This window comes from Epinephelus lanceolatus, chromosome 16 (assembly GCF_041903045.1).
Source record: "Epinephelus lanceolatus isolate andai-2023 chromosome 16, ASM4190304v1, whole genome shotgun sequence".
Taxonomy (NCBI): Eukaryota; Metazoa; Chordata; class Actinopteri; order Perciformes; family Serranidae; genus Epinephelus; species Epinephelus lanceolatus.
In genome coordinates this window covers 43,542,234-43,686,412 of record NC_135749.1, presented here as the reverse complement: position 1 = coordinate 43,686,412, position 144,179 = coordinate 43,542,234, and the positions used below count along the sequence as shown (strand labels likewise).

The 144,179-nt window shown below is 42.6% G+C and overlaps 1 protein-coding gene across 2 annotated transcripts; it reads right to left on the bottom strand.

Moving 5' to 3' along the window:
* Positions 1 to 57,059: 57,059 nt before the first annotated feature.
* On the bottom strand, positions 57,060 to 140,611 carry gtf2h4 (general transcription factor IIH, polypeptide 4). 2 transcript variants are annotated; one of them, XM_033637517.2, is made up of 14 exons: positions 140,475 to 140,611; positions 139,984 to 140,102; positions 139,758 to 139,862; positions 99,863 to 99,994; positions 99,500 to 99,685; positions 81,886 to 81,994; positions 72,718 to 72,786; positions 71,845 to 71,928; positions 67,098 to 67,287; positions 66,567 to 66,697; positions 61,056 to 61,103; positions 60,870 to 60,948; positions 59,236 to 59,297; positions 57,060 to 57,361 (listed from the first exon to the last, which is right to left on the bottom strand). In XM_033637517.2, exons 2-14 carry the CDS (start codon positions 140,097 to 140,099, stop codon positions 57,251 to 57,253), a joined length of 1,422 nt encoding a protein of 473 aa, XP_033493408.2. In that variant the 5' UTR covers positions 140,100 to 140,102; positions 140,475 to 140,611; the 3' UTR covers positions 57,060 to 57,250. The 2 variants fall into 2 exon arrangements, with proteins under 2 accessions (XP_033493408.2, XP_033493409.2); XM_033637518.2 differs by lacking the exon at positions 139,758 to 139,862.
* Between the last annotated feature and the right edge of the window lie 3,568 nt (positions 140,612 to 144,179).

Sequence of the window (144,179 nt, the reverse complement as noted above, 5' to 3'; positions counted from 1 at the left end):
TAGTTTAAATGTGTTGTAGAACTATTACTGTTACTTTATCTACATAAGATCAAATATTTTGGTATGAAAAGCTGCATTTTTTATTTAACCAAGTATCCTGTATCATAACTACATGTCTGACAATTGTAAAAAACCAAACCGCATGAAAATCGGTTGAGAATTCAGCGAGTAATGATGATTTTAATCATAAATAGTCTCCTGCCTCAATAGACATACATGCATTAGGCAGCGTGGCTCCACCTGGGCAAGATGGCGGCCGCGTTGACGTATCGCTCCAATGAGGAGCACCGTTGAATGCGGCATCTACGTATATATATCTATGCTAACGCTTTGGCTAACAACCTTTTTTTTTTTTTTTTTTTTGTAAACTTTATTTACATTTCAATAATATACAAAAGCTCTCGATAGGAACGTGTGCATTCTTTTTACAATACAAGGATATTCCCATTATAAAAAAAAAATCAACAAGGCTGTAGACATAAAAAGATAATAAAATAAAACAAAAAAGGAGAAGAAAAAACAAGGCACTTCATTCATATAATTAGACTTCAAAAAAACAAATATTTCGTTGCAATTTCACTCAATTTACAAATAGGCTTGTATACATTTAACAGCTTCAAGGAAGAAAAATATTTATTTAGTTCGTTTTTAAACCAAACTGTTGAGTGGGGTTTTTTTTTAATAATGTTGACCAGATCTGAAAATTCTTTGGTAAGATTCTCTTTATATAAAAGAATCTGATGTTCATCAATTGGTGTGATATTTTCTATTTTATTACCTAACCAGTCAAAAACATCCTGCCAAAAATGTGATGTCACTGAACAAGAATAAAAAAGATGTTCAGTAGTTTCACAATCTGCATTACAAAAACAACATGGCTCAACCTCAAATCCAAACCTTTTCTTTAATGTTTCTGCAGCTGGATAATAGTCATTAATAATTTTAAATTGCAATTCTTTGGCTTTTGGAGTGATTGGCCATTTCAGATATTTTGTAAAATTGTTTACAATTTTTAGATTACTTTCTCTCATTCTAATGTTTGTTGCCCTTGTATGACCATAAAAAAGGTTCTGCATGAACACCTTTCGTATTATTTTATTATTGCATTTTTTTTTATCAGTAATTAGCATTTGTTCAATTTTTATGTCTGGTAGAGAGATAGTATTTTTTATCAACTGTACTAGTGGAACTAGAATAGCTTTACATATTTTGCTGTATTCCCTATAAGAGCACTGCATGTTGAATCATTTAAAGAGTTGAGTTGTAAGATTGAACCATGTTCATCCAACAGGTCAGCAACAAAAATTATTTTCTTATCACACCATTTTTGATTGAATAAGGTTTTTCTATTTGATGTAATTATTCTATTGTTCTACAAGGTGGAGCCATGTGGACTAAAGTTGTGGACAAATATCATTTTCCAGTATCTCAACACTTGTTCATGAAATTTTGACAATTTCAAAGGTAATTTTGTAACTTCAAAATCACATTGTAACGAAAATTCAAACCCTCCTACATTTTTAAATATATTTTTGGGGATATGAAACGAGATAGATTCAGTTTGTGACAGAAAGGTTTTTATCCAATTTACTCTAAACATCCCTACCATTGATTCTAAATCTAGTGTTTTTAAACCTCCTTTATTAGTATCTTTAACCAAATGTGACTTTTTAATATAATGTGTTTTATTTCTCCATATAAAATTGTATATTATGGAGTTCGCTTTCTTAATGTTTTGAGAATTAACATACAAAGATTGGCATGGATAAAGCAATTTTGATATGCCCTCCACTTTAGATAATATGTTTCGGCCAAAAATTGATAGATCTCTTATAAGCCAATGATTTAGGATTTTTTTCATAATCTCTAGTTTTTCATGAAAATTTCTTTCCTCCCTTAATTTGACATCTTTAATTAATTCTATTCCTAAATATTTCATCTCACTTTTTACAGGAATGAACAATTTATCATCATCTCTGCAAGGATATAGTGGAAGTAGATCGCATTTGTTCAAATTCAAACTCAAACCAGATGCTTTGGAAAATATAGAAATTACATTTAAAACTTTCTCTATTATTGATTTATCTTTTAGAAAAAATACCGTATCATCAGCAAACTGACTGATCCGAAATTCGTAGTCAAAAAATTTAATTCCTTTTAGTTCAGAGTGATTTATAATCAAGTATGCCAGTAGCTGAGTACATAAAATGAAGAGTTTGGGTGATATGGGACATCCTTGTCTGATTCCACAAGAAACATTTATTCTTGGAGTCATTCCTGGATTAAGAGAAATATAACTGTTTATGTCATTATAGAACATTTCAATAACTTTGCAAAACTTATCACCAAATCCAAATTTTTTTAGAGTTTGAATCTATTATTGTTCAAAAGTTACCACTGCGCTCTGACCCTCCTGGTGTGTAGTCCAAATAAATCTATCTGTCTGTCTGTCTGTCTGTCTGTCTATCTATGGTTCCCAACATAGACTCCATGTAACCCGTCTGGGTTGTTTCCCAGACGGGTTACATGGAGTCTATGTTGGGAACCTTAGTATGTCCAAATTGTGATCAACTGTTATATATTTAATCAACTTTTACCTGTCCTGATGTATGAATGGTAGTCATACCTGATGTTTTCAGTAACAGTTGGAGTTGTTGATAGACATGTTTTTTAACTCAGCACATATGAATGTGATATTGGAATGTCTGTTTATTGTCTTTTGTTTTTCAATATATTGTGTGAAGCATGGATCATCTTACATGCCACTCTAGGGTCTGTGTTGGTGATTGTTGATTGAACACAGCTGATCTGCAGACTCACCTGGTCTGCAGGTGATTGTTGATTGAACACAGCTGATCTGCAGACACCACTGCAGCTGTTAAATCAGTGCATGCACTGCTAGTCTTGTAACCCACACTGATGAAGGCCGGATGGCCAAAAGCGCTTTGTCCTTAAATATGCTTGAAAGGCTTCATTAAAAATTTTTTTTATCTGCTGCCGGACATATCTGTGTGCGATCCTCAAACCATTTTTGTTCTTAGAGTTTGAATCAAAAATTTGTGTTCAATAGAATCAAATGCTTTGAAAAAATCAATGAATAAAATGAAACTTTCTGATTCAATGAGGGATTGATAATCTATCATATCCAAAATTAATCTGACATTGTTGTGTATATTCCTACCTTTAATGAAAGCAGACTGAAACTCATACACCAGTACGGCCAAAACATGTTTAAGTCGAATAGCAAATACAAGAGCTAATATTTTATAATCATTGCAAAGAAGTGTTATTGGCCTCCAGTTATCTAGTTTCATTAAATCCTTATTTGGTTTCGGCAACAGAGTTATCAATCCTGTTTTCATGGAAGAGGATAAACTTCCCTTTTCTATACATTCTTTAAAAGCCTTGTATAACAGATCTTTGATGTCATTCCAGAAGTGTTTATAGAACTCTATTGTTATACCATCGATTCCTGGGGATTTTTCATTTTTCATTTGCTTTATTGCCATTTCTATTTCTGTTATATTTAGATCCTCTTGTAGAACGCTCTTTTTCTCTTCATTTAGTTTTTTAATTTTGTCTTTAACGGATTCAAAAAGGAAGTTACAATCTGTATCTTGGAAGTTTGATTTATATAGATCATTGTAGAAAAGCCATATTTCTTCATTTACTTGTTTTTGATCACCAATTATTATATCATTTTTCTTTAGTTTACAATTTTTTTTTTACTTTGCCTGTGTTTTTCTAGTCCAAAAAAGTAGGCTGAATTTTTTTCTTCTTGTTCAAGCCACCTGGCTCTTGATCTTATAAATGCTCCATTTGCTCTATTCATGTAGAGCTCATCTATTTGAATTTGAAGGGCGTGTAACTCTCCCTTTTCCTCTGTTGAAAGATCCAAATTGTTACATAACTTATTTAGTTTTTCAATTAATTCTTTTTGTTTAACTTTGCGTACCTGTGATATTTCTTTTCCAGTTTTAATTGCTATCTGTTTGAGTTTAAATTTGAACCATTCCCATTTACTTAAATTTGACATTTCAAGCATATTGACACTTTGATACAGAGCTTTAATCTGTTTGCAGAACCCCTCATTTAATAACAAATTGTTGTTAAATTTCCAAATATTGTGTGATTTCCTATCTGGTTGAACAAATGTAAACTAATCAGACAATGATCTGTAAGAGGGGATGCTGAAATCTCACACTTTGTTACGTCCCTGCATAACATCTGAGAAATAAGCCAGTGATCTAATCTTGAATATCAAGAATTATCTGAAGCACTGTTCCACGTATACTTTGAGGTGGGGTTAGATATCCTCCAATAGTCAACTGTGTTTGTAGTTGTACATAAACTGGTTAGAACATCATCATATTCAGGTTGCTGACCTCTATGAGGTATTCGATCCATCCAGGAATTCGGAGCTATATTAAAATCTCCACCAATAATAACCTTTTCTGCCTGATACTTAATTTTCCACTCGTTTATGAGTAATCCTAAACTTTCCATCATGGCTCTATTGTTTGTTCTATTATTATATCCATAAACACATGTTATCAATCAACATATATTTACCTCACACAGTGGCACCAAATATGTTGGGGTCAACACCTTAGGCTTCACATGGAGGCACCAAATATGTTGGGGTTAAATTGGCTATCGGAAATAATTAATAATTATTATTAATAAGTAATAATTATGTTAAATAATGTGACTTAGTTAACATTAAATCACCTCGTGGGGCACCATTCCCGTAAAGGGAAAAATGATAGCCAGTTAAAGGTATCAGTCTCATAAAATAGGCTAAACTATTAATTTGGAGTTTGATTAATAATTAAATTAATGACAACAACCAAAATTAACGGTAATGCCTGAAGGATTTTGGAGTTCTTGACGCAGCAGAGGTTGACTATTCATTCACCCTTGGGCAACATTAAACAGACAGCAGGCATGATTCCAAAGAATTATATTTATTCAGAAATTAGCAAAGCAAAGCAAAACATACAAATTCTAACTAACTATATACAAGCTTGGTGTGTATGTGTGTTGTGTGTGTGTGTGTGTGTGTGTGTGCGAGAGGGAAAAGAGAAAGACAAAGGCGGGTGTGGTGATCAAGTAGCCGTTTGGCCTACAAAACAAAATGGCTGACAACAGAGAACTACCAAAATGGCCGAATCAAGGCTGGCTTCAGGGGGGAGGTATTGGTCTGACCATGTGGTCAGGACAAAGACAAAGGAAAAGAAGCGGGAACTTGGAGATGCCTGTTTGGGTGTAGCTCTGTTGAAAGCCTATTTGTTAATGAGTCTATGTCAGTGTGACGTGTGTTGCAAATGGTCTGGATTAGTGCAGAGATTGTTTAGTTGTGTGCAAGAATCTGTTTGTGAACAGTATTAGCAAACTAAACACTTAGCTTTGGCGAAGCCAACTAATCAATGACCTAACTGCAATCTATCACAACAATACTCAGTAAACAGCATCAAATCACATACAACAAGTTAACAGTCTTGCTTAGCCTGTAAAGCTGTGATAAGCTATGCCCAGTTGTTACATTACCGATCCTTGAATGGATGGGAGAAAGAGTCACTTGGTGGTGCTGCTTTGTTAGCCGGCAGAAGAAGGCTGGGAAGATGGTTCCAGGTGCAGTCTTTGTTGGGTCCTTTGTTCCAAAGGTTCTGATCCGAGGAAGCCAGTCGCTCGGGGTCCTTGCAGAGTTACACGCTGGGTGCTAACTCACTTAGTTCCTTGTTGCTGGAAAGCTAGTTTGCAAACCTTGTGTTTGCCAGAGAGTCTGTGATCAGTTGCCCTCCCTTTAGTGGTCTGGGCTATGGAGCAGGGGTCCGGGCCTCTGCTGTCCAGGCCCAACCGGGAAGAGGTGTTAGCTGTTTAACAGCTGGAGCAAGAAGAGGAAGTTCTGTGGAAGGGAGCAGATCTTGTGCAGAAAGCCTGTGACATCACAGAGTCACATGTCACTGAAAAAATTCCGTCCAATCAAGTTGTGAGACTTGTGTCTCACTGAGGTGTGAGGTGAGACCTCCTGTGGAGATGGGTGTCCCCTAGCTGTCTTTGTTTGGAGAACAAAGAGCATGCAGAGGAAAAAGCTTTTAAATCTCCAGTTATGATTTTACCAAATGAAAAATCATCTGTGGTCCTGTGAATCCCAACACCTCTATCAGGTCTTCATCACATGCCTCCTGTAGTACTGCCAGGTCATAGTCGTGATCCAGCATGCTAGCGTTTTTAGCTTTAGCTATTTTGTCAAATCTTGATAAATCCAAACAACTCGATGTAGCCGTAACTAGACTGTCCAGAAGGTTATTTCTCTCTGTCGGGTTCGTTCTTCTATATTGTGGTTGGGTGCTGGTCTTGAATGTAAGGTTTTATGGACTCAAAATGTGTCGTTTTCTTTCAGACCCGCTGAAAGTGCAGCTGTTCACTCCGCCATCTTGGATCCTCCCCCCGGGACCGTCTCACTTTGGCTAACAACCACTGCGTGTGGAGGCTGCAAATTTGGAGAAATTGTTCAATATGAGGTAAGTTGTGCTAAGGTACAGATGCCCCTATTGCTGCCGGTTTCATCACCTGGTCAGGAGTGTAGTCTGTACGCAGCATGTACAGACCCTATGCACAGAGGCACCGCCTCGCCGCAGCGGTCGTGGACTCGATCCCAGCCTGTGGCCCGTGTCATTCCCCCATTCTCTATTTCCCCACTTCATGCTGTCCTAAAGCAACAGGCCAAATAGATAATCTTATTTTTTTTAAAAACAGCAGTAATAATGCTATAATTTCTTGTAGAGTTTCAGCTTTTTGCGGTTTACACATGGCCATATGTCATATTGGATTTTAATAGTTGGGTGTTATAGTCAGGACATTGAAAATAATTGTGTGGCATCAATAAAATCTACATACCTGAGACGGGAAATGTGTTTTAATATTATTTTTTTATTTTTTTATTTTTTTTACCATTTTTTCCCATTTATGCCTCTTGTTGCTAATTTGTATCATACCTAAATGTATATCTATTCTATGTATACATCTATAACAATCTCCACTTAATTTAGCATCCCCACCCCCGCCGGCGCACACGCTCCCACTGAGGAAACACTGGAATTAAGAACTAAACTATGATAAATGACATAGAATATTAAGATGTAGGCCTAACATAAAATACTTTCGTGATTAAATAAATTAAAACATATAGCCTACAGTAGATAAAAGTAGAACATGCTAAAAGTAAATACAATAATAGGCTAAATAGTATCTAAGCAATAAATAGTGTCTAAAAAATAATAAATTGTATCTAAGTTATCTATTAGGCTACCATTCCACTCTGTAAATAGATTTTAAAATTTCAGTATAATTTTAATATTATTTTTGCTTATTTCATTATTGTTATTATTGGTTTTACTTTTTAGTAGTATTGTATTATCTGAGGATGACTCATTTTAGCAACTATCTACAGTAAAAAAAACAAAAAAAACAAATAAAAATCATTTTATACACTGGGCCAAAAAACAACCTGATCTCACAGAAATAGGTGAAATGACCACGACCACTTAACACTGCATTCCATGGTGGCAGCACGAAATGTGTTGAAATTACCACGGAAACAATGCCAATGTAAAGTCACTTAGGATCCACTGTAATGGTGTACACATGGATTCCCTGATTCAATAACGTCCTGTATACACACAAAAACACGAAAGTGTTCCTGCAAATATATTCCTCTGTTATAATTTTCCCACCAATAATAATAATAATAATAATAACAACATGATAGTTCGGCTGTACTAGATATTTGATATAGGTCTATTCAAATATTCAGTCCCAAAAACGCCGTTTCTACAGTACTAGCTAAATGATCTGAAATTAACCATCATCCTTACTTTTTCATAACATAGTTCATCTAGATGCAGTGTCATTATTAGTTCAGCTTTATTAGATATTAGATATATTCAGTAGATGTATCTTTTTACGACTCTTTTTTACAACAAGCCGCAAAAAATCTACCGTCCCAAAAATGCCGTTTCTAGAGTACTATCTAAAATATCTAAAATTAGCCAACATCTTTGCTTTATTTCTTAATGTAGTTCATCTAGGTTCAGTGTAATTACTAGTTCGGCTTTACTAGATATTAGATATATTCAGTAGATCTATCTTTTTACGACCCTATTTTACAAGCCGCAAACAAACCTACCGTCCTAAAAACGCCATTTCTAGCATATTAGCTAAAATATCAAAAATTAGCCGACATCTTTACTTTTTCTTAACATAGTTCATCTACGTGCAGTGTAATAACTAGTCCGGCTTTACTAGATATTAGATATATTGGGTAGATATATCTTTTTACAACCCTATTTAGAACCCTACTTTGCAAATCAGAAGAACTACAACTATGTTGCTGATATGTATCAAGCTGCATGGTGCAGTCCCAGGGAATTGTAGTTTTAAAAAAGATAAGTGTTTTTTCTAGATTTGGAAGTTGTAAATACTGAATTGAGAGTACACTGTGGACTTTAAGGGGATGGTAAACACATGGTAATCATATTTTAAATATCTAATTTCTAAATGGGTGAAAATTAATTTTATCCATATTTTACCCGTACCTGACAGCACCCCCAGTTGTTGACTACACTCACATGATAGTTGAGGTCAAGAGCTCTCTATAACAGTACCTATAACAGTCTGTACCCCCTTTCCTTGCTGAGTTATAAGCCTACAAACATGCACTGAGGTCAAGGTTCAACGGTGAATGGCTGAAAGCAGGAGCCATGTAGAATCTTCATACTGACATAGGCCTATGTCACTCTCCAGGTTGAGACCTTTCCAATGATGTATTTGGTTTAGCTCTACGACAAAGTTTAGATTTTTTCATTTTTTGGACACAAGCCATGCCAGGTGTAGTTTCAGAGAGCACTTTGAAGGCCCAGTGTATAAAATGATTTTTATTTGTTTCTTTGCTTGTTTTTTCTTTGTACTGTAGATAGTTACTAAAATGAGTCATTCTCAGATAATACAATACTACTAAAAAGTAAACCAATAATAACAATAATGAAATAACCGCTTCATCCTCTTGAGGGTCGTGGGGGGGCTGGAGCCTATCCCAGCTGACATTGGGTGAGAGGCAGGGTACACCCTGAACAGGTCGCCAGACTTTCGCAGGGCTGACACATAGAGACAAACAACCATTCACACTCACATTCACACCTATGGACAATTTAGAGTTATCAATTAACCTAGTCCCCAATGTGCATGTCTTTGGACTGTGGGAGGAAGCCAGAGTGCCCGGAGAGAACCCACGCTGACACGGGGAGAACATGCAAACTCCGCACAGAAGGGCTCCCACACCCAGGATCAAACCGGCAACCCTCTTGCTGTGAGGCGACAGTGCTAACCGCAAAAATAATTTACATAATTTAATTATATTGAAATTTTAAAATCTATTTACAGAGTGGAATGGTAGCCTGGGATGCTAAATTAAGTGGAGATTGTTATAGATGTATACATAGAATAGATATACATCTAGGTATGATACAAATTAGCAACAACAGGAATAAATGGGAAAAAATGGTAAAAAAAATAAAAAAATAATATTAAAACACATTTCATGTCTCAGATATGTAGATTGTATTGATGCCACACAATTATTTTCAATGTCCTGACTATAACACCCAACTATTATAATCCAATGTGAAACAGAGCTCAAGCTTTTCACTTAGAACACTGGTGCTAGGAAGAGCATCGTGATTTCCATCAGAGTCTTCATCACTGCTGCTCCTGTTGTCAGTACTAGCCTACTGCTGCTTTCATCACCTGTTATAGAAAAAAGAAATCACTGTATAAGAGTGCAGACATTTTTATCTACATTATATACACATCTTGTACACATGGTTACATTCACAAACATATGGCCATGTGTAAACCGCAAAAAGCTGAAACTCTACAAGAAATTATAGCATTATTACTGCTGTTTTTAAAAAAAAATAAGATTATCTATTTGGCCTGTTGCTTTAGGACAGCATGAAGTGGGGAAATAGAGAATGGGGAAATGACACGGGCCGCAGGCTGGGATCGAGTCCGCGACCGCTGCGGTGAGGTGGTGCCTCTGTGCATAGGGTCTGTACATGCTGTGTACAGACTACACTTCTGACCAGGTGATGAAACCGGCAGCAATAGGGGCATCGGTAGCTTAGTGGATAGTGCCGACGTGGTGTAGGAGTGTAGTCTTCATCACTATCCTCGCTGTCAACACAGCTGTTGTCACTTTTGACTGGTGGAACCCTGGTTTGAAGTCCACCTGGTCGCTTCCGGTCCGACAAGAAACCAATGCTTGCAAAAGAAAAAAACTTGGCTTCCGGAGAGATGAAAATATTGAAAGTGCATGAAAGGCCCGAATCCGGCCCGTTATCCGTTTTTTTCCATTTTCCATTTAAACAGAAATTCGGAAATCGGAAAATGAGTCGTTATCCGTTTTTCATTTTGGTTCTGGAAACAAATATTGAAAAAACAAGTCATTATTTTGTTTTTTCATATTTGGTTTTATTTTGAAAAGCGAATGAACGAATGATACATGGATTATTAAGTGTCCACACATTATCAGTTTCTTTCTTATGAAGGGGTGGGATGAAATTTCGACTTCTTTCCACTCCTTTTTGAACAATCTTTTCATTGTCTGTTTTTGTTGCTTTCTTTTCTTTTTTAATGTTCAAAATAAACTTTCAAATCAAAATCAATCAAATGAATTAAACTTCCCGTCATGACTGGGCTGCGTTTCTGTCAGCAGAGTCATTTTTTTCCGAACAGCTGATTGGCCAGTGGGTGGTGCTTTTTATAGGATCAGATTCAACCCTGAACTTACACTGCTCTGGAGCAGGATAGCCGTTCAGAGTAAATTACCATGGTGATCTACCTCGATAAGAACTGAACTGGCTTCATGAGACCGAAAACCCAGAGTTAACCCTGAAGTTACCTCGCTAAGACATTAATCCTGCTTCATGATACAGGCCCCAGGAGAGCAGCATCGTCAGCAAATAAAAACAAATTACAGTCACAGGCTGACTTCATGTCGTTGACATAAATTAAAAATTAAAGGGGCCCCAAAATGCTCCCCTGGGGAACCCCGCACGTTGTCTGGAGTGGAGAGGACATGGTTCCATACATGTCAACCACATGCTTACGACCCTACAAGTACGACCTTATCCACCTTAATGAAGCACTGTTAAAACCCATAGCCTTAAATTTAAAAACAAGGATGTTGTGATTTATGGTGTCAAAGGCTTTTTGAAGGTCTAATAATACCATGCAGCTGAACTTGCCTTTATCCACCTCTGTTCTAATTAGGTCTGTGACAAAAATTAAACAAGTGTCTGTTGAGTGTGAAGTTCTGAAATCAGACTGGTAGTCGTACAGGAGGTTGTTTGTTGACAGATATGATTCGATTTGTTCAAAAATGATTTGTTCCATTACTTTTGACACTGTGCTCAAGATTGAGACAGGACGATAATTCCCAGGGTCTAGTTTATTACCTTTTTTATAGAGAGGGATAATTCTGGCTGATTTAAGATCAGCAGGGAAATGTCCTTGCTCAATGGACAAGTTCAAAATAAAGGTCAAGCAGGGAGCGACAACCTCTGCTGCATCCTTTAAAAATCTAGCAGGAATCTTGTCCTGTCCTGTTGCCTTGGCAGGGTTGAGGTCTCTAAGTTTTTTGAAAACTGTTTTCTTGGACACTCTAGAAAAAAGAAAAAGGAATCTTCCTGGATACCTCTTTTTTTTATAGTACCCCTCCACATGCCTCTTGTCAAAGGTGCCAGTTGCGCTGGGCAATTTATCTACTAGTTTGTTTACTATGGTATTAAAAAATGAATTTATACTATTAGCTATATTAAAATTTCCTGTGATTACTTTACCTCCTATGTCCAAATTCATTGTTTTTGTTTTCATCTTAAGCCTGTTTCTGTACCCCGTGTGTTTCAGACACTTCTATAGTTGCTGTGGGTTTGACTTATTTTCGGAGATTTTTTCATTAAAATACTCTTTCTTGGCTATCTTTATCAATGTAGTTACTTCATTTCTGAGTGATTTAAACTTGCTGTATGTATACTCATCCCTATTTTTACAGAATTTGTTGAAAGAGTCATTTCTAGCCTTGATGACTGTCAGTATCTCTGCATTCATCCATGGCTTTGATCTGACTTTAAATCTAACTGATTTTTCTGGAGCAATTTCATCTACTGCCGCTAAAAACAGAGATTTAAAATTGCTCCAGGCTTTATCAACAGCCCCACACCTAAACACGGAAGACCAGTCCATGCACCTTAGCCTTCCCTTTAGTGACTCACTGTTATAGTTTTTCAGGGATCTAATGCTGACGGTGTTGTGAGAACATATTGCTGTCCTCTGTACTCTGCGAGAGCAGAATACAGTTGAGTGGTCACTAAGCCCAAGATCTATTACTCCACTGTTGACGATTTTCGTTTTGTCAGACACTAACACCAGATCAATGGTGGTTTGTGATGAAGTTGTTATCCGAGTGGGTTTATTAATTAGTTGTTTAAGATTGAAATTGGAGCAGAAATTTAGGAAGGCCTTGTGCAGGGAATGGTCATTGTTTGCTACATCAGTATTTAAGTCTCCCAGAAGTATCACTTCTCCCAATACAAAATCAATGTTTAGAGCAAATTTCAGCACACTAGGACATACATGGCATTATGTGAACAATACAAACATTTCTTATTCAACAGCTCCCTTGTTTGATGAAAAACAGCAATAGATTTAGATAGTTTCCGTTTATGTTCTATGTGTGGCTTCCAACAAAGTTTATGATCTATGTGGAAGCATAAATTCAAAGGTCTGGAGCTGGGCCAGAAAGCTTGCGACCTTGTTCCGTTCTTCTCGAACAGACTTTCGTTGTTTTTTTCTTGATATCAAAAACTCAAATACTCAGAGGTAAAAAAAATCACTGGAGACATGTAGAATCAGATGCAACTGAGTTTTATCGTGCACGCAGGCATCAGCACAACACAACTCAGTGAGTCAAACTCTGGAACAAGACTGAAATTTCTTTGTTTGCGCACTCGTTTTTATTGTGAAGATTTTCTGCTGAGTCGTCTCTTTCTTAATCCTTCCCACTTGGCTCTGATCGTAACGATGTCACATTTCTGCTGAGTTTCCACTTTTTTCCTTTCATCCTACCACCATAACGGTGACATATTTTCTGCTGAGACTTCACTTTTTCTCCTTTCATCCTAAACCCTACCTCTTTACTTGTACTCGTAATGTTTTCCTGGATAATCTAAGACCGCCTCTCAGGACAAGCTGTAATTCCCCTAACTTTCCACCAGTGTTTCTGAGCCCATCCTCATGCTATTTTTAGAAATGATGCCTAGGTACTTCTCCACCACAATGCTTAAGTGCTCAGTGAGTGTGTGTGTGTCATAAGAATACATAAAATAATAAACCGGTGTGTGATTTGTCAGTTGCACAGAGTACATTGCTTCAACACGTATCTTTAAAGGTCAGCTTAAAGGTACAGTATACACACTTCAGTAAACTTTACACTACATTCCCCCCTTTGGAGCTAACAAGTCCCACTAAATAGTGAGGGAGGAAAAATATATATTCCCACCTTTGGGACCAGAAGGTCCCATACTACAATCTACATGAATCAACAAGCTTAACAGAGGGAAAAAATATATATTCCCTCCTCTGGGACTGCAAAGTCCCACTCTACCCAAGCGATTAGCCAAACATCAAACACACTACATTCTACTGATTACAGCTTGGTATAGGCAAAACAAGGGTAAGGCACTCAATGTGTAATATCACTCTGTTACAGTGGTTAATCTAAAACCTAGAAAGGTGAATATCACTCTGTTGCAGTGGTTAATCTAAAACCTAGAAAGGTGATTGTTAAGTAGTGCAACACACAAGATAAGTCACAGTGGGATACATCATCACTCCACGCACAGTTGCTGAGTAAAGTTCCACCACAGCTATGGACAGCACATAAAACAGATGTAGGTTTGATAAAATCAGCGCAACCTGTTCGCATCACACTAAAGCCACATGCTAGCCTACCCTACCAGAGGCAGCATCCTCTCCAGCAGCATGCCATTGACGGTATCCGACCCACAATTGAGGGCTTGGTAAAAGCCGGAGTTCTGGTCAAAACTAGAAGTCCCTGTAACACGCCCATTTTTCCAATCAAGAAACCAAATTTCTCAGATTATCTTTTAGTGCACGACCTAAGAGCAGTTAATGCAGTGGTGGAAACAGAGACGCCACATGTGCCAGATCCATCAATCAATCAATCAATTTTATTTATAAAGCCCAATATCACAAATCACAATTTGCCTCACAGGGCTTTACAGCATATGACATCCCTCTGTCCTTATGACCCTCGCAGCAGATAAGGAAAAACTCCCCAAAAAAACCCCTTTAACGGGGAAAAAAAACGGTAGAAACCTCAGGAAGAGAAACTGAGGAGGGATCCCTCTTCCAGGACGGACAGACATGCAATAGATGTCGTACAGAACAGATCAGCATAATAAATTAAGAGTAATCCGCATGACACAATGAGACAGAGAGAGAGACAGAGAGAGAGACAGAGAGAGAGATGCAGGTAATGACAGTAGGTTACAACAACATTATTGAAAGTAATAATATTATAGTTATAGTTCTGGCTACTGTGGTACAATATGTTGAAAGTATGTATTAATATCTGGCAGTATACATGTGTGACAATAGTCATATGTGTATAATAACAGTAGAAGTATGACTAATGACTAATGATGGCAGCAGCAGCAGGAGGCATCTGGCAGGACCACAGCAGCAGCCCAACCACACGTCACGCTGTCCAGGCACTGCTGCAATATGAGTTAATCTGAGAGACAGTGGAGCACAAAGGCTCTGGAGAAGAAGCCGAGTTAGTGACACACACGTTGCTTTCAAACATACCACCCGACACACAGTGGTACACAGTTATTGATTTGTGTTCAGCCTTTTTCAGTGTACCGCTACACCCAGACTCTCAATATTTGTTTGCATTTACTTATGAAGGTCAGCAATATGTCTATTCCAGAATTCCTCAAGGATTTTCGCAGTCGCGGTCGATCTTTAACCGAGTATTGACACAGGATCTAGCTAATTTGAATGTGCCAAGCACTGTATTACAATATGCAGATGATTTGCTTGTCTGTAGCTCTTCAAAAGAACAATGTCAAAAAGATTCCATTGCAGTGCTCACAGCATTAGCAAAGGGGGGACACAAGGTCAGTAAAGACAAATTGCAGTTCTGCCAGCAGTCTGTAGAGTACTTGGGCAGACAGTTGAGTGGGGATAAAAAGTGCACTGCCCCATCTCAAATAGAGGCAGTAAGTAAGGCTCCTCAACCGCAGACGGTGGGCCAAATGTTGTCTTTTCTCGGCATGACAGGGTACAGTCGGCCATGGATTTGTGACTATGCTATAAAAACTGCTCCGCTCAGAGCTTTAGTAAGAGCAGTGGGACAGACAAACAACATAGCATAGCTGTCCTGGACGGAGGAAGCAGAAGGTGCGTTCCAAGCTTTAAAAATAGACAGTCTGCTCCAGCGTTAGGCACTCCTAACTACTCCAGGCCTTTTCATCTCTACGTAGCAGAAAAATCTGGGTTTGCGTGTGCTGTCCTGATGCAAGACACACCCACAGGTAAACAACCACTAGCATATTACAGCACTAAGCTCGATAACATAGAAGCCGGTTTGCCTCCTTGTTATCAGGGGCTAGCCGCAGCTGTCTTTGCATTTCAGAAAGCATTCTCGTTAACAATGGGACATCCTGTAACTTTGTACACCTCTCACCAGCTTCATGCCCTGCTGACAAGTCCCAGATTCATTTTGACACAGGCCAGACAGATATGAGGTCATCCTGTCCGCTCCTGAGCTTGACATTCAACGATGTACCATCATTAATCCAGCCACTAAAATGGTTCTACCCACAGAAGGTACACCACATGACTGTCTTCATGACACAGCTAAATTTATTCACGCTCGAGAAGATCTACACAATCAGCCCATTTTAGCTGACCTCACATTGTTTGTTGATGGCTTCTGTTTTCGGGACGCCACAGGCAGTCATGCAGGCTATGGAATTGTACAGCTCAACAACGATCAGGATTTTGTGACTATACAGTCATGTAGACTTGCTCAGCCCTGCTCCGCCCAGCTTGCAGAGATAAAAGCTCTAACAGCAGCATGTAGATTAGCAAAGGGAAAGTCACTGAATGTATATACAGATTCAGCATATGCATATGGAGTGTGCCACATCCACGCAAACATTTGGAAACAAAGAGGGTTTCGCAGAGCAGATGGCACCCCAGTCACACATGGGGAGGCTATTGTTGACCTGTTGGAGGCTATGCTCCTCCCCAAAACCCTAGCCATAATCAAATATCCAGCCCACCAAAAGACTGATTCGTTGATAGCCAAAGGTAATAACCTAGCTGATGTAGCAGCCAAACAGGCAGCAATAGGTGCAATAATGGCATCCATATTAACCATACAAGACTGTGAACCCCTCACTACCATGCCTTCTCTTGTAGCCGCGCAAAACAGAGTAAGTGAGGCTGAAAAACGACTATGGATCAAGCGTGGCGCCATCAGAACACAAGCACAGGGGCCAACAAATGGTCTCTGGCGAGATAGTCATGGCAATTTTGTACTACTGACCCTGTTGCTACGACAGGCTATAATTTGGGCGCATGGTAATGACCATTGCGCAAGGGGGGAGATCCTATGGAAACTGCAAGCAACATGGTGGTCACCATTCATGGCAGCCACAGTAGATAGAGTACTAAGCGAATGCGAAACTTGCGCAAGATACAACATCAGGAAAGTTTTTACAGTCCTTTCAGACACCTCATGTTAGACTACATAGACATGGGAGCACAATCCAGAGTAAGAGGAATGAGATACGTCTTGGTAGTCATATGCAGATACAGCCGATGGGTAGAAGCAACAGCCACAGCCCGATCAGATCACAGAACAGTTGCAAAATTCCTCTGCCGAGAAGTCTTCCCGAGATTTGGGATGCCGGACACCATATCATCAGATAACGGAAAACACTGTGTATCTAATGTAATACAAGAAACACTGAAGCAACTAGGCATCAAACAAAAGTTTGGCTGTGTCTACCACCCTCAATCACAGGGGGCAGTAGAAAGAGCAAATGGGATTCTGAAAACAAAAATAGCAAAAATAATAACAGATAGCGGGGATAAGCTTAACTGGGTGGATGCTTTACCGCTTGCACTAATGTCAGTGCGCTCACAAGCCAGCAGAATCATGCATCTAACACCGCATGAAATGCTTACGGGTCGACCCATGCCAATACCATGTTTGAGGGGTCCCTACGAAGGGTCCCCATTGGAGCAACTGCAAAATGAAATGTTGGACTATTTACGAAGTCTAACCCGTGTCCATAGGGCCATCTTCCAGCAGGTGAAAGGGGCCACAGAGGACAGACGAGTCGAGATCCCAGAGGACCTTCAGGCGATGCCTCCCCGCCGGAGCAAGGGACAAGGCGATCCTTACGCTTGGCGGCCAGGCGTGGTCGGAGCGGGGCGCAGAGTGACAGCAGTGGGTCGCTGCCAGGGAGGGTATCACCAGAGAGCACCACGGAGGGGAGCACCTACTCCACAGTGGCTAGGGATGAGTCTCATGAGTCGACACCTGATAGCCGCAGGGATGATGATGAGGGTGCAGGGACAGCAAGAGCAGAGGAAATTGAGGAAGCTGCAGAAGAAGAAAAAGAAGGCCGCAGCACAGAAACAGGCGCAACAGAGAGCCAAGAGAGTGCAGACACAGACACAGGAGACACAGACACAAGCGGTGCAGACACAGGAGATGCAGGCCCAGAACAGGGAACAGCAGACCAGCAGGCCATATAGCCAGAGAAATTCAGATGTAGGAGGCCAGACTCAGATTCAGATGCAGGAGGAGGAATTCAGGCAGGGATAATAGCTGCAGTGCTACTAACATTACTGCTTATTATGACAGGGGTGAAGCCAAGTGAGGGAGCCGAACAGAGCGATCAGGATCAGGGGCAGACTGACCATTGTTTACTCACACTAGGATCCATGGCTGTAAAACAAGGACAGATGCCTAGCGGAGAAATAGTGCAGCTGACCTACTGTAAGTCGCATGCTTATGATGATGTGTTGGTGGAAGGTACAGAAAATATTAGGTTGCATGGCCGGTCTATAGGACCACAATGTAGAGCAGTGGGGATGGTGACAGCAAGAGTCTGGTGTGATAATGAAAGTTGTGCCAACATCGACACCGGGCACACAGTATCCGTAGAACTGGCTCAGCAATGGCTCAAACTAAAACCAGAACCCTGCAGAAGAACCAGAAACGTGCCAGACCGAGACACCGAACTAATTAGAACTACAACGTGGAGATCTAATAAGTTCGTCTGTGACTGCCATCTGTGTGGGAGTAGTACCATCTACAAGTACATTGTCTGCGACTGCTTCATCACCTGTCTTAGTTGAGATTCTGATGTATTGTTTGTCATCTGAAATGTGGATGTATTTGTTCTTGGTGGGTAACCACTCTCGCACCTGCAGTGCACGTCTGACCATCGGACCCAGATGATGAGACTCATATCCTTTTGCTATCATCAGTGTAACGTGTGGTGCAGAATTTGGCACCTGAAACCATCCTGCTAATTCTTCTGGGAGGCGGACGGCTGCCGCCACACCTTGAGGTCCTAAATATATGTCTTCACTGGTGATCAGGCATGGTTTTTTATTGAGCCCTGCGTCCCAGCATTCTTGATAATCTACATGAGTCTGGTCTGCGTCATACATGAGCGTGCAATGCAGTGGCAGAGTGGGACTATGTGCTGTGTCAAAATGTAACCTGACCCATGGTTCCCACTGAGTCCATGTCTGTTTGAGGTGAGACTCTTCTGGTGTCAGTTGGAGCCAGTAGACCAAGCCTGTTGTGTCTCTATGGCATTCACGGGCAGCTGTGGCATCATGCCTTGTGGAGGTTCCTCAGAGAAATCTAAATATAGTCCATCTTGAGTACACATGGTCTTAGTTTTGAGAGGACACAATATATCTCTGCCTAGAAGGTTCACTGGCGTATGAGCTGAGTAGAGTAGGGTTGCAAATATGACTTTACCCGCAATGAGCATTGGAACGGGCTCTGTCAATGGTATGACCTGTGATTTCCCAGAGAAGCCTATTGTCTTGATGGAGGGAGAGTTTAGAGCCTTCTTTTCCAATGCATGAATATGTAGCTCCTGTGTCCACCATAAAAGGATATACTTGTTCGTGGATGACAACAGGTACAGTTGGTTCGTCGTGTGGCTGTAATGAAATGACTGGTGACATTACTTCCCCCTCAGGCTTCTCTGGGCAACCCTACCATGGTCACCCTGTCTCCATGTTTGGCCAATTTTCTGCTGGACCTTCCCATGGGTTGACCGGACACTCCCTGCGTTGGTGGCCGGGCTGATTACAACCCCAACATAGATAGTCAGGTGCAGCAGGATTCCCTCCTTGATATCCCGCGTTCATTTCCTGGGGGCCAGATTGCTGATACAAGGCGGCTTGCTGATAGGTTTGCTGTTGCGGTGGCTGGGGTACTGGAGGAAAGTTCGGTCCCCCTCTCCATCCTCCTCGGCCTGCCGGTCCTGCCCTAGGTCCGCCTCGACCCCACCCCCTCGGGGGCCTCTGGCTACCGTTGTTTCCGCCTGCTCGTTGTGGATAATAGTAGTTGTAATGAGTGGCATTGGCGGGGTAATACCCCCTTCTTTTGGGGTCTGTAGGGGACGTTTGCTCAGCCTTCTGAGGCGCTGGCAGGGGTTGGGCGGTTTGTGGCATTGCCTGATCGGCCATGACTACAGGAGCCTGGATCTTTGCTTTCTCCTTTTCTTTTTTAGCTAGTTTGCTCAGCTCCCCCAGCTGCAACTACGTCAGCTTAGTGGCCAGCTGTTTGGTGTCCTCTTCCTGTTTTTTCTTCTCCTTCCTGTAGTGCTCCACATGATGGGCGATGTGTTCTGAGAACATAGGCCAGTCCATTTTCATCAACCCCACGACGCCATCCAAGCGCTGTTGTACCTCTTCTGGCATTGCTTTTTTTACCATCATTTTGAACAAACTTTGGGTGGTTTGGTTGGCATTCCATGCTTCTCCTGTCTCCTCCTTCCATCTTCACTGGAAGGTATGCAGGAATTTGAAGGGACACTCGTTTTCAGATAAAGTTTCTCCTTCCAGCTTGGTTGGGTCTCTCCTTTCGGGATACTGTCTCCTCAGCTGCTGCCACACTCTATTGCGGTGTGTTCCAAAGTCTTCATCATCGTATGCATTGCTAGTTACTGCTAGGCCCAACAGAGCTTCGTTGAATATCTCTTGGGTGGTTTGTTTGCCCGCCACATATGTGAGTAGAGCCTTGATGTCCCCCAACGCCAAGCATATGCCAGCTGTGGTCTCCTCCAATGCCATTATCCACTTATCAGCTCCATCTGTGAGGACAGGTAGGCGCTCCGCTAGACCTATCATGTCCATGAAAGGCCATGGTTCATACTGGGTTCGTCCGGAGGCTCTCGTCACCAAGGGGCACATTAAGTCTGCTTTGGGGGTTACGACATCTGATGAGTCGCTCTCATCTTCAGAAAGGGTGGGGCCCATCGCTCTGATAACCCCTCTCCCTTCTATCATCACGTGCCTTCTTATTGGGTTGCTTGGTCACTGGTTCTGTTTTGCTGGTCTCTAAGGTACCTTTAAGCTGCACTATGATGTGCTCTTTGGAGGCACTTACTTGGGGGTCACTTCCTTGTTGAGTGGCTCTGGAGTCGTTCAGGTACGTCTCCAACCGATCCATGTCGTGAGTCATCTGCTGTATCTTTTGCGCCTGTGTGCTTATGGCCTCGCCCCATTCTTGTAGCAGCTCCTGATCCAGTGTCCTTGTCTCTGACGGTTGCGCGGGGGCTGCTATTCCCTGGCGTCGGTCTCTCCCATCAGTGTATGTGGTGTCCATCATTAGGGGCCCGTTTAGTAAGGAGTCGGTGTGGAGCTTGGTTCGAACTGCTTCTGCCTCCAGCTGTTCCAGCAGTCTCCGTTGGTCTATGTCAGCCCTTCTCTGGCGCCGCATCAAGTCGATCCTTTCTTTTTCCTTCCTGTATTGTCCTTCCCAGCCCATTTCTGTGGTCATCGGGGTGTTGGTATCTCTACCTAGTCGGGAGGTCTCGCCTCTAGCCTTCAGAATTGGCCTCGGCTGTCCATCAGTGGGAGGTGGCTTCTCGCCTTTTTCCTGTAGTAGTGTGGTTCTGCGGTTCCTTCTTTTCCCTGATTTTGACTCTTCTATCCTGGTTTGGGGTCCGGATTGACTCTCGTCCTCTGACCCGGATTCCCTTGAACGTCGCTTTCATTTCACCTCCTCATCACCTTCCTCTCTGTCTACCTCAGAGCCATCTTCACTGTCTGTTGTCCATGTGTCCACTTCCGTCTCGGCACCGGCACAGGGTGACGTCTGCGTTGTCCGTGTTCTGCGTGTGGGGAGTGTCTTCTCTCGTCTGCCCTTGGCCTTAGTGTCCCTGGCCAAGGTCACTGTGAACCTTCCTTCCACTTGGCCTTCCACTGTTGTTGCAGCTCTTGCCTCCCCTACTGAGCGCAGTGGGTATTGTCCTGTCTCTGATGGTGATGTGTCTTGTGGGTATGGTGGTGGTGATGTTGGTAGGGGTGGGGCTGTAGGTATCGCATCCGTCTGTGCCTGTGGGTCCTGTGGGTCCTTGCTGCACTCTGCTTGCACCATTTGCTTCAGTGCCTGGGGGTCCTGTGGGTCCTTGCTGCACTCTGCTTGCACCATTTGCTTCCTACCTCCTACTTGTCTAAACCACCCTAATACCTCCTTTTCTTTAGCCCTTTTGTTTTTTTTCTTGTAACTCGCCTTAGTGTCTTTTGCCTCAATGTGTCGTAGTTCTGACTCCACCTCGTCTCAACATGCCAGGTTGAAGGTTCCGTCTCTAGGCCAACGATTTTTTCCTGATGTTCTTTTGTGCCATTTGGTCACACAGCATTGGATTCGGTTTCTCCGACCTGGGTGTTGTGTCATCACTATCTCTATAGGTGTCAGAACCCCTTTTTCCATCTTTCCTTGGTTGGCTCCCATGAAGTCTTGTTTAACTTCACTCGCTCTTAGAAATTATGGTTGCTCGTCTGTTTCTTTTGTGCTTATCAGTACTAGTAATTTCCTCTACTGTAATGGCAGTTTTTGTATTTATTTATTTTTATTTATTATATATATATATATATATATATATATATATATATATATATATATATATATAATTTTTTTTTTTTTTTCCCAGAGATTGTATTCTAATTTATGTGACCCGTCTCCTAGGGGGACTTTGGTTAAACAGCCAAATGTTCCTGTCTCCCAAATCAACTTTTCTAGGCACAACAACAATCCTCAATCTTGGATTAAATTCCACTCTGTTCTCTAAATCTTGAAATACTACCTGGTTCAGAGGAAGTGAAGCTATGGGTCCGTTTTTATAATTGTCACACAAATATTGCAGCAATGGATCTAATGAGCAGGGAGCCCACAAATCATTTAAAATCGTGTCCCCCTGTATACCTAAAAATTCTTCCTTCACTTGTTTCAGTTGGTAGATTTATTAATTATCCAAAGTTTTAGTCGAATCTCTTGCTTGTCCTGCCACTGCTCCTCACCCTCATTGTCTATGTAGGTTCTTTCCAACCCGAAATGTGTTCTTTGTGCCTCTAGTATCTACTGAACCATCAGTCACGCAATATTCTTCAGCCCAAATTTCGTCACTACTTGTGTCACCCTCTTCCATCCAACTCTTAGCAGCCTGATTTGAACTTCTCTTTTTTCTTTATTTTATTATATTATTTTATTTATTTATGAAGCTATATTTATCACTTATAATTTATTATTTTATTACTTATTTTGTTTATTTGTAATTTATTACTTATTTTATTTATTTATAAAGCTATATTTATCACTTATAATTTATCATTTTATTACTTATTTTATTTATTTATAACACTAAATTTATTACTTGCTTTGTTTTTTATACATAAAGCTAAATTAAAATGACAAAAATTCCTTTTTTGTTCTCCCCTTAACAGCCAACCAGTTTGTATGGAGTTCACCCAAGCAACTGGTTCGATCAGTGAAACATATGGACTTTCGTTGGCACCATTAGGTTTCCAGTCCCCAGACAATTTGTTGACACCGTTAGGTTACCCTTGTCTGGTATTTGTTTCACTGAGACACTGTTAATAACTACCTCATTTAACAACCCTTTAAAACAAATCACATAAAACAAATACAGATACCAGATTATGATGAAAACACCAGAATGTCAAAGGAGTTTTCTTTGTAATGACCTTTAACCCAATAGAGATCAGAACCGAAGTATTAAATTTTTGTTTTAAAAAGCTTTGTTTTTTCTTGTATAAGCCCACTTCTGTTGGCTGTGTGCACCTTTTATCTACCTCTTAAGCTCCCCGTTCTTGTCCAGTCGTTAGTCTGTTATGTCCTCAGTCTTTTATCTACACACGTATCTACCTCTTACGCTCCCCGTCTTCGTCCAGTCGTTAGTCTATTATGTCCTCAGTCTTTTATCTACACACGTCTATTTATAACAACTTCTATCTTCTCCTATAATATTTACAACTTTTACACTTTGATCGATCTGCTAACTGTTCTCTTATCTTTTAACTCTTTAGCATTCCGTCCGCGCAGTCCTGCCTTCCGACACAACATACCTGCCTCTACAAGCTTAAAGGAGTGTTGGTGACATAGGTAGCGGTAACCACAGATATGCTTTTATGTATTTAACTCTTTATCTCTTCTTTTATCTTTTTAGCATTCCGTTCGTGCAGTCCTGCCTTCCGACACAACATACCTGCCTCTACAAGCTTAAAGGAGTGTTGGTGAGATAGGCAGCAGTAACCACGGATATGCTTTTATGTATCTTCTCTTCTATTATTTTTCTTCTTTTTCTTCACGTGATTTATTCTCTACTGTCATACACACACATTCTTTTGTTTTCACACACACAGATTTTCTCTCTCTTTTTTCTCTAGCTTTCCCTCCATATTTTTCTGCCTGCTTATCGCTCTCGCTCACACACACTCCGCACCAAGGTCACACTGTGTTGCACTAGATTCAGTTGTCTCCAGCAATATATCAGCTATGTTCAAATGTTGTGTTATTAGTTAGTAAGTATTACATCACATTTTAGGTTCTTTAGGAGAGGAATTTGTCAAATACCTCAGACCTGGGCGGCTCCCAACACTGCACCTCAGACGGACCCAGTTTAGGCAGAAAAAAGGCTCTGCTTACCTTATCTGGTGGCCACCTGTACGTCTGATGCGCAGTTCAGTGCCCCCGGTCTTAGGATACGACCTTCTCGCCCTCCTACGCTGAGCTTGCCAAATAATGTGGAAGCATAAATTCAAAGGTCTGGAGCTAGGCCAGAAAGCTCGCGACCTCGTTCCTTTCTTCTCGAACGGACTTTCGTTGTTTTTTTCTTGATATCAAAAACTCAAATACTCAGAGGTAAAAAATCACTGGAGACATGTAGAATCAGATGCAACTGAGTTTTATTGTGCGCGCAGGCATCAGCACAACACAACTCAATGAGTCAAACTCCGGAGCAAGACTGAAATTTCTTTGTTTGCGCACTTATTTTTATTGTGAAGATTTTCTGCTGAGTCATCTCTTTCTTAATCCTTCCCACTTGGCTCTGATCGTAACAATGTCACATTTCTGCTGAGTTTCCACTTTTTTCCTTTCATCTTACCACCATAATGGTGTCATATTTTCTGCTGAGCCTTCACTTTTTCTCCTTTCATCCTAAACCCCACCTCTTTACTTACTCGTAATGTTTTCCTGGACAATCTAAGACCGCCTCCTCTTACCAGAGTCATTCTCAGGACAAGCTGTAATTCCCCTAACTTTCCACCAGTGTTTCTGAGCCCATCCTCATGCTATTTTTAGAAATAATGCCTAGGTACTTCTCCACCACAATGCTTAAGTGCTCAGTGAGTGTGTGTGTCATAAGAATACATAAAATAATAAACCAGTGTGTGATTTGTCAGTTGCACAGAGTACATTGCTTCAACACGTATCTTTAAAGGTCAACTTAAAGATACAGTATACACACTTCAGTAAACAGTACACTACATCTATAATCACTCCCAAAAATGTTGTTTCATATATTCTTTCAATTTCAGCACAGTTTAGATTAAGGTCACTGAAAACCATAAATTTTGCTTTTTCTTCATTGAGTGATAACTTAATAACAGCAAACAATTCCCTTTCTACTGTTTTTAATAACTCTTTCATGTCATCACCTGAACAAAATAAATTTGTATCATCAGCAAATGTTGCAAATTTCAACATAATAGATACAATACAAATTTGTACAAAGTTATAAATAACTTAGGTCTCAATACAAAACCATGTGGAACACCACAGATTACTCTTCTAAGATGTGATTCAGTATTATTCATTTAAAAAAGTTTTTCAAATTTTTTTGAAAACTGAGGTAGCAGTGACACAGGTCTATAATTTGATACCATATGCTTGTCACTATTTTTTTTTTTTTTTTCAGATTGGAACCACTGGTGCGAAGTTGCCTACGGGTTACATATGTAACAGGAAACCGATGGAATTGGGAGCCGGCGATGTTTTTATTCCCACAGCTGGGGAAATCACAAGTTCGCACTGTTGGGAATAGAATGATTTTATGTGTTTTACTATAAGTTGTGTTTCACTATATAAGTTTTAGATATGTGAACAATGAGAATACTGAGATGATTTCAGCTGATCTGAATGTGTTTGCTTTGCAGAAGTGGAGAAGTACAGGAGAGGAAGAGACATGAAGTCTGAGGAGCACATACCGCAATGCTTAGATAATTAGTTTCATATATGGTAAAAAGAATAGAAAGTGATGTACAGATAGTAAGGTACAACACGTGTAGGGAGTTGTGTTGTTCTCTTGTCTTTCAAAACAGGAACCACGCCCCCACTGTCAGCGGGAAGGAGTCAGATTAACACGAGGCAGGGGCGTGGTGTGGCAAAGGAGGAAGTGGAACTGCCAGTGAGAAGAGGACAACGCCTCGCGTGCACAATGACTCATGTGACGCTTAAATACACTGGGTCAGGAAGAGATAGTTGGTCAGACTTCATGAACTGGCATGTTTTGTTGCTTGTCAGGAAAGAAGTTGAGACCCAGAGCTCTGTAATTTTATTCCTTTACTGCTTAATAAACTACATTAACTGAGACAGAATATCTTCTCCTATTGCTTCATTAAAGAACAGGCAGGACTGAGCTCACACATAGTACACTGGAGAGTAGGACGAGCCTCGAGTCCGACAAATTGGTGACCCCGACATGATGGAGACGGAGGAGTGACGGGACAAAAGACATTCAACAGCGGAGGACAGCAGTATCGTGACACTTGCCGCGGCCTAAAAAGAAGGTAAGCAGACGCCTGTTTTATCGAAGTTCTGCAATTGGAAACGCTAAAACTTGTGTTGTCATTGTACTAAAGTCTCCTAGTCCAAAATGTAAAGGAATAAAATTACCACATAACACAAAAGTGAAATGCCCTGGGGCAGAGGGTGAAAGGCCCTGGAGCAAATCATAAATTTGACTCCTAAATACGAAACATAGTCAACACCTTGACAGGAAAGGGTGCAAGGCCCTGGAGCATAGTCGGGTGTAAAGCCCTGGAGTAAATCATAAATTTGACTCCTAAATACGAAACATAGTCAGGTGAAAAGCCCTGAGACTAGGTTTTCCATCTAATCTCTAAAAAAGAAAAAGACGAGTGTCCTGAGGTTGATAAGCTCGGGGAGGACCCAACACGAGTTGTCTGAGGTTGAAAGACCTTTGTGTAGATTGCTACAACACAAAAAAGAGGTTACAGAGTTCTGCGAGCAGGGGAGCATTTTCCATGTGATCCCTAACACTGAATACTATCGCTCATGTTGAGACATCTATTCAGTGGTCCGCAGAACCACCCTGATATTGGGAGTGTAAATAAAACAGTATTTTAAATAAGGGAAAAGGTGAGTTGCCTGGGGATGATGAGGCGGGAAACGTCACAAAGAAATTGCAGGCTGCAGAAGTAAAAGCACGAAATGATTTGGAAGAACACGCTAAAAAGGAGAATGAACCTAAATTTATAAAGAGAAAATGGAAAAATCAGAAAAAAATGATGGAGTGCAAACAAGCTCTGCTCCATCAGATGGCAGTTACAGCCATGGCCTATTGGAAAAACACAGACAAAAGTCACAAAAAACAAAACAAAGATAAGCAACCTCTGTCTGCTCCTGCACCGGATCCAGCCTCACCACCACCAGAGCCCACCTCTAATAGGTTGTATCCTGAGCTACCCCAAACACCCACAGCTGCAATTCCCCCACCATATTCAGGGAAGAATATGCAAATGCCAATGTTGATGATTAAAGACAGTGTGTTTAATACAGATGTGATAGGGGAAGAAGAGTATGTGACGGCCAAAGAGGAAGTGATGAATGAAATAAGACAGGGAATAGTGCAGGTGGAGGCAATGAGACAGGACGTGATGAGTATTGTGGCGGGTGCGCAGAATGTGCATCAGGAGACTCTGAGATCCGTAGACAGGAGTAGGGACATGCAGGATGATGTGGGCAGCATAGAGAACAGAGACAGCAAGAGAAGCATGAAACAGAGCCCTCTTTCCTCCAGCACCCCTAAAGTGGAAGCAATGGAGGAGGAGCCGAGGCCACTAGCAGAGGCAGTGTTTCAGTTGAGGGCACAAAGAGAGAGGTCAGATAGAAGGAACAGAGAAAGGAGAAATGAGGAAAGGATAGAAGAACCAGAGGAGTGTTCTGAGATAGAGGAGATGGAGGATGAGGAAAGTCAAGGATGGTCAGGGTCAGAATCTGAGGTCGACTATGATATGAGGGCTGTAAGACTAACAGGAATAATGAAGTCAACCAAAATGGTTCACGTTCAGGTTGTACATGTTCTCCTTATAATCTCCAACAAAATAAGAACAAGCCAAAAACATTTGCCATGCCACTCCTGGAAAAGATCCCAGGAGGAGGAGAGGTATACCAACCCTTCTCTTTTACAGATATGCACTGCATCCTGGATAAGATGCCCCCGCCCTTAGAGGGAGGAGGCCCCTGGATGGAGCGTTTCTGTAAACAAACCATGGGTCACAAATTAGCATTAGGGGACTGGAGAGCGCTATTGGGACAACAGCTTTCCAGCTGGGATTTAACTGCACTTGAGACGTTGGCAAAAACAGTTAACTTAACAGATAAAGAGCCATTCGCCCACCATGCCACTGCTATCGGTCGGGCCATGCGACAACAGTTTCCCATTCCGTCTGGCGCCATGCACACGCTCACGTTTCACATCGAACCTGACGAAAACGCCGCAACATTCCTTAGCAGATGTAAGAACACATGGGTAGATGTGGCTGGAGTACACCCAGGGTCTTGTGACCTACAAACCACCCTGTTCAGAAGGCCGTGTTAGAGGGACTGCCCACGAAGGTAAAAGAATCCTTAGAGAACAACCCTGACCTTCCTGGCTGTTCCACTGAACAGTGGGAGAAACACCTCACACACCACATGAAAAAACACAGAGCTAAACAGGCGGAAGATAAGGAAAACACAGACTCAGCACAGGTTCAGCTGCTCAAACTTTCCATTGGAGGATGCACGTCATAAAACGAACTATGCGAAAAAAGACAAAAAAAATCAACCAATCAAATGGTTCAGCAGCCTCAGCCATCACCCACAGTTACCCCAGATCTTTTTCCGACCCCTGAGTGGGTAGACCCTCGCCCTCCCCATTGGAGCGGCTCCCGAGGTGGTACAGGAAGATTCAGAGGCAGGGGGGGAAATCGTGGCGGCCCAAGAGGGGGTCAGGGCGATGGGGGGTGCTTCCATTGTGGAGACCCGTCGCATTGGCAGGAACGCTGTCCACACCAGACGTGCTCATGTAAGGCTGACCCCGAGTGGTTGGAGGACAGGATGCACCGGATGCGAGGCAGGCACCTCAGACCTCCCAGGGGTGGCGGAAACAGACCCCCCAGGGACGGGTATCAGGGACCGCCCAGGGGAGGTTATCAAGACTATGTGCATCAAGCACCCAATGCCACTGTCGCACGGTATTCCACATTAAACCTCCCTGTGTTGGCTACTCACATGTCATCATCAGCGGCTGAATTAACTGGGTTCTCGGGTCAATCAGAAAATCTGCCACTCACAAAACCACTCACCACTACCATACTCCAAGCAGATCAGACATTTCCACACACATTTGTTTCCTCAATGGCATGTCCTGTTAACCTTTTGGGCAGAGATGTGTTATTAAAGTGTGGAGCCTCCATCCTGTGCAGCCCGGACGGACTGATAGTGACATTCCCAAATGGGTACACTGTGAACTGCTCACTATCAACTGTACATTCCTCTTCACAAATGTTGTTATCTGCAGACACATCCCCCACAGCTGAAGGACAGTGGGCAGATATCTACTGGGGCCTCCTCGAGCAAAACACCACAGCAACTCCTGGGATTTGCGCTCTCTATCAGTCATGGCGCCCTTGGGTTCAGTCATTAAATCCCTACACCCCTCCTCCTGATCCCTTCCATGTAACACTCTGTTATGATAGAAAAGGGGATGAGCTGTATCAGCAGGCATTTTATAACGAAATTGAAGGTAACAGGTGGGATATACAGTCGTCCTGTATACTGGTGGGTAATGAGGGAGTGGCTGCAGCTGTTGACCTCGCTTCAGAACAGCAACAGTGGTATGAGGGGGAGGAAGAAGCCTCCCCTCACATATCTCTGGCAATCCATGCAAAACATCAGGCCAAAGACTTGGGCCCTATGTGTAAGAGGTTAATGCAACTCACTGATTGGATCCGCACCCACATTCCTCAGGTGGATTTCTCACCCTCTGAGAAAGCATATCGCATCAGGCAGGGAGCTACAGACAAGGCGATCCTGGAACACCGACAGATAGAGAGGTTTCATGGTAGGGAAAAGACTGACCATCCAGACGCAGAACGCATGTTACACACACTTCCTGACTCTCTCTGGTCTTCTGGGCCCACCGATGTGGGCTACTGTGCACAGGTCACCCCCATTACATTCGATTTAAATGACTGGACACCGATTTGGCAGAATCAATATCGTCACAAGCCAGCGGCTGAGGCTGGTATTGCAGATACTATAGAGGGTCTGTTACAGGCTGGAGTGTTGGAAGCCTCAAACTCCAGCTGGAACACATCCATTCTTCCTGTAGAGAAACAGAATACAGGCAAATATCGCATGGCGCATGATCTCAGACACATTAATGCAGTAATCTCCACACCCACAGTACCAGTGCCAAACCCATACACCGCCATGTCTAGCCTGTCGCCAGAACATAAGTGGTTTTCCTGTATAGCCCTTGCTAACGCCTTTTTCTGCCTACCTCTCGCGCCGCCCCTTCGCGACATTTTACCGTTTTTTCTTGACGTTTCTGAAAAGGCACACACCACCTCTGGTGTGCTTTTTCAGAAAAAAGGGGGAAGCAGACAGGTGCTGATGTATGCAAGCATATCCTTAGACCCAACTGAGGATAGACACCCACTGTGCACACGACATGCAGCAGGAGTGGCAAAAATTTTGCAGAAAATAGCACACATAGTGATGGGACACGCACTGACTGTACTAACAACATACAGCATAGTGGCATATGTAAACTCAGCGGCATTTACCATGACATCAGTCAGACGGACGAGGCTGGAAAAGATCTTAAATGCACCACACATAACATTCACACATGAAGGTGTAAACATGGCAGATAACATGGGAGAGGGCGAACCACACAGATGTGAGGAAAAGGTGCAGAAAGACACCAGGGTGAGAGAAGATTTGCAGGCGAAGCCCCTGACTAACACAGAGGAAACACTGTTCACAGACGGATGCTGTTTCAGGCATCCAACTGAGGGACTGAAAGCAGCATATGCAGTGGTGAGACAGACAGAAACAGGGTTTGAGGAAGTCCTCACGGAAAGGGTGACAGGGAAAGAGTCCTCGCAGTTGGCTGAGCTCCAGGCAACGATTGCAGCTCTAGAATGGTCAGAAGGGAAGAGAGTGAACATCTGCACAGACTCTGCATATGTTGTAGGAGCAATCCATGTGGAAATGACAGAGTGGATCAGATCTGGTTTTTTAACAGCAGCAGAAACTCCATTAAACATGAAAAAGATATGAAGAGGCTACAGGAGGCAGTGATGAAGCCAGCAGAGGTAGCAGTCATTAAGTGTAAGGGCCATGATAAAGCAGGGGCAGCTATTGCTAGGGGAAATGAGGCTGCAGACATGGCAGCCAAGAGAAAGGCAGGATATAGTCAACAGTATATCATGCTACAAACAGAGAAAACAGTACATGATCTCCTGCCACCATGTGATGTAAATATGTTAATAGCAGAGCAGCAGAAAGCTTCTCCACAGGAGCTTACAGTCTGGAAAGAGAGAGGAACAGTGAGAACAGAGGGTGTGTGGAGGTCTCCGGACGGAAGACCAGTGTTACCCCCAGGGCTGATGAGATCAGTCCTCCAGGAGGCTCACGGGGTGACTCATTGTGGAAAGATGCAAATGGTGCGAGGTCTCACTCATTGGTGGCACCCTTTTCTGCCAGCCATGATTGAGAATCACATCAGAGAATGTAAAATATGTACAGAATATAATGTCAGACCCACAGTGAAACCACACCAAGGGAAATTTCCTCTCCCTGAACTCCCAGGTCAAGAGGTCATTATTGACTACACAGATATGATAGAAAGAGTGGGAGGACACAGGTACCTTCTGGTGGCGGTGGATGCATACACCGGCTGGCCAGAAGCCATACCTGCCAAATCAGAGGATGCAAAGACAGTAATCAAATTTCTGATAAATCAATATATTCCCAGGCACGGGTTCCCCAAACGAATCAGATCTGATAACGGGACTCACTTCAAAAACAAAGACCTACAGCAGGTAGAGAAGGCGTTAGGGCTAAAACACACATTTGGCACAGTCTATCATCCTCAGTCACAGGGCAAGGTGGAAAGGATGAACCAGTCTATTAAGGGAAAAATAGGCAAAATCTGTGCTCACACTAAAATGAACTGGGTAGATGCTCTACCCCTAGCTCTATTGTCAATCAGGAGCTCAGTGAACTCATTGACAGGGTTCACGCCATATGAACTAAAAACAGGACACCAGTTCCCGGGACCGGGAGCTGGGATCCAAACTACAGAAGAAATAGAAAACCCTATGCAATACAAACCGTATTATGACCAACCAATAGCATTGGTCTCAGCTTTCTCCAACAGGTGATCACAGCTCGGGAGGGAGCACAAGGGAAAGACGCCCCAACATCAGAGTGGGTCCTGCTCAAGGTGATCAAACGAAAGTGGTCAGAGCCAAGGTGGACTGGTCCCTACAAAGTCGTGGAATGGACGTCCCACGCCGTCAAACTCCAGGGAAAAGGTGACACATGGTATCACTGGAGTCAGTGTGCAGTGGCAGAGACACCTGCCCAAACACTGTAGGACATAAGAGACACTAAAGATTAAAAAAAAAAAAAAACACAGCTTACTCACACAGACATTTATTCATTTAGCTTAGCATAAGTGCGGAAGAGATATCCTGTGATCAATGTGAAGGGTTGAAGCTCCTTTGAAGCAACACTTTGCCCAGAGTACGTTTGAGTAATATAAAGCCAGGATACAAGAAAGACTCGCTTGCAGCACATTTACACTCCATATTTACTCTTATATTTTACACGTTTATATTTACCTTTTTGCAATACAAAATAAAGAAATGAAATTGTTGGGATTAGAACCACGCCACCATAAGTGGTGTGTGTTGGGAGTTGTTGTGTTAACCTGTGTTACTGTTTTACCTCTGTTGTATTATGAGTCTTCCCTCAGAGACAAAGCCGTAGAACCACTGAGAAACCGAACCAGGAGAAACGCACCAGGGAGTGGAACGTCAGACTCCTGCATAGCTAAGTATGGTGGAGTAGAATTGACATACATCATGGGGCAAAGTACAGGGTTCCAGTTTGACTTGTGTTCCGTAATAGACTGTAAAGGAAAGGATCCAAATTGGAGGGGGTACGATGTGTATTTATGTATGCTAACGCATAAAAGCAGGTGGTGTCCGACCTGGAATTTCATGCTCACGTGGACTGGTGTGACTTGGACGCCCAGGCCATGTGAGCAAGGAAAACTGTGTATCAGGGACAGGGTGAAATTGCAAAGACAACAGTACCAACCACTCCAAGGCTCACATAAGCAGAACCCAATATTACTCAGTGTGTACAACCTGACACAGAACCCTCTCCCACACGGTCCCTGTAGCACAACAAACAGGACAGCTTATTTCATCCTAGGTGTAGACCACCCAGGTACAGACACTATGGGACTGATTAAATTAACACTGTTGAATCCTCCTCCCCCAAACAAGACTGCTCCGGCAGCTACCGACGGCACAACAAAACCTGAACCCCAACAGAACACAGGCGTGATAAACACTGACTACTCTAAATTGACCCGCAGTGACGTAGTCAGATTGGCCACAGGCTATGGAGACAAAAACCTATGGTTAGAATGGGTGGCGGCGACAGCGGAATCCATGAACATGTCAAATTGCGTTGCATGCTCATCCGCTAGACCTACGCTGTTCACCACTCCAGCCCCTTTGTATCCTGACACAGACCCTACTGGTTTTAACTGTATGATAAATATGACCATGCATCCTGATCCAGACGGCTGTAAAACTCTGAGTTCTCTGTTTCTGCCCACAAAGAATCACACCATCCCACCACGTTTAGTCCCAGAATCGCCAATTACACTTGTTTCCATAGGAACCTCTCCACCGAGGTAGTAACTGATATGGGACAGATGCAAGCTGACTGGTGCCAGAGAACACTGAATGTGAGTACGTGGCAGAACGCCAGCAGCATGGTTCAGGCTAGAGAGGACCTGTTCTGGTACTGTGGAGATAAGACCCTCCACTTGTCCCTGCCATCCTCCTGGGTTGGTACGTGTGCACTGGTCCGACTGGCTGTACCCCTGGTCCTGTTAGGGATGAGGGATACCCAGACCAACTCAGGTAGACTGAAAAGAAATGCATTTGATATGAGCCAGGGAACAACCACGTATATGGACGCCATAGGTGTTCCTCGCGGGGTCCCAGACCAGTACAAATTGGCTGACCAAGTGGCCGCTGGTTTTGAAAACATACCCATACTAGCTGCACTGTTTTCCATCACCCCTAACAAAAATGTGGACAGAATTAATTATGTGCATTACAATGTTCTTAGACTGGCCAACAGCACTAGGGACGCAGTCGGGGGACTCTCTGAACAACTGGCAGCCACCTCCCTGATGACAGTACAGAATCAAATTACGTTAGACATGCTTTTGGCGGAGAAAGGGGGTGTCTGCTCTATGTTCCAGGGCCTCTGCTGCATCTTCATCCCAAATAACACAGCTCCAGATGGGTCAGTAACTAAGGTGCTAGAAGGGCTGCGCACACTCTCTGAGGAAATGCATGAACACTCAGGTATTGATGAACCCGTGGGTGGTATCTTCGAGCAGTGGTTCGGTAAGTGGAAAGATTCAGTGGTATCGGTATTCTTGTCTCTGGTGGGAATGCTCGCGGTGTTAGCATCATGTGGTTGTTGTTGTATCCCATGTATCCGGTCCCTCTGTGAAAGAATCATAGTGTCAGCTGTGGAGAGAAAACATCCACAGCCCCCACCATATCAGATGACTCAAATGGAGACGGCCACCCTGTTAGGAGGGCCGCCTGCTGATTCAGATTCAAACTCAGACTCAGGAGAAGACAAGGTGTGAGTGGCCTCATGTGTATGAGACCAAAAGGGGAGTTATAACTTTTTGTTTCAAGAGAAACAAAAAGTGCAGTAATCACAAGACCTAAAAAGGGGGACCTGGATACATTGGGACTGAAAAAAGTGGCCTCAGTCCTATGAGGCCAAAAGGGGGACTGTTGGGAATAGAATGATTTTATGTGTTTTACTATAAGTTGTGTTTCACTATAAGTTTTAGATGTGTGAACAATGAGAATACTGAGATGATTTCAGCTGATCTGAATGTGTTTGCTTTGCAGAAGTGGAGAAGTACAGGAGAGGAAGAGACATGAAGTCTGAGGAGCACATACCGCAATGCTTAGATAATTAGTTTCATATATGGTAAAAAGAATAGAAAGTGATGTACAGATAGTAAGGTACAGCACGTGTAGGGAGTTGTGTTGTTCTCTTGTCTTTCAAAACAGGAACCACGCCCCCACTGTCAGCGGGAAGGAGTCAGATTAACACGAGGCAGGGGCGTGGTGTGGCGAAGGAGGAAGTGGAACTGCCAGTGAGAAGAGGACAACGCCTCACGTGCACAATGACTCGTGACGCTTAAATACACTGGGTCAGGAAGAGATAGTTGGTCAGACTTCATGAACTGGCACGTTTTGTTGCTTGTCAGGAAAGAAGTTGAGACCCAGAGCTCTGTAATTTTATTCCTTTACTGCTTAATAAACTACATTAACTGAGACAGAATATCTTCTCCTATTGCTTCATTAAAGAACAGGCAGGACTGAGCTCACACATAGTACACTGGAGAGTAGGACGAGCCTTGAGTCCGACAGCACCATTTTGGTATTCCTCTACCTACAGCAGCTGACGAGGGTGTGTTGTGAGCCTGAGCTGGTGTTCGCGCTGTAGTAGTAGGTATATATAGGGCTAGTACATCTTTTTCCTCACTAATAATAGCCTACTGGTTCTCTGTTGGAAACAGCCGATGAAGTTTTCGTTAGCCATTGCTATCCTGCGCACCTGCACGGCGTGGTGATGAACCGTCTGATTGATTTCTGTTCGCGGGCTGTCTTGCGGGCCTGCACGGCGGAGTGATACTGGTTTTAAAATTATTGAAATAGTCTAACAAAACACATGCATACTTTTTTGTAGCTTAAAACCTTTTGGTTACGTGTCCCCCTTATATCTTAAGAACTACTTTTTCTCCGGTAAGCTACGGGCCATTTCTCAGAGCAGGAGGCTCGTTGACAGTAGTGACACCGTCACATCAGAGCTACAGACGGTCAGCGTTTCACACAACTTCATGTCCAAAAACCTGAACTATCCCTTTAATGTTAAGTTATTGTTCATTTCTAAAACAACAAAAACAGGCAAATGATCACTTACATCAGTCAATAGTCCACTTTTCATTTCCCATCAGATATTGTTCATCAGTGTTGCACTATTCTTAGTTATTTAGCTAGGATTTACAAATAATGGATAAAAAGTCAATCTGAACATAGTAATTACAAAATCTGCAGTTATTATGTTCAGTAGATATCAGCAAATCAGTAATAAATCCCCACAAACCAAAATCACCTTATTATTATGTTTTTCATATAACTCACAAATCTTATTTCAATCAGGAGAGACTCGTTTTTAGTTTTGGAAAAGAAATTTTTAATGACAAGTGCACATGAGAATGAAAATGTGACAATGTGAAAAGTCTTTGGCAATTAGACCCCTTCGAGATGGTGCGCTATAAGGAGGGTGATGGATCCGTAGCCAATTAGGGAACCCCCCCGCGGTCTAGACGCTGGTGGTGGTAGAAGAAGTGAAGAAGAGATGAGGATTAGATGGATGGGTGCTGATGATCCGGATGAGTAGAGGTATGAGTCTTCAGGCTTGTCTTTGACCTCGGCTATGACGGCTGGAGGTGAACGGGGTGGAGGAGGGGCAGCGAAGGGGCGGCGAGGGGGGTCCTAGAATGACAGCTGAAAGCGGCAGAGGAGAGAAAAGATTTAAAGTCTTTGGCGATTAGACCCCTTCGAGATGGTACGCTATAAGGAGGGTGATGGATCCGTAGCCAATTAGGGAACCCCCTCAAAACAATGTCAAGAGTGAGAGGGATGACAAACCATTTGACGTGAGACAATCCTTACCTTACCAGGAGGCAACAGGCTTCTAACGAAACAGCAAAGAAAAATTAGGAGGGAATGTATTGCAAAAAAAAATGAACAAACGGAAACGAGGAGGCAGTGAAATGTGAATGAGCAGATTGGATAGCCTGCATTATTCCTGAATGGGGTAATTTAACCTTAAAGAGAATGTATGGTCGGGATGAGACTGGAACGACAAATGGGGAGCTGCTATCTAATAAACGAGAGATGTGACATAAGCATTGAAAGGGAAGGTGGCAGTGGGAGGCTTGATGAGGTCTAACCACCGAAATGGAGCCAGGGGTGAAATGGCTGTGGCAAAGGATAAGGGTCATATGGCAGAGGGGAGGCTGGGGAGGGCCATGATTCTGGAGGCCATGGATGTCTATATGTTGGACAAAATAAAAGGTCAACGAGAACCAATGGAAATGAACGATCATAAGACCAAACATAAATTAAGGTCAGAAGGCCAATTTAATATAATGCAAAAGAAAAAGCAAAGGTCCGGCGACCAAACATAAATTAAAGTCAGCAATTTTCAGCATGACAGCAACAGAAATTAAGGTTCTGATGACCAAACTGAGATTAACGTGACTGGTGCGAGGTCCTAGTGACCTGGGCCTATATGTGTAGAAAATAATAACAGGTCTGTAAGGACCAAACATAAATAAAAGGTCATAAGACCGAACGAAAACTCAGATCATAAGACCAACTCAAATAAAATGGTGAAAGTAAAATAAGGTCCGGCGACCAAAAAGAAATTAAAGTCATCATTGACAAACAGAAATTATGGCCCGTCGGCCGAAAAGACCGTGTATGAGCATGAGGTCCCGTAGACCTGGGTGCACAAACTGGGGTCCTAAAGACCATCAGTAGAACAAAATAAAAGGTCTGAAGACCAACAAAATAAAAGGTCACTGACCAAACAAAAACTAAGGTTGGAAAACCAACTTAAATAAAATGGATAGATTTAAAAATAAGGTCCGACGACCAAACATAAATTACGTCTGTATGACAAACAGAAATTAATGGTCGCACGACCAAAGAAAATTAAGTGTTGCATGGGATGAGCATTCAGAGGCGGTCCAATGACCTTTGGTGTTGGTGTATGCAGCATGAGGTCCACAGACCATGATGGGGCATTTGCATGAGGTCCCGAAGACCAGGGGTGTTAGAGCATTTGCATGAGGTCCACAGACCATGATGAGGCATTTGCATGAGGTTCCGAAGACTTGGGGTGTTAGAGCATACAGTGTGAGGTCCCACTGACCATGATGGGGCATTTGCATGAGGTCCCAAAGACTGAGATTGTTAGTGCATACAGCATGAGGTCCCACAGAACATGATAGAGCATTTGCATGAGGTCCGAAGACTGAGCCTGTTAGTGCATACAGCATGAGGTCCCATAGAACATGATAGAGCATTTGCATGAGGTCCGAAGACTGAGGTTGTTAGTGCATACTGCATGAGGTCCCACAGAACATGATAGAGCACGACAGTCAACGAGTGATGCTCTGGATCACTGCTAAATACGAACGGAGCGTCATGGCGCAATGATGCCATGTGCATGAGAGGGCGATCACACGGCTACTTGCTGAGCTCAAATGAGTTAACGACTACAATACATGTTCTTAAAGTGCGTGAAAACGGGAAAAGATCAGGCTGATTAGAGGCTGCCCTGCATACTGCTCTGCATGACGGGGATTGAAGCCGTCTGGGTGCCGAGCAGTTGTAGGCTCGGGCACCCATGGTACTGAGACATGAGGTGGGGATGGTGAGGAGTCTGGCAGAGGTTGGGCGGAGGGTGTGGGAGGGGGTATTCCTGAAGGAGGTCAAAAAAAAAAAAAAGTCAAAGTCAAAGTCCATTTATTTGTCTCCCTTGGAAGAAATTTGGATTGGAGACAGGGTACTGCTGCTTTAAACAATACAAAACATACAACTGGTAACCAGATAGGGACCAATGTGCAAAAGATAGTTGCTCATCTGAGCTGTGCAATTTGCCATGCCTTCACGTTGAGTTAAGGTGCTGGTACACATTAGAGTGCTGATACATATTAAAATGCTGGTACATATTAAGGTCCTGGTACATATTAAAGTGCTGGTTCACAACAAGGTGCTAGTACACATAAGGGTGCTAATACACCATACACAGAAATTAGTACACATAAAGGTGCTAAATACACCGTACACACACACACACAAAAAAAAGGTACACATTAAGGTGCTAATACACCGTATACAGTACACAGTACACAATACCTGCTTACATTTGCTCATTAATGAGCTTGACTGACAACGGGACAAAGGAGTGTTTGTACCGGTTGTGTTTACATAAGGGAACCCTGTACCTTCTTCCTGAGTGCATTAGTGAGTATTCTTTAAACAGAACATGAGAACTGTCATTTAAAATATTTTTTGCCTGAGTGATGATGGCCTGATTGAACAGTTCCTGAAGGTTAAGGGGGGGGTGACCCATGATCTTACCCGCTACTCTGACCAGGTTGAGAATCTGAATTTTTGATTTGACATTTAGGTTCCCAAACCAGCTGGTGATACCGTACCGTATAATGGACTCTATTGTTGCTCTATAGAAGATTAGCATTATGTTTTTGCAGACACCAAACAACCGTAGTCTACGCAGAAAATGGAGGCGCTGATGAATTCTGGTACAGACAGTGGCTACCTGTGTCTGCCAGCTCAGGTCACTATCAATATGAATGCCTAGGTACTCCTTACCTCACTGAGGTAAGTGTGAGAGCACAAGCATAGACACGCATGCAAACTACGCTGTGTTTCCTGAAAGAAAGGGAATGCGTTTTTAATTGATTGTGCTAAAAGTATATTCTCGGTCACCTGTAAAAACCCACACAACTCACACTGGAGAACTGCTGAAGGGCTTATGATTTGAAATGATACAGGAAATGTGGTAAGATAGCGGCACGATGTGCACGTGTTTATCTATTTTTATGAATGAAGACGAAGAGGAAAAGTTGCTTATCTTAAAGCAAATACCATTGAGAACAGAGGGCATTGTGTGCCTGCTTAATATGCTTAATTTGATGAAACCCAGTGAGCTGAAAATCGAGGCCCGCCGCTATTACAGTATTACCGTAATTGTTTTCCCATTTAAACGCGGGCGACAGGAGAATTAAATAAATCACTTCATATTAATGATGCAGTGATAATATTTGTCTGCAGCACTGAATGGAGTAGTAGGCTGATCATATGAGACACACTTAACTTAAACAGTGAGGGCAGCTGATGATCGGATGGCTTGAACCGCCGACTCTCTTGCTGTGAGGGATTCAGGAGCTCTGTATCCCTGATTGCAGGCCCGCAGACCTCACTCACGGTGACGCTCCCTACTGAGGAAGTAGATAAACCTGACAAAAGAAGAAGTTGGACACATGGATACATGCGCCCCCCTTGCTCGGTTCTGATGCCATAAATAATAAAATAAATTATGGAAGTAAGTGTGACTTTTATAATATTGTTCATATACTTTTAGGTGTGCCGTTAGGTGATGTGAATAAGCTGCACATGAGCTAATGTTATATTTAAACTAATGTTTAAACGTGTGCAATTAAACAGCTAACGTTAGCTTACGTGCAAGTGGGTACTATTTAGCTATGCTAACGTTTTAATTACATGTGTGTGCAAGCTAGTTCACAACACCGAACTGGTCTCATACTAATATTAGAGTGCATTCGGTGCTATGCACTGTCTATAACGATACATAACGCTAGTCTTCTTAGTCTTCTAAGAGACTAATCAGAATACAAGAATGAAATTGAATGCATAGTTAATATTTTATGGCTTTGTAATCATACCTGTCATGTCTATTCTGTTTTATTTATAGAGACACGTAACAGTGATACATGGAGATTACCTCCCCAAATCTCCAAAAAGCAGCAGGAGCAGTGAGTGTCCCTGGAGGCTTGGATGGAGATGCATCCAAGAGCCTTTCAGTCAGTAAAGAAGTGCAAATAATAATGAAAAAATGACTTATCCTGAGTACTGAACTGAACCTATTCATTGTAACATGTTTAAGCAGTCTGTAATTTTAATTTTAGGAAAGGGCTCAGCAAGCCCAGCAAAAATGCTGGGCTTGCCAATGCCTTGTTAATGAATTTCATTACTTGCATTAATATTTATTAGTTTGTCAGAATTCTGTCTGTCGTGAGCCTGACTAAAACCGGTTAGGATTTAAAAAGACAAAACAAATCCGTATTTTTTATTTTTTTATTTTTTAATATTAGTTATGACTTAGTCCAGTTTAGGATTTTCCTCTTAAACAATTACAAATATGGTGTTATGCTGTGATTTAACTGTAGTTGTGACTGCATGTTGGATTTTTTTCTGATTTCAACATTGGTCTTGTAACCAGATGCAGCAGAAAATCCTTGGTGACATTCAGACAGCATGGAGCTGGGTAAACAGTCACCAAGATTTATTCCTTGGGGAGGTGATGGAGCCTGGTATTCTCCAGATGGACCATGCGTGGGCGGCTGTGGCTCAGAGGTTGGGTCGTCCACCAATCAAAAGACCAGCAGTTCGATCCCGGGCTCCTCCAGGCTGCATGTCGAAGTATCCTTGAGCAAGATACTGAACCCCATTTCATAATTTAATGAATAATTAAGGTAATTTAATGTTTTGATAGGTATTTACTGTTATTTTGTGAAACATGTCAATCTTGTATTTCATAATTAGTAAAACCAAAAATTAAGTTCATTGTTTTCATCCCTGCATTTCACCACATTCATTATAGTTTATTGTCCCTCTTCGGACACCGTATGGAGTGGGTCTGCGGGCCTGCAATCAGGGGCTTCTCGGAGCTCCAGGGCTGGAGAGGCTGGAGGCAGAATGAGGCAGCCAGAGTGGACACAGGCTGCGAGTGGAGACCGCTGCATGTGGAGGCCTGCGGTGATGAGGACAACGACGAGGCGGAGGTTGAAGCATATCCAGGGACTGAAGCCAGGTGTGCATGGAAGCTTGGCCGGAGTAACGGGGGACTGCACGTGGCAATCCGGGTGTACGTATGCAATGTGTTCTGAAGAAACAAATCATGTTATGTGTAGTTTGGGTCCACATCTTGAATCCGTATACGACACTGAGCTCGAGACTGAAGAAGGAAACGGAGGCAGAAGACGCGCGTTGACAATATGACTTATGACATGCGAAATTGCCTGAACTGGAGGACGTGATGAGTGAGATGATTCCGCAGCTGCTGAGGAATCGCACGAGGCTGTTACAATCAACAAGAGACTGCAGGGAAAAAAGGTAAGGTGAGCAACTGTCAGTGGCGATTCTGCCTAGAATGACAGCTGAAAGCAGCAGAGGAGAGAACAGATTTAAAATCTCCGAGTGACAACCTGATTGGCTGATGGAGGTCGTGGCTAATTACGATAGGACAGCTAGAAGAGTGGATGCCCAGAGGCAGCTGATTGGAGGAAGCAGTGGGAGTGGGAGAGGGAGAATTGTGAATGAATGAGCACGGGAAGGTCTTCCTGATTGAACTTACACTGAGCTTCATTAAATTGATCATTACAGGACCCCCAGTGTTCTGTGAATACAACTAATTGATATGTTTTTGGATCTTTCGGCCTTAATTTCAATGGTTACACATTCCATTAAATTGTCAATAGCGGTTGTCATATTACCAATAATCTTGCATTTAGGAGCAGACATCACAAACAGGGCAACACCCCCTCCCTTTTGCTGGCCCTATTTTGCGAAAAATATTTCATAACCCTCTAATACATTGTGCTGTTTTTATCATCACTCAGCCAAGTCTCTGAGATTGCTATTACACTGAATCTTTGCTGAAACTGTTGAAGGTAATCTTTCATTTTGAAGAAGCTGCTGTAGAGACTCTTTCTGTTAAAGTGGATCACAGAAAAACCCCTCATTTTGGAATCTAATTTGTCTTCAGAATAATATTCACAGGTCACGGAGTACACAGACTGAGCATGCGTATAGCAAACCCCAGCCAGAATAATGGTGAAGCGTACAGATGTTCTAGAAGTCTTTATTTATGTTCGGCCATCATCCTTATTTTTGAACACAAATCTTTCAATCCTTCTTCTTACTTCTTTCACACCGTAAGAGCTGATGAGCAGATAAATAAATTAAAAATAAGCTCTTACAACACAAATAAAATAACCTGTATGCCTCATAACCTTACATATGAGAATTAATCAAAATTTCACATAACATAACATTTGCTATAAACACATAAAAGGACTCAAAAGGTTCTTATAGCTTAACAGCACCACTATGAGGCCCAAACCACATACACAGAGGCTAATGTTAGCATGGTAACACATTAAACATTTCTCCACAGTAAATATAAAAACAAGGAGGCACACATAGCTGCACACAAACACATTATTTACACACAATACCTTGTTCCCGACTCCAGCTAGGCGCTTAAACGTCTGAAGATACATCCTTGAAGAGCTGTCGTTCGTGACTGTACCGTCTACCGTATGCTCAGAACTAACGTGAAGAAAACTTATTTACAGATACGGGGTACCGCTACTTCCGCCCGAAGAGCGCCAAAATAAAAGTACACAGGAAGTGAACACCTTATTAATAGAAACCCCTTAAACGTTATTTACAATGCGCGAGTAACACGGAGCACGCTGTGGAGGCGTCTTTGTTTGGCAAACATTTTAAATAATTACTTTCGTCTAAAGCTTGAATTCCCAAATGATGATGACTTAAAACTTGACTTAAATCTCTAGGGGAACATACAGTACAGGCCAAAAGTTTGGACACACCTTCTCATTCAATGCGTTTTCTTTATTTTCATGACTATTTACATTGTAGATTCTCACTGAAGGCATCAAAACTATGAATGAACACATGTGGAGTTATGTACTTAACAAAAAAAGGTGAAATAACTGAAAACGTGTTTTATATTCTAGTTTCTTCAAAATAGCCACCCTTTGCTCTGATTACTGCTTTGCACACTCTTGGCATTCTCTCGATGAGCTTCAAGAGGTAGTCACCTGAAATGGTTTCCACTTCACAGGTGTGCCTTATCAGGGTTAATTAGTGGAATTTCTTGCTTTATCAATGGGGTTGGGACCATCAGTTGTGTTGTGCAGAAGTCAGGTTAATACACAGCCGACAGCCCTATTGGACAACTGTTAAAATTCATATTATGGCAAGAACCAATCAGCTAACTAAAGAAAAACGAGTGGCCATCATTACTTTAAGAAATGAAGGTCAGTCAGTCCGGAAAATTGCAAAAACTTTAAATGTGTCCCCAAGTGGAGTCGCAAAAACCATCAAGCGCTACAACCAAACTGGCACACATGAGGACCGACCCAGGAAAGGAAGACCAAGAGTCACCTCTGCTTCTGAGGATAAGTTCATCCGAGTCACCAGCCTCAGAAATCGCAAGTTAACAGCAGCTCAGATCAGAGACCAGATGAATGCCACACAGAGTTCTAGCAGCAGACCCATCTCTAGAACAACTGTTAAGAGGAGACTGCGCGAATCAGGCCTTCATGGTCAAATAGCTGCTAGGAAACCACTGCTAAGGAGAGGCAACAAGCAGAAGAGATTTGTTTGGGCCAAGAAATACAAGGAATGGACATTAGACCAGTGGAAATCTGTGCTTTGGTCTGATGAGTCCAAATTTGAGATCTTTGGTTCCAACCGCCGTGTCTTTGTGAGACGCAGAAAAGGTGAACGGATGGATTCCACATGCCTGGTTCCCACTGTGAAGCATGGAGGAGGAGGTGTGATGGTGTGGGGGTGTTTTGCTGGTGACACTGTTGGGGATTTATTCAAAATTGAAGGCACACTGAACCAGCATGGCTACCACAGCATCCTGCAGTGACATGCCATCCCATCCGGTTTGCGTTTAGTTGGACGATCATTTATTTTTCAACAGGACAATGACCCCAAACACACCTCCAGGCTGTGTAAGGGCTATTTGACCAAGAAGGAGAGTGATGGAGTGCTGCGGCAGATGACCTGGCCTCCACAGTCACCGGACCTGAACCCAATCCAGATGGTTTGGGGTGAGCTGGACCACAGAGTGAAGGCAAAGGGGCCAACAAGTGCTAAACACCTCTAGGAACTCCTTCAAGACTGTTGGAAAACCATTTCAGGTGACTACCTCTTGAAGCTCATGGAGAGAATGCCAAGAGTGTGCAAAGCAGTAATCAGAGCAAAGGGTGGCTATTTTGAAGAAACTAGAATATAAAACATGTTTTCAGTTATTTCACCTTTTTTTGTTAAGTACATAACTCCACATGTGTTCATTCATAGTTTTGATGCCTTCAGTGAGAATCTACAATGTAAATAGTCATGAAAATAAAGAAAACGCATTGAATGAGAAGGTGTGTCCAAACTTTTGGCCTGTACTGTATATATGACCTAAACCTACTACGAAGTTGGAATATAGTGCCACGATGACCGAGACATAGAGACCGAGAAGGGCAGCGTATCTGCCAGCATTGACACATGTCCGGAGGAGCAAGAGGCCCTAGACACAGGGAAAAAGCTTCCATCCAGACGAAATAAACCGGATTGTTGGTCACCAGGCAGCCCTTACTCTACAGAGGTAAATCATTGCCTGTTGGCCTCCATTGATGCCAGACTCAAAAAGCTCAATATTCTGGATGAGTTGCGCCAAGATGTACAAGAGTTAAAACAAACATCCGAGTTCATATGTGCGACACTGGATAAATATAAAAAGAAAACTGACACACTGGAAACCATGGTCGCCAAACTAGAAACCTTGGTGAATGTGATGAAATCCGAAAATGGACAGATGAAAGAAAAAATGCTGCAGATGACATCTAGATCCATGAGAGAGAATTTGATTTTCTCCGGAATACCAGAAACACCAGGTGAAGACACGGAGACAACATTGAGACAGTTTTTTATTAAAGAGCTGCGGATGGACGTGGAAATGGTGAAAACTATCCAGTTTGACCATGTGCACAGGATGCAGCGCAGCAGAGAACATCAAGAAAAGCCTCGTTTGCTGGTGACGAAGTTTGTGCGCTTCAAGGATAAACCTGTTGTTAAAAGTTTCAGCAAACGCCTAGCCGGCAAGCCCTTTGGACTGAACGACGAGTTTCCACCAGAAATTGTGGCAAGAAGAAGAAAACTGATCCCTAAACTAAAAGAGCATCGTGAAAATAAAGATGTGGTAAGACTTGTTGTAGATAAACTTTACATAAATGGCAGAATGTTTAAGGACAAAGAAATCACACCATGGCTGTTTTCACTCCAGCTAGACAATTAAGACTGTTAAGTGACATTAATCTATGGGCACTAGAATGATTCAATATTTGCCCATCTGACTGTGGTGTTTTCTGATGCAACATGAACACAAAGTGGAGTTGTGCATGGGCTGTAGGGGTTAGGAAGATAGGGGAAAAATAAAATAAAAAATAAAAAGAAAAGAAAATTTAAGGATACGGTTTTTGTTTTGCCATATTATTTGGATATTTGAACTGACATCTTAATTATGCCTCCACAATATACTTGCAGGCCTACTTGAGTGGTTTTTCCCTCCTCAACCACATAAGACAATCTTTTATTTTTATTTTCCTTTATGTTTGTCCTGTTTGTTGGTATGTTTAGTCTTATATGTGATTGTTTAATGTTATGTTGTGTATTGTATTCCTTTTTTGATTCTACAAGTTGGCCAAATATGAGAATGTTCCCTTTATGTTCACGTAATGCAGACTATAATCGAATACAATTTTATTTCACCCTATGAATAACAACGAGCTGGTTATTGGTAGCTATAATTGCAATAGGTTAGCCAATGTGAAAAGAAATGAGGTTCTTAAATGGCTTAAAGATAAAAATATATTTAATATTATATGTTTACAAGAGACAAATTTGATGCCAAATGACGACACTAAATGCATGAGAGAATGGGGAGGACATATTTCCTTCAGTCATGGGAGTAGGAATAAAAGGGGGGTTTCAATTCTTATTGCGAGAAATACTGAATATGTAATCCATACAACTTTACGAGACTCAGATGGAAGAGGGATTATTGTAGATCTCACAATCAAATCTATATGATTATGTCTGGTTAATTTGTATGCACCTAATACTGATGATGCTATATTTTTTAAAAGTATTTAGGAGGCTGTACAAAAATTAAAAGATTGTGGGGCCCATGTTATTTTTACAGGAGATTTCAATACGGTGATGGATTCGATGACAGATAGGTCTGGAAGTTACTCCGTTAATTATCACCCACAGGCAGTAAAAGCCATTCAAGCTCTTATGTCTTCTCTTGACTTGAATAATATTTGGTGTTTTAGAAACCATAAAAAAATTAGGTATACATGGCATAGAAAAAAACAGGCCAGTCGAATTGATTATTTCCTTCTGTCTTTCTCACCCTGTTCCAAGATATCAAAGACAGACATAACTGAACATATGCGCTCAGACCATTCCCTTATAACCCTCCATGTGATGACTGATGATTCTCCCAGGGGCCGGGGGTTCTGGAAGTTTAATCAATCTTTATTCCACGACGATTTGTTCATTGAAAAAACAAAAACATTTATTTCTGATTTCTTTAAGCATAATATTAGTAGTGCCAGTCCCCATATTGTATAGGATTCATTTAAATTGTGGAAGTTGATAAAAAGTAGACGAGCAGACAGGAGTGCAGTTGAGTCTCTCTTTACTGGCAGACTTCCAACACCAAACAAAACTCTACACCACAACAGCCAGGGCAAACTTAACACACCCCTCCCACACTGACATCACCTAATCACTTCCACCTATGATGTCTATTCTGAGGTGAGATTCACCCCCCCCCCCCCCATTCCATTTGGGAGGTCTGACCACTCGACCATAATGGCTGCACTTAACAGTCACAGGGGGAAGGGGAGGGACAAAGGCAGTGGGGCGTCCACGCCGGCGACGAGGCTGGGCTGACACAGAGGCAGAGGTAGCAACAGGGGGAGGGCCTGAGGAAAGGGCAGAGGCGGGAGGGCACGAGAAAGGGGAAGAGGTGGGAGGGCGGGCCGCGGTGTGGGGGCTGAGCCAGCGTCACCGGCCCATCCGGGGCCATGTGAGCAGGCTTAAGGCGATCCACTGAAACCCGCTCCTGATTCCTGATTCCCCCCCATGTCTACAACGAAACTCTTGGGACCCGCCTCCAGGAAGTGGAAAGGCCCATCATGCGGAGCCTGGAGTGGGGAACGATGTGCATTGTGGCGGATGAACACGTACTCGGCTGACATCAGATCTTTCGGGATGTAGGACTGGGGGAGGCAGTGATGTACAGGAACGGGGGCGAAAATGCTGGTGGCATTGCGGAAGGCAGACCAGTGAGCTGCAGCGGACCAGGGGGCCGAGGCCACCGGAAGAAACTAGCAGTAGCTCACCATACCGAGGAACTCCTGCAGAGTCTTGACTCAATGGCGCGGAAAAGCGGCGACCGCCTCCACCTTGGAACACCCCCCCCGCCACGGCGTTCCACAGCTCAGAGGTGAACTGGGGGCCCCTGTCAGAAGTCAGGTCAGCTGGTATGCCAAACTGGGCCACCCAGGCAGAGATAAACGCGCATGCCACCTCCGCAGATGTGGTAGACGACAGGGGAACAGCCTCCGGCCACCTGGTGGTCCTGTCCACCATAGTGAAGATGTGAGTGAACCCACAGGAAGGGGGCAGCGGACCCACCAGGTCCACGTTGACATGGTCGAACCTCCTCTCTGGGATGAAAAACGGCCCCAGGGGGGCCTTAGTATGACGGTGTATTTTGGTACGCTGGCATGCCACACAGGAGGCTGCCCACCCCTTGACATCCTTCCTGAGGCCCGGCCAGACGAACTTGGCCCCCACCAGCTTAACTGATGCCTTAACCCCCGGGTGTGACAGGGAATGAATGGCATCAAAAACCTGGCAGTGCCAGCCAGTGGAGACATCACAGAGCAGTGTGGCCCTGCTATCATGGAACTCCACATCCTCCAGCCGCAGTCCTGTCGTGGCTGTTCTGAACCCCTGAATGTCTGAGTCCAAGAGCTGGTCAGCGGCCATGGCGGCATAGTCCACACCCAGGTGCACAGAGTTGACGTGTGCCCGGGAGAGGCAGTCAGCCACCAGATTGTCTTTGCCAGCTACTTGCCAAATATCCGTAGTGAACTCAGAAATGACAGAGAGCTGGTGCTGCTGCCACGCTGACCACGGCTCTGTGGTCTTGGCCAGGGCAAAAGTAAGGGGCTTATGGTCCACGAAGGCGGTGAACTCACAACCCTCCAGCAGGAACCTGAAGTGACACGTGGAGAGAAAAAGGGCCAGGAGCTCCCTGTCAAACATGCTGTACTTTCTCTCATTGTCCTGCAGCTTCCTGCTGAAGAAGGCGAGAGGCTGCCAAGCACCAGCCACCCACTGTTCACACAACGCCCCCACCGCATACTCAGAGGCACCAGTTGTGAGAGCCATAGGAGCAGCAGGGGACGGGTATGCCAGCATGGCAGCACTGGCGAGAGCAGCCTTAGCGTCCTCAAATGTCTGGACCCTCTCCGCTGACCAGTCCACGTCCTGGCTGTCTTTCCTGCCCCTCAGAGCCTCTTACAGGGGGCGCATCAGGAGAGCCACATGTGGTATGAACCGGTTATAAAAGTTCACCATACCGAGGAACTCCTGCAGAGTCTTGACAGAGCGAGGGCGCAGAAAAGCGGCGACCGCCTCCACCTTGGCGGGCAGGGGAACAGCCCCCTGTGGAGAGACACAGAGGCCCAGAAAATCAATGGCTGGCAGGCTGAACTGACATTTGGCCGGGTTCACAATTAGCCCATGCTCGTTGAGCCGCTCAAAAAGCTGCCGGAGGTGTGACAAGTACTCCTCAGCAGAGGCACTGGCCACCAGAATGTCATCCAGGTACACAAATAGGAATGACATACCTCACAGCATGGAGTCCATCAACCGCTGGAATGTCTATGCCGCCCCTTTAAGGCCAAACGGCATCCTCAAGAACTCTAGCAGTCCAAAAGGGGTGATGACAGCGGTCTTGGGCACGTCCTGCGGGTAGACCGGCACCTAGTGGTAGCCACGCACCAAATCCACCTCTCGAGAAGATCGCGGTCCCTGCCAGTTGGATAGAGAAATCCTGAATGTGTGGGACAGGGTACCGGTCAGGAGTGGTAACACTGTTGAGGCGCTGGAAATCCCCGCAGGGACACCATCCCCCGCTGGCCTTGGGAACCATATGCAGAGGTGAGGCCCACGGGCTGTCAGAGCGGCGCATGATGCTGAGCTGTTCCATTGTGGCAAACTCCTCCTTGGCTATAGTCACCTTAGCTGCATCGAGGCGACGTGCGCATGCAAAAAACGGGGGCCGACAGTGGTAATATAATGTTCCACTCCGTGTTTAGCGACTGCAGCAGAGAAAGCGGGAACAGTCAGGGCAGGAAACTCTGCGAGGAGCCGCTGACACACATCCCCCGCAGCGAGAATGTTAGCAAGGGCAAGCGGTCCGGGCCCCCCCAGAGTGCAGGGATGTGTACCAAACGAAACCGTGTCAATCAGGTGGCAGTTCGCCACATCCACTAACACTCCGTTAGCACACAAAAAAATCTGCGCCCAGTATAGGCGCGAAGACTGAAGCCATAAGAAAATCCCATCCAAACTGACATCCATTGAAACACACAGTCACAAACCTGGGGCAAAAAGTGCGAATGGGAGTCCCATTAGCGGCGTCCAGAGGGGGGCCGTGACCGCCACCCAAAGCGTCCATGGTGGATGCTGGCAGGACGCTCCACTGGGCGCCCGAATTGACCAGCAGGCGCCTCCCGGACAAAGTGTCTTTAATGAACAGCAGCTTATCCATGGTGCCAGCGCTCAGAGCCGCTACTGAGCACCAGCCCTGGCGTTTCCCTGGCTTGAAAAAGAGCAAGGCTGCATGCAACATCTGGCTTTAGCACCAAACAGGCGGTGAAAATAACACAGTCCATCCTCCCTCCGGCGATCAGACACAGCAGCCACCGGAGATGCCACCCTCTCCCCCAGCAGGAGCTGAGGCTGCGGTGGAAGCATGGCATGCACACTGTATTGTCAAGATGGCAGCAGGATCCTGTCGGCCTCCTCCACCAACCCCCAGTAATCCTTTGTGCGCACCAGAGGCGAATTGGCCAGAGCAGTGCGGGCAGAACAGCTGTATAAACAGAAACGTAGCGTCCCCAGAACCAAGCAGTGCTAGCATATTTTCCATCAGTTCGGTAGGCTTACTGTCTCCCAAGCCGTTGAGGGACAACAGGCAATCAGCCCATTCTGCGTCGGACAGCTGGAACAACCATAGGAGCTGTGCCTTCAGAGCGTCGTATTTTCCGGCCGCCGGTGGGTCCCTCAGCAATCCCATCACACGGCGGGTTGTGGAGGAGTCTAACACTGTGACCACATGATAATACTTGGTGTTGTCCGTTGTGATTCCCCAGAGGTTAAACTGCGCCTCGATATGTTGGAACCACGGGTCTGGATCATGCTGCCAAAACTCCGGCAACTTGACTGTAGCCGCAAAAACTGCAGGGGCACCGCCTCCACAGACATAATCAAACGTCAGGGTCACCAATGTGGAAGGTGATAAAAAGGAGACGAATAGACGGGAGTGCAGTTGAGTCTCTCTTTACTGGCAGACTTCCAACTCCAAACAAAACTCTACACCACAACAGCCAAGGCAAACTTAACACACCCTGCCCACGCTGACATCACCTAATCACTTCCACCTGTGCTGTCTATTCTGAGGTGAGATTCCCAGCTAGTGTCCACCACAAAAGGTTCTTTTAGGGGACATTCCATAAAATACTCTTCTTGGAAACATAAGTTATGTGTGCATTACGAAAATAAATTGCTACAAGAAATAAACTGTTTAAATGAAGAAATTGATAAAGATAATCAAGCACCCCCAGATCTCTATGAGAACTTGGAAAAAAAACAGAGAGTTAGAGAGACTTTACCATAAAAAAGTCAGTGGCATTATAAATAGTTCTAAAGCTACATGGATGGAGAAGGGTGAGAAATGCACAGCCTATTTTTTAAAACTTATGCAACGAAATCAAACAAGAAAAAATTACTCAATTCGTGACTGAGAATGGTTTAGTGTTATCATCTTCAGATGAAATCTTAGAAGGAAAATCCTTTTTTCAAAATATTTACACCCTAGAAGAACAGAGCAGCCCACCACCAGATCTCTACCTCCTTTTTCCCTGCTTTATATCACAAAAAATTATCAGAAACACAGAAACAAAATTGTGATGGTATGATCTCTGAGAATGAGTTGTATGAAACAATGAATTCTTTTAAATCAGACAACTCACCAGGTCTAGATGGGATTCCAATCGAATTTTATAAGATAATTTATGATCATATAAAACATCCCTTGTTAGTATGCTTTAATTACTCACTTGAGACTGGTAGAGTGACTGGAACCCAGCAGGAGGGCTTGATCTCTCTTCTTTTAAAACAAGAGGGAAATGGTCAATACAAAGATCCAGTTAAATTAAAAAATTGGAGACCTCTAACTTTATTGTGCTGTGATAACAGAATTCTATCTAAATGCATTGCCTCTAGAATTAAAGAAGTTGTTCATGATATTGTTGATAAAGACCAGAATGGATTTATCGAGGGTAGATTCATTGGAGATAGCATAAGACATTTTTTGGAGATAATTTAATTTTATAAGAAAGAAAAAAACCTGCTTTAATTTTTGTGGCTGATTTTGAAAAGGCCTTTGACACTGTGAAATGGGAGGACATCTATGAATGTTTGGAATTCTTCAATTTTGGAAGCTCCTTGATAAACTGGGTTAAAGTGCTCTATAATAATCCACTAAGTAAAATTATAAATAGTGGTTATTTGTCAGAAAGTTTTCCATTATCTAGGGGAGTCAGACAGGGTTGCCCCCTATCTCCATATTTATTTTTGTTGGTAATAGAAACACTAGCGATAAAAATGAGAAACAATATAAATATTAAAGGTCTAGATTGTCATGGAGTAGAATCAAATATTTCATTATATGCTGATGATACATTTTTTTGTTTGTCACCTAAAGAAAATTATTTAAATGCCCTCCTAAAAGAGTTGGATGATTTTGCGATTCTGTCTGGCCTGAAGCCAAATTATGATAAATGTATTATGTTGTGATTAGGTTCTTTACATGGTTCCACATTTAAACTTTATTGCAATTCAAAACGTACATGGTCAGATGGACCAATAGATGTCGTTGGTATTCATGTTCCAAAACAAATGATGAACTTCTAAAAATAAACTTTGAGAGAAAGCTTAAAAAAATGGAGAAGATATTATGTCCATGGAAATCAACAACATTATCCTTATTTGGTAAAGTCACCCTTGTTAATTCATTGTGAAACTCTCAGTTTACTTATTTGTTAATGTCTCTTCCATCGCCTGATGAAATTTTTTATAAAAGATATAATCAAATAGTCTTTAATTTTATATGGAATAATAAACAAGAAAAAAATCAAGTGTAAATATATATATAATGGCTTGAATGAAGGAGGAGAAGAGTTAATTAATCTTAAAGCATTAAACCTGTCTTTAAAAGCATCATGGTCACAGAAAATATATTGGAATCCCGATTGGAGCTCTTCACAATTTATTTGTAACACTCTTCCAATATTTAAGTATAAACTTTTTCCATTTGTTCAGATTGCAAAAATCCATTTTCAATGTATACAAAAAAATCCTCTCTAATTTATCACCCTTTTTTATAGACATGATACAAGCATGGTTGCATTTTCAGTATTTCCCACCAGATTCTGCTGACGCCATTTTACAACAAATGATATGGCTCAATTCTAGTATATTAATTAACAGATTACCTATCTTTTGGGAACAATTTGTTCAAAAAGGTATTATTTTTATAAACCATATAATTGATTTGAACGGTGACATTTATTCTTATAAAATTTTTTGCGAAACTTACGGATTCTTCTGTTCAGAATTTAGATATCATCAATTAGTAGCTGCAGTGCCTTCAGACTGGAAGAGAAATATGAAAAATGCGGGAAGGAAATTGTTAGTGTGTAAACCTTTCATAAAAAAATGTTTTTGGCTTAAAAGAAAAAAGATAAATTCTTTTATGTATACATTTTTCTTGCAGGCATATGATTTGAATGATAAACCACTTAAATTTCAAGTGTACTGGGAGGGGGTATTCGATACCCCGTTGCCATGGGGACTTGTGTATAATTTAACTTATAAATCTATTCTAGACACTAAATCACAATATTTTCAGTTGAAAATTTTGTGCAAAATATTGCCTGCAAGAAAAACTCTTTTATTTGGAATATGGAAGATGATGAAAATTGTCACTTTTGTAAATCTGAAGCTGAAGATATTTTGCATTTATTTTGGTTTTGTCCTCATGTAGCGAGCTTTTGGATAAACATTAAGAAATGGCTGGCACTGCACTCAATTATGTTAAATATGTGCCCTCAAACAATAATAGTTGGTGAACTGGGAAATACAGCCATGTGAAAAAATTAGGACACCCCATTAAATATTCAGTTCTTTAATAACAAATGTTCACATTTCGATGTCTGATCTTGTTTTTCTTTATCTCTGGGAAAGAAGGTGATTTAATTGCAGGTAAACAACAAAAGTTAACCTTGTTTTACTCATTAAACAAAAGATATCAATAAAAATGCATATTCTAACTGAGGAAAAAGTTAGGACACCCTACCCCCTAATAGCTAGTGTTACCCCCTTTGGCTGAAATAACTTCAGTGAGACGCTTCTTGTAGCCATCTACCAGTCTCCGACATCAGTCTGAGGAGAGTTTGCCCCACTCCTCAATGCAGAATTCTTTCAGCTGTGAGATGTTTGAGGGGTTTCTTACATGTACAGCCCGTTTCAAGTCACCCCACAGCATCTCAATGGGATTAAGATCTGGGCTTTGACTCGGCCATTCCAGGACTCTCCATTTCTTAGTTTTCAGCCAGTCCTTGGTGGATTTACTGGTATGTTTTGGGTCATTGTCATGTTGCAGGGTCCAGTTCTGCTTCAGCTTTAATTTTTTTACAGATGGTCTCACATGTTCATCAAGCACCCTCTGATAGACGATAGAATTCATGGTGGATTCTATGATGGTGAGCCGGCCAGGTCCTGCTGCAGCAAAGCATCCCCAAACCATGACATTTCCACCTCCATGCTTCACAGTTGGTATGAGGTTCTTTTCCTGGAATGCTGTATTGGGTTTACGCCAAACATGTCCTCTCTTCTGACGTCCAAATAATTCAATTTTAGACTCATCTGTCCAAAGAACATTATTCCAGAAGTCCTGGTCTTTGTCTATGTTCACTCTGGCAAACTTCAGTCTGGCCTTCATGTTTCTCTTAGAGAGCAAAGGTTTCCTCCTTGCACACCTCCCATGAAAGTTAAACCTGTGCAGTCTCTTTCTGATTGTAGAGGCATGCACTTTCACATCAACAGTAGCAAGAGCCTGCTGTAGGTCCCGTGATGATACTTTAGGGTTTTTGGAGACTTCTTTTAGCATCTTGCTGTCTGCTCTTGGGGTGAACTTGCTTGGACGGCCAGACCTGGGCATGGTGGCAGTTGTTTTGAATGTCCTCCACTTGTAGACTATTTTCCGGACGGTGGAATGGCTGATTTCATATTCTTTTGAGATCTTTTTGAATCCCTTACCAGACTCATAAGCTGCTACAATCTTCTTTCTGAAGGCCTCAGACAGCTCTTTTGATCTCACCATGGTGTTCACTGTCACTTCAGCAGTCTGGAGCACACCAAACTAAATGTCTGAGGTTTAAAAGGGCAAGCCTCCTTCAAAATGCTGAGTAACAATGTTCTAATCATTTTTTTTAGCCATTTTAAGTGGGAATAAATGTGGGGGTGTCCTAATTTATTCCTCACCAGAAATTGCATTTTTTTAAAATTACATTTTACAGAAAGTTATAAAAATCTTTCCTTAAGTTTTAATTGTTTAGTTATATTACCTGAATCTCCCAGTATTGTTAGGACTGATATTAAATATCCATATGTCCAAAAACACACAGGCTTTCATAGGGTGTCCTAATTTTTTCACATGACTGTAGATGTCCTAGCATTGGAAACACTGTTATTTTGTTAGGCAAGAGATTTATTTTTGAAAGCAAAGGAAAAGAAAGACTGACACTTCCCACTTTTCTTGCGTTCTTAAAACATTATTTTATGTTGGAAGATATTATTGCTAACAGACAGGGAACAAGGAATGATTATGATTAAAAAATGGAATTCATTAAGGCCAAGTCTAGAAGAATGATGAGATTTTTCTATTTATTTGTTTGTCTTTGGTTACGTTTTGTATGTTTGTGATGTTTTGTTGTGCTCTCATTTTAATTGTTGTATTGTTTTGGAGTGGTTTTGTTTTGTTTTTGTGCAGTTTCATGGTATTTGTCTTGTTTGGATTATTTTAATATTAAAAAAAAATAAAAAAAATAATATTCACAGGTTATATGTTAATGTTCCTGTAGAAGTGGATCTCTTGGTCAAAAGTCAAAAGGCTTGAAGTCTGTGTATTCACACATTCTCTTATATCAGCTTTATCACTCACAAACAATATTTTACCTAGTATTTCACCATGATATTCATCATGATTTATACTGATCAAGATCTGTAATGCCCCTGACAGCTATTACTTAAGGCTGTTCAGGTGTAACCTTCTGTCTTATCGTAACTTTGCATTTCCTTGTCTAGGTGTCCTGAATTTGCTTTTCCCTCTTCAGGATACTTGCTTGTCAGCATTTCTCTTTGTGAGATGCTCAGTGTCATACACACCTCTGCCCTTCAGCTTTTTTGCAAGTTTTAGCACCTTAATCTTATGTTTTCTACTCACAAATCGAATGAATGTTCACATGCTCAGACACCTGCATCCTGGTCCATGTCAATCTACACACATCTATCTTTAGACATTGCTTTATGTACAGTACATCAGACACAATTTAATTATTGACTTTTCTGCAAATAACATAACTACTCAATATAAAAGTAGAATGAGCAGAGGGGTATCATCATCTTATCAGTATTTAATTCAGGATACATGAAAGTCAACATTTCATGAAATATACAGAGAAATTATTTCATCTCGACTGTCTTACAGCACTCACAGCGATGAACAACTGTGGCTGAAAGAAAATCCTGTCACAGGAAGAACAGCAAGCAGGTGTGATACTACTGCTCTTCATTTCTCTTCCTCCAGTTAGGGGTTAGACTTCTGTCGTTTCCAGAACCTCTTGACCTCACTGTGTCCCTGTGGTGTCACCACCATCACCCGGTGAGCCACATCCTGCCACACCAGACAGCCCAGACCCTGCATCACAACAACTTTATTAAACAACAGCAGGCAATTAAAGACAGGTCAGCACCTCACTTACATGGAATTCATCAAAGAGGTACAAAGGTCATCTAACTACTAGGAACTAATGGAACTGCAAGCAGTTAATGATTATGTCATTAAATGGTGACAGAGCAGCAGTAAGTTGGAAAGGTCAGGAGATGGAGGGGTGGATCATTTTTGAAGCAGAAGCCCAGGTAGCAGGTAGAGCTGTACCCAATGTCATATTTTCACATTCAACTCTTCTATTGGTCTGCAAATGAGGCGAGAGAGTGAGGAAAGGAGAAGGTGGACTATTGCACACACACTATTTCTCTAAGTTATTAATAACTTAATCGGAATGCTGCTTTGTCACTTTTTAACCAACTAAACAAAATATGTCCATGATATTTTCTCATAAGCTTACCTGAACCTGCCCAAGGGCGGTTATGGGTTGAACCGCATATCACTACTACGCAGTCCCCACTAATATCTAATTCTACAAATAGCATCATACTTTAAATATTTGTGTAGCCTAATCTTTAGCTGTAATTGTGCAGAGATACTGGATTTAAACAGAATGACGACGAGAAAAAAAAAATCTCCAAATCTCTCTCTCCAAGCCACAGTTGATAACTTATACAACTTATAAACTCATAAAAATAACTGCCATATTTACTGACACAACCACTATATCCTGGCAGAAGTACACAAAACAGTTAATCGGGGGGGGGGGGGTGTGTTTCTCTGGTTCCTCCTTGTAGTGCTCCTAATGGCATTTGCAAGAATTCCATGCGCCTGAACAAAAACAACCAATCTGAGCCAAGGAGTCTCTAACACAGCAGTCAATCATGTCAGTCACCATTAGTGAACTGCAGTCAAACTCTGCAGGGCTGATCAAATATCAAACAAGATTCTGCATTGCCTATTTCTCACCTCAGACTATTTCAGAAACATATTTTAATCAGTGTTGGGCTCGTTACTCTAAAAATATACTACTCATCACTTGTTACTCTTTTCAAAAGTAATAAAATTATTTTATTAATTACTCCCTGCCAACAGTAAATTGTTACACTACTTGTTATTTTAATTTTCTGTTACACCCCATAGAAATTAGTAATTGCACATTTCCCCAAAATTCAGATGTGTGACTCTGAATGTCAGGGTAATCACTGGTAAATGTAGCGAAGGCTAGGTAGCTTGCCAAGTTTTTTTATATATTTTTTTTTTATCTGGGGGTCTTCAGTTGCCTGGGACTATTTTTCCCAAGGCTCAGCCTGAAAGATGCCAGTCTACAGCAACAGTGTTTTTGTCATCTTTCCTCCCAACAAAGTCAAAGTAATGGGAATATTTCCAGCTGCTAAGGGAAGCGCTTCCACCCTCCAAATTAGTTTGCTTCTTTGTGATGTGCTTGCACAGTGCAATGATTACCAAAGTAAGTCTGCTGATGTGATGTTGCATTTCAAATTAGTCTTGGTAACGCTGTAATTTGTTTGATTTTTGGGTAACTGAAATTTTATCAATAATTAGTTACACTACACATTACTGGAAAAAGTAATTTTATTACTGTAATGGGTTACTGCCAACACTGATTTTAATGTACTGTTTAGCTGTTAAACATATGAAAATGTACATATTATATTACACTTAATTTCTGCTCATATATACCCTGAATCCTACACACTGGACCTTTAACAGGGTGTAAATCAATAGTAATCTGTGACAGCAGACTGTACAGAGACAGAAAACAAATTATCATTTAGAAAACAAATAAATTATTCAGAAATCTAAATTAATTATAAAATCCATAGTAGTGTTGGTTATGTGCTCATATATTATTCATTCACCATAATAGGGAAAAACAATCCAACCTGGGCTCTGTCTCGCAGCACTTCAAAATCAGCCTGGGAGAGGAACTGGTTATAGAGCACTCCTGTAGGAGACATCGACAACATACAGACCGGTGAGACATGAGGTTAAAGGCCAGCACAACATCAATACTGAGCCCCTCTATTACTGTGTACAACATCTCATACAGTAAGAGTTGCTGCTCAGCTCTACTGACATGGTGAATTTACAGTGTTTTACACAGCGTCTCAACTTTCTTGGAATCGAGATTGTTAACTGTCCTACAGGCTCACATGATACAATCAGTATAATGTACATTTCCATAGCATTAATGCTATCAACAACACTGTCACCACTCTGACACTTTCTGACTATCACCAGTCAGACAGTGATACTCTCACCTTCTTTGTAAGAAAAGCAGTTTTCATTCACCAAATACTTTCAGTTGCCTCTGCATGCTGTTTATTGATCACTCCTGACCTACTGACAAAAAACATAACTTCCTGCAGATGTTACACATTAAAAACCTACCAGGAAATGGAGGGATTTTGCCTACTGAGCCAATTGTAGGCTTTTAAAGTGAAACATACAATCAAAAAATTAACTGACTGCAATTATTTAGTAAATGAAAACAATTAAAGAGGATGTACATTGATCAGCCAAAACTGAATAACATCGATCATCTTGTTACAGTGCAATTTTCCATTGGGAAACCTTGGGTCCTGGCATTCATGTAAATGCTACCTGATGTGTTCCACCCATCCCAACACCATTGCAGACCAAGTAAACCTCCTTATGGCAATGGCACTTGTCGATAGCAATGATGCTGATAACCCAGATCCCAATCTGATCAAACATTTGAGGGACATGCTGGTACACCAGAGGTACCCCCGATCCACGGAGGGTCCTCCTTGGACCGGACTTGGTTCTGACCTGTCAAGGCATGAACACAGGACATCTGGGGGGTGTCCTATAGTGTCTGGCACAAACGCGTTGGCTTCAGATCAATCAATCAATCAATCAATTTTGTTTATAAAGCCCAATATCACAAATCACAGTTTGCCTCACAGGGCTTTACAGCATACGACATCCCTCTGTCCTTAGGACCCTCACAGCAGATAAGGAAAAACTCCCCTCCAAAAAAAACCTTTAACGGGGGAAAAAAACGGTAGAAACCTCAGGAAGAGCAACTGAGGAGGGATCCCTCTTCCAGGACGGACAGACGTGCAACAGATGTCGTACTTATCTTTAACAGATCTTTTGGGTCCTGTGGGTACCTAGTCTGCACTAGTGTTTAGGTTGGTGGGGCGTGTCTGGTGGCAACCACATAAATGTCAGAGCCCAAGGTCTCCCAACAGAACATTGCATTGGAACAAGATGATCAATGTTGTTCACATCACTTGTCAGTGGTTTTAATGTTTTGGCTGATAGGTTTACATTCAGCAGAGTGGTAAGTATGACATGGCTGTTGTTGTGGGGATAGTAATGCTTACAGGTAGTGCTGAAAAACTATACATTATACTGAATTCACGATGACAACACATAAACATGGAGGAACTGCTGAGTTTGCATTTACAACAAATTAAAACAGAAGCAAGACAAACCTCTACTGCCTGGGCGCACACACACACACACACACACACACAGATAAACTCACCCTCTGTGAACTGCAGTCGATCTCTCTCTAGCTCCCACAGTCTAATCTGATCTGTTATGGTTGGAGGTAGCACTGGGGTCTGAAGCACAGAGATGGAGGATGAAGATACACAGTGCAGAACCATTAAAGGCCAACCACTTATTGTTATTAGAATGAAGTGTGAGAAGAAAGAATGGTTTGATGTACCTGTTTGAGCATGACAGGGTGAGCCCTAGTCCTGAGAAAGTGGATAATCTGGAGGGTAGTGATGAAAGAAGATTTAACATACTCAGGTGGATGTTTTTAAATAAAATCCGATCTACACATACTGTTGGATAAAAACAATTTCCATAACATATCATACAGACATGAGGCAAAATGTGTGCAATTTCTATTAACACATACAGTGGCATACAAAAGTTTGGGCACCCCCGGTCAAAATTTCGTTTATAGTGAATAGTAAAGTAAGTAGAAGATGAACTGAGTTCCAAAGTTAAAGATGACACATTTCTTCAATATTTTAAGCAAGATTACTTTTTAATTACAATCTTCTACAGTTTCAAAACAACAAAAAAGGAAAACGACTAGGGCTGGGCGATATGGCCTAAAAAAAAAAAAAATCTCCCAGATTTTTTCCACAACAAATCTGATTCATGATTTAAATCAATTTTTTCCCCTCCTACTTAAAAAAAATGTATTTGCGGCCTGGTAACACATACCTGGGGTCCAAAACTTTCAGCATGTGAATAAACCCCGGCTTTTCCACAGTAGTCTATGTACTGTATGGGCACCATATCTCTTGCAATATACATCGCGACTGCATCTGTGATCGCTTTCCACCGGACCCCTTTCTTATCATACGGCAGTGTTTCCCCTACCATTATATTGGATCACAACAGAAGTCAATTAAGGTTACCTTTCCTATAGAACAGGTCAAAACCTTGTCCTTTTATTAAACAAACTAAATAGCCTATGAGCCCACTCTGAACTACGGGAGCTCAGCGGGGAGCGGCGGTGGCAGATTTTAAAGAGAAACTTGATTTTCATTAAAACAAATCGACCTAAACTACAAATTCGAATTAATCGATAAAATCGATTTATCGCCCAGCCCGACCTAAACGACCTAAAGCAAAAGTTTGGCCACCCTGCATGGTCAGCACTCAGTAGCACCCCTTTGGCTGTGATACTTGCCTTAAACTTAACATTTTTTGTATCCAGCTAAGAGTCTTTCAATTTTTGTTTGGGGGGTTTTCGCTTATTCTTCCTGCAAAAGGCTCCAAGCTCTGTGAGATTCTTGGGCGGTCTTCATGCACTGCTCTTTTGAGGTCTATCCACAGATTTTTTTACTGTGTTTAAGGGGGGACTGTGAGGGCCATGGCAAAACCTTCAGCTTGCATCTCTTGAGGTAGTCCATTGTGGATTTTGAGGTGTGTTTAGGATCACTGTCCTGTTGTAGAAGCCATCCTCTCTTCATCTTCATCTTTTTTACAGATGGTGTGGTGTTTGCTTTCAGAATTTACTGGAATTTAATTGAATCCATTCTTCCCTCTATCTGAGAAATGTTTCCCATGCCACTGGCTGCAATGCAAGCGCAAAGCATGATCAATCCACCCCTGTGTGTGTTTTTTTTTAAAGATTATTTTTATGGGCTTTTTGCCTTTAATGGACAGGACAGTGTGTGAAATGGGGAGAGAGAGAGAGAGTGGGGAGTGACACGCAGCAAAGGGCCGCAGGCCGGAATCGAACCCGTGGCCACTGCAGCAAAGCATTGCCTCTGTACATGGGGCGCCGGCACTATACACTACCCTACCGACGCCCCTCCATCCCTGTGATTAACAATTCAGGTGTCCTTTTCATGAAGTTCTGCATCCTTTTCTCCAAACATACCATTGCTCATTGTGTCCAAAGTGTTCTATTTTAACTCCATCAGTCCACGGGACTTGTTTTCAAAAAGCATCAGGCCTGTTTACATGTTCCTTTGTGGTGTGGTGAGGATGCAGGAAAGGTTTTCTTCTGATGACTCTTCCATGAAGGTCATATTTGTACAGGTGTCGCTGCACAGTAGAACAGTGTACCACCACTCCTGAGTGATAAATCTTTCTGCAGGTCTTAAGCAGTCAAACAGGAGTTTTAAATAGCCTTTCTAACAATCCTACCAACAGCACTCTCAGAATGTTTTCTTGATCTTCAAGACCTCAACGTGACCTCCACAGTTCATGTTAACGGCCATATTTTAATTACATTCCTACCTGAAAACACTTTGCCATCTTCTTATAGTCTTTTCCTGCTTTGTGGGCATCAGTTATTATAGTTTTTAGAGTGCTAGACAGCTGTTTAGAGCCCATACCTGCTGATTGTTGGGACAAGGTTACAGGAGTCAGAGTATTTATAAAGCTTTTAAATTTGCATCACCTGGCCTTTCCTAACAGTGACTGTAAACAAGACATAGTCCTAACATGTTAATTATGGTCTGAGACCCTGTTAAGAGTTGTCTGAGAGCTAAAATGTCTTGGGGTGCCCAATCTTTTGCATGGTGCTCCTTTCATTTTTTCCCCACTCTAACAAAACAAAAACAATACACCAATCTTCCTTAAAATGTTGACAAGAATGTTTCATCTTTAAATTCATGCCTTTTTGAGGCCAGTTCATTTTCTACTTAATTAACTATTCATAGAAAGCCAAATTTTGAAAAGGGGTGCCCAAAATTTGCATGCCACTGTATTTTCCTAGTACCTGCATTGGTACCAACAGTTTAAAAAAGGGCTAAGCTACTTTTTAAAAATGTTTTTGGTTAAATCTTATCTTCACTCCCCGAATGAACCTTGGTAAATCGCTTACACACCCACATGTTCTGTTGAATTTGTGAAGAAAACTGCATTCTTCTCGCATGACTCCATGGTGAATGGAGAATACAAAAATGGAGAAAATTCTTGATGAATTGAAGTCAAACAGACAGCCCTTTCTGATGGGGAACTGAACAGAAAGTGAAGTTTGATTTTTGCTTTCTTTAAAGCCAGACTCGACTGGCAAAAACAGTAATTTTACCTCACTGAACACGCCAGCTGCTGGTCTACCACCGCTTCAGTAAGTTAGTTTGTTTGTGTTACTGTGTGACTTTGGTATTTTTAAGGTTTGTTCAGATTCACCAAAACATAGAGAAGTTTTACTTTCTGTTCAGTTGCCCGCTTGAAATGGCTGTGTATTTGAGTAGCACAACTGGACATATAAGACTTGGATTATACTGCACCAGGGCCCTATTTCAGAAGGCAGGATTAGTGAAAACTCTGAGTATGTTGAGCCTGAGATGAGGGAAACCCTGAGTTTTCCGTTTCACAAAGCTGCTAGCTCGCAGGTTTGTTTCATCTAAGCCTGAGGCTGAGCATGTAGCAGGAAGGAAAAACATGTCCTTTTGTGAATGAAGTCATGGACGTTGAGGCACAATTAATTCAGAAGCTGTTGCTAAGGAGAAGGTGATTAGACCCAGTTTGGATGTCTCCCCAGAGGAGTGACTATATGACAGATACTGTTTGACCTCACACGCTATCATTTATCTAACAATCTGTTCCACCCACATATATCAAATATTACACATCGTGGATTTACATTATCATTGGAGCAAATTGCATGCATTGCCCTTTGATTCTTCAGCAGTGGCAGTTTTCTTTACAACATCAGAGACACTGAACACATCAGCAAGACAACGGTTTGTCAGGCTTTAAGAAAGGTGACTCTGGCTCTGAAAAGACATTTGCCCATTTCCGTAGTTTTCCCTGGGCATAAATCAGAATCGATTATCAAAATAATGCGTGGTGCATCGGTGGCTTAGTGGATGTAGCGGACACCCTGTGATCTGACGCTCAGTCCTTGATAAGGCAGCCACGGGTTCAAACCCAGCCTGCAGCCTCCCACGCGTCTTTCCCACCTTCCCCCTTAACATTATGCTGTTTTGCCATTAAATACAACAAAAGCCCAAGAAATAATCTTTAAAAAAAAGAGGAATTCCACAGAACTGCAGGTTTGTCAAGAAATTAATCTACGTGGATACATGATGCAATGATTTATGAATACTTTTCATATGTTCAAAGATTCTGCAGTGTAATTGGCTCATTTATGGGACTCAACATCCCATCATAGCTCCATCCGAGAATAAAGGAGATTACGTGAACCAGAAGTCATTTAAAAGCAATTCAGCAATTCAGTTAACCTCAGCCTAATATTGACAGAATTAATTAAGTATAATATATATGTTGATATATTTTCTGTATATTAGACACATTAACTCATCACATTACATAACATCACTTCACATTACCTATTAACACACTCTGCAATCTTTTCCCATCACACCTCATGCTGTTTAGCTGCAGCTGCTGCATTAGATTTGTTTCACACGTTTTCGTTCATGGTCAGTAAAATCTCCGACTCAGCTGGGATGAAACAAGTGGTTTTCTGCTTTCTGCCATTGAAAATCACGTTATCTGCACTCTACTGATGATGGTTTTTGCTGCTCGCCGTGAACACGCTTTCCTCAGGCTGAACATACTCAGAGTTTCCCAGCTCAGGCTCAGTCAACCCGGAGATCAGGATTAGGCTCAGAGTTTGTTGAGCCTGCTTTCTGAAATAGGGCCCAGTTGTGTGTGATGGCTTGTGAATGTGTGTTTTGAAATATATTTGCATTGTGAAATACGGTTGTATATGACTTCAATTCACCAAGAATTTTCTTCATTTTTGGATTCTTCATTAACCAGAGGCATGTGGGAAAAAGCAATTGCTTTCTTCACAAATTCAATGTAACACAGGGTGAGTAATTGATATACAAATGGTCATTTCATGTGTCACATATACTGTAGAATTCTGCTCATCACTGGACACTGCCTTTGATGGCATGAAAAAGGACTCAGCACAAAACCACTATGAATTGGATGACAAGATTTGCAGGATTTGTGAGCTTGCAGTAGATGCACGCTTCCCTCTGCATAGTGATATAGCTGGCAGGTGTAGTTAGGAAAAAAGAAAATAGTTTCTACATGAAACTGCTAACAACAAGGTCTGTGGATTATCTTGAGTATCCAGGTCATGACTTCTGGAAAAAGAAAGGTTTTCAAATGTATTTTTTGGCACTCTGAGCACTACAAGCCGAGTGCCATCTAGTTCCATTATACTGGAGACAGGACAAACATCTCTGTGGCTGAAAACTTGACAACTCACACCAAAACAATCTAAGGTGATACTTAGCACTACAGGTAAGAGGTAAAATATGGAGTTTTGAGTTTTGGGTTAACTGTCTTTTTAAGGAGTGAAATTGATTTAATGCATAGTGTTTAATTGTTGTTGAAAATGCTCAGTTTTAATGTTTTTAAATGACTTTTATGTTTGATTTTTTTCGTCATAAAATATGGATTTTTGAATTTGGGGTGGGGTGAGCTGGTCCTTTAAGGTGAAAAGTTACATATTACATAATGTGCATATACACATGTCAAAGACCAAGTTTCTTTTTTTATTTTATTTAATACACACTTCCTGAATTTGTTAGTCACAACACAACAAAAGTGAGTTAGGATAATATCTGGGTATGTGTGGGGCAACTGGGCACTGTTGTGATAGCATATATTTTTCTCTATTAATATTTCTCATATTTTTGCATTGTTAATTACAGTATATAAGTGAAAAACCCTAACCTTGTCCTGTAGTAGTACAGTGTGTGCAGTCGTTGAGTACCTGTTGTGCTGTGATGCCGTTAGCGATGGCTTGTTGCACTGACTCCCTTGTTACTTGAGCCACCACTACATTCGGGAAGCGATAGAGCATTTCACTGAAGAGAGCCACCAGTGCAATCTGAAGTTCAGAGTCTGGGAGAGACACACAAACAAGTCAGTACAGGTTCTGTAAGGAACCCCCAAGTTATGCATCTTTTCTGTTGTGATGTGAAGCATTTTAACAAGAGAATATGACCAAATGCATTAAGAGACAATGAATAAATGTTGAACTCTTCCTTGACGTCTTGCTACTGGAAGTGTACCTGGGTCGTCTGTATGGTAGACACTGGTGTTAATGATTTAACCCTAATGCAGTTCACAGTTCACTCAACTTACTCAGAACCACAGCCAGCTAGTGTTGCTATAACCCCATGTACAAGAGTCTCCCAGTCCTCTCACAAATACTCTAATATGAACAGGGACTTAAACGTTTGATAGAATGTATTTATTAGTGTTAACATGCAGCACAGAAAGCTTCCAGGTTCAGACATACTTGTGTAAGCGTAGATACGATAATTGGTCTCTACCACAATAAAGCCTGCGTCTCCAGTACCAGTGGTGGAAGTCAAATTGGAGGAGGAGGAGGAGGAGGAGGAGGAGGAGGAGGAGGGTGAAGAGCTGGTAGTAACTCCTGCAGCCAGAGTGATGGCTAATCTGGTGGGGTAGTAGCGTCTTGACTTCCTCTGATGAAAACAGACGGAAAATAGACAAAAATTACAGAAATCTAAGGTTTCAGAACTACGTATACTTATTATAATTACATGCAGGATATCCAAACTAATTTCACTCAACAATTTCATTGTTTAGTTCAGTTTCATACATGTATTCTAAACTGAGACTTTTTTTCTTTCAGCAAGCTGAAAGCTGATATGGCTGTCCTTCATCAAACACATGATGGTTTCTGCAAAAACTGACAATTACTAAAGTCACAGCTAGGGTTAAATCTCCAAATGAAATAAAATCAAACTCCTACCAAAAGTAAACATCATTAGAAATACCTTAAAAGAATACTTCACCCTCAAAATGATCATTTGTTTATTAATTACTGACCCTGTTTTACATTGAATTTGTGAAGAATTTTTTTTTCTTGTTTACCTCTAAAGTGAACAAATAATCCAGACACAGAGAAAATTTGAGCAGTATGGAGATATTGATATTGAATCTGGGGTGCCGTAAGCTTCCATTAGGTGGAGTTGTGTTGCTACCCCCTCTCTTCTTGGATCTCCGCAAGTGTTGTGAGGACTCTAAAACTTCACCTGAGCCTCCATCAGCATATGGAATCTGGTGTTATGGCTGACTGTTTAAGTGACCATTCTGTTATATTTTGTGTCTGGAAAATTAAAATTCCAAGCTCTCCACCTAAATATATTAGATTTAGACAATGCAAAAATATTAATGATGAGAGTTTTATTCAAGATATAATTGCTATTAATTGGAACAGATTTCAGCTAATTCCTTTCATTGAAGATGCCTGGAATTTTTTTCATTCTGAATTATTAAATGTCATTGATAAACACGCCCCTATGAGAACAGTTAGAGTTAAAGGCAGGCACTTACCTTGGATTAGCTCTGAACTCATTAGCTTATTCAAACAAAGGGATAAAGCCTGGTCTAAATACCTTCCAAAGATCCTGTTGACTGGGAATCCTGCAGATGTCTGAGGAATTTGTGTAAAACCAAAACAAGGAATGCCAAATCTTACTCCTGTAAAGACAGCCCTTCTCATAATTTTCATAATCCTAGACAGTTTTGTCCATAAACCAGATTTGTTTTAACAATCAAATTATTTCTGATCCACCACTCATTTCTCAGGCTTTTAATCATCATTTCTCATCCATCTGTGGTTCCCAACTCAACAACTTACATAACACAGCTTGTTCCCCTAACCCCGTTTTTACCAATAGCTCTTTTTCCTTTAGCAAAATCCTTCCTATTGATGTCTTTCATGGCATACGTGAGCTCAAACACAGCTCCAGTGCTGGCCCTGATGGTTTAGATGCCAAATTTCTTAAAATAGCCGCAGATATATTAATGTATCCCCTTGCAGATCTATTTAATCTTTAATTGTCTACCTGCTCAATTCCTTCCATATGAAAATGCGCCAGAGTTACTCCCCTTTTCAAAGTTGGAGATCCAACTGACATGAGTAACTATCGTCCAATTTCTATTATTTGTTCTGTTGCTAACATTTTTGAGAAACTCATCTTCATTCAACTATTGCAGTACATATATTTATTTAATATTCTTTCTCCATTCCAATCAGGTTTTAGATCCAAGCATTCCACTACTCTCTTAAAATTCACCAATGATGTATTCTCCTCCTTTGATAAAGGCCAACTCACCGGTGCAATATTTATTGGTCTCTCCAAAGCTTTTGATATGGTCGACCTCTACCTCCTCCTTGACAAGCTATATTCTATTGGTTTTTCACAACATGCTCTCTTTTGGTTTAATTCATATCTTCGTAAACAGATGTCAATGTGTTGCTATTCAGGGTTCTCAGTCTGATTATTTAATTGTTGAAAAGGGTGTTCCACAAGGTTCTACCTTAGGTCCACTTCTTTTTTCCATTTTTATTAATGATTTACCAAGTATATGTTCTCAATGTTCTGTTCATCTTTATGCTGATGATATTGTCATTTATACATCTCACACTGATATACAGTACAGGCCAAAAGTTTGGACACACCTTCTCATTCAATGCGTTTTCTTTATTTTCATGACTATTTACATTGTAGATTCTCACTGAAGGCATCAAAACTATGAATGAACACATGTGGAGTTATGTACTTAACAAAAAAAGGTGAAATAACTGAAAACATGTTTTATATTCTAGTTTCTTCAAAATAGCCACCCTTTGCTCTGATTACTGCTTTGCACACTCTTGGCATTCTCTCCATGAGCTTCAAGAGGTAGTCACCTGAAATGGTTTCCACTTCACAGGTGTGCCTTATCAGGGTTAATTAGTGGAATTTCTTGCTTTATCAATGGGGTTGGGACCATCAGTTGTGTTGTGCAGAAGTCAGGTTAATACACAGCCGACAGCCCTATTGGACAACTGTTAAAATTCATATTATGGCAAGAACCAATCAGCTAACTAAAGAAAAACGAGTGGCCATCATTACTTTAAGAAATGAAGGTCAGTCAGTCTGGAAAATTGCAAAAACTTTAAATGTGTCCCCAAGTGGAGTCACAAAAACCATCAAGCGCTACAATGAAACTGGCACACATGAGGACCGACCCAGGAAAGGAAGACCAAGAGTCACCTCTGCTTCTGAGGATAAGTTCATCCGAGTCACCAGCCTCAGAAATTGCAAGTTAACAGCAGCTCAGATCAGAGACCAGATGAATGCCACACAGAGTTCTAGCAGCAGACCCATCTCTAGAACAACTGTTAAGAGGAGACTGACTTAGCCTTTAATGGATAGGACAGACAAGTGTGAAGGGGGAGAGAGAGAGGGAGTGACATGCATGACATACATGACGGCAACAGTCTTGTACATGGGGCGCCTGCCCTACCACTAAGCCACTGACGCCCCTACCAGAACACATTTGACAGTTACCTCAAGCCCCTTAATATGATTTATAATTCCCTATGTAGATTTATTTTGAGATGTCCATTTAGAACTCACCACTGCTGCATGTACAAATCACTTAATTGGTTGCATCATAACAACAGAAGACAATTTCACTGGGTTTTGTTCATCTTTAATTGTATTCACTCTAACTGTCCTTCCTATTTAAGTCAGCTTCTTGTTCCATTTAGCTCCTCTTATCGACTCAGACATATGCAATACCCATTCTTTTTTGTACCCAGGATTTTTAAAGAAATTGGTCACAGGTCGTTCCAATACAAAGCTCCATCGAACTGCAATAATCTTCCTCCTCATTTGAGATCCATTACTTCCTTCCACTGCTTTAGGTCATCTTTATTTTCTTTTGTTAAAACAACCTGCTCCTGTTTATAATTTGAGTATAATTTATGTACAACATTCAGTTCATTGTATTCAATTTTTCTGCATATCATTTGAAGACTGGGCTGTGGGTGGGAGAGGGTGAGCAAGCATCTGTTTTTATATAATTGTAGTTTGCTTTGTGTTTGTTTTTGTTTTTTCTTGTACTGTCTGTTTTGTATTATTGTTTTGGTTTATGTATGTATATATGTATGCATGTGTTATTTGTGTACTCAGGACCCCCTCGAAAATGAGATGTTACATCTCAAGGGGCTATCCCTCAATAAATTCAAATATGGGTGAGTAGATAATAGGTGAATTTTCATTTTTGGGCGCGCTATCCCTTTAAACTAATGCAAAGGTGTAGGAAGTACAGATCTTTCTGTAAAAGTAGTAACAACTTTGTGTGGTTGTCTGTTGAGGAGCTGCAGCATGACATATCCAGTGTGTGCTGGAGCGGCATACAGTATAACGTGCCACCCCATGGCGGCGCCAGTGTGTTTTCAGCTTTTTACAACTCATGCAGTATAATCCAAGTCTCATTTATCCAGTTGTATGCTCAGTACTCAGTTCAAACACGTACCCAGGTACACTTCTCAGCCATGCAAGAGACTGTTTGTACTGATGTGCTATACACTGTAATGTTTTAGTGAAAATGCATGCGTCTGTGAAGTACTAAGCATACAGCTGAGACTTGGATTATACTGCAGGGGATGTGTGAGAGTTTATAAACAGATGTTTTGATAGAGTTTTGCCATTGTTAAAGTGGTCCCTGTTAACTACAATTCATAATGAATGTTCACCTTTTTTGGATTCTCCATTCAACGTGAAGGCATGCAATAAAAACAAAGTTTACTTCATGATCTCAGTGTTACATTGGGTAAATAACTGATATACAAATAATCACTTTTAAATATTCCTTTAAGGTCCGATTGAACTGTCAGTAACTGCCATTATTAGTTGCTGCCGATGTACAAGCTGTTATTGCTATAACATACCTGAATACAATACCCAATCTCTCTGACTTTCACTTTTGAACATGCACTACAGCTGAACATCAGTTACATATAATCATATAAACCATCTGCTCCTTTTTATTTCAGTTGAGTGTATCTGTTGACTCATTTTCTAGTTGCAATGCAGCTTCAGGTGTATACCATCACTGTGTTGTCACTGCAGTGACCCAGCGTCCCCATGAACATCATCACAGTTTCTTCTCATAGTAATGAAGTGGTACTGACAGTATCGTAAGTGTTAGTCGATCTTTCCTCTCCTTCTCAGTCTCACCTTCCTCTGGAAGACAAGTCCAAACTCCCGCAGATGCTGTAGGAAGGTGAGTAATGACTCGCTCATGCCCTCCACTGAGTAATCCTGAGGCACACAGGCAACACATGATCAGTAAAGAAACTCAAACTAAACTAGAATTTTTAAAACCTCAGATCAGGGGTTGAGCTAGAATGGGTGGGTCATTCTGTGAACTTTACTCCAGTACAGTTTCAGGATTAGTAATGCTGTTTATTCCAAATCCCTACCCTACCTCTTTGTTATGTATCTTAAAAATAGTAACATCAGTTTATGACTCTAAGTTTTTTGGGTTTTTTTTGGCAAGAGTGAAAATTAGTCATCCTCAACATTTGATGTGTTAAACCTGCTCCATGCCTCTTGGGGTCAGCACAGTATGGACAGCAATATTGTGCAACTGCAGCATGGGTGACTGTGCGTGAAGGGTCTGAATACCGAACCATGTAGCTCCAAGATTTTGTAACAATATGTGACTATCCGCACCGCACTGACCAACTGCAAGAAGCATGAAATGGTTTCAGAATGATGGAGAAAGCTGGAGAAAATAAAGAGAGACACAGATACAAATAGGATGTATGTTTTGCCAGGATGATTTATTTCATCCTTGGCAACTCTCCTGTATTTACCAAATGATGTAAATATTTTTAGGCATTCTCTTATTTCAAATGGCTTAAAAAATGATGCATACAGCTGCTGTGAATCTGAACCAATCCCACGTGGATGCCCAGGTTTGGGTTGAGCCCTGAATGTTTAAAGCATCTTGCTCTGGCCCGGCCTCAGACCGCCAACATTATCATGTTGCTTTTCAGCAAGCGCACACACACACACACACACACACACAAACTGCTGCACACTTACTCTGCCAAGAGTAGAAAAACTGAGCTGGAATAAGAAGGACAAGATCTCCACCAGGTCCATCCCTCTGGACTGAAAGAGACAAATTATGAAATGTATATGAGAAAAGATGTTCTAAAATAAAAGCAGTTATTCAAATAATAGCTGGCATGAACAAAATAAATGTTGGCCTCTAACAAAAACATTAAGGGGAATTGGAATTACTCACACATAAATTCAGTATAATATACATTTCTACACTACATCATCAGCACAACCGTTATGTCATACTCACTACTTTGTTGAAATAGTTCTCCTTTCAACAGAAAGGACAATGAAGATGAAGATGGCGCCCCCAGTGCGGACCCCAGTGCGGACGCCTGTTACAGCAGCTCCTGCTCACCCCCGAGCTTTTTCTCTATTTTTTCTTTTTAACTTTATTACTTTGAGGTTTTTTTTCAGTTTAGCTAGCTAGCATTTGTGTTTTGCTTTGGTATGGAGGCGAAGACCGCTCTCTTTATAGCGGTCTTTCTCCCATTTTTCATTGGATATGATCGTGTGCGGGGATCCGGTGCCCAGCCATGCCTCCATTGTTTACACCCGGGATCAGCTGTTAGCGCTACAAAGCACCGCGATGCGGCCCGAGGAGAGGCACGATATTCCCCGCGAGCTGCGAAGAAGGAAACGGGGTGTTTGTGAATGATAGATGGTGTAACTCTGGGCACATCACTATCAAGGAACAGCATTGCTGCAGGGACATTGAGCTGCTGGCTGTTGGCATGAGACCATATTATCTACCCAGGGAGTTTTCTCATGTCATTATGGTAGCAGTGTATGTCCCCCCGTCTGCAAAGGCTGATTCTGCTTGTGACATTCTCCACTCTATTACGAGTAGGCTGCAAACACAGCACACTCAGGCCCTCCTTCTGATCTCTGGGGACTTCAACCACACCTGTTTCTTGCCACACCAGAGACAATAAAACACTGGAGTTATTTTATGCCAACACCAAGGAGGCATACCACTCATCCCCCCTGCCCCCCCTGGGAAAAGCTGATCACAACCTGGTTCTTCTTCTGCCTGTCTACAGACCTCTGGTGCAGAGAGAACCAGCAACCACCCGCACTGTGAAAAGATGGTCTGAGGAGGCCGAGGAGGCCCTGAAAGACTGCTTCGAGGCCACTGTGTGGGAGGTACTCAGCGATTCCCATGGGGAGGACATTGACAGTATGACATCATGCATTACGGATTATATTAACTTCTGTGAGGAAAGCACTGTACCCACCAGGACTGTACGCTGCTTCTCCAACACCAAACCCTGGATTACTACAAATATAAAAGCTCTCTTGAAGGAGAAGCGGAGAGCTTTTAACTCTGGAAACAAGGAGGAGCTGAAGGCCGTGCAGAAGGAGCTACGGAGAAACATCAGGCAGAGAAAGGAAGGATATAAAAAGAAGATGGAGGAACAGCTGCAGCAGAGCGATGTCAGCGGAGTCTGGAGAGGTCTGAAAACCATCTCAGGACACAAACAACCAGACTCCCAGGCCAGAGGCGGCCAGCAGTGGGTGAATGATCTGAATCTGTTCTTCAATAGATTTGATCAGTCTGCCCCTCCCCAGGCCCAGACATCACGGCTGCAACCTCCCTCATCCTCACCTTCACCTCCCCCCCCCCCACCTACACTCCTGGCACACTGCTTCGACACCTCCCCCAACCCCGCTCCCCCGGACATCCCACCAACCCCCACTCCTCCCCCCACCTCATCACCCCCACCCCTCAGCACACAGCCCCCCTGCTCCAACTTGTCCTGCACTACCTGTCAGGTGAGAGATCAGCTGAGGAGGATAAAGACGAGGAAGGCTGCGGGTCCAGACGGCATCAGCTCCAGGCTCCTGAAGTCCTGCGCAGACCAACTGTGCAGGATAGTTGAAACCATCTTCAACCTGAGCCTGAGGCTGGGGAGAGTACCACAGCTGTGGAAGACATCCTGCGTGGTACCTGTGCCCAAGACTCCGCACCCCAAGGACTTCAGCAGCTTCAGACCGTTGGCATTAACATCGCACCTCATGAAGACTCTGGAGCGCCTGGTCCTGTCTCGTCTCCGCCCTGCAGTAGGCCTTTCAATGGACCCGCTGCAGTTTGCCTACCAGCCTGGCATTGGGGTGGACGACGCCGTCATCTTCCTCCTGCATAGAGCTCTTTCTCACCTGGAGAAGCCTGGAAGCTCTGTGAAAATCATGTTCTTTGATTTCTCCAGCGCTTTCAGCACCATACAGCCTGCACTTCTGAGGGACAAACTGGAGCACGTAGGGGTGGCTAATCACCTCACATCCTGGATCCTGGACTACCTCACGGACCGGCCGCAGTATGTCAGAACCCAAGATTGTGTATTGGACTGGTTGTCTGCAATACGGGGGCCCCGCAGGGGACGGTGCTGGCACTGTTCCTCTTCACCCTCTACACTGCAGACTTTTCATACCACACCACCTGTCATCTGCAGAAGTTCTCTGACGACTCTGCCATAGTCGGCCTCATCACAGATGGGGACGACAGGGAGTACAGAGAACTGAACCAGGACTTTGTTGACTGGTGCCTGAGGAACCACCTTCAGATCAACGCGGGGAAAACCAAAGAGCTGGTGGTGGATTTCCGCAGGCGCAGACTCCTCCCCCCAACACCGGTGAACATCCAGGGAAAGGACATTGAGATGGTGACATCATATAAGTACCTGGGTGTTCATCTTAACAATAAACTGGACTGGACTGATCACATAACAGCACTGTACAGGAAAGGCCAAAGCAGACTCTACCTGCTGAGGCGGCTCAGGTCTTTTGGAGTGCAGGGGGCGCTCCTGAAGACCTTCTTTGACACTGCGGTGGCATCAGCCATCTTTTACGGAGTGGTCTGCTGGGGCAGCAGCATCTCGGCTGCAGATAGGAAGAGAATGGACAAGCTGATCAAGAAGGCCAGCTCTGTCCTGGGATGCTCTCTGGACTCTGTGCAGGTGGTGGGAGAAAGGAGGATGACAGCCAAGCTGTCATCTCTGACGACTAATGAATCCCATCCTCTGCAGGAGGAGATAAAAGCTCTGGAGAGCTCCTTCAGCGATAGACTGATTCACCCAAAGTGTGTGAAGGAACACTATCGCAGGTCCTTCTTGCCTGCTGCTGTCAGGCTACATAACCAGCACTTCTCACAGTAAACTGCACCATGGACACTTTAGGGACACTATGGACACTTTATGGACACCATAATAAGCATAACTGTCCCCCATGTTGTTGTTTATTTGTACATACAATATTCACTTTGCACTAAATATGTTCACTTTAATCCATTGCTCACTTTTTATTCACTGCTCAGTATCATTATTATTATTACTATTATTATTATTTATTGTTGTTTCTTGTATTTTTTGTACTCTTTTTGCATGCCTAGTTTGTTTTACGTTTTTTAAATTTTGAAATCTTTAATCTGACTCTTTCCCCTTGACTGCTGTAACACTGGAATTTCTCAATTGTGGGATCAATAAAGGTGTATCTTATCTTAAATACTTTTTTTTATTCACTGATGTTTGTTTTCTTTCCAAATACTCCTATCACTGACACTTGACACTTCCTGCAGATATTTGACATTAGGAGCCAACAAGGATTTTGTTTTTTTGTTCCTGAACCATTTATTTATTCAGTCAACTGTTCACTAACTGTGGTTCTCATTTATTAAATAAATGTACGACAGAAAACTGGGCATACAATCATTTCCAAATAAAGCTCTGCCTTTATCAATGTGGACGTGAGCTACTTATTATGCTTATTATTTAATACTTATTTGCAGCCACATATAAATCACTTAAAAGGGTGCAGTAAATGTGGGAAAATATATTTTGTAAAGGCTGACTCTGCGGGGCTGGCTCTGTGGGACTGGCTCTGTGGGACTGGATCCGTGGGACTGGATCTGTGGGACTGGCTCTGAAGGACTGGTCCATTGTGTTTTTAAATACTGGCGAGCCAAAGCTTGTTTAAATTTTTTATCATTAAAATATTATTAGAAATAAGCAAATAAACCCTGCAACAGTGTTATTATTTAAATACTAAAAGCCTAGCAGGGTTTCCCACACATTCATTTATTTGTGGTGGCCTGCCACAACTAAAAACATCTGTCACCACAAATAGATTTTCTATTTTTGAAGCTGGACTCTTCACTCAAGGTTCCTACAGCTTAAGGCAAGTTAAATTTAAGACTTTTTAAGACTTTTTTAATGCCACTTGAAATGAAATTTAAGACCAACGACACAATCAACACATGAAATAAATGAATAAATCTCCAACTCCCTCATTTGATTTGTATGATTGGTGTTTTGTCACGGTGTTCAGACACCACTGTACCTTTGCTTTTAGCATAGGTGTGCACCTGAACACTAGGTTCATTCGAGATGAGCCAGGCCTGCGCAGATTCGATCACCGGTGATCGACGCACAATGCATGCCGGTTAGTTTTGTGTCCGACTTCATCCCGACTTGCTCTGACATATTACAAAAGTGGACGGCAATAAAACTGCGAGAGCGAGGCGGCTGCAGTTTTTAGAGCCAGGCGGTGCAGTCAGTGGAGAGCAACTGCAGCTCTCACCTGATCTAACAGCTGATTGGTTCAGATGTTGACTCAACAATATGACTTTTTAGATAAACTTTTCATTTTTGTTGAATTTTAGAGATTAAGATTGTATTTGTCTGATTTGAAGGTTTATTCTGTGAACAGAAAACATATTGTGTGACTGATGGTGAAGTTTAGTCGTCAGAGACTAAATACATTCATCATTAACTATACAGAGTCTACTGTATATTAACACTGGACTTTTTGATTATTGAAGTATTTAACCACAGAGACTTGTGGTCAGTGGGATGTGAGGATTCTTAAAATAATGTGTACAGATGTGAAGCCCTGGCTGTATCTGACTGAGCCTTAATGAAAGCTGTTGTCCTGGATTTTTTTTCATCTGAAAATATTAACCTTATAGTCAAGCACTGTTTATTTAGCCTGTGTAGTTGAGGGGACAGGTCAAACTGATATGATGCTGATTTACAGGAGAGTTCATGTCAAATGGAGGATAAACCATGAACATAAACTACAGATCACCTGTAAAGCATTTTAATAACTTAATCTATCATAATTAAAACAACTGGAGACTGAAAACAAACTGATATATGGGTCTTATCACTTTTTTAATGAATTGACATCATTCCAGACGGGATGTGAGTGTGTCTGTGACTCCCTGTAGCCTATGGACTGAAGGCTGCTGGAAACTGTCGGGAAACTGTCCGACTTCACCGCGGCTTTTTGTCACTGCCCCCCGCTGCGGCTGCCTGCTCTCGTCTACTTTCCACTGTTTCCAGACGAGGCGCAGTTCATCGCGAACAAGCCTATTGTCCGGAGATTTGGTGCTGCTGTCCTGGTTGTTGATATCGGAGATGGGGGTGGAGGCACGGTAGAGACGAGAGTAGAACAGAACTGGGAAATACCTGGTCAGGGTTCAACGCTAAGGTTTTTTTTCACTTGCCCGGTCGAGCAAGTTGGTCAGAGATCTACTTGCCCAAAGTCAGTTTTTACTTGCCCTATAAAAATTGTTTAATATAAGCGGCTATCAAATAACAAAGACTGCAGTTATTTTTGTGTTATGTAATCTTTATTCACACTGTATTTATTAATTAAAACAACATATGTCATGTATTGTAGCTTAATTCCTACACAAAAATGACAGTGTCAGGGCTTAAAGTGAAAAATTTGTCAATCGTTCTCCATCTATAATTTTGCTCCCTACTTGAGCCATGCCCACCTCTATTTATTTTTCACCCCTCTCTCCAGTTCTGCTGTATTAACAGCGGGTTTAATATATTTTGCTTCCATCTCTCTGCCCTGCTCTACTCTACTTCAACGCTACTTAGCTCTCTCTCTACTCTACCAGTAGACAACCACATCCACCTGTTGCACAAAACGCACACAGCAGTGTTTCCCCTAGGATGGAGTTGTAGCAGCGGAGGTGAAGCACACGCATGAAAAATAATTTTCACATGCGTGAAACTTTTTTGTATGCTTGCAAAGCACAGCCTGCTGGGATGTTTCTGTGTATCTACTGGCACCAGAAGGGCTCTTTAGGACTAAGTACATACAGTACATGTGTGCACAGTAATGAGCAGGTGAAATGTCTGTCTAGCTTACATATGAGGTGTCTCAAGATTTAGGAACATACAATTTTATTGAATATAATAAAGTAAAAAGTCACATGACATGCTGCTGTTTTGTGCTATGACCTATTTAAGTGCTGGAAGTTGTTATTTACGTGACAACGCCTGAACGCAACACAAGCTCATGAGTGCCGTGCTGAGCTGCTGTGCGAGCAGCGTGTTTGTCTGTGCATAACAGCAGTCTGTTGGTGGTTATTTACACACTGTCCATAACAATAACTTTGTCAGCTGACAAACTGCACCGGGCTCAGGGTCAGGTTTGGTCAGGAAAATGCGGCCCGAGCCGCTCTAGCGTGATCACCTGTGTGTGTGGCGGAACTCCACCGTGCGCGATACAGAGAGCAGAGGAGAATTGTTAACGCGTGACCATGTAGAGACAGAAATGACACGATGACATAACACCATAAATAGTATATTGTTCTGTTACTATATGAAGCATCCGTCGCGCAAAATAATATTAATGGGGGCTGTGGGCAGGACATTGTTACACAGCGTGTGCTTGTGACTTCAGGCAGAGAGACAGCTGCATCAGAGCCGAAGGAGCATGTTTTAAAATACATTTATTTTATCAATTAGTTCTTAACTTTTACTATTTTTGGCAACTTGCCCGATCGGGCAAGTGAGTTGTTACTTTACATGCCCGACCTTGAGTTTTACTTGCCCCGGGCAATCGGGCAATCCTTATTGCTGAGCCCTGCTGGTGTTTGTTGACAGCTTGATTTTGAGGCTTTGTGTTTCGCGCTGTGCACGTGGGACTCCACTGCCTTGGTTACCATCGTGCCGAATTTGAAACATTTCTTGCACAAAATACACCGTGCCTCGTATAAATTGCCTGGTACCGGTTTCAGCCATCCAGAAAAATCTTTGTTGGACAGCCAATTTTCATTAAATTTACACTTTCCCATGTGGTCCGACTGCTACATGAATGACGTGCATCTGCTCTGAGAGTCACGCACGGCCGCAAACACATCACTGTTTTGTTGGTTACGCTCTCGTGATTGCGTGACGTTACTGCTATTTGGCAAATTATTTTTAAAAAATAAATGTTACCTATTATTTTTAGTATAATAGTTTAGACTAATTACAATTATAAAATCCTACTTACCACGTGTTAACATTTTTAAGACTTTTGAAAGATTGATTTAAGACATTTTAATGCCAATTAAGGCCTTATTTGTAGATTAATGAATTCAATGCCTTTTAAAACTTTTTAAGGATCCGCGGGAACCCTGTGAGCAGCACTGTACTATATAAACTGTTCCGTTATCTATGGCGCCACATTGTCACGGTGCAGAGTGAACTCGGGGCAGAGACAGAGCAGCAGAACGTCAGGCACATTGAAAGTAAAATTTAAGCGTTCATTCTGCTGGGTCTAAAAGTCTGCATTCACTCACAGTAGCTGTTCCTCTCGTCCATCAATCTGATCTGATCAGTTCTGACTGAATCAACAGATCAATTATTTACCCCACAAATCACAAACTACTGCTGAGGAAAAAAGAACTCATGGAAAGTCAGACCTGCGCTGTGTTCATGGACCCACAAAAATCTCCAAAGTCAGTGACCGAACACAAACCGATATACAAGGACACAGAGGCATTTAAAAGGAAAAAAAAGGAAAGTTTGCTGTTGCAGCCCCACAGCCACACGCTCCTCGGTTTGGGTCAATTTTAAGCTTGTATATGAATATCATGACAATATTATATAATACATGTAGGCTAATATTATTAATACGTGTAGGCTATAGGCAGGTACGCATCATGGATATATAAATCAAATATTCCATCCTGGAGTTTGGTTGTCCAGCCCAGCTGTTGACTGCAGCAGTGATTTCTTTCCATACTGTGTTTTTCTAACTTCCTTTGATGCCACTTTTCAGGCAGCCAAATAGAACCATTTGGTAGGATTGGACCTGAGGATATCAGTTTTTGCATTTCTAGCTCTAAGAAATTTCTCTTCTTGGCTGTGGTATGCCTCTCCATGTTTTAAACTCTAGGGCCAAGGCCTCTAAACCCAGAATATAGTGGAGTGGGATATGTAAATGAAAAAAGGTTTCAGCTGCCACATTTATCAACACCCAATTATTCTGATGCTGTGATCAGCGAGATAACAACATTTCATGTATCACTCGTGAACCCCATTATTAGATGATTTCTATGCTCAGATCTGCTCTGGTTTGTATATTTGATTGATAAATGAGGGCAATTGTGTACAAATTTAGACTCCTCACCATGAAGGAATCAATAATACTCAACTTGTGGCCTGTGGGCCCAATCTGCCCCGCAATACGGTGCTGGTAGCCCGCCAACCATTTTCCAATTCAGAATTGAAATTTAACTATTATTCTGGGATTTCTTTTTCTTTTTTGTATTTTGAATGTAGACAAGGTGCCAAAGGGCAAAAAATAAGCATCAAAATAGAGCTTTTTTTATTTAAAAATACAGTAGGGCCAGTGGAAGATCCCCTGGAGCCCCTGACACAGGTCCAGGAGAGCCCAAAATGTCCTAAAATCCTAGAAGCGCCCCTGCATACACCTGACCTGTGCGAGGCTGCTGCTACTGGCTCTTAGTAAAGATGAGTAAGGACACCAAATGTTTGAAAGCTGAAAACAGGCAATTCAATTATTATATACTGATAAATATTATTAATGTTTGTTTATTAACTGGTCCCTGGCCTGTTCCTGTATTTTGCTTGTCACATTTTCTACTTTACTGGGAAATGATTGATTATTCAGAGCAGACAGGACAATAAGGACTGAGATGGATTTACCTGATGCTGTATAAACGTTTCCTCAGCCAGAATTAGTTTAACCATGATGCTGTTTCACAGCACTTCATGGTCAATTAGGCCCACTTTGTCCTTCTTTATTTTGTATTTATTCCACTCCTGGTAACAGGCATTCTTTTCCACAAATAGGCCACAATAGGTAATCAGGTCAAAGCAGAAGATGATATACACATACCTGCGCACTTTTGAGGTACTGTAAGGTGAAGTACCAAAGCTGAGAGGCTGTGTCCAATAAGAGGAACTGGAAACCAGCTGATGTGATGTAGGGTGCCTCTCCTGCCTCACTGACAAAGAGCAGAAGACAGGACAACATGAGGTACAACACAAAACCCTTCTGTGTTGCTAACACAACAATAAATCAACCTGAAGCTAAAGTTCTCAGATTCGAGTCCATGTTCACTTTCATTCCTCTTTGATTATCCTCCCTGTGGTGAATTCTGACTAATGATTATTTCTGTGTCTGGATTTCTCATAATTCTACATACACTGAAGAGTATGGAGAGTTATGGAATAGTCCAGTCTTTTTCATTGTAAGTCAAGAGAAGTTAAAGAATGGGCAGGCACTCATCAGTGTTTCACTGACACTTTCATGTGACAACTGCAAAGTAATAATCATATTCACAACATATTTGTTCAGTTATTGCTGGCTTATCTTGATGATGACTGCTATTTTATTTGTCCCATAACTGTTATTTGTCCCACTTTTTAACTGGGATCTGAATAGTGCTTTACAAATAAGTTATTATAATTATCATTACAAGTACAAGTACAAATATCAGGTACTTCCACTTTACTTGAGTATCTTATTCTCATGGTTCTTTCTACTTCTGGTCCACCACACTTAAGATGGAAATATTCTACTTTTTACTCCACAATTTTTTGAAAACTTAAGTTAATTTACAATTTAAGATTTTTGCACAAAGACCCTTTCATCAAGACCCTATCTAAGTGCAACTGAAGCGATTAGTCGACTGATTAGAAAATAACTGGAAACTATTTTGGTAATTCTTTAAACCCCTTTTCATACAAAACCATTTCATGGGTCCAGCTTTTGAAATAGAATAGAATAGAATAGAATAGAATAGAAAGAACTTTATTTATACCAAAGGGAAATTCAGCTGTCCAGCAGCTCATAAAAGACAACAAACAAAATAAAATAAATGCATAAATAGAGATTAAATTAAAATAAAATTGTCCATTACACAGTCCAGTCCAGTTGTGAAAATTTGTTAGTGTGTGTGTGACTGGATTCAGGACGTATTAAATAGTCTTATTGCCATGGGGACGAGGATCTTCTGAAACGCTCTGTTCTGCAACGCAGTGAGATGAGCCAACTGCTGCAGCTGCTCCACTCTCACTCCAGGAGGCTGTGGAGAGGGTATCTGCTATTGTCCATTATCGCTTTCACTTTGTTCAATGTGCCCCTCTTCTTCTTCTTAGTGGGTCTGTATAGAGCATCAGTGTTAGAAGACTGTTTATCATCTAGGAGGACCCCCAGATATTTGTAGGTGTGCACCACCTCAATGTCCTCCCCTGTATGGAGACTGGTTGATATGAAGACTTGCTGCTTTTCCTTTTAATTAGTTAAATGGAGTACGGAGCATTGAGTACTTTTACTTTTAACACTTAATACATTTTCCAGATTGTACTTTCATACTTTTACTTAAGTAACATTTTCAATGCAGAGTATTTTTACAGTATAGTCTGGTTTTAGATTTACATTCAGGGATGCTAACAGATGTATGGTCAAAAAAGAGAGAGCTTGTCGAAGCGAAATTCTGAATATTAAAATACACAAACACTAATTTGGAAGAATACTGTGTACTCCATAGTTCATATATTGTGTATAAAACAGAACAAATCCATTGAGCCATCATGACCATCTTGCTAGAAGTCCAAGTCTTTATACATTTCTTCATGCTCTTTATATTGAACAAAGCGGGTAGATTGGCCTACTACAAATAACACGTCAGTTTCAAACTAATGGCCATCTGAATATCCTGTGGCAAGTGCCCTTGAGTGTTCGCTAATAGTTTTTACATCTGGAATGTATGATTAAAAAAAAAAAAGAAATTCTGAATATTAAAATACACAACTCAATTTTCCTCATTCTGCAAATGAACAAAGTTGAATGTTTCAACAAAACTAACAAAACAGAGTGCCGCTCATCCTACCTCTTTCCACAATTTCTTTTTTTTATATTAGCTACAAGGTACTTGCTCACTCTGGAACTGATATAAAATGCAGGATGTTTATGGAACGTTTGCATTGTTTGGCATGAAAATGACAACCTTAAAAATAGCCAGAGGCCACTGTATTAGATAATCTTAATCTTAATCATATGTATGTATATATACAGTACAGGCCAAAAGTTTGGACACACCTTCTCATTCAATGCGTTTTCTTTATTTTCATGACTATTTACATTGTAGATTCTCACTGAAGGCATCAAAACTATGAATGAACACATGTGGAGTTATGTACTTAACAAAAAAAGGTGAAATAACTGAAAACATGTTTCATATTCTAGTTTCTTCAAAATAGCCACCCTTTGCTCTGATTACTGCTTTGCACACTCTTGGCATTCTCTCGATGAGCTTCAAGAGGTAGTCACCTGAAATGGTTTTCCAACAGTCTTGAAGGAGTTCCCAGAGGTGTTTAGCACTTGTTGGCCCCTTTGCCTTCACTCTGCGGTCCAGCTCACCCCAAACCATCTCAATTGGGTTCAGGTCCGGTGACTGTGGAGGCCAGGTCATCTGCCGCAGCACTCCATCACTCTCCTTCTTGGTCAAATAGCCCTTACACAGCCTGGAGGTGTGTTTGGGGTCATTGTCCTGTTGAAAAATAAATGATCGTCCAACTAAACGCAAACCGGATGGGATGGCATGTCGCTGCAGGATGCTGTGGTAGCCATGCTGGTTCAGTGTGCCTTCAATTTTGAATAAATCCCCAACAGTGTCACCAGCAAAACACCCCCACACCATCACACCTCCTCCTCCATGCTTCACAGTGGGAACCAGGCATGTGGAATCCATCCGTTCACCTTTTCTGCGTCTCACAAAGACACAGCGGTTGGAACCAAAGATCTCAAATTTGGACTCATCAGACCAAAGCACAGATTTCCACTGGTTAATGTCCATTCCTTGTGTTTCTTGGCCCAAACAAATCTCTTCTGCTTGTTGCCTCTCCTTAGCAGTGGTTTCCTAGCAGCTATTTGACCATGAAGGCCTGATTTGCGCAGTCTCCTCTTAACAGTTGTTCTAGAGATGGGTCTGCTGCTAGAACTCTGTGTGGCATTCATCCGGTCTCTGATCTGAGCTGCTGTTAACTTGCCATTTCTGAGGCTGGTGACTCGGATGAACTTATCCTCAGAAGCAGAGGTGACTCTTGGTCTTCCTTTCCTGGGTCGGTCCTCATGTGTGCCAGTTTCGTTGTAGCGCTTGATGGTTTTTGCGACTCCACTTGGGGACACATTTTAAGTTTTTGCAATTTTCCAGACTGACTGACCTTCATTTCTTAAAGTAATGATGGCCACTCGTTTTTCTTTAGTTAGCTGATTGGTTCTTGCCATAATATGAATTTTAACAGTTGTCCAATAGGGCTGTCGGCTGTGTATTAACCTGACTTCTGCACAACACAACTGATGGTCCCAACCCCATTGATAAAGCAAGAAATTCCACTAATTAACCCTGATAAGGCACACCTGTGAAGTGGAAACCATTTCAGGTGACTACCTCTTGAAGCTCATCGAGAGAATGCCAAGAGTGTGCAAAGCAGTAATCAGAGCAAAGGGTGGCTATTTTGAAGAAACTAGAATATAAAACATGTTTTCAGTTATTTCACCTTTTTTTGTTAAGTACATAACTCCACATGTGTTCATTCATAGTTTTGATGCCTTCAGTGAGAATCTACAATGTAAATAGTCATGAAAATAAGGAAAACGCATTGAATGAGAAGATGTGTCCAAACTTTTGGCCTGTACTGTATATATATATATATATATATATACACATACACACACACACACACACACACACATATACATATACATATATATATACACACACACACACACATATATATGTATATGCATGAACTTATCAGTGTTTCATAAGCAACCATTTCAAAATTACTTTACAAATACATTATATTTACTGCCCTTGAACTCTACCAAACCAACTAGCCGACCAAAAACGTGGAGAGAATAAATGAATGAATGAAAATGAAAGTAAAGAAGTTGCATATAACGAGCCATTTTACTTTCACTGTAACAGTGCTGGTATGCCGAACAAGAGCTGAATGATGAGTACATAACAAGCATACATACATACAAGCCCAAATAAGCAACTCCACTTTAGAAACAAGCCCAAAAAACCGCAACCCGCGACTACCAATATTTGTCAAGTCAAAGTCAAGTCAAACTTTATTTATAAAGCACATTTAAAAACAACCTCAGTTGACCAAAGTGCTGTACAGTTATTGAAATATAAAATAATCATACACAAATATCATAATAAATAAAACAAAGGAAATAGTAAGGGCTTAATTTAAAAAACTGAAAATTAGATTAAAAAAGGGAAATAAAAGAGTAAAAAGAGTAAAAAGAGTAAAAGCCAAGGATTCTTGCCTAGCAGGGACTGAACGCCAAGGAGAAAAGATGGGTTTTCAGTAATGTTTTAAAGTGCTCAACAGACTGTGCAGCTCTAACCTGGAATGGTAGGCTGTTCCACAGCTTTGGGGCCGCCACTGAGAAGGCTCTGTCCCCACGAGTAGAGAGTCTGGACCGAGGTACTGCCAGGAGCAGCTGGTTTGACGACCTAAGTGCTCTAGAAGTACTGTGAGGATGTACAAGCTCTGATAAATAAGACGGTGCCAGACCATTTAAACACTTAAAAACAACCAATAAAACCTTGAACTGGATCCTAAAATTAACAGGCAGCCAGTGCAAAGATGCAAGGACAGGACTAATGTGATCACGCCGTTTCTTTCCAGTCAGCAGGCGGGCAGCTGCATTTTGGACTACCTGTAAACGGCGCAGTGCTGACTGGTCAAGACCAACACACAAAGAGTTACAGTAGTCTAGGCGTGATGTAACAAAGGTGTGAATAACTTTCTCAAAATAATCTCGGGGGAGATATGCCTTTACTTTAGCTAATAGTCTTAGCTGGAAGAAGCTCGTTTTGACAATAGAGCTTATCTGCTTATCAAACCTAAAGTCACTGTCCAAAATAACACCAAGGTTCCTTGCAAAAGGGTGGCAGTGAGACTTAAGGGTGCCAATGGCGCTGTCATACCCATCTAACAGATTTTGTTGGCCAAATAAAATAATCTCAGTTTTATTTTTGTTCATGGAGAGAAAGTTCACTTCCATCCAAGATCGGATATCATTGAGGCAGTCTAATAAGACCTGAACAGCGACAACAAGCAAAAACAAGCCCAGAGTCGCGGCTAATAAGCGGACCTGACAACCTCTCCCTACGTGTAGCGCTCACATCATCCAAATGAAAAGAAATGATTTACACTTGCGCGCGCACTACACAGTTGTTTTGCGCGCAGCATTGTCATCTGCTCATTTCATTTGTGTTAGTGGAATTATTAACCAGACTCTTCCACGTCCATGCCAACACCTGGGCTGTGTTGAGCCCCCCCCCAAAAATGGCAGAATGTTATTTAAACAGAAACGATGGTGCAGTGAACCCCTGTTGTGTTACGCAGGCACACTGTCCTTATAAAGCAGGGTTCAGTTTGATTCAAAAGGGGCTTTATTGGCGTTCACATCACCAAAGCAAGGGTGAAAATAATAAATACAAAAATTGAGTAAAGGGCCCTATTTCAGAGAGCAGGATTAGTGAAAACTCTGAGTTTTCCATTCAGGGTATCCCTGTGTCAGTTACTATGGCAACATACTCCATAAAGCAAACCTGCTGGCTGGCAGGTTTTATCTAACAATCTTCTCAACCCAGGTATATCAAATATTACACATCGTGGATTTGCATTATCATCGCAGCAAATGTTATGCATTGCCCTTCAATTCTTCGGCAATGGCAGTTTTAGTGGGAGATACTGAACACATCAGGAAGGCAACTGTTTGTCGGGCCATAAGAAAAGTGACTCTGGCTCTGAAAAGACTTGTGCCCATTTTTGTGGTTTTCCCTGTGCATAAATTAGAAAGGATCATCAAAGGGGAATTCCACAGAATTGCAGGGTTGTCAGTGTTAACAGGAAATTGATCTATGTGGATACATTATGCAATGATTTATGAACACTTTTCATACATTTAAAGATGCTGCAGTGTAATTGGCTGCATTTATGGGACTCACATCCCCATCAAAGCTCCATCTGAGAATAAAGAAGATTACGTGATTCAGAAGTCATTTCACAGCAATTCAATTAACCTGAGCCTAATATTGCAAGAATGAATGTAAGCACAATTTCTTACCAGTCTGTACAATATTTCCGATTACAGCAGAGAAGATATAGGAAATTATATTTAATATATGTACATTAATTTAGTTTATATATAAACATGTTTCTAAATTTTCTGTATAATAATAATAATAATACATTTTTATTTATAATGCACTTTACATTCCAAGGAATCACAAAGTGCTATAAAATGAATGATAAAAATAACAGTGTAGTACAATCAACTACAATTAAAACAGAAAAAGGCACTCAAAAGTGATACAAAAGAAAAGAACACATGATCAAAGTATTACATGGGATAAATAAGGATGAAAGTTACATGAAAAAAGTGGTCAATGGAAAGCTTTTTTGAAAAGGTGAGTTTTTAAACCTTTCTTAAAATTATCCACAGACTGTGGTGCCCTGAGGTGGTCAGAGAGGGCGTTCCACAGCCTGGGAGCCACCTACAAACATTAACGCATCATATTACATAAGGTCACTTCACATTACCTATGCTCTGCAGTCTTTTTCAATGCCACCTCACCCCACCTCACGCTGTTAGCTGCAGCTAACGTATTCAAATTTTTTATTTATTTATTTATTTTTAAGACATGTTCGAAGTTCACGTACGCGGTCATTAAAATCTCCAATTCAGTTGTCATCTGCACTCCACTGATGATGGCTTTTGGTGCTCACCATGAACGTGCATTCCTCAGGCTGAACATACTCAGAGTTGATTGAGCTAATTCTGATGAGCTATTCTAGAACCGAAAACTCAGATTTTCCCAGCTCAGGCTCAATCAACTCGGAGATCGTGATTAGGCTCAGAGTTTGTTGAGCCTGCTCTCTGAAATAGGGCCCTGATCTACCAGAATTTGATTTATAAACACATGGCTGTTGATTGGAAAACACCTCTGACACACCCACCAAATGAAAACCCGAAAACAGTAGCAAAACGGTGAACACTGTTTTGAGTTTGAACGTGCCCCTGCCCTTAAATAGTATTTAGGGGGCATTACCTATACTAATAGGTTACTGATGATCAAGTGGGATTCATTAGGCTCATTTGAGATTAGCCAGGCCTGCGCGGCCTGCGCAACGATCGTCGTACAATGCATGCCAGATTTGTGTCTGACTTCATCCCGACTTGCTCTGACATCATGCAAAAGTGGACAGCAATATTCTCACAAGATTAGGGCAGCCGCAGTTTTACAGCCAAGCGCTGCCTTGCTGTCCACCAAGACAATTAAGGAATGTATCCATAGGAGGAAGACAGCCTTTAAATCAGGCGACACATTAGCATTAAAGGCTGCAGTGAAAGAACTGAATCAACAACTGAGTGAATCCAGAAGGCAGTACAAGGAGCTTGTGGAGCAGGACTTACAAAACTCAAACACAAAGAGACTATGGGACTCGATAAGAAAAATGACTAATATGAAATCTGAAAGGAAGCCGATAGTGGCCCAGGACAAAGGCACAAAAGCTAATGAATTGAATGCTTTTTTCATTTAATGAATGTTGTGATATTATTAATTCCCTGTCCTGTAATGATGGTGATAGGATGATGTTAGATCTGGGTTCTGTTATCAGAGTATTTAAAACCATACATATCGCAGCGGTGCCTGGATAGTGTGACGTGTGTGGTTGTGCTGCTGCCGTGGTCCTGCCAGATGCCTCCTGCTGCTGCTGTTATCATTAGTCATACTTCTATTGTTATTATACACATATGATTATTGTCACATATGTATACTATCAGATATTAATATATACTTTCAACATATTGTACCACAATAGCCAGAATTATAACTATAATATTATTACTTTCATTAAAGGGACATTGTGTAACATTTTCAGTTCTTTATTGGCAAAAATTGATGTCTGCATTCATAAATATGTCATCACTGGTGTACTATTACCTCCACCAATAATCTGACTTATTCTCGTAAAAGGAGAATTTCGGATTTGTTTGTACATTGTGCGGGTAAGTTGTCTGTGGGGTCCATTACGTTTCGTCATCTTGAGAATACACCCGTCAGCAAGGGACATACAGCACCGCCTTCGGCGTTTTAGTTGAGAGCCAGGCCAGCACTGCCTGACTGAGGAGCCGAAGGAGAGGAGCAAGAGGCGCTTCGCTACTACCCTGGCAAATCTGAAACAAAGTCCCACTCTTTGAGCATAATGCAGGATCATGCATATGCAGCATCATGGGAGACGGAATCCTTGTCGCCAAGAAAGCGCAAAAGGGAATAGAAAAGGCAGCGTGACCGGCGAATTAAAAAAACGACGGCCCACATCGGGGTAGCCTTTCCCAGGTAGAGAGAGCTGCTGAGGGAGAATGGTAATGCAATCACAGGCCAGCGCCGCTGTTGGCTGTTAGCCGCTGTTAGCGGCCAGTCGCTAACAGCCTCATCCCTCTCCTCGCATCACTGCGCCGCTGTTAGAGCTGGCCTGTGATTGTATTACCTTTCTCCTTCAGCAGCTTTCTCCACCTGGGAAAGGCAACCCCAATGCTGACCCTTGTTTCTTTAATTTGCCGATCACGCTGCCTTTTTGATTCCCTTTTGCACTTTCTTGACGACGAGGATTCCGTCTCCCGTGATGCTGCATAATACATGATCCTGCATTATGCTCAAAGAGTGTGCCACTAACAGCTGTTAGCGGCGCAGTAATGCGAGGAGAGGGATGAGGTGTGTGAGGTTGAGCCACGTGTCAGTTGTCAAAGGACAAGACATGATTGGTTTGTTTCAATTTACATCCACCCCAACAGTCCTACGTTGTAAACACAGCCAGCATGGTGAGGAGGGGGTTTGTCAACTTGCATTGTGTGTGTCTGTGTAGGAGCCTGAATGAATACTCCATGTAGTATCGGATGACATGGTTTCATCAGTGTTATCATAGCTTTTTGGTACACAGCGGCTACAGTGGTTGCAATACGTGTTTGAAACAGTGAGGCGCTAGAGTGCACCATCTGTTTGAATACAATATATGATTTCAGCATTAGATGGGAGAAATTCCTACACACTGTGGCTTTAATGTTGTTGTAAGCTACTGTCATTACCGTCTGTCCTGCATCTCTCTCTCTGTCTCTGTCTCTGTCTCTCCTTCTGTCTCATTGTGTCATACGGATTACTGTTAATTTATTATGTTGATCTGTTCTGTATTAAATGTATCTATTGCACGTCTGTCCGTCCTCGAAGAGGGATCCCTCCTCAGTTGATCTTCCTGAGGTTTCTACCGTTTTTCCTTATCCACTGCAAGGGTCCTAAGGATAGGGATGTCATATGCTGTTAAGCCCTGTGAAGTGAATTGTGATTTGTGATATTGGGCTTTATAAATAAAATTAATTGATTGATTGATTGATTGATTGATTAATTGAATAGAGCAACTGGACGGCATGTCTGCTTTTTTACTAAAAACATGTGCTATTCCAACTATCCTTAGACTCACATACAGTGCCAGAGAGCTGGAAACATCGGTGATAGTCCCAGTTCCTAAAAAGACATACCTGCAAGAAAATAACAATTACAGGCCAGTAGCCTTAACTTCAAACGTGGTCAAGTCAATGGAGAAACTTGTGATAGAGGAACTTAGGAGAGAAACAAAGCAACATTTAGATCAATATCTATTTGCTTACTCAGAGAACCGTAATACGAGTGATGCTATTTCCACAGTAACACATCTTTTTTTGAAGCATTTAGAAAGTCCTATAGCATACGTCAGGCTGCTTTTCATTGATTTTAGTTCAGCCTTTAATTCGATTCGTCCCAATATTCTCTTTCGTAAGTTATCTCAGTTATATGTAAATCCCTGTATTATTAAGTGGTACTGCTCCTTCTTAGTAAAAAGATCACAAAAGGTAAAATTCAATTCAGTGTTCTCCAAGGAAATAGTATGTAGCACGGGCGTGCCTCAGGGAACAGTCAGTTCTTCCCTTCTGCTCACTCTGTATACTAACAACTGTGTCAGCTCACAACCCAATCAATTTGTTATTAACTTTTCAGATGACACTGTCATCCTTAGCTTGCTTACAAGTAACTCCAATGTCAGCATCCACACACAGGGGTGGTTAGGTTTGTCAAGCGGTGCGACAAACACCACCTGCAAATTAATGTTGGTAAAACTGAAGAGATTGTAGTGGATCCCAAGTCCATAGGAGACCACACTGCAATCTCTATACATAACCAAACAATTAAGCAAGTTGTCTCCTATAAGTATCTAGGAAAATAGACTGATAGGGATATGAGCTGGCACTCACATGTGCAAAATGTCTGTGCAAAGATACATCAGTGCCTGCACTTCCTACAGAGATTAAGACTGTTTAGAGTCAATAGAAATATAATGATGATTTTTTTTTTTACAATGCTAGTATTCTGTCTTAAGATGGTAGCTGGTTTGGAAACCTCACTGTGAAATTTAAATCCCAAATTGCTAGGTTGATTAATATGGCAGGGAAGATAATGGGTGTGTCCACACCCCTGATCACTCCTCAAGTCATTTTTGAACAATCAGTGATAAGACAAGCTCGTAAAATCGTGTCTGATCCTGACCATGTACTGAATCCTGAATATGAGTTATTGCATTTGGGAAGAAGGTACAGAGTACCACGTTGCAGGTATAACAGGTACAAGAACTCGTTTATTCTGTTGTCGATCAAACTGATTAATGAGGAGTGTGTCTGATGTATGTATTATGTATTTAATTTGATGCACTAAGGTTAACTGGGTGACTATGTGTTGTAATGTGTGTGTATTCTTATGTTGGTGACTATATGTTGATTGTATGTATGTGTATGCTGACCCCTAGCTCCAAGTCAAATTTTTCTAAGGAAACCAATAAATGAACTGAACTGAACTGAACTGCAAGACCCCGGGCATGATGGGAAACTTCTGGCTCTCATCTGAATGAAGGGCTGATTGATTTAGATTTTGACTCAACAATATGACATTTTAGATAAACTTTTAACTTTTCTTGAATTTTTAGAGATTTAGATTGTATTTGTCTGATTTGAAGGTTTAGTCTGTTAACAGAATACGAGTTAAGGATAGTGACTTCTAATAATCAGACTAAATACATCCATCATAAACTACATGTAGTCTATTAATATTGGACTGTTTAATTATTTAAAGGGCCAGTGTGTAAAATGGGTTGAAAACAGTGACATCAGTGGTCAAATTCTAGATTGCAGGGCTCACTCGCTCACCCCTCCCGTCGGGTAAATGACGGCGGCCTCGTAGGGTCAAAAAGCCTTGCGCATGACTTTTTCAGGAGTAGGTCTATCTAGCGACGAGGTGAATGTTTATTTAGAAATCTAAACCATGTTACAATATTGTAATGAATCCCTCACGAGCAGGAGACCAGAGGAGCGTTCGGGAAAAAGGCCCGTTTATTTGAGCGCTCCAGAAACTCCGGTAACACTCCACTCCGTTCCAAACTCTGACTCTTCTAGCGTAACAGACACACTTCATAACTTTACACACATACTCGTTTATCATACCAAGTGGGGACCCCCCTCCCCTCTCTGCTCCGCCAATCTCCAGCCAGCACACTGACTGACAGCGTAGCCGGTAAACAGAGCTCAGCTGTTTATTTAGCCTAGCAATATCTCCGGACTATAGTAGCTGCAATGGACGACTTTGAACGCGATTTTGAAGAGTTTCTTGTAGCGGACACAGACCCAGAGCCATACCTGTTTGAACCGGAGCACACAGATGAGGAACTCCATGTGTTTGATGCTGAGCTGGTGAGAAGAGAGGCTGAATGCACAGAATGGGATTCGGTGCTACTGTTGCCATTGTTGGGGAGATATATCATCAGGAGGAAAAGCACCGCAGAGAGTGCATCACAAGGAGTGAAACTACGTCCTCTTTTCCTCGCAGATGACGGTTCGGGTTCATTCTCTCCTGTTGCGTGGTAAGTGTGGTCCATTCGCAAACTTTATAACTAAAAAAACTTTTCACTACTCTCTATCGATGAACTACTAACACTCTGCTGTTTCTTCCTCCCTCTTCCTTCCTTCCGCTGTCTTCGTTAGTTCATTTATACACGCGAAACGTGTTCTCTGGCTGGCTGGATTGTCCACTCGGTCTGCCGTACATACATGGCGGCGCAAGATGGCGACCTCTCTAAAGCAAGGCCCTTGCTATATATATATATATATATATATATATATAAAAGCATAATTATAAGGCTACGAAAACCAAACGAATTTTATTTTATAGCGATCATACACTTGTATAAACATATTAATGGGTAGAATATTCAGATTCTGATTCAGATTGACAATAAACCATGCCAAATATTACACACTGGCCCTTTAAGTATTTAGTAACACAGAAACTTGCAGTAAGCAAGATGTGAGGATTCTTGAAATAGCATCTGTATACATATGTGAAGTCTGACTACTGTATATTTGACTGATCTTTAATGACAGCTGTTGTCTTGTATTCCTTTCCTCTGTGTTTGACTGTTTCAATTTATGCATGTAGTTGAGGGGACAGGTCTGTTCTGCAGCAACAAACTGATGTGATGCTGGTGTACATGAGAATTCATGTAAACTGGGGGTTATACCATGAACATAAATTACTGTAAAGCATTTTGTCGGCTATTCTGTCATAATTAAAACAATAGGAGACTGCGAAAAAACTGATGTATGGGTCTGATAACATTTTTAATAAATTGGCATCAGATCTGACAGGATGTTCCTGTATAGACTGAAGGCTGCTGGAAACTGTCAGGAAACTGACTGACTTGACCGTAGCTTTTTGTCACAGGCTCCTGCTGCAGCCACCTGATCTCATCCAGTTCCCAGGCGAGGCGCAGTTCATCTCGAACAAGCCTATTAATCAGCACACCAGAGGCATGCTTCATCTGGAAAACGTGTTCACCCTTTTGCTATGGTTTCCAGGTTGAATGGCAAGTAACTATGAAATGTTGTGAAATGGAGTGCAACAAGCTTTCAGGTGCGTTATCACTTGTTTGATGGGTGTGTCAGGGGTGTTACCCAATTAGCAGCAACGTGTAAATAAACAAAATTCCGGTTTCCAGATGGTTAAGAATGTTTAGTGCAGCTGGAGTTGACCTCTTTTATTTTTTTCTTTACAGAAAATTTAAGAGAAAATGTAAAGAAAAATATTGCTGCATGAGGCCAATTGTTGTGAAAACACTTCCAATTAAGCATCAATTTAACAAATCACCTGGTGAGGATGCTGACTTTTTGCCTGGGACTTGTAAGCTTCAGCTTCAGTCTTTATTGCATCATTACACAGCGCTGCGTTATGCATTATATTATGTTAGTTGGTCATGAAAAGCATATTCAGAACACTTCTGCAGCATTCTTATTACCTCCACCAATGGAAAAAGAAAACCTTGTGCCCCATTTTCATGAAACTTTGTGGAAGGGTGTAACACAGGCCCAGGATGAGACAGTGTTTTAACCAACTCATGGAGCTCATGTTAACTATACTGATTAAAAAAATGAAGGAAACACTTTATGGTCCCAGTATAATTTCAAGTCAGTTAAACATCAGGGATATCGATGTGTCCATTTAGGAAGCACAAGTGATTGTGAATCAGTTTAACCTGCTTTGGCGCAAATTAAAGTGACAGGTAACAGGTGCAATAGACAGGCAAAAGCAAGACAGCCCCCAAAAAGGGAATGGTTTTGCATGTGGTGGCCACAGACAACTACTCTCTCGTCCTCCTTCCTGACTGATTCTTCTCTAGTTTTGTGCTCTGTTAGTGTCCTTGTCACTACTGGTAGCATGGTAGCATGAGGCAGTACCTGCTTAGCAGACTCCATGAGAATGGCATGAGGGCCTGACATCCTCTAGTGGGACCTATGTTCACAGCCCAGCACCACACAGCTTGACTGGCATTCGCCAGAGAACACCAGAATTGGAAGGTCCTTCAGTGGGGCCCCGTTCTCTTCACAGATGAGAGCAGTTTCACACTGAGCACATGTGACAGATGTGAAAATGTCTGGAGATGCCATGTTGAATGTTATGCTGCATGACCGGTTTGGCAGTGGGTCAGTGATGGTCTGGGGTGGCATATCCCTGGAGGGTTGCACAGACTTCAATGTCATAGCCAACTAGGGATGGGAATCGTGAACCGGTTCCTGTTAAGAGCCGGTTCCAACTGGTTCAATTCATCGACATCATTAGCCTTTATGCTTAACAATTCCCTTATCAATTCTTTTCATTATGCCGAATCTATGCTCGTCAGTCAGGCTGCTAGACCACTGTGGAGCCTCACGCATCCCCGCTCCAGGTACACGGCGGCAGGATGCTGTTGTTGTTAGCCTCACTGGAGCTGCTAGCCCGCAGTGGAACTTCGGCGGATCCCCGCTCCAGGTAGTCGGCGGCAGGACGCTGTTGTTGTTAACCTCCCTGGAGCTGCTAGCCTGCTGTGGAGCCTCGTGCATCCCCGCTCCAGGTACACGGCGGCAGGACGCTGTTGTTGTTAGCCTCACTGGAGCTGCTAGCCCGCTGTGGAGCCTCGGCGTGTCCCCACTCCTGTTGTCGGATTTCATTGGAACACCAAGGATGGTAAAATGAGGGCAGTTGAGTTGATTTGCACGCCATTTGTTCTTATAATATGCTGGGCTAGCTGCGTTAGCTGCCTCACCTGAGTTAGCTGCACTAGCTTCGTGGTGTTGACACACTCAGGCTGTGGGCTGGGATTTATCTCTAGATCACCAGCTAGGAGTAACATTAATGACAACTCATTGTGGCTGTTGTTGTGACATAGATAACTGTATGCCAATGCTGGCTTATGACTGTGAAAGCTGCCGTTAGTTTTTGGTGTGGTTAGACGACGTTGAAACATTTCTATGCAGGAGGAGGTGTGTCGTTAGGAGGCTCCGAGGGGAGAGGGACACGAGCTCAGAGGGGAGGGGGGGTGTGGTGCTTTTTTTCAAATCTTTCTCATCGTCTTTCTAAACTAGACCATGGCTTTAAGGTTCATAATAAAACGTTATGAAAGCAGATGTCTTGGGTTACAAACAACAGGAGGTGATATCATTAATTCACAGGAGGAATCGATAAGGGAATCGATAAAGAATCGGATCGATAAGCAGAATCGATAATGGCATTGATATCAATAAAATCCTATCAATTCCCATCCCTATAGCCAACGTTACCCGACTGCTGTTAGGTACCAGGATGAAATCCTTAGAGAGATTGTCAGCCTGCATATACCCCAGGCCCCAAGAAGTACACTGAGCTGTGTAGGCAGTGAATCAGGTAAAGTGAGGATAACGGAGAGGCTATTAGGTGTTTTTCCCAACAACTACTGACCCACCAGAGATGATGCGAGATGACGTCACACAGAGCCGGGAGGAGGTCAGGGAAACGCTTAGTATGCTATTTACAGAGATAGCACTGGCGATCTGAACCGGTCAGTGGCGGAAAAAAAGCACTTTTAATGCACAAACTTATATGGGACGCATTTGCCCCCATATCTACCTCGCGGCTGCCGGCTGCATCCGCCTCCCTCAATACTGAACCAATTTTAAAACGAGTTGTACCTATAAATCATACGCACACATACACATGGGGAAATAGGGCACAGGTCGAAAAATACCGAAGTTATACTTTAAGCTGAATAAGAGAGTAGAGTCCATTAATGTGTATGAGCCGGTATGTTGACATTATTAAAAACAGTGGAAATAAAAACTAGCAATACAACTGACCTAAAAGCTCATGTCAAAGACGTCACTGAGAAATCCTGTCCTGACCACTGAAAAATCAAATTGGCAGTATCTTGCCTGTTATGAAAGAAATGACTCTCCATCCCCATGTACACAAGAGACATCTGTAAATCAGTGGATACATTTTTTTTCAGGGTCAAAACCCCCACGAAATGACTTGTTTTACTTTCAGGATTTAATCCATTTAGTCCAATAATATTTGAAAGACCAGAAAAGCAGACTAAATCAATTTATCCCCACTCAAGTTAGTGGAGTGCTAAACTGGAAGTAGTCAGCTTGGCTGGTGGAGGTCTTTAGTGTGCTTGCTCTGTGGGCCTAATGATGCGGAAGTAGAGCCTCTCATCTGGGTAATTTCAAACTGCGGAAACAGATCTTTTTTTGGCTTCATGCACCACTGAGCAACTTCATAGGAATGAACAGGGTCCCGCCTTCAGTATCTGGTATCCAGGTCTCTTAATACATCCATGGTATATCCTCCACTACACCACTGGTAGCATCAGTAACTAATGGGCCTTTTCCACTGTCACTTTTGGCAATGGTGAGTTAAGCCATGCCACACCGATTTGCGTTTCCATTATTAGTTAAGATGGGCCATGCCACACTGAGCTGCACCAGAGATGGACCTACTCCAGAGTTGGTAAAAAAGCGAGGCCGCCTGCCCTCAGGTGGGTAGTGGTGACATCTCGCCGACTGCAGCCAACCTCCAACAACCCCACTTCTCCCCCTCAATCAAGCTGTGTGTGTTGCAAGACTCACCTCTGACTGAAGGAGACCAGAGAGAAAGTCACTGTGTTCAGCTCTCAGTACTTTTGTAGCTTCTAACTGAATCTCTGTGGTTTGGAGTTTAGTTTCTCTCCTGCATCCTGTTTTTTACTTTAGAAACCTACTTTATTTTACTGTTTCATGTTCGCTATCAGCTGTATTAGAAGTCCTTATTTTGCTGCTTCACAATAAAGGTTTTTACATAACGAAATAACAGGGGACTTTTACTGTGAAGAATCCATAGTAAATGAAATGTGTTTATCACTGAATTAGGAGACATTTTTCAGCAGCTTTTCTTCCATAAATGAGAGTCTAATAATACCACAGGGAGGAAGAGTGAAAGCAGAAACATCACAGTTAGATGTTAGGTTTAGAGCTGCAGACAACAGGCTCTTACTGCACCTCTGCAACAGCACACTCCAACAAGTAAACTTCTTTTACCTGCCATGCTGTGTGATGGAAAAACACATGCAGCAAAAATAATGGGGGACTTAAGCCATGGACCAGCTATTACTGTTTTTAAACATCATCACTCAAGACAAGCCATCATCAGTTAAAGACACACCTTCAAGTGTTGTCGAGGAAATGCAAATTCCTGCCGCGCTGGGCTGACAGCCCAAACCAAACCAAACCAAGCCAAGCCAACCCATGACTGTCGAAAAGGGGTATAAGGAGGCGGGCTCAGTGAGGGGTCAGTTAGTTTCACAGAGTGATCAGCACTGAAATTCTGAGTCCAACACAAACATCAATATCTATGTTTTTAAAGAATCTGACAGTTATATGTAATATACACTAGTGTATATATACACAAATCATACACCTACATTTCTGATAAGGATCCATTGGTTCTTAAATAATTGGGACCTATGTGCTGAGCAGAAATAAACTTGTAAGCGCTCTCAACCGTATGTACCTTTTCATGAGGCCTGCTTGAACCAGCAGCTGAGCCAGGTCCTGACTGACGGCAGCGCAGGGAGAACCCACCATGAAATGCAGGATGACCTCCCAGCGCTCCATGGCGTAGCGGTCAAGACTCTCAATGTCCCGTGCGTGGCGGTCAGGACCCAGAGTGCTGCCCTCATCTGCCCATGCTCTGCCCCTGTGTGTTGACACATCAGTAGAATCTTTTAGACTCTTTGACTTAAAACATCAGTTGATAACTGTAGCTACTGCATTCCATCTCAAACAGAGAGTGAGAGAGTGTGGATAGAAGCTGTTTTTTAGAGAGTGCTGCAGCCCCACATTTAAACATCATGTTCACAGGGAGAAGACCTACCCGCCAAGCAGAGCAATCCTCAGGTTTTCTTTGAACACTGGATTTAAAATGTATCCCTGCAGACCACCCTGCAGCTGCTGACTGTGCCAAAGGCGGAGTCCTGCCAACACCGAGACACATTCATCATGATCCCTGCAAGTAGAAGCCAAAGACAAAAAACCCAATGAGCTGAAGTGGTTATTATCTGAAATGTGCAGTCAATAGTTTCTCTCCCACTGAAAATGAAATAAAAGCTGAACCTGAAGGGCTTATTTACACAGTTTCTTGCACCTTAATGTTGTTTAAGATGGGGTTTCACCCTATAAGAATACAATTCTGGTGGTGATGCACATGGAAAGACACTATCATACAATCTGACAGAGTTATCGCCCATTCAAGGCAGACATAGTAACATCAACAGTGGGACATGCTGATGCTCTACCAGGTGTGGTGCAGTAGCCTTAATTGGGCTGTGGCTTATTCTATTCTAAATATGTATTCCAATTCATCAGTAGCTGTTGTCATAGCATCATGTCCTTAAGTTCAAACCTGCAAAAGTCCATTTTATTCAGTTAGCCTGGTCATGATCAAAACCAGGGTGAACACTGGGCCTGTCGTGATAATTAAATAAGCAAATTATCAAGGTCAGCAAAAATTAGCAACATCATGTCCATATATTGTACCATATTGCCCTTGTTTTATGTATGTTTGTGCACATCACACACAGACACACACACACACACACACACACACAGCAGTGAATCAGGTAAAGTGAGGATAACGGAGAGGCTATTAGGTGTTTTTCCCAACAACTACTGACCCACCATAAAGTTTGGAAAAATAAGTTCAAATGGACTCAGTTTTATTGCAGCTCTCCACAGCTCCAGTGTGAGAATTAAGCTGAATGAGAGAGGAGAGCTCATTAATGTGTATGAGCCGGTATGCTGACATTGTTAAAAACTGGAAATAAAAAGTAGCAATACAACTGACCTAAAAGCTGATGTCAAAGACTATGTTCTACTTGTTGTTGTTGTTACTTACATCTTTGCACTTTGTTAACAACAGTCCTGACCACTGAGAAACCAAACTGGCAGTATCTTGCCTGCCTATTATGAAAGAAATGACTCTCCATGCCCATGTGGTAAATTTCTGATATTTATTTAAGTTTTATATAAGTTTTTTCTTTTTTTCTTTTAGAATACATCTTGTGGATGCGCTGAGATGCATGATCAGTGACGTATCCTGGAGTCATCGGGTGTTTCAGTTCTTTTCAAACACCCTCACCCAGGTGACCCAGCTGGGGGTGATCAGTCCCCAGCAGCAGTTAACCACAGGGCCTCCCTCCTCAGCCATAGCCACCTTGTCGCTCTCTCTGTGGCACTGATGACATTCTTAATGGCCCTCTTCTTTGCCAGCCCCATTACCCCCAGCTTTATGAAGACTCTGCAGAGTGACCTGCCTGCAAAGCCCCGACTTCCCCCTCAACAGGCTCACAGCAGGTATCCAAGCCCTGCCTCTTGCACTGCTCCGTCAGCTCCTGGTACTTGGTATGTTTTTGCTCTTGTGCTTCATCCATGCGCTCTTCCCAGGGCACAGTGAGTTCTATCATAACCACTTGTTTGGTGGAATCAGAAAAGATGTTGTTGATGCAATGTGTTCTGGAAACCGCAGCTGCTTGCCAGTTGGCTGCTGAGTTATATTAGAGAAAATAAAGTTGATAATTGTCTTTGGCCGATGGTGTTTGCTGGTGCTAATAGCTGAGGCTACAGTCTTTGCTACTGCTTCCTGCACTTGATCGTGCCGCCAGCGGTAACAGCATTCTGCAAGAGCCTTTGGGCAGCTGCTTATGATGTGCTCAAGGGAACCTCTCCCTGAGCACACAGCACAAGATGGTGATTCGCTCTTGCCCCAGACGTGGAGATTTGCCAGGCTTGGTAGGCCGTCGTACATTCTCCATTGACTCGACTGTTGACAATGGAACCTCGTATACCAGCAGCGGCCACAGGATCCTGGGCAGGATGGCATGTTGGTAAATCCAGGCTTTGAATCTTCCTGGTAGACCTGACTTCTCTGCTTTTGTTAGCCACTCTTCCCCTCTTCCCTTCCCCTCTTTTGGATGGAAGTGGAGTCCTTGAGGCTGGCGTCGAAGATCTTTCCCAAACTCTTCACTGGCTATATAGTGCTAGTGTGAAGCAGAACTTATCCACTATGTGACCCTTCTTCAGCACCAGCGACCTAGACTTGCTTGGCTTGAACCTCATCCTAGCCCATATGATGAGCTTCTCTAGGCCTTGGAGGATCCATCTAGTTCCTTGCACTGAGGATGTTGTGACTGTGAGATCGTCCATGAGGTCCCGGATAGGAGGTTGCCTTGAGCCAGACTTTGTGCTAGGGCCTCTTTATTCCACCTCTGCAGATCTGGCAATCATGTTCATGGCCATGGCAAAAAGGGTAACAGAAATGGTACAGCCTGTTATGATACCCTTTTCTAATTGGTGCCAGTTGGATGTTACAGACCCAGATGTGACTCTTAGCCTGAAATCATTGTAATAATCCAGGATAAGATTCCTAATGCTGCTAGGCACATGATTTCACCCTGGGTGATTTCCACCAAGCCGTGTGGTATGGACCCATACGCATTAGTCAGGTCTAGGGATGGGCAAACGATAAAAATTCATTATTCGATCATCAAAAAAATTAAAGATCAATTATCGATTAATTGATAAGCGAGTATTTCAAAAGAGAGAAAACAAAAGAGTGCAGTGCAGACTGTCACCGCAAAAGAGAGCAGCTGCCCCAGTTTTGAGCTTCAACCCCCCAAGCCAAAGAGGAAGAATGGCGCGCATGCGCAGTTCACCCCTGGGTGTTTACTACTGTTGCCAGCCAGGGGTTATAGGCTTCAGTTTTCAGCAAAACCTCTGTCTTTCAATGGTGTAGTGTTTTCAGAGGCCTCAAGGGAAGCTGCTGAGGCTTTGGAGAGCAATGACAGCCTCCGTTTGTTTATGATTTTTTGCCTGGTATAGGTCCAGCAGGGGGGTCTCGTAGGCATGGTGGCTCACCGGGCCTGTAGCATTGTAGGGGAAACACTACAACTATCAAGCAAAATTATTTGTGATCGATCAAAATCCTTAACAATCAATCATCGATAACCAAACATTGATGCCCATCCCTGGTCAGGTCCAACCACAGGACAGCCAGATCTCCTCTTGTTTCCCGGGCTTCTCGGATGAGCTGGGTGATGACACCTGTGTGTTCCAGGCAGCCGGGTACTCCTGGAACCCCCCTTTCTACACTAATGTGTCAATGTAGTCGTTCTGGAGGATAAACTCTGTCAGCCGTCGAGACAAAATTATTCCACATTAAGCAGTGATATGGATCAAAACTGTTTAATGTTCTTTGAGTTCTCCTCCTTTTGAATCCATACTCCCTCTGCACACCTCCACTGAATAAGTGACTCTCCCTCTTCACCAGATCACTCTCAAGATATTCCACAGGTGCCGGAGGAGTCCTGGGCGTCTCTTGTAAACAATGTATGGCACACAGCTGGGTTCTGGAGCTGAGGCTGATCTTGCTCTTTCACCACTTCCTGCACCTCTTTCAGGCAGGGCTCTCTTAGGTCAAAGTCGACCTTGGGGGGTGGAGGGTCAATGAGAGCCTTTTGGGGATCAAGCGCCTGATCACTCTGTGGATCACTTAGGGTGTTTGTGAGGAAATGGTCAACCTCATCTTGGGAGCATACAAGGTGGCCACTTCGCCTGTCCCCTAGCAGCTGTTTAAAGAGGCCAAAGGGGTTGGACAGGAAGGCTGTTAGTTTCCTGGCTCTCTCCTTTCTCCTTCTCCTGTGCCCCTCTACTCTGCATAGCTTCATGAGCTTCTTCCACAAAATGCCTCTTAATTCGGCAAGAGATTGCTTCTCATTCTCCCTTGCGCCTTTTTGTTGCCCTTTCAGCATCCAAAACCCATGTCATAGTTGTTGTATCTGTGTGGCCCTATGGTTCTTGGTGTAGGGGGCTCCAGGTTCCCCCTTTTCTGTGTAGCCAAACCGCACTGCTGCATAGCTGAGGATGATGGATGTCATGCTGTGAAGCTGGCTGTCAATGCTGCACTTGGCTATGGTCTGTGTGATGTTGCAGACATCCTCGTCAAACTTCTTACACTCACTCTGTTTATTCACTGGGGGCCACCTGATCTTCCTTCTCTGTGATGCTGTGCAGAGTGTGGGGGGCTGAAAAGCACGTAGGTTCTGGGCTCTGTGGGGTGATTCCTGGCCGGGCTCCTCTTGCGTCTCACCAGGGCTGGTGCCTGTGTGCTGCTCTTCTTGTTCCCTCTCTCTGCATTTCATCTTGGCCATGTGGACATAGCTTGCCACGGGTGCATCTAATGGTGTTAATCGTGGTCCATTTGTCATTCGCTTTTGTCTGTTACGTTTGAATCAGTCATGCTGGGGATCTCATCCCCCGCCCCCCCCCTTGGGTTCCCCTGGGGGTATTTTCTTGAAGGTTTGCCTGTAGCTTTTCCGGGTGTCTCCCTCACAGAAGACTCAGGATGGGGTGGTAATCTGACCTGACCCATGCCGTCTTTCCAAGCTGCCAACTGACTCTTCAGTAGTCACCAATCTATTCTTGGTTGTCAGCCCAGTCTGTTCCTGGGTGTCACTGGCAAAGCCAAGCTTGTAGCTTTTAGAATGCATCCTGTAGATACACTGGGATGCATCGTCAGTATCCTAGGGTCATCGGGTGTTTTAAATGTTATTTATTTAGTATTTATTACCATTTTATTTGTTTGTTTGGTTGTGTGATTTAATGTAAATTTTTAACTGTGAGTTGCCCTGACACCACTAAAATATCCACTGACTAAACTAAAATAAATGAGAATAAATAATAAAAAGGGAGCAAGTATCATGCAGTCAGATTTGTTGTGCAAATATTGTTATGCAAATAATATCAAAATATTATCACATTGTCCAATATGTATATATACACAGAGAGACGGATAATCACCAGTTTAGTAGTCTGATGGCTTGTGGATAGAAACTGTTTTTTAGTCTTGTCCTTGCTGTCGCACTTCTGTAGTGTCTGCCAGATGGCAGGAGTGTGAACAGTGTGTGATGTGGGAGTAGTCTCTTGTACAGTAGGTGGAGGTATGCACCTGGAAGTTGTTTGCAATCCGCCAATAAAGAAGAGAGAAGAAGAAGAGCCGTGTTTACAGAGAGTGTTCTTCGAGTAAGCGGTACGCAACAGGCATTGCTGAACACATAACAGTTTTACCAGATGTATCTATATGGACTTGGTTGTACTTTCGATGTCATGGCGGATAAAGAAGGAGCACCATCTAAAAGAAAAAGAACAGAAGAAGGCTAAACGGGCCAGTGAGAGGGCTCAAGCCCAAATGCATGTAAACCTTGGTCGGGCATTCACCAAGTGGAGAGAGCTGAGAGATTTGAAAGGTTTTAAAACTGATCCTGAGTTGATCCCGAGTTTATAAGAAATTCAGAGCTACACCAGAACATTTATGATTTTCCTCTCGTTCTCCAAAACAAATGCATGTGGTAATTGCCGGTTGCAGTCGAGATTTTACGACACCAGGCTGTGGGCGTCATACCGTTTCGACCAAAGGGGGGCACTATAATCAACGAAAACGTAAAGTTCCGTACAGCTGCTTTAATGATGTTGAGTGACCTTTTGTGACCCAGGTGTCATAGATGTCCTGTAGTGGGGGGAGGGCTGCTCCGCAGATGAATTGTGCCATTTTAATGACATGCTGGAGAGCCTCTGTGTCCTGAACAGTGCAGTTCCCATACCACACAGGGATGGAGTTTGTCTGGATGCTCTCCACTTTGCATTTGTAAAAGTTGCTGAGGAGTTTGGAGGATAGTCCAAATTTCCTCAGCTTCCTCAAGAAGAAGAGTCTCTGTTGAGCCTTCTTGACAATTTGCTATGTGTTATGAGTCCAGGTGAAAACCTTGCTGATGTGGGTGCCAAGGAGTTTGAAGGTTTTCACTCTGTCCACCTGTGTCCCGTTGATGTGTAGTGGGGTGTGGTCTCTGCTCTTCCTTGGGTCGATAATCATCTCCTTAGTCTTTTCAGCATTTAAGGAGAGATTATTTTCCTGGCACCAGGACACCAGCTGAGCCACCTCTTCCCTGTAGGCTGCATCCTCTCTTTCAGTGATCAGCCCGATGACAGTTTGTGTGTCGTCAGCAAACTTGATGATGGAGGTGTTGCTATGGGAGGGGACGCAGTCGTAGGTGAACAGGGTGTACAGCAGTGGACTCAGCCCGCAGCCTTGGGGGGTCCCTGTGCTCACTGTTTTTGTGCCTGATGTCCAGGTACCAACTCTGACTGTCTGGGGTCTGTCTGTAAGGAAGCCCAGGACCCAGCAGCAGAGGGGGGTTGTCAGTCCAAGTGTGAAGAGCTTGTCAGCCAGTCTGTCTGGGATGACTGTGTTGAAAGCTGAACTGTAATCTACAAGCATTCGAGCATAAGTGTTTTTTTTAGTTCCAGGTGTGAAAGGATTGTGTGAGAGGCTGCATTAACAGTGTCATCAGTGGAACAGTTCTGGCGATATGCAAATTGCAGTGGGTCAAGTGTATTTGGGATGACCTGTTTAATATGTGACATGACTATTCTCTCAAAACACATCTGGGACAGCTGCTTTTTTTCCGGTGGTTAGTCCTTTTCAGAACCTTACACACCTCAGTTGAAGTCACAGTGAGTGAAGAGCTCTGTGCTGTCTCTGCTGGTCAAATCCCTCTGCATTGGTTGGTGTTGAGGGTGTCGAAGTGGGCGTAGAACTCATTCAGCTCATCCAGTAGCGCACTGTGGCTGGCTGTGACCCTGCTGCTCCTCTGCTGGAAGTCAGTGATGTGTTGCAGGCTCTGCCACATGCATCGGGAATCTGAGTTGTTGTAGTATCCCTTGATCTTCGATCTGTACTGCCTCTTGGCTTCCCCGATGGATCGACGCAGGTCATATCTGGCCTTTTTGTAGCCCTCTGCGTCACTGAAGGCAAATGCAGTGGAGCATGCATGCAGTATGGAACGTACCTCATGGTCTATCCATGGTTTCTGGATTGGATCCGTCCTGCAACACTTTGTAGGGACAATATTATCAATGCACGTGCTGATGTAGCTAGTAACCGCTGATGCATATCCCTCTAGATCCACAGAGCCATTCTCTCTCAAAGCAGCGGTCTTAAACACATCCCAGTTTGCAGCATTAAAGCAGTCCTGAAGCACCAAGTCAGTCTCTTCATTCCAAACTTTAATGATTTTACTTACTGGGGGGGTTGTTTGAAGAGCTGCCGGTATGCTGGGTAGAGGAACACAGAAATATGGTAAGTCTGTCCAAAGTGGGGGTGGGACACAGCCTTGTATGTGCCCCTCATGTTGCTGTAGACGTGGTCCAGGATGTTGTTGTTCCTCGTCGGAAAGCTCAGGTGTTGATGGAACTTTGGAAGCGCAGTTCTGAGGTTACAGTGGTTAGAATCCCCAGCAACAATAAACACGGCATCCGGGTGGTCAGTCTCATATCTGCCAATCATGTCGTGCAGTTGTCCCAGCACGGTGGTCTGATCTGCGTGTGGCGGGATGTAAACCTTCAACATAAACACAGCACTGAACTCCCTCGGTAAATAAAAGGGTCTGCATTTTACCGTCAGTACTTCAATGTCCGTGCAGCAGTGTTTCTCCACCACCTGAACATCTGCACACCATCGGTTGTTGACATAAAAACACACACCACCACCTTTGTTTTTACCGGATGCAGATGTGCGGTCTCTGCGGTGCTCAGAGTGGGTCTGTAGCTGAATGGCCGAGTCTGGCATACTTGCAGTAGTCCACGTTTCCCTAAAAATCAGAGCACATCACTCTCTGATTTCATGTTGCGATGTTATCCTGGTTCTCAGCTCATCCATCTTGTTTTCAAGGGAGCGGAAGTTAGCTAAAGCCTACTTCACATTACACGATTTTCACTCTGATTTTGCGTCGTGGAGACTATCGTAATCTTTTGAGTGTTCATACCTGGCAACATGTGTTTCTGTCAGCGGGAGTCTCGCCAACTGCGTTACGACCTGCGTGTGAACACCACAAGATTTCTCCACCGAGCCCTCATTGACAGAGCCCCAGATAATGCGGTGATGTCACCAAACTTGGAGACTACACATCATAAAGGCATGGATATTCTTTACTATCCTGGGTCCAAACACAACGCGCTCCTCGTGATCCTGTGGACGCCACCATTGTTGTTGTTGCTTGCCGGCCGGCTTGTCAGTGTTACCAGATCTTGGGAGAGAAACAAGCAACCAGGGCTATGGAAACAAGCCCAAAAGAAGCGACTGCAGTCCGACATACTATCCATCCATTTAAATAACTTATTAGACCGATATATATATAGAAGAAGGTGACGTTTAGAGAGCAAGGCCAAATAAGCAACTCCACTTTTGAAACAAGCCCAAAGTCGTGGCTAATAAGTGGACCTGGCAAGTGGCAACCCTGCGGCTTGTCCTCCTCACATTTCTTCCATCCTCCTGCGTGCTGACGTGGGACGTATCCCGCCTCTCATTGGCTGATGCTCTTTGTCAGTCAGGTCAAACTTCTCCAGTTTTCTAGCATGCCAGATATCTAGTCCCAGTCTCAGATGAGGGGGTGACTTGCTCGTAGGCTTGTTCACACATGAGGACTTGTCGTGGCAAACTATCTCCCGACTCACCTCCGACCCAAGGTGGCTTTCAAGATCCTCTGCGACATCAAAATCACGGTGAAAATCGTGTAATGTGAACTAGGCTTAACAGAAGGCTAGCTAGCTGTGGTCATGTAGCTCTAGCCTTAAGCCTAGCATGTAGCCCGCCCCTCTTACCGCACCGCCATCTTCGGAGCACTGGACGTCGGCTGCTCTGCCAACTTGGGCCCGGTGGTGTTGCGTCTTGCCGGCTGGAGTTGGTAGAATCCAAACACAGGAGAAAGCTGCAGTCCAAAAGGTCTAGGTTGGGCCTGTGGTAACCTTTTCCACTGTCCAAAAGTGTTTCTCTGTCTGCTGTATGTGATCCTTGAGTACAAGCCCTAAACATTAACTGCACACATTAACTCTGAAATAAACAATAAATGACTTCCGATTATGGCGGTGTGCTGAGTAGTCGTGGTTACACCTGCTTGGTTGCTAAATCTGAAATTAATACTACTTAAACGATCTCATTCTGCATAAAAAATGTCAAGAAGGGTGTGAACCGACTTGCTACATGTGAACATGCCGAAGAAAGGAAGCAAAGACCAAAATAAGGCAACCAAAGGAGGTTTTAAGTACAACAACTTGCCGGACACGGATCTGGAAGAGGGAAGCGATGCTAGCCATTGACGGCACTAAGAGCATGGAAAGTCCCTCCATTTCAGGCATTATGAAGGCCATACAATCCTTCAAACAGGATTTTCATGCTGAAATGGATGGTGTATTGTCAGTAATTAAAAACATTCAAACCGACATTAAAGAATGCAGTGGGCATATCACAGTGGCGGAACAGCGCATATCCACTGCTGAAGATGACATCAACACACTGCAAGGAGTTATTAAACGACTGGAAAAAAAGGCAAAACTTCTCACCACTAAAGTAGATGACAAGGAGTGTAGGGGCCAGCGCAACAATTACCAATTTTCACCAAAGCAGTTCCAGTGCTGGTTCGGGGCCAGTGCTTAATTTGGAACCGATTTTTCTGTTTCGACAGACAAAACAACTGGCTCTGGGCCAGAAAAAACGGTTCCAGGGTGGCACCACTTCTTTGCTGGACTAGAAGAACGAACCACATATGTCACGGGGAAGGGGGCGGGGTTATTGAGTCACACGGAACCTGGTAAGTTTCTTTTTGAACATTTTTGCCTTGCATACAGTTGTTTAGTTTTACCAGTTTCTTCAGATAACAGCTGTGTCCCTATTTAGGGCTCGCGTCCCTCGGAGCATGCGGCCCTAAATTGGGACACAGCTGTTGTTTGTGATGTCTGCTTGGGTTAATGTTAACTGATCAACAGGTTAGCCTTGGTAACATCATTCATACACAATCCCCTACCACCCATGGCTGCTGCCATTGAACCAGGGCAGCTACATACTCCAATCAGCAATACTATGCACAATTGTCACTGTTACTTTTATACCCACATCCTCATTTCCATATGGTGTGAGGTCTGTATACTGTGTCGTAAGACTAGTGCTGATTGTTGAGCCGACATGTTTGTTACATTGTACTGCTGAACCTGTGATTATCTACTTATGACTTAATAAAAAACTTTTAAACTGATTCTTCTATTGTTGTACACACGGAAGAGGAAGAGAGACAGCAGCACAGAGCTGCTGGAGTACCTGGAGAGGGCAGACGAGAGGTTCTTTGCAGCACAGCAAGGACCTTCAGTAAGATTGTTATTCACGTCGGCGGCAATGACACCCGGTTACGCCAATCGGAGGTCACTAAAATTAATATTGCCTCGGTGTGTGAATATGCAAAAACGATGTCGGACTCCGTAGTTTTCTCTGGACCCCTCCCAAATCTGACCAGTGATGACATGTTTAGCCACATGTCATCATTTAATCGCTGGCTGTCCAGGTGGTGTCCAGCAAACGATGTGGGTTTCGTTAATAATTGGCAAACTTTCTGGGGAAAACCTGGACTTATTAGGAGAGATGGCATTCATCCCACTTTGGATGGAGCTGCTCTCATTTCTAGGAACCTGGCAAACTTTATTAGTAATTTAAATCCCTGACAACCCAGAGTTGAGACCAGGACTCGGAGACGCAGTCCTATACGCCTCTCTGAGCTTCTAGTTCAGTTACCCAGCCATAGTTTTCATAGTTTTATACAAACGGTGTCTGTCCCCCGACCACCTAAATTATTTAAATCTAAAATTAAACAAAAAGGAGTTGTGCATAACAACCTCATAAAAATTAAAACCTCTTCTGTGACAGAAAGACAAAACAGGAGAATTAAATGCAGACTGTTAAATATCAGGTCTCTATCGTCTAAAGCAGTGTTAGTAAACAAATTAATATCAGATAATCATATTGATTTACTCAGTCTCACTGAAACCTGGCTGTGTCAAGATGAATATGTTAGTCTTAATGAGTCCACTCCTCCCAGTCATTATAATACCCACATTCCTCGAGGCAGCGGCTGAGGAGGGGGAGTTGCAGCCATTTTTAACTCTAGTCTGTTAATCAGCCCTAAACCTAAACTAGATTATAATTCATTTGAAAGCCTCGTTCTTAGTCTTTTACATCCGACCTGGAAAACCTTGCAGCCACTTTTATTTGTTATAGTGTACCGTGCTCCTGGCCCGTATTCTTAATTTGTATCTGAATTTTTATCCAGTTTAGTTCTTAAATCAGATGAAGTTATTATTGTAGGCAATTTTAACATTCATGTCGACGTTGATAATGACTCCCTGGCTACCGCGTTTATCTAATTATTAGACTCCATTGGCTTCAGTCAGGGTGTACATGAACCCACTCATTGTTTTAACCATACCCTCGATCTAGTTCTGACGTATGGAATTGAAATTGATAACCTAAAAGTCTTTCCACAGAATCCCTCGCTATCGGATCATTATTTGATTACTTTTGATTTCTTTTTACTCGATTACACGCCACTCAGCATCAGTTACTATACTAGATGTTTATCAGATAGTGCTGTCGCAAAATTTAAGGAAAAGATTACTCCGTCGTTAAATTCAATACCAAGTCCCTCAGTAACAGAGGTTTCCTGTACCGACTTTGATCATTTTGTCGACAGCGCCGTAGGCTCGCTGTGAACAACACTTGACTCTGTAGCTCCTCTTAAAAAGAAGTTAAAAAAGCAAACAAAGTTTGCTCCTTGGTATAATTCTCAAACCCGCAATTTAAAACAAATATTGTGAAAATTTGAAAGGAATTGGCGATTAACCAAACTGGAAGAATCTCGTTTAATCTGAACAGACAGTCTCAAAACTTATAAGAGGGGCCTCCGCAATGCCAGAGCAAACTATTACTCAGCATTAATAGAAGACAATAACAACAACCCCAGGTTTCTTTTCAGCACTGTAGCCAGGCTGACTGAGAGTCAAAGCTCTATTGAGCCTTGTATTCCTTTAGCCCTTAGCAGTAATGATTTTATGAGCTTTTTTAATGACAAAATTCTAACTATTAGAGGCAAAATTCATGACCTCCTGTCCTCAGATAGTACCCATCTAACCTCAAACACAGCTGTAAAACCTAATATATATTTGGATTGCTTCTCCCCAATTTCTCTTCAAGAATTGACCGCAGTGATTTCTTCATCTAAATCATCAACGTGTCTCTTAGACCCCATCCCAACTAGGCTACTTAAGGAGGTCTTTCCTTTAGTTAACACTCATATATTAGATATGATCAATATATCCTTATTAACAGGCTATGTACCACAGTCTTTTAAGGTAGCTGTAATTAAACCTCTACTAAAAAAGCCCACCCTGGATCCAGAGGTGTTAGCCAACTATAGACCAATATCTAATCTTCCCTTTATGTCAAAGATCCTTGAGAAAGTAGTCACAGACCAGCTGTGTGATTTTCTCCATGATAATAATTTATTTGAGGAATTTCAGTCAGGATTTAGAGTGCACCATAGCACTGAGACAGCACTAGTTAAAATTACAAATGACCTTCTGATTGCTTCAGACAAAGGACTTGTCTCTGTACTTGTTTTATTAGACACAATTGACCATCAAATTCTACTGCAGAGACTGGATCACTTAATTGGCCTAAAAGGTTCTGCACTGAGCTGGTTTAAATCTTATTTATCTGATCGTTTTCAGTTTGTTGACGTTCATAATGAATCATCCTTACGTACCAAAGTTTGTTTTGGAGTTCCGCAAGGTTCTGTGCTCGGACCAATCCTATTTACTCTATATATGCTTCCTTTAGGTAACATCATTAGAAATCACTCTATAAATTTCCATTGTTATGCGGATGATACTCAGTTGTATTTATCGATGAAGTCAGAAGAAAGTAATCAATTAACTAAACTTCATAACTGCCTTAAAGACATAAAAACTTGGATGAGCACCAATTTCCTGATGTTAAATTCAGACAAAACTGAAGTTATTGTTCTTGGCCCCAAACAACTCAGAGACTCTTTATCTGATGACATAGTTTCTCTAGATGGCATTGCTCTGGCCTCTAGCACTACCGTAAGAAACCTCGGAGTAATATTTGATCAAGATTTGTCTTTTAATTCTCATTTAAAACAAACCTCACGGACTGCATTTTTTCATCTGCGTAATATTGCGAAAATTAGGCCTATCCTGACCCGAAAAGATGCAGAAAAATTGGTCCACGCTTTTGTTACCTCTAGGCTGGATTACTGTAACTCTCTATTATCAGGTAGCTCTAGTAAGTCCTTAAAAACTCTCCAGCTAATTCAGAATGCAGCGGCATGTGTACTAACAGGAACTAAGAAACGAGATCATATTTCTCCTGTTTTAGCTTCGCTGCACTGGCTCCCTGTAAAATCCAGAATTGAATTTAAAATCCTACTGTCAACTTATAAAGCTCTAAATGGTCAAGCTCCGTCATATCTTAGAGAGCTCATAGTGCCATATTATCCCACCAGAACACTGCGCTCTGAGAACGCAGGGTTACTCGTGGTCCCTAAAGTCTCCAAAAGTAGATCAGGAGCCAGAGCCTTCAGCTATCAGGCTCCTCTCCTGTGGAATCATCTTCCTGTTACGGTCAGGGAGGCAGACACCGTCTCCACATTTAAGACTAGACTTAAGACTTTCCTCTTTGATAAAGCTTATAGTTAGGGCTGGCTCAGGCTTGTCCTGTACCAGCCCCTAGTTACGCTGACTTAGGCCTAGTCTGCTGGAGGACCCCCTATAATACACCGGGCACCTTCTCTCTCTCTCTCTCTCTCTCTCTCTCTCTCTCTCTCTCTCTCTCTCTCTCATTGTGTCATGCGGATTACTGTTAATTTCTGTTCTGTATGACATCTATTGCACGTCTGTCCGTCCTGGAAGAGGGATCCCTCCTCAGTTGCTCTTCCTGAGGTTTCTACCGTTTTTTTTCCCCCGTTAAAGGTTTTTTTTTGGAGAGTTTTTCCTTATCTGCTGTGAGGGTCCAAAGGACAGAGGGATGTTGTATGCTGTAAAGCCCTGTGAGGCAAATTGTGATTTGTGATATTGGGCTTTATAAACAATATTGATTGATTGATTGATTGATTGAAGTGATTGATTGAATGATGCCCTGCCTCAGAAGCCAAAGACTGACACCAGTGCGTTTCTTGGACCGATGGGGTGCATGGTATTAGTGATGGAGGCCCAAGCCCAGAAATGAGCAGCTCTGTTTCATGGTAAGTTTCAGTTTTGCACATTGAATGCATACTTGTCACTTTTATCATTAGCTTGTTTTTTGTATTTAAATAAAAAAAATTCTAAAAAGACGTCTGCTTCTGTATGTTTTCACTTAATGATGTACAATTTAACTGTAATAAGTTCAAATAAAGCTAGTAAAAACAAGTCAAGAACTCAACAGGTTACTCATTTATGAAGATACTTTTCATAGATGTATTCCGTCACTGTGTTTATAAAGAAATGAGAACATGACAGACATAATCATTTCTATGAATTTATTGAACTGAAGGATGACACAATATTGGTGACATGAAGTAGTCCAGCAAACACAGGTAAAAGTAGTCAGGTAAGCAGCAACAAAACAGCAAAAACAATGGAGAGCAGCAGCCAAAACATGTGCAGTATACACAACCAGAACTAAATAACACAAACATTTGAATGGCAGGTTCAATCGTTCCCTCTGTTAAAGTATGCCATTAAAGCAGCTCTAATGTCAGCCCCTTCTTGGTAGCCATGCTCTGGTAATACCTGAAGAGGAGGCTGAATGTTGGCCTGTTTGTCATGGTGCTCCTCAGTGAAATTGTCACCATGTTCCTCTCAAATGTCATGAAGGACACAGCAGGTCAGGGCCATTTTCTTGCTTCTTGCAATCATTTCTTTTTAGGAGGCACCTCCACCGTCCTTTCAAACTCCCAAAAGCCATTTCCACAACCGATCGTGCACTGCTTAGTCTGTAATTGTAGGTGTGTTGTTCAGGGGTCAATCTGCCAGTGTCTGCAAAGGGCTTCATGAGCCAGCTCTGCATGGGGTAGGACAAAAATGTATAGGTAAATAAGCATGTTGAGTGGAGAGTGATCAATGTTTAAATGAATATCCATCATGCCATTTAACCCTTATGCCTCATTTAATAAAGTTTTGCTTGTATTGAAAAATAAATGTGCATGCACATAAATGTGTGTATGTGCAGATACAAACAGGGTCTTGCAGATCTGCATTCATAGCATGTGAATGTGCTGTACATTTAATGTATGAGGAAATGTAGAGCACACTATTGAGATTATTATGTTCTATTGATGCTATATATATATATATATATATGAACACAGCCAAAAGTATCAAGAAAATTAAGTAACAAACCAAGAATGTTCTTAGTGAGACATATGGGTTAAGAAAATGAGGTTAAACATAAATCACTGACTTGTATTTTCATAGTTTGTTTACATGCATTTCAAATAGTAGAGTTCATTTCACACAGCTAAGCATCCTCTTTTGTCCAGTTGAAACTACAATAAACTAGCCCTCAGTTGTCTAAATAAGTACACATACACATTTGCGTTGTGAATTAGCTGTGCTCTGCCAGCTAACGCTTACAACAAAGGCTAACATAACAATCTCACATTTAGTGTTAGTAAGAGACAAACCGTGTTAGGTTATTACCTGTCTTCTGGAACGTAATTGCCGTCCATACAAATCTCATCGAGCAGCTCTATGATGAAACCTCGTAGAGCCAGGAGTAACAGCTGCACAAGTACATGGTCCGCCATCGTTGTTGTTGTTCCTTTGAGCTTGGCGCCAGTGGGAAAGCAACGACGTAACTGACGTATCCAGTGACACAATGACGTGGCACCCTAACCACCTCGAACAAATTGGTTCTAAGCTGGTTCGCAAGTTGAACCAACTGAGAACCAGCACTAGCTCAGCACCAGCACTGGAACTGCTTTGGTGGAAAAGGGGTAAATTTGTGTATACTGGGCATACCGGAGAAAGAAGAAGGCTCTAACCCCCGCTCTTTCATGGAGAAATGGATAGCAGACAATTTGAATATTTCATCGCCCACCCTGGAGCAAGCCCATCGCATAACGAGCCAAGAACCCAGCTCTGAGCCGAGAGTGTTCATCGTGAAATGCCTGACTTATAAGGACACAGAAAATATTCTGAGAGCTGCTAGACCTAAGAAAGAGATGACGTATAAAGACAACAAAATAAGATTCATCCCGCATCTATAAACAGAGGTGTAGAAACAGCAAAGACAGTGAGACAGCATGACGAAAAAGCTACGGGACAGAGGGATCCTGAAACACCGGATCATATTCCCCACCGGACTGCTGCTGACCAACGGAGTGCGTACAGCTATTTTTGACTCGCCAGCAGACGTGGAGAAATACATTGCAGAGCTGGAAGAAGCGTCACCTGGAGATGAGTAGGAGAAAGTCTGTATTAACACTGCAGTCACTATTAATATTAAAGCTAAGAACTTTGCTGGCCATAAAGACTGAAGACTGTCACGAGCCTCACTGGAGGCTCCATATGTGACCCCCAAATTCCATCAGATGCGTGTGTTCCGATTCCGTCACAGCTGCAGCCCTCCGGAGCCCTCCGCAACAGATACGCAGGACTTCTATTTTTGCCGGACGCCGGAGCACAATGCAGCATTTCAGCACGGATCGTTCGGGGCAGGAAGTCATGCACAGAAACAAAGTAAAACATTCAGTTAATTTTCAAAATAAAATACACAGTGCTCACGGCAGATCATGGCCCAATCCCAATTCCTATCTCAACCCTCAATCTTAACCCTCAGTCTCAAAAATCCGCGCTCCCACGAAGTGCTAGTGCTGTCCCAGTTCTCAGAGTGTTGAGTTGAGGGTCAAGAATAAGGGCTGTATGGCCCTCACTTTTAAGATTTTCCAGGACCACCCTTGGCAGTAAGTGCTATCCCAGACTCCTTTGCGTATCATCCGCCGAGCTCAGCCGAACACAGCCGAGTACAGACGATTCAGTCAATGCAAGATGGCGGCGACAAGCCTAAGGAAGCGGAGTTATCAATGTGAGTATTTTCCTCGTTAATAGTTGTTTTAAAAGTATGATAACCATTGCATTATCTTAGTTTAACGTCATTTTACGGACTATAGACCTCTTTGTAGCATAACACACATATTTTTGGTCGTGGGCGACAGCTTGCCTGCCCCGCCGCACGTAACCCCGGTTCCCTGATAACCAAGTATGCTGCCATTCAGTTACAAGAAGTCATTTTTCTCAGTGATAATGTAGTTGTTAAGTTGTTTTAATATACGTGAAATGTTTGCATCGACATTTTTGTAAGATGACCAGACGGTGTCATCTCCTGTAGCCGTAGAGTCTGCAGCTGGTAACGTTACAGCTGCACGTTAGTGATCGTATTATGTGGTGACTTTCCACTGAATAAGTTACGTCGGTTGTTGTGGTACAGGTTACTTGGTTGAATATCAACTTATAACACAAAGAGTGAAACGTTAACGTGGATGAAAGTCACCAGATAACACTTGTGTGACTGTGTAAACAGCCTCACCAGTTCTGCTGGATGTTAACCACAGTATTCATTGTGATAATACTTGCAATACTGCATGAAACTAAACTAATAACTTAACGAATATCTGACAGGTAGCCCAAAAAAGTAAAAAATAAAAGAAAATAATGTTGTTATCTCTGTTCCATTTCAGGGCCACCAGACAAAACACAAGCCCTGATTCATTTCAGGGCCACCAGTGAAGACAAGTTTACAAAAAGCAAGCAGGCTCCAAAAAAACTATGGGAGTGAGTAATTTGTAACTTGTGAATTGTTCATATTCATAACATAATTCTCAGTCACAAGGGCAACTGTTCCCCTAATGATCAAGCATTCTGTTTCAATATGAAATCAGCACAGTTGCAGACGGCATTGTCGAAAATTGTTGTTGGTAACTGTACATTTGTTTTGGAGCTGCCCCTATACTGTAACTTTTTGGAAAGATATTGTCGAGTATATTCGTTGCAACATTTATGCTCTATTTTCATTACTGTACAAAGATGTGCTGTTTGGATTTTATGATGTCAGCATTTCAAAACAAAAACAATTCTATATCATTAATCTATCTATTATCTTAGCAAAATTCCATATTCATAAGAGAAAATTCTGTAACAGAAAACCCTTGTTCAAAATTTTTAGGAATGAAATGCAGCAATACTTAGAAACCATTCAGCACTCCACAAACTCCAAAGCTATAAAGACTCTGAAAATATGTAAACAATTTAATTGTTTGAGCTGCTGAACTTTTTTATTTATTTGTTTGTTTATTTTATTTCTTTTTCTTTTCTCTTAACCCTGGCATATTTGTTCTGTTCATGTCTGTCACTGCTTGTTTTGTACAAGAGTTGAAATAAAGTGTTGGGAAAAAAAAACTCATCACGTCTTTTTATCAACGACTACTGATGACATATATTTCTTCTTCTTTGAACTGACAGACTGGACGGAGTTTTGGCATATTGCTGCCCCTGACAGTCTTAAGACGTATTTGCCTTTGAGGGGTGTCCCATTTTAAAGTCACAAGATAGCCCTTAATACTTGGTTTTGAGGGCTAGTGAGATTGAGGGTTGAGCTTGAGAATTAAGACTGAGGGTTAAGATAGGAATTGGGATTGGGCCCATATTTCCCTGCACTACACCTTCAAAATGTCATAATGGGCGGAGGCAGGCCTGAAGTCAACAGGTCAGAGCTTTCCAGACGTCATTTCACCCCGTTGACACCATGGATGAGGAGATGTTAATCATGGAGGTGCACCAAGATGTCTTCCTACTACTCCTCTCGTTTTGTGGTTCTGTTTATAGAAACTACATCTTGTTATATCGCGCGATTATGCGTGAATTCGCGAGATCTCGGGGGTCCTTGTGACTCCCGCTGTCCGGCGGAGCACGCAGCGGATAACCAGCACAGCCATTCCACAACGGACACGCATCCAGTGGAATTCCGGCGTTAGTGCAGTAAAACCTTCACGGCTTAAAAAGCCAAAAAACATAACGTCCTTGTCGGAGGTAATAAGTAGGCTAAGCAGGCTGTGCTTTGCAAGCATACCAAAAAGTTTCACGCATGTGAAAAAAAATTTCGTGCGTGTGCTTCACCTCCGCTGCTACAACTCCATCCTAGAGGAAACACTGTATATAGTGACTTTGCTGTTGTTTATTTAATATATAAAATCATTTCTAATCCTGTTCTAAATTTATTCTTTTTTTTAAAATGTTAATTAGAAAAACCCTAATTCTTAGCTTAACTTAGTATTGATAAAGAACCAGACTGACTCATTATTATATCGGCGTTTAAAAATCCACTATCGGTCGACCTCTAGTTTTTATCTGTTCAAGCAGCACGTCACTGGTCAATATGTGTGGTGAGCAGAAGGTGGAGGGGCAGGGGTTACAGACACACATATGAACATGAACACACATGAATTCTTTAAACACCAACCTGTTCAGAGTTTAACGTTATGTTGTTGCCAACACAGCTGACGTTTTTTAAAAAAAAAAAATGTTTACATGTGTGCAGAGCAGACTGCTGCAGTATTGGAAAAATACACAGTACTAGTATGAATCAGGGGTTAAAGCAAGAAAAAAATTTGTGCCTGAAATGTGGAGCACGGAAGATTTGTGTACCTGAAATCTGAAATCTTTTCCGGAGCGGGGGGGCTTGGTGTTAGGGTCACAAAATGAAGAAACAGAAATGTATGTGTTGCAAAGGAACGTGTTTATTATCAAAACAAACATAATGAGCATAATAGCATAATGAGTTTAGAAATAAAGATTAAACTTTCAGTGGTTACCAGACTTTTTGACTTATAGCTCCTACATCTCTTTTTTACCTTGGTGCTATTTATTTTTAGAAGCTAAGTCATTTAGGCTGTTTGCACAATGCATTGATTTGGTGTGATTTATAAAGTATGTATGTGTACATCACCTTATCTTATCTCGAATAGGGAATGGGCACAGTGACGTCACCATGGACGTCGCCGCCATGTTGATGGCTACAGGCAGCAGTAAACAAACGCAGTAATTGAGTCGCATCGAGTGGAGAAAGCGAGGGAAAAGACGTTAAGATGCCAGAAAGGAAAGGGAATTTACCGGGATACATTGAACCACGAAGCCAGGGACCGGTATAGGCAGAAAATGAACGCTATAAATGGTTTGGACCTAGCCTTGGACCAAAACGTCAATACACCTCCCAACCGCTACAGTGGCGCTGTGGCGCAGTAGAAAGCCGGTGCACTCATTCATTGCAGGACGAAGAAGGGGTGAAGAAAATTTCAGACATCCAAGATAAAAATGCATGTTTATTGAACAATAACGGATATACAAACACACGGCAACCCCCCGTACACCTTCCTAACATCGGTGCCTATGAGGTGAGTACATAACATGTTTGATTTGAACGTTTATGAAGACGTGAATTGGTCTAGACCGGGAACCCCCAAACGAAAAACGGGGTTTGTTTTCAAGACGTTTTGGTCCAAGGCTAGGTCCAAACCATTTATAGTGTTCATTTTCTCCATATACCGGTCCCTGGCTTTGTGGTTCAATGTATCCCGATAAAGTCCCTTTCTTTTCTGGCATCTTAACATCTTTTCCCTCGCTTTCTCCACTCGATGCGACTCAACTACTGCGTTTGTTTACTGCTGCCCGTAGCCATCAACATGGCGGCGACGTCCATGGTGACGTCACTGTGCCCATTCCCTATTCAAGATAAGATAAGGTGATGCAGAAATGGTGATGAAAACGGTCAGGAATGTTCACTTAAGCACAAATTCGCTTTTCTCACAATTATGAAGTCTGCATTATGTTCTGTTAAGCTGCTGTGACTTGTGTATTTCCGAGCTGGCCTCTGAGCTATTACTGTGTGTTAACTGACTCACTCGCTAATCGAGCTAATGTTAGCCTGGTAGTTACATTATTGCTGCATATGCTGTGTATTCTAGGGCTGTAGTCTCCTGGTCAACTAGTCGATTATTTGGTTGCTATGCTCTCGTCCGACCAAATTTTCATTAGTTGAATAATCACCTTGTTACTTTCATAAGGAGAAAAGTGCTACATCAACAGCTTTCCAGGATTAATCCATTATTTCCTGTGGTGGGGGGACAGGCTAAAGCCTCTTTCACACAGAGCGCGATTTTCGCGGCGCCCACCGTGGGGTAGGGCGCAGAGCTAGCAGAGAGCAAGGCGCGCAAGACAGGATTTGGGGGAGTACAGGCTCGTTCAGGAGCTACAGCTCCATGGTGACCGCTTCCGGGTCTACTTCAGGCTCTTCTCTGCTATTGGACGCGCCGAGGTGTCGTCACAGCGCGTTGCGGTGAAATTAAATATTTTTAAATTCGAGCACAGGCTGGCGGCACGCAGACGCCACGGCATGTGCCCTCTTGCGCGCCGCTCAGCTCGGCGGCAGAGCGGTGCGCTCTTGCGCCGCGGTAGCACATACACAGTGAATGGGTTCGTCGGCGGAGGTCTGCGCTTTGCACGCTCTGTGTGATAAGGGCTTAAGTTACCTGTGAAAATGGGTGTGTTTTCAAAACATATACTTCGGTATTTATCCTGGCTTCATATGAGCAGAGGAAATCTCCGCTAATCACTAGGCTAATTTATACCATGTAAAATGCCATAGGCTGGCACTAATAATGTTAGCATGTTGTATTTGCTCGGAAAACGTGTTTAGTATAAGACAGTTGTTTTGTCGGTGAATGTTGTGAGTTGTAATGGAGCCAGATTATGTACCGTTACTGTAATGACTTGATTTCTACCAAACAAAAAACCTAAGCCACTGAGGGGCTGCTACCAGGACTTCTAATTATGCATTGTCTGTGGCGGCTCCATTGAATTAATCAGAGTCCATGCCATTGCTCAAACGTAGATCATTTATTTGCAACAATCGGTCCATTTAACAATATAGCCTTTGTCAACCTACACACACTTACACCATTATAACTTGTATGTAAAACAAACAAAAGACTCAAAGTTAGGCCACTAAAACGGCGGTCAAAAAACTGTGTGCTTCTCCCGGGAAGCAACATACCTGTAAAGTAATTAAAGCAGCTGTGCAGAACTTTTCGTTTTCGTTGATTATAGCGCCCCTTTGGTCGGAGTGGTATGACACCCACAGCCTGGTGTCGTAAAATTCCGACTGCAGCCGGCAATTACTGCATGCATTTGTTTTGGAGAGCGAGAGGATTAACTAACGTCAGGTCAGTCCAAGTAATTAGTGGAAACAGCAAAATTACTCAGTAAATTCCCGTGTCGTGTTTCTGTTCTGATCTAATGTAATCTGTTGTGTATTTTGAGCTACTAAAGCTACCATAGTAGTGTGAGCCTCAAGTTATTCTGGGTAATGTAGTAACCGTTGTTGTGCTACTGGAAACAATGAGAAACAGCCATGTACGTTCGGTGTAAGGAGGAATAAACAGTTAACAAGTGATCTGCTGAGTCCGCATTATTATGAGAAAAGAATACTCTGACGATTTGGGAGTTATGCCCTTTCTCTATCATTTTCATATTGAGACAGCGGTTAGCATGGCACTTGTAGGGGGTCAGTACATCTTGCGCGGAGGGATACACCGGTGAGCAACAGCTGCTCTGGGACAGGTACGCTAGGTCACTCGGTAAAAGCAAACAAAGAGACGACACGGACGATATTACTCACCCAACTGAAAGCTGTCCATCAGCTCCTGCAGGCCTGGGGCGTTTTTTCCAGTTCATCTTAGGAACATGAAAAAAAGTTTCAATCACGCCAGGATTAGTGATTGCTGCAAAGTTTTCATTCCTTGTGATGCACTCTCTGCTGCGGTTTTCCTCCTGATGTTATATCTCCCCAACGATGGTAGCACCCAGGGAGCGGAGGATTCAGCCTTTCTTCTCGCCTGCTCAGCATTCAACACATGGAGTTCCTCATCTGTGTATTCCAGCTCAAACAGGTATGGCTCTGGATCTGTGTCCGCTACAAGAAACTCTTCAAAATCGCGTTCGAAGTCGTCCATTGCAGCTACTAAAATCCGGAGATATTTCTAGGCTAAATAAACAGCTGAGTTTTGTTTACAAGCTACATCTGTGCCTGCTCACCGGTGTATCCCTCCGCGGATCACAGAGCAGGACATACTGACCCCCTATAAGCGCAATGCTAACCGCTTAGACCCAGCCACTGGACGTACAGACACAAAAAAGATATCGATCATGTTGTCTCAGTATGAAAATGATAGAGAAAGGGCATAACTCCCAAATGGTCGGAGTATTCTTTTATGTGAAGATACACAGCGAAGACATAAGATAATCCTAACACAGCAAAGCTGTTACCTGCAGCCTTCGCTTGCAAAGCTAACGCTACTAACGTTAGGTCAGTCCAAGTAATTAGTGGAAACATGCTAACATGCTAACATGCTAACGTTACACACAAATTAGTAGTAAAGTAAGACCTGTTCATAAATGTTCTGGTGTAGCTCTGAATTTCTTATAAACTGAGGACAACTGCCTGCTGTATATTTGTGTTCATGGTCACAGTCACAGATAATTTTACATGATGCTCCTTCGTTATCCGCCATGACATCAAAAGTACAACCAAGTGCTCATAGATACATCTTTGGTAAAATTGTTAGGTGTTATGTGTTCAGCAATGACCATTGCGTACTGCTTACTCGAAGAACACACGGCTCCTTCTTCTGTGGTTTAATCGCTGCGGCCGCTGCGGGCGAGCAGAATCACTTCCACCTCAGGTGCCGTATTCTGGTTTGCTGACTTCCGCTGTGTGTCCGACCCGAGTGAGGCTACGCTAAATAGCCATATAGAGAAAGGCTTTTTTGTCGCTGTTGGGTTCAAATAAATATGCGGATCTTCAAGGGGGGGTGATACGAACTAGGGGCAGTTTTATTAATGGTAAAAAGTTCCACACAGCTGCTTTAACTCTTCCTCTACTTATACCTTCACATACACCATTGTTTACACGCCACCTACTGTGGAAACCAGTGACCCACACATCATTGGACACAGATACAAAAATGGCTCTAACAGTTACCTTTGTAAAATGTTGCCGTTGTCCCTGGCTTTATATGAGAAGAGGAAAAGATCGCTAGACGCTAGGCTAATTTATACAATGTAAAATGCCATAGACTTGTGCTAATAACATTAGCATGTTGTATTGGTGGGGGAAATGTGTCCAGATAGACAAGACAAGTGTTTGTCTGTCAGTTCTGCGATTTATAGTGAAGCCAATTTACGTACTTGTGTTTGAAATTGTTTCTATTAAGTGGTGCATTCATTATTTAAATATAGTAAAAAAAAAAATTGTATATTTTTATTTGTCTTTCAGAAACCATCTACATTCAAAATTCTAAATTGTATTCAGTGGATCATTCATTCTCATGACTGTATGCACATATGGTGAAGAGTCATCTATAATGCTGCCAGTCGTTCAATTCAGTTGGAAGAACCTGAACTTTTCACTGTTTCTGCGTCTACTCTCTAGGCATGTGCCAGTATGAGTTTTTGATGGTATGATAACTGTGGGAAAAAATACCACGGTAATCGGTATTACCGTGATAATAATAATAATAATGATGATAATAATAATAATAATAATAATAATAATAATAATAAAACAAGCGTCGTCCTATTTTCATGCTCTACACTTTAAAACGGTAGGCTAATATTCGTTTCACGTACCAGGCATCTCCTGTCAGTGCAACGCATCATCACACCAGTTGTTTAAATGTGTAACATAGACCCGTTAAAAGTAATACAGCAGTTTCTTAACTTCACGATGGTGACTCCGCCCAGCAGCTTGTTGAGCTCCTCGTCGTTGCGGACAGCCAGCTGCCAGTGACAGGGATGATACGGGTCTTCTTGTTGTCACAGGCAGTGTTTCCAGCCAACTCCAGGATCTCAGTAGTCAGATACTCCAGCACAGCCGCCAGGTAGACGGGGGCACCGGCACTAACACGCTCCGCATAGTTTCCTTTGCACAGCAGCCAGTGAACACGGCCGACTGGGAACTGGAGCTCAGCACGGGAGGAGGGGGTCTTTGCCTTGGCTCTGGGGGTTCTTCTGATAGCCTAAATGGTCCCACACCAGAGACTTTGTCCTTTTCGTCAGTGGGAAAAGTTCAGCTTCGCCTCCTCCAGCCATGTTTGCAGTTTGCACGTGAGTGGATTTACACTGATTACTGACGTACTGACTGACTGACTGAGGCTGCCCCCCCAATAATTGTGCTGACTGCAACGGCTGCACATGCATGATTTCAGAGTGTGTGCCAGTTAAAATGTGTGACTGGCACAGAGTTATTTCTGAGTTTTGAGTTCCTGAAGTTCCCATTTATGAAACGTAGCATAGGTTACACCGTCGGCCTTTACCATTGGAACGGAAAATGGGCGGTTAGTGACACCATGACATTCTTTTACCATGGTAAACTGTGATGCCGGTAACCGGCACATGCCTACTACTCTCTATACATTACAAGGTCAAAGTCTCTGCAATATTGGTCCTTGGAGCCAGATCACCCACGACGGTGCCATGGATGCAGAGAGAACAGCAGCAACTGAATGTGGAGCACATGAAGGAGGAAGGCCGCCACAGCTTCCAGCACATTTGCAAGACTATAAGTTAAGTCTGCCACAGTCCCTCATGCCTTATACTACTCCCCTCAAGGATGACAGTGAAAACGCCAACACACAGCAGTTGCAGTCACTCTGCTTGCAGACCTAGTTTGCCACCACTGGTGACCAGCCATACACTGCGCTCGGACCCAATCCCTGTCTCTCTTCGCCAGCAGCAATTAGCAAGGTGTATCAGTGGGACATAGCATCACACACTAGCAACCTGCCCTGACAACTGAATCTGTGTGTGTGGGGCACCAATCACCAGCCCCCTCAGGGCAGAGTGACCACAGTCAGCACCTGTCAGAAGGCAGCATAAACACAAGCAGACCTTGATCTCCTGTACTGCAGCTAATATCACTCCAGCTAGGCCCGCCTACCCAGCCTCAAGCTAATATGCTGCTCACATCGCTGCCACACACAACAACTGTAGCAATACCGTCTCAAGCAACTCAAGCAACAAACTATGTATTGTTAACTCCCTACCTCCTACAGTAACTTCTGCACAACGGTTCAGAGAAGTTTCTAGGCTGCCAGCCCCCACTGCGACGAGTAGTGGGGGCCATGGCACAGTCTAACGTTCAGGGCACACAAGCAGTGGGTCACATGGGCCAACAAACATCAACAGCAACAGGGTACCAGCCTACTTACCAGCCAAATCAGCCAGTGCTATCACCTGTAGAGATGACCAATGACATCTGCATATCCTCTGTAGCCTGTGCAGCCTGCATATCAAACCCAAACAGCAACAGCGCTGTACTCTGCACACAAACTACCTGCTACAGCTGTTGTCCAGCCAGTGAGCCAGCACCCGGCAGGCACGCTTTGGCAGTCTACATATCAATCACCATACACCCCTGTGGTGCCCCGGCAGACAGTGTATCAGCTTCCACCAGTCATCCCTGTACAGCCGGTGTACAGCCAAAGCTGAGCCACCATCCAAAACCTGTTAACCAACCCCAGCCTTCTCCATCAACTCGGCTGGCCTATCTTCTGGTGCCTCCAACACCTGCTCCAACACCGTGCTGGCCCAGCAAGTTAAGTGCATGTTTATCCATGCACTTAACTTGAGCCCTAGTATACATCACCACAGGTACCATGCACTCACTGGCAGCCGGTCCCAGTACCTGAACTGCCTAAGTAGATGACAGTGAGAGAGCTTGCTAACCTGAAGATGGTGCTAGACCACCTACTCAGCCCCCACACTGAACTCTCTGAACATTATAAGTACCGTGTGCTCATGAGGTACCTGGTCCTGGATGAAGCCAAGCTAATAGCTCAGTCCTGCAGGCATTATGCACAGCCCTACACCGCCAGCGGCTAGCAGTGTGATCCCGTCTGGACCAAGAGGCCGTTAGCATCCTGGAAGCACATACAGAGACGGTTAAGGTCAGCGACATACTTCGGTACACCACACCCTTGCTCCGTGTCAAGGACGTACCACCACTAAATGCCTCAGCAGAAGCAGTTTTGCCGATGCACCACCGCACAGAGCAACTACTGGTAAAGCACTCAGCCAAATCTAAAATCTACGAAGCAGAGATCCAGAGGCTTATTGATGGAGGGTGTTTTACCAAACTCACACAGAAGAGGTGGATAATACCAGCGAGTCATGGTTCATCCCCCATCACCTAGTCCACCACAATGGCAAGGTTTGTCTGGACTTTGACTGTTCCTTCACAAACCACAGTCTTTCCCTCAACAAGCAACTCCTTCCAGGTCCAAAACTTGGGTCATCGCTCATCTTTGTCCTCCTTTGATCCTGGCAGTACACTGTTGCCATCAGCGGAGACATCCAGGCATATTTCATCAGGTTCATCTCCTACCTGAGGACCATCCACTGCTGAGGTTTGTCTGGCGAAACCTGAGAAGGGAGAAGCAGCCTGACATCTACCAATGGCATTTCATGCCGACTGGTACAACCAGCAGCCCATGCTGCACAACATTTACGCTGCAAAAGCAAGTCAAAGATCACTCAGAGGGACATGAAGACATCCTGCTGTCCATTAAGCAGTCATTCTGCATGGACAACTGTCTCCACAGCCTTTCAACACCAGAGTCTGCCAAGCGCCTTATGGACAAGATGTATCAGTGTCTAGCCTTGGGAGAATTTAACATCCAGCGGTAGGTGAATAATGTCCCCTCTGTTGCCTCCCATCTGCCTTCTACTGCCAGATTGGAGGCATGGAAAAGAGCATCAACCCTCAGGAACCGGCTCTGGCCTACGGTGGCATTGTCCAATTGATCAGCTCAGCTACTGGTCAAAGCTAATGGACAGTGAGAGCCCCACAATGCAACATATATACAAGGTGCTAGCCCAGCAATATGATCCTCTTGGCATCATTATTACCTGTATGGCGCGGGCCATGGTTCTCATCCAGAGGCTGTTGTCAAAAAGGAGGAGCTGGAACGAGCCAAACCTCCCTCCTGACGTTCTCGAAGCCTGGTCCAGCTGGGAGGAGGAACTCCCTGAGCTGGCTAACATCTCCATACTATGAACCTACGCACCATTGGAGGTCAGTACTGAAGCAACAGACTACACCCTGCATGTCTTCTGTGATGCCTCCGAACAGGTATACGGTTTGGTAGCCTACTTTATGACAAAGAGAGATGAAACAGTCCATGTCTCATTTGCAGTGATAAGACTCTTTATCCAGGATGTGAAGGCACGCCTACTCAACCCAGGGCATGAAAGGGTCTTCGCCGAGATCAGGCGCCAGTACTGGGTCCTGCGTGGGAGACAGGCCGTCAAGCATCATCAGAGGTCTTGTGTTGAATGCAAGAAGTGGAGAGGGAAGCCATTTATTCCAATGATGACTTACACCTATGCCCGTCTGCGGCTCCTCAGGCCTCCATTCTTTTCAATGGGAGTGGACTGCTTCGGCCCATACACCGTCAAGGTCGGGCAGCATAGTGAGAAACGTTGTGGAGTCATATTTAAATGTCTTGACAAAGACCGTCTCATCAGTGTCTTGTTGTGTCCATCTGAATCTGCTGACTAGCCTTGATGCAGCATTAAGGCAATTCATCTCCTGCAGAGGCACACTTTCAGAGGTTCTCTCATATCAGGGGATGAACTTCAGAGGTGCAGAGAGGGAACTAAAGAGGGCATTTACTCCAATGGGACCAAAGCTACAGAAAAGGCTTGCCAAGCAACACATCAGGTTTCGGCCCGTCAGCAGCTCCACACTTTGGTGGTGCCTTGGAGCGCAAAATACAGTCTGTCAAGAAAGCTCTGCAGGGTGTTATCGGCACTCAGTCCTTCCAAGAGGAAGTCCTGCTTACAATTTTGGTCAAGGTGGAAGGCATCCTTACAGCCAAACCCTTAGGATACGTGTCATCAGATGATGCGGGACCGGATCCCGTAACTTGTTGATGGAGCGGTGGGACGCCTCACTGCCACAGGTTTCCTAGGCTCCTGACCCACTCACAAAGAGACAGTGGCATCATTGTCAAATGGCAGTGGACCACTTCTGGGTGCAATTCCTTAGAAACTACTTACTGTCTCTTCAAGTAAGTCAGAATTTGCAGCAACACACCAACAATCTCCAGAAAACTGTCGTGATGATTACTGATCCTCAGCTGCCACACACCCATTGGTCCATCGGGCAGGTGGTCAAACTGAATGCAAGTGCTGATGGACGCATTCAGTCAGCTGAAGTGCAAGTCGTGAACAAGGCTTACCTGAGACCGGTACATGCCTGGTCCAGTTGCCCGCTGTTCCAGATGACAATGCTGACTCAGAAACTCTTGACCTAGGGACTGCTTGTAACACCTTAGGGAATTCATCTTGTTTACATAACAGACATGCTTTTCTTGGGGCAGCTGTCGTAAATTCCCTGTTATTTTACCATACTAGGACAGTGCCTTCAGTCAGGCACCTTTTTGGACAGCCCAGAATGTACCATAGGGTGCAAGTAGTGTTTAGGTTGTGTGTGGCGTTTTTGTGAGCCCAGGCTGCGCCGTGGGTGCATAATCCTCATCAGCACTTGTTTGCTGTTGCTTAAGTACTAAAGCATGCTTCTCTCCTTCTCTCTCTCACCTTAGTTTCTGTAAAGTTGGTTGTTCTTCATTTGCTAACATTTACATCCTATTTCTGCATATCCCTAACTTGGCTTCTTCTCCGGAGCCTTTGTGATCCACTGTCTTGCAGGTTAAGTCGCATGGGTGTCAGCGTGGGTTTTCTCCAGGTACTCTGGCTTCCCCCCACAGTCCAAAGACATGCAGGTTAATTGGTGACTCTAAATTGCCCGTAGGTGTGAATGTGAGCGTGAATGGTTGTCTGTCTCTATATATCAGCCCTGCATTAGTCTGGCAACCTGTCCAGGATGTACCCCACCTCTCGCCCAATGTTAACTGGGATAGGTTCCAGCTCCTCCGCGACCCTCAACAGGATAAGTGTTTATGGAAAATGAATGAATGAATTATTATAATATTGTTACTAAAATTAATGTTGTCGTAAGCTATTTTCATTACTGTCTGCCAAGAATCTCTCTCGGTCTCTCTCTGTCTCAATTTCTCTCTCTGTCTCTCTCTGTCTCTCTCTCTCTCTGTCTCTCTCAATTCAATTTCAAATGGCTTTATTGGCATGAGGTAACACTGTACATATTGCCAAAGCAATCTCTCTCTCTGTCTCAATTTCTCTCTGTCTCTCTCTCTCTCTCTCTCTCTCTCTCTCTCTCTCTCCGAGTGTGTGCTGAGAGTGACAGGGTGAGTGCTTCGGAGAGCGTCTGTGATCGTGTGTAAGTTTTAAGTAAACCCTTTTTGCTTTCTCTCTTCCACTGACTGTTAGCGGATGTTTTGGTGTAAACTTTCTCTGTCATCAGAGTTGGTTTGAGTATTCCTTTGTGAAGTTTTTGTTGTTTGTTTGGCGGCTGCCGCCGCCGCCATTCATCTCTGAATGGCAGTGCGTGGTGTCTCCGGGTTGGAGAATCTGACTCGCCGCCATGCTGTCAAACTTTCTCCGGGTGCTGGTATTTCAGTAGAGGAGTGTAGTTTGGCTGTGGGTGCCGTTGTTGGCTATGGCTACGGCTGATTGAGAGTGGAGTCGTGATCCAGGGATCACTGACTCCGGTTTTTTCTTTGGTTAACCCCGCTAAAAAAGTTGTTATTTCAAATGTGCCCCCTTTTCTGAGGAATGAAATGATAGAGAAGGAGTTAGCCCGGCATGGGCAGCTAGTGTCCCCGATAAAAATGATCCCCCTCGGGTGTAAGTCACCACACCTGAAGCACGTCATGTCTTTCAGAAGACAAGTCTTTATGATTCTGAAAAACAATGAGCAGCTTTCGTTTTCCGTATCGATGACTTTGATTATACTGTTCATGTCACGTCTGATGCTCTGAAACATTTTGGTTGTGGGGCAGAGGGACACTTGGTCCGCTCATGCCCAGAGAAAATGAATCACCGTCAGGGTGCTGCGTCAGCACAGCGGACGCGCAGGACACAGGACTCACTGACGCACAGAGGGCTGCATACACTGATACTCACGGGGCCACACAGAAAACACAGAAGGATACAGAAAACATGCAGGATAAGACACAGAAAACACAGAAGAAGGATACAGAAAACAACATACAAGACACGCAAAACACACAAAATAACAGCTCACATAATGCTGATGCACAGAACAACATCCAGATGAACACAGACAGGGGTGAAAGTGGGACAGGAAATGATGAAAATGATTCCAATGATGAAATGTTTGATGATGCTGATGATGTTCAGAGTCAGCAGGATGGAAAAGAACAGACTGGTCACACTGCAACCAGAGTGGCTGAGTCTGTTCTAGATGAAGAATCTGTGTTGAATGATGAGCTGTTGAAACTTGCTGTTAAAAGGAAAAGTTCAGAAACTAAAGAGAGCAGCGCTAAAACTACTAAAGTGTCTAAAATAGAACTGCAGTGTTCCTCCTCCCAGTTAGAGGAGAATACACAGAGTACACTGCAGAGTGATGATGATGATGATGATGATGATGATGATAATGATAGAGCATGCAGGATGAAATCCAGAGTAGCTACTCTTTCCAAAGAGTTTGAACCTTCCTGACTCAAACCAAAGGCAGTAGGGGTGTTAAAGTGGAGGATCATTTTCCTGATTTGCAGCTCTTTTATGATTCTGTCCGTTTTTATATGAAAAACACCAGAAATCTCGGGCAGCCTTCTTTCACTGATCCGGAAATCTTCCGGCTGAGGAAGTTTCTGGTTAAAGTTCGGGACCAGATAGCTAGTGATGACTAAGAGCCTTCTCTGGTCCCTCTTCATTTCTCTGTGCTGGTTAGGATTCAGCTTGATAATTATTATGTGTGAGATAAAGCTGGGCTCCTTAAACATTAACGGTGCCAGAGAAGACACTAAAAGAGCTTCTCTTTTTACTCTGATTAAGAGTAAAAACTTAAATGTCACCTTCCTGCAGGAGACACACAGTTCTCTTGATAATGAGTCTGACTGGAAGAGGGAATGGGGTGGGGAGGTTATTCTCAGCCATAAAAGTAACACTAGTGGAGGAGTGGGAATCCTCTTCTCTGCAGATTTCTTACCTTCTTCCTTCTCTGTAGAAGAAGTTGTTCCCGGTCGACTGTTAAAGCTCACAGCCTAATTTGAAAAAGTCTAAGTTGTATTTATAAATGTCTATGCTCCGAGTCTGAGCTCAGAGAGAATATTGTTTTTAGATGTGTTAAAAGATGTTCTCAGTAACTGTAGCAGTGAAGAGTACCTGTTTCTGGGGGGAGACTTCAATTGTACTGAAGACCCTGTTCTAGACAGGAACCATCCAGAGCCCCACGCTGCTTCTAGGAGCTGTCTCTCTAAAATGATTGAACATTTTGAACTTTGTGATGTTTGGAGATTTTTCCATAAACACCAGCGGCAGTATACCTGGTCTCACTGTAAAGATAATATGTTATCTTTAGCCAAACTTGATTGGGTGTATAGCTTTGAGCATCATGTTACATGCCTGTGGATATTCTCATTCATCCAGGTCATAGTTATCTCAAGGCAATTGAATCGAACGCAACTGGACTTGGTTTTGTCTTAGAAGACATTTCACCTCTTATCCAAGAGGCTTCATCAGTTCATGCTTGTCTGACTAGGCTGGAACTAGTCTGACAAACTGGTGTGGAAGCACCCAGGTATTTAACCTCTGGGGAGGACTTCACAAGGCCAATGATGTCACTGGTTCATTAGTGCTCCAATGGTGTGTCAACGACAGTCATTGAAACTCCTGTTGCAACTGGAGTCGTTAGAGTCACATGAGGCCATTTGTGAACGACCGTTGTTTTTAGAGGTTTTAGAGTTGTTAAGCCTCCTGGGCAAGGATGAAAGGACAGCATTATAGGTGGGGGATAGGTGGTGTCGCAGACCTCCTCCTCTATTGAGAGATGGCTTTTCCAATTTCACATAGATGGCTTCTTTTACACCTCTTTCAAACCATCGGTCTTCCCTGTCCAAAATGTGCACATTGCTGTCTTCGAAGGAGCGTACTTTCTCCTTGAGGTGTAGATAGACAGCTGAGTCTTGCCCTGACGAGTTAGCCCTTCTATGTTGGGCCATGCGTTTGTTTAGTGGTTGTTTTGTTTCACCAATGTACAAGTCTGGGCGTTCCTCACTGCATTGGACAGCGTACACTAGGTTGCTCTTCTGAGTGTGTGGTGTACGGTCTTTTGGGTGTACCAGTCTTTGTCTGAGTGTGTTACTGGGTTTGAAATACACAGGGATGTGATGTTTGCTAAAAATCCTCCTGAGAAAGATCCTCCTTGGAAAGATCATTGACTTCACAAATAAAGCACAACTAGCTCAACACACCATGAGCAAAGAAAGACAAAAAAGGAAATTCCATAACCTACAAAAACGAAGCAACACTAACAAGACAGAAATCCTTATTTGGAGGCAAAAAACTGACAATCCCACACAATATGAAACGCATGACAGGTGGGTAAAGAACTTGTCAGACAGGGAACGTACCCACCCAGAGAGAGGGGTCTTAGCCAAAGGACTGAACTTTGCCGTGACACCACAGCAATTACCGAGTTGATCTGATCACAGCTACAGAATCAGCTATAAGGAAAAACAACTTGACAGAAACCGAAGCCGAGCAGCTTAGGTTGAAAGTGTCAGCAGCTCTGTCCAGTGCTAAGCTCCCACCCTCCAATCTCACTACTGAGGAAAGGAAAGCTGTGACATCCCTGAGCAAGGATCCAAACATTACCATCCTTCCAGCAGATAAAGGGAGATGTACGGTAGTTCTCAATACATCTGACTACCACAACAAGGTCTCTACACTTCTCAGTGATACTAACACCTATGAATCGCTGAAACGAGACCCAACCAGTGGATACAAGAAAAAGACAATAGAATGCCTACAAAAACTACAGAAAGAGGGCACCATTGATCGCCTACAATATCACCGTCCGTACCCCCAAGATGCCATCCCGTGCATATATGGGCTCCCCAAGATTCACAAAGAAGGGGCCCCCCTCAGACCCATTGTCAGCAGCATTAACTCGGTCACATATAACATTGCCAAACATGTAGCCAACATCCTGGCTCCCTTGGTGGGCAATACGCCCCACCATATCCAGAACTCCATAGACTTTGTGAACAAAGTAAGAGGTTTAAAAATGGATCCAGATGATACCATGGTATCCTATGATGTGAGTTCCCTGTTCACTTGCATTCCAACCATGGAGGCTATGGAAACAGGCAACGGTTGATACATGACAACACCCTCCACGACAGAACCAAGCTCAGCCCAGACCAGATATGCCAACTACTGGAGCTCTGCCTGAGCACTGCCTATTTCAAATACAATGGCAATTTTTACAGACAGAAACATGGCTGTGCCATGGGCTCACCGGTATCTCCCATTGTGGCTAACCTGTACATGGAGGATGTAGAATACAGAGCATTGAACTCCTTTGAGGGAACAGCACCGAGCCACTGGTTCAGATATGTGGATGACACATGGGTTAAAATCAAAACTCAAGAGGTACAAGCTTCCAATGAACACATCAATTCAGTGGACAAAAACATCAAGTTCACAAGAGAAGATGTTAAGGAGAATAGTTTGCCCTTCTTGGATTGTGACGTGCACATTACAGAGGACAGAGGCCTCCACATTGGGGTATACAAGAAACCCACTCACACAGACCAATACTTAGTGTTCGATTCTCACCACCCACTGGAACACAAATTAGGTGTTATCAGGACGCTACAACACAGAGCTGATAACGTACCTACCAGCACTCAGGCCCAAGGGAAGGAGCATGAACATTTGAGGGAGGTTCTAAAAACTTGTGGTTACCCCAGTTGGACCTTTGTGAAATCAGCAGCCTGTTCCAGAAAGAACAAGGTGGGTGACGAAGAAAAGAACAAGCGCAATAACATTGTCATCCCCTATGTGTCTGGGGTATCTGAAAAACTCAGGAGAATTTTTAGCAAACACCACATCCCTGTGTATTTCAAAACCAGTAACGCACTCAGACAAAGACTGGTACACCCAAAAGACCGTACACCACACACTCAGAAGAGCAACCTAGTGTACGCTGTCCAATGCAGTGAGGAATGCCCAGACTTGTACATTGGTGAAACAAAACAACCACTAAACAAACGCATGGCCCAACATAGAAGGGCTAACTCGTCAGGGCAAGACTCAGCTGTCTATCTACACCTCAAGGAGAAAGTACACTCCTTCGAAGACAGCAATGTGCACATTTTGGACAGGGAAGACCGATGGTTTGAAAGAGGTGTAAAAGAAGCCATCTATGTGAAATTGGAAAAGCCATCTCTCAATAGAGGAGGAGGTCTGCCACACCACCTATCCCCCACCTATAATGCTGTCCTTTCATCCTTGCCCAGGAGGCTTAACAACTTAACCTCTAAAAACAACAGTCGTTCACAAATGGCCTCATGTGACTCTAACGACTCCAGTGACAACCGTTGCAACAGGAGTTTCAACAACTGTCGTTGACACACCATTGGAGCACTAACGAACCAGTGACATCATTGGCCTTGTGAAGTCCTCCCCAGAGGTTAAATACCTGGGTGCTTCCACACCAGTTTGTCAGACTAGTTCCAGCCTAGTCAGACAAGCATGAACTGATGAAGCCTCTTGGATAAGAGGTGAAACGTCTTCTAAGACAAAACCAAGTCTAGTTGCGTTCGATTCAATTGTCTTGAGATGAGCATCATGTTAGTGTATTTAAAGGTAGTTGCATTAATCCAGTAGGTATATCAGACCATGCTCTGGTTCAGTGCTCTATCTTAATTAAGAATATCAAATGTAAAAGTGCTTACTGGCATTTTAACAGCATCTTGTTGTCTGATAATATTTTTAAGAATGTGTTCAGGTCTTTTTGGAGTAACCACAGACTAACTAAACATGAGTACAGCTCCTTACAGCAGTGGTGGGACGGGGGAAGGTCAAAATCAAACAGCTTTGCCTACAGTACACTCTCAATGTCACAAAGGACATGGCCAGATCTGTGAGAGCTCTGGAGAGAGAAGTGGTGGAGCTGCAGGGTTTAGCAGACTCCACAGGAGATCGAGAATGGATTCAAGTTCTCAAAAGTAAAAAATCAGCTCTGTCTGACCTGCTGGGTATCTCTGCTCAGGGTGCACTTATTAGATCACGTTTTCAGGATGTTGTAAAGATGGATGCTCCCTCTCACTTCTTCTTCAGTCTTGAGTGTAAGAATGGTCAGAGGAGGCTGATTCACTCCCTCAGGTCTGACACTGGGCAGCTGCTGCAGGAGTCAGCGGACATTCAGCAGTGTGCTGTTGGTTTTTATGAGAACCTCTATAAGACAGAGTTCCAGGAGGACCCTGAGGTGGCTCAGTCCTTCTATGAAGGCCTTCCTCAGGTCTCTGAGGAGGACAACGCTGAGCTGGAGGCACAGCTCTCTGCTCAGGAGCTGCAGGTGGCCCTGCAGAGCCTGCAGAGCGGGAAGGCTCCTGGGATAGACGGCCTCCCTGCAGACTTTTATAAAGTTTTCTGGCCTGTTATTGGCCTGTTCTTAGAGTGCAGTAGACTGGTTTCTCTGTTCCAGTTTCTGGTCCAGGTGTTTGCTTTGTTTGGAGAGGTTTTCTCTCATCAAATGTTCATCCTGGGTTACAGATACAACAGGAAAAACAGGACAAAATGTCAACTGTTTAACTTCCTGCTGGGTCAGGCAAAAATGTCTATTTATCTCAGCAGGAGAAACAAACTTGAGAGTTCTTCAGATGTTGATGCAAAGATAATTTTTGTTCACATGATAAAGGTCAGACTAAAAACTGATTTCTGTTTCTTTAAACTGACAAACAGCGTGGAGGATTTCACAGACATGTGGGCTCTGAAAAAAGTACTGTGCTCTGTGAAGATCAGATTTTGAATTGTACCGTTTGTAACGTTTTTATTGTAAACACTCAGACATGAGATGTCTGTTTTCATCATGTTGAACTTTTATTTCTCTCTCTCTCTCTCTCTTATAGCTGTAGTAGTTACTTTTCAGATTAAACTTTTATAGCATAATGAGTTTATAAATAAAGATTAAACTTTCCGTGGTTACCAGACTTTTTGACTTATAACTCCTACATCTCTTTTTGGCCTTGGTGCTATTTATTTTTAGAAGCTAAATCATTTAGGCTGTTTGCACAATTGTATCGCGCTTGATGTGAATTAAACAGGCAGTTACATCGAAATTTCACCTCTGGGCAAGCATGTCATCATTGAAAAGGATCATATAATGTTGTGGTGGTGACTTTAAAACTTCAGCATAGAGGATTTTTATTGCAACTTTCATTTGTCTGGTTTCTGTTACCTTACCTTCAAAATTACCGCTGGCTTACCAGAGCCTCTCCCGCTCTGTCTGTGCTCTGTGTCTCAATGTGACATGATGTGAAAGCATCACAGGTGTCAGTGTTGATTGGCTATCACTTGTGCCGTGTAACCAATCAGAGGGGGCTGTAGGCTGGACATTGTTACAAAGCCCAGTGCAGTGGGGACTGCAGGCAGGGAGGGAGACGGCTGTATCAGAGCTAAAGGAGCGAGTTTTAAAATACACTGAACAAAAATATAAACGCAACACTTTTGTTTTTGCTCCCATTTTTCATGAGCTGAACTAAAAGATCTAAAACATTTTCTATATACACAAAAGATCATTTCTCACAAATACTGTTCACAAATATTGTCACACCAGATACTGACTGGTTTTCTGACCCCCCCAGACTCCCCCAGTAAAGCAAAACTGCACATTTCAGAGTGGCCTTTTATTGTGGCCAGCCTAAGGCACACCTGTGCAATAATCATGCTGTCTAATCAGCATCTTGATATGCCACACCTGTGAGGTGGGATGGATTATCTCGACAAAGGAGAAGTGCTCACTAACACAGATTTTAGACAGATTTGTGAACAATATTTGTGAGAAATGGTCTTTTGTGTATATAGAAAATGTTTTAGATCTTTGAGTTCAGCTCATGAAAAATGGGAGCAAAAACAAAAATGTTGCGTTTATATTTTTGTTCAGTGTACATTCATTTGATCGGTTATCGATGAAAAAGTGTCCAGTGCTGATTATGGAAAACAGTAGGTTGTGTTTACTCGCACACTGTGCGCCTAAATCATTTTCCCGGTTCACACATATATATATTTTTAGGAGCAAATGCAAGTGAAATGCTCGCACTGCAGAGAGCACCCGTGCTGGACAGAAACTCCGCCACGCAGGAAATCCGATGCTGTGCTGGAGAACTTTAACCCCTGTAAATGTATTATGTTGATCTGTTCTGTATCTATTGCACGTCTGTCTGTCCTGCAAGAGTGATCCCTCCTCAGTTGCTCTTCCTGAGGTTTCGACCATTTTTTTCCCTGTTAAAGGTTTTTTTTGAGGGAGTTTTTCCTCATCCGCCATATGGGTCCAAAGGACAGAGGGATGTCGTATGCTGCAAAGCCCTCTGAGGCAAATTGTGATTTCTGAATTGGTACATTCATTATTTAGATATGGTAAACATTATTTGTATGTTTTTATTTGTCTTGAAGAAACCATTCTGCACTCAACATTCAACATTCAACATTCTACATTCTACATTCTATTCATCCATTCGGTGGATCATTCATTCTCATGCCTCTATGCACATATAGCAAAGAGTCATCTATAATGCTGCCAATCATTCAACTCAATATAAAGAACCTGAACTGTTCCCTGTGTCTGCGTTAACTCTCTGACCAGAGTTGCCGTTCTGGATAAAGTAGTTCCAGCAACATACATACTAAGTTTACAGTCTCTACAGTAAGACCAGATGATTGTGAATGTAATGTATGTATGTCAGTATGGCTTAACATATTGCTCTTTTTTTTGTCATTTTCAAAACAAAACAAACTGACTCTGCTGACTGTCTCTATGAGGTTACTGTAGTACTAACCCTCCAACCAAGTAAAATTCGAAATATTTAAATGTCAGTTTTTTGTGTTATTATTATCTATTTCAAAAAGGACTGGAATCCTATCAAATCACTTTTTTCCATCTTGTCTTTCTTCCTGTTATTCAATGAAACAACTGTGTATGTATTTTGTGTACAACTGTCAGCAAATGTCCTGTGCAGCTCAATAAAATATATATAGAAAAAGAAAAAAAAGATAATATTCACACTGGATCTGTACTATGTATTGGAAGACACCCTGAGTGGAGTTAGTAGAATCTGTATCAGCAAGAATCAGTGCATTCCTAATTCAGGGACTTATTAGTGGGTGAATGACAGATTTTGCTGCTTCCATAATGGGGAGTAGGGCTGCTCGATATATCGCTTGAACATCGCCATCGCGATGTGCGCATGTGGGATAGTCACATCACAGGGCATGTGATGTTTTCTCTTTTTTTAGAACATGTAAACGTTTGTTTTGCTTCAGAAAAGCAGCTCTGAAGAAAGCTCCACGCTCCTCTAAGCAGCCGCAAAAAATATATATTGCAAAAAAAAAAACCTTGCAATGTCAGTTTTTTCCAATATTGTGCAGCCAGAATGGGGAGGTTTTAAGAAAACAAATGTGGATGAAAATCAAAAAAAATCATAAAGAAGAAAACTCTCCAGTAACAGGTCAGTGACAGAAATGTTACAAAGTAGTACAAGAGTGTACTTAAAATGGTTCACCCCACTAACAATGCCGCTGGTGTTGTAATGAAGACATGACAAGGTTAAGTAACTTACTTCTGACTGTCTAATTTCACCCACAATGCTACTGCTGCCTGGGGGAGAGGCTGGTCCAGGAACAGCATACGCATTACATAATTCTTGGCCAAACAGGGGAGTTCTCTGTAGAGGATCAAAAACAATGTAAAATAGCACACCACAACGCCAGTCAATCAGTCCTGTGTCCTTATCAATACCATAATAGTCAGTAGGCTACAATGTGTGTGTAGTACAGTCACTGTACCTGTAGACAGCCAGACATGTTGCTGGATGGTTGTACAGTCTGTCCAAAATCTCAGGACTCAGCTCTCTCAGGTACTCATGCAAGTTCTTACACTGCAGCTGAACGCGTAGCCTCATTATCTAACGTTACCAAAATGAAAGAGAAAAGTCATTGAATGCAGTGTCACGATAAACGGAAAGATTCAGTCATCCTGATTACTTCATTCACACCCACGAGGGCGGAACCTCGCACCAAATCCCTTTAAAAATCTAGCGGTTTACTGTAGCTTTTGTCATCCCTGAGCGGACATAGTGATCTAATAACATATGGCCTCAGAGTTTTGATTCTTTGGATCTAACCCTCAATTCGGGACAGGTGTATTCAAAATAGAGCTCTTATTTAAATGTGGCAACGTGTATGCCACAACTCCAAAGTGTGTTGACAGTCAGTCACAACAAAGCATTACTGGGAAAAACATTCTGTAGCAGGTGTATGTAAAAGGCATTATTTACCGTAATGACGGATATAAAATATCGACGAATTTCTGACGGAAAAATTATTTAATAATAGAAAAATAACTGCACTGTTGCCATTCAGCAGATTTCTTCCGTGAAGTGGCCGTACGCATGTCACGTGATCTTAATACTAGTGTCCTTATTGGTCATGTTCTTCTTCGGTGATTTTCATTGGCGATCGTTTAACAACTGTGGTGCAATACCGCCACATACTCAACTCTGAGAGAGCGCGGACTGAGATTTATTAACTAAGAAAAGTTACTCCTCCTCCTTCCCCTACTACTACTACTACTACTACTAATAATAATAATAATAATAATAATAATAATGATAATAATATTATTATTATCATCATCATTATTATTATTATTATTAATAATAATAATAATAATAACAACAACAACAATAATAATCATCATCATTATCATGGTGGTGCGTTGGTGCAGTGGTTAGCACAGTGAGTGTTCTCCCAACCTGGGTTCAAACCCTCCTCTGTGTGGAGTTTGCATGTTCTCTCCGTGTCAGTGTGGGTTTTCTTCGGGTATTCCAGCTTCCTCTCACAATCCAGAGACATGCAGACAAGGTTATTGGTGACTCTAAACTGCCCGTAGGTATGAATGTGAGCATGAATGGTTGCCTGTCTCTATATGTCAGCCCTACGATAGTCTGGCAACATGTCTCGCCCAATGTCAGCTGGGATAGACTCCAGCCCCCCCGCCTCAACAGGATAAGCGGTTACGGAAAATGAATGAATGAATAATAATAATGATACTTACTTACATTCATACATACATACATAAAAAGATAATAAGATATTGCATATTATGTGAATTTGCAATGTGTGATACTCTTTGGCGATTTATTTGGCACACCTTACTAAAAATAAAAATAATCAATAAAAATCAATCAAAAAATATTCAATGTTCATTTTTATTAAATAGCCTAAAATTTTTTTTTACAACAAATTCCTGTTGTAGGCCTATGTAATAAACTATGGCGTATGCCAACGGATAAAATTGGGTATATATAAGCCTATATACATTATATATACATATATACACGTACATATATGTGTATATTTATATATATATATGTACACACATATACATACATACACACATACACACACACGCACACACACACACACACACACACACACACATATTGAAAAAGATCCACCTTATTTTTCACGTAAACACAGAGGCAAAACAGAAACAGAACGCAGCCAGCTTCCGTTTTTTTTGCACAACACCTCCGGTCCAGCACTTTGACCACTTTGTAAATGGGAAATGACCACTTTGTAAATGGGAATCGCCTTGTTGTCTACCTCGTTGAGTTTTATATATATACAGTACAGGCCAAAAGTTTGGACACACCTTCTCATTCAATGCGTTTTCTTTATTTTCATGACTATTTACATTGTAGATTCTCACTGAAGGCATCAAAACTATGAATGAACACATGTGGAGTTATGTACTTAACAAAAAAAGGTGAAATAACTGAAAACATGTTTTATATTCTAGTTTCTTCAAAATAGCCACCCTTTGCTCTGATTACTGCTTTGCACACTCTTGGCATTCTCTTGATGAGCTTCAAGAGGTAGTCACCTGAAATGGTTTTCCAACAGTCTTGAAGGAGTTCCCAGAGGTGTTTAGCACTTGTTGGCCCCTTTGCCTTCACTCTGCGGTCCAGCTCACCCCAAACCATCTCAATTGGGTTCAGGTCCGGTGACTGTGGAGGCCAGGTCATCTGCCGCAGCACTCCATCACTCTCCTTCTTGGTCAAATAGCCCTTACACAGCCTGGAGGTGTGTTTGGGGTCATTGTCCTGTTGAAAAATAAATGATGGTCCAACTAAACGCAAACCGGATGGGATGGCATGTCGCTGCAGGATGCTGTGGTAGCCATGCTGGTTCAGTGTGCTTTCAATTTTGAATAAATCCCCAACAGTGTCACCAGCAAAACACCCCCACACCATCACACCTCCTCCTCCATGCTTCACAGTGGGAACCAGGCATGTGGAATCCATCCGTTCACCTTTTCTGCGTCTCACAAAGACACAGCGGTTGGAACCAAAGATCTCAAATTTGGACTCATCAGACCAAAGCACAGATTTCCACTGGTCTAATGTCCATTCCTTGTGTTTCTTGGCCCAAACAAATCTCTTCTGCTTGTTGCCTCTCCTTAGCAGTGGTTTCCTAGCAGCTATTTGACCATGAAGGCCTGATTCGCGCAGTCTCCTCTTAACAGTTGTTCTAGAGATGGGTCTGCTGCTAGAACTCTGTGTGGCATTCATCTGGTCTCTGATCTGAGCTGCTGTTAACTTGCCATTTCTGAGGCTGGTGACTCGGATGAACTTATCCTCAGAAGCAGAGGTGACTCTTGGTCTTCCTTTCCTGGGTCGGTCCTCATGTGTGCCAGTTTCGTTGTAGCGCTTGATGGTTTTTGCGACTCCACTTGGGGACACATTTAAAGTTTTTGCAATTTTCCGGACTGACTGACCTTCATTTCTTAAAGTAATGGTGGCCACTCGTTTTTCTTTAGTTAGCTGATTGGTTCTTGCCATAATATGAATTTTAACAGTTGTCCAATAGGGCTGTCGGCTGTGTATTAACCTGACTTCTGCACAACACAACTGATGGTCCCAACCCCATTGATAAAGCAAGAAATTCCACTAATTAACCCTGATAAGGCACACCTGTGAAGTGGAAACCATTTCAGGTGACTACCTCTTGAAGCTCATCGAGAGAATGCCAAGAGTGTGCAAAGCAGTAATCAGAGCAAAGGGTGGCTATTTTGAAGAAACTAGAATATAAAACATGTTTTCAGTTATTTCACCTTTTTTTGTTAAGTACATAACTCCACATGTGTTCATTCATAGTTTTGATGCCTTCAGTGAGAATCCACAATGTAAATAGTCATGAAAATAAAGAAAACGCATTGAATGAGAAGGTGTGTCCAAACTTTTGGCCTGTACTGTATATATATATATATATATATATATATATATATCTCACATTTTTCATGTCACTATATCACCGTTTAGACTAATCTGATGTTTGTAAAGTCTATAAACACAATGATCGAAAAAACGTTACTATTTCTGTGTGCACGTTTTGTTTGTAATTAATAACATGGTTATCATAGATTAGCTGGGCTAACCGTTAGCTGTTAGCCGTTAGCCGTTAGCCATTAGCCATTAGCGGTGTCTGTAACTCAATAACTCAATACGGTCTGTGAAAAAAATATTTTTTCCAGCGGATGTCTTAGTTACAACATGATTGAGCTAACTGGAGTAGTTTAATGTCGTATCCGACAACGGGAGGCTTTTAACGGATGACGTCCTGATGTTAGCTTTGCTGCTAGTGTTAGCTGTCCCTGTCAGCTGCAGTCACTGATGCTTTCTAGACATCGTGATTTCCCAAAACTGAAAAATACCACACACAGCAACACAAAACTGCTTTGCTAGCTCAATCATGTTGTAACAGCTGGATGGTTGATGCGTACATGCTGATTCGCATGCTATCAGAGCCGATCCGCGCATCACTATGGCTTAATGATCAACTCAGTCAATAAAAACAACCCGTCCTGTGTTAGGGGCCGTTCAGATGTAGCGTCTTTTGCGCGCACAAATCCATTAGTTTCAATGTAGACGCTCGTCAAGCGCGCTCACAATCCAAAGCGACGCCGTAGCGGCGTGCAT

Excerpts from the sequence above, each read along its gene's own strand:
- gtf2h4 (XM_033637517.2), bottom strand. The coding sequence starts at position 140,099 with ATGAGGCTACGCGTTCAGCTGCAGTGTAAGAACTTGCATGAGTACCTG. Across the intron at positions 99,686-99,862 it reads AGGATTGCTCTGCTTGGCGG|GGGCAGAGCATGGGCAGATG; the intron begins GTAGGTCTTCTC and ends GTCAACACACAG. Across the intron at positions 72,787-81,885 it reads AGTACCTCAAAAGTGCGCAG|TCCAGAGGGATGGACCTGGT; the intron begins GTATGTGTATAT and ends TGTCTCTTTCAG.